The 144,179-nt window shown below is 44.7% G+C and overlaps 1 long non-coding RNA gene across 1 annotated transcript; it reads left to right on the plus strand.

Annotated features, from left to right (window-relative positions):
- The first annotated feature begins 31,336 nt into the window (after positions 1 to 31,336).
- Positions 31,337 to 106,872, plus strand: LOC127689103 (uncharacterized). The gene is made up of 2 exons (XR_007978834.1): positions 31,337 to 31,523; positions 106,310 to 106,872. It is a non-coding gene; the product is annotated as an uncharacterized LOC127689103 (long non-coding RNA).
- The last annotated feature ends 37,307 nt before the right edge of the window (positions 106,873 to 144,179 follow it).

The following is a 144,179-nucleotide window of genomic DNA, read 5'->3' on the forward strand; positions in this document are numbered from 1 at the left end:
TTATCCTCCTTGTCTTCACGTCTCTAGTTTTCTAAATAATGGATGCCACACCTGCTCTTCCATCTGGCTGGGCTGACAACTGCGGCTACATCTGCATCTCTTCAGTCTTCTGGTGCTCTTCAGCCCCAAGACCCCTCCACCCCATCCTCCACCCTGTCCTCCACCCTGTCCTCCACTCTGTCCTCCACCCCATCTTCCATTGCTATTTAAATTAGTTGTTTTGATTTTATTTTGTTTATTTTTACTTTTTTGCCTTAAAAAATTTATTTATTATATGTGAGTACACTGTAGCCATCTTCAGACACTCCAGAAGAGGACATCCAGTTTTATCACAGATGGTTGTGAGCCACCATGTGGTTGCTGGGATTTGAACTAAAGACCTCTGGAAGAGCAGTCAGTGCTCTTAACCACTGAGCTACCTCTCCAGCCCTACTTTTTTTTTTTTGTCTTAGTGTTCTATTGCTGTGAAGAGATACCATGACAATTGCAGCTCTTATAAAAGAAAACCTTTAACTGGGGCTGGCTTACAGTTTCAGAGGTTCAGTCCATCATCCTCACGGCAGGGAACATGGTGGCTGAGAGTTCTACATTGGATCCAAAGGTAGCAGAGAGAGAGAGAGAGAGAGAGAGAGAGAGAGAGAGAGAGAGAGAGAGAGAGAGAGAGACATCCGGCCTTGCTTTAGCTTTTAAACCCCCAAAGCCCAGCCCCTTGACACACTTCCTCCAACAAGGCCACACCTACTCCAAAGACCACGCCTCCTAATCCCTTTCAAGTAGTGCCTCGCCCTGGTGACCATGGGTTCACTTCTATGAGCCCGTGGAGCTCTTCTTATCAGAACCATCACACTTTGAACGCAAAGTGGTTTAGGTCAAGCAAGCATGCTGACGATTATTTACTCTTTGAACATCTCATGCCTGCACACAGTATCTTTTGATCATTTCTTCTCTCACTGTCAGCTCTTGATTCTCCTGAACCCGTTCTCCCACATCTCCCTTCCAACTTTATCCACTTTCTTTTCCTTAACTAGTGGAGTCCAGTTAATACAGTGCACATGAGCTTGGCGCAGGACCTGGGGTGCATGGGCAACCTTCCAGGAGCCACTCCCCTGGCGAAGACTGACTTTCCCACCTCCAGCAGCCAACAGTGCCTCAGCCCAGGGTGGGATCTCATGAGCGAGTGCCCTCCCCTGTCCATGCTGGGATGTTGGCTGACTTGACCTTGTGTAGGTGACCCGGGCTGTTGTGAGTTCAAGGATGCAATGGCCCTATTGTGTCTGGAGGACACTGTGTCTCAGGAGTCCTTTCCTACCGCCTTTGGGCTCTTACATTTTAAAACCAAAGTTTCTTTTCAGACTTTAAAAAATTATGACTAAAAACCACTGCCCCTCCCCACACCTTACCATTGACTCACAGAGGAGAGCATTTTCTTTGGATTATATTAAATAAATCAAATGTTAATTAATATAGTATTTTTCAGAGGTCAGCTGGTACTTGCCTGGTTAATAAAAGTAATTATGGATGTATATTTGAAAGTGAAGTCATTTATCTTAGATTCTATTTGAATTTGTTACTTTCTTACCCTTTAATAAATTTTTTAAAAAACTGTAACTCCTTTATATATACTTTTATATAATATACACATATACACACACACATATATATATACATGAATATAGCTTTAATACAAACCTCATAAATCTAAAGGCAAAAGTGAAACTAAAGCCCGGTAAGCCTCAGGCAGATGATACTCACTTTATGGGATTGATACCTCTTTATGGTTTGCCGTGCTGGCGCCTAGACAGGCATGCTGGGCTGACTTGGGGACCTCAGTCTACCTGAACCATCGCTCTCAAGGCTCAGGAGGGGACATTTCTCACCAGGGTGCACAGCAGTATTATGCCTCAGATTCAGGTACTAGATTTAGTTTTAAGGTAGATATCTGCTTGATCCTGAATATTAAATAAAATCATTTAGATTGTCACTGAAATGAAAACACAGAATAAAAAGATTCTTGATGGTGCCTGGAGGTGGCTGGGTGGGCCTGGAGGTGGCTCGGTGGGTCAGGGAGTGGCTCGGTGGGCCTGGAGGTGGCTGGGTGGGCCTGGAGGTGGCTCGGTGGGCCTGGAGGTGGCTCGGTGGGCCTGGAGGTGGCTCGGTGGGTCAGGGAGTGGCTCGGTGGGCCTGGAGGTGGCTCGGTGGGCCTGGAGGTGGTTCGGTGGGTCTGGAGGTGGCTCGGTGGGTAAAAGTGCTGGCCTAAAAGCCTGACAACCTGAGTCTGACCCTAGGAATCTGCGTGAGAAGCCAGGTGTGGTGGTGTGGAGCTATAATTCTGGCACGCACTCATTTGAGACGGAGGTGGCAACTAGAGAACCAGCCAGAAGCCAGTGGTCTGTACAGCAGCAGAAATGAAAGAGACCCTGCTGCCACAGGGTGAAAAGCAGCGACTCCCCAAGGTTGTCTTCTCATCTCTACTTCCCTGTTATGGCATGTGCATACCTGTAGCCACAGCCAGAACCCCCCTCCCGCAGAGATTCAGAGACAGACGGACAGACAGACATGTAGACAGACAGACACACAGACAAACAGACTGACACACAGAGAAACACACCTACAGAAACACAAACACAGAGAAATGCACACACAGAGAAACGCACACACAGAGAAACGCACACACAGAGAAACACACACAGAGAAACAGGCACAGAGAAACACAAACACACTCAGAAAGGTAGGAGTAACAAAGTTTCATAGTGAAGCTTTAACACTTTTTGACATTAAGTCTCAGTGTCCTAATATAGGCAGAATTTGCTCTTGTGTTCCTTTACTTTGAGCTACATTTCATCATTGCCCCTGGCCTCTGAAGTCTTTATCTGATGCCTGAGATTAGGATGGCAGTAAAACTGGTTCTAAGATCCCAGCTCGGTGAGGCATCACATTAGCATTACAGAAGTACAAGATAAGGAGAAAATGTTATAGGTAAATATGCAGTGGAATCCATCCACGCCCAAGAAAGCATATTTTGCATGTGTGGAATGTGGTTTTCTTACCCTTGTACGCCCTTGAGCTGGTGAAATGTTTCACGAGGAAGCATCGCCCTCTGGTGGCTGCCTGAGTGTATAACAAGACGCTTTCTTCCTGTCTCCTAACCCTTGACTCCACAAGGCCTTCCTTTTTCTCTTTTTTGACGGTTTCATATAAATATACAATGCATTGTGAGTATATTCACCCTCATTATGTCCTGGAAACCCCTTCCTTTCCCTCTGAACTCCTTCCCACCGAGTCATCCCTCAGTGGCTATTAGAGAAGCTGATATACTTTTACCCCAGCAACTGTTGACAGTCATTGGCTTAGCGGAAGTGATGATCCTCCTGGGTACACCCTCATGGGTATGTCCTCATGGGTACGGCCTCCATCCACGGTCCACTGTAAGCTTTCTGCATAGCTCAAGCGCATGTGCTGAGCTGTGGTCTGGAGGACTACAAATGCAGAGCCCACCATCCAACTTTTTGACTATCACCTTTTGACGAGTGATTCTGCGTGGTGGCTGGTGAGCCCCGCCTCTCCCCAGTTCTCCTAAGCCAGAATTGAACATTGTTACATATGTATCAATTAGCACACTTCCCCGAAACTCCAGCAAGGTTTCCCTTTCCAGAGGCTTCCATTTCTAGTGCCTTCTGATTGTCTCTGCCCATCGCGATTTGTTCCCATTGTTTCAGTAGTCTCTGGCTTCTCTTTAAACCTTTTATTTCCCAGAGCACTGGGCTTAACTCCATTGCATTTCCTGGTGCCCACCCTTCTCCTCAAATTGCACATTGTGTATTTCTCTTTGTCCAGCGTACTCCCTTTCATCATAGAGCTATATGAGTGACTACTAATAACCACTTGACCTTATCAATACTAGACTGTCTTGAAATTTCCATCAACGTTATTAATCCAAAAGTCTTCAATATAGCTTCAGGTAGATTTTTTTTTTTTTTTTTAGAACAAGGGCAAATCCTTTGCCACAGTTCCCTTCACAGCTGCTTGTGAAGTCAGGGAGGGACTGGAAAGGATGAAGGAACAGGGGTGCTCGTGGAGCCTGTACCCCAGACCTGAGATCCGGAAGCAGGAGTCCCAGGTCTCTGCACGGATCCGGACCCAGGCGAGTGATCCAGCTTCTCTCTGCAGGTCCCTTTGAGTTTCTTCTTGCCATGTTTCCTGCCCTTGCTGGCAGCTTCTGCCTCTCCTGGATGTCCCCAGCTCACTGTGGTCTCTCCACCTTTCCCACTCTTTACACTTCAGGACGTTTCAGCATCAGATCTTGTCACCAATTGACTTGTTACCCACGGAGCTGTCTTCCCACCCCCTTCCCCTCTTCTTCTGGCTGAAGGCATACAGAGCAGCCCCTGCATATGAAGCAAGTATGTCTTGACCAGATGACTCACTTGCTCTAAGTTCAGTCCCCAGAAGCAACAATGTTTTGGGGAGTCATGGGAGGTGGGTTAGGCAGGCTTTAAAAGTAGGGTGAGTCTAGAGTTGGGGGAGAAGGGCCAGCTTGTGCACGGGTGGGCTATGGAAAGATCTGACTGTGGCAAAGTAGTTGCAGGTGAGCTGAGGGGTGGAGTCAAATCACGAAGTGTGGATGAAGAGGCTGAGGGTTGGTGGTTTTGTGGAAAGATCTCACTGGTGTCTACATGAGAAGAGGGACCACAGAGGGTTTGGGCCTTCACTTTAACTTTTATTTAGATAAGACTACAAAAACTCAGACTGCTGACAACTGAGTGGTTGGCGGCTGCGGATTTCAGTCTCAGGTGACCAAAGTTTGGGGGCCGAAAGCAAAGGGCCTGGAGTTTGCATTCTTTGGTGACGAAGTCTAGAATATTCTAGTCACCTTTCATAATCCCCTTTCTCTCGTGGGCCTCACACGTCCTGGCAACTGTAATTGATGATAAAAACCTATCTATTCCCTCCCCCCAAATCCATTAAGTCTTTAACTTCTGCCCCTCTCTCTTCTATCTCTTTCAAGATAAAGTGCTTGGCGTTATTTTCCTCAGAGATTCTCTCTCTTTTCTTTGCATGTTCTCTGTGTATGCAGACATTTGGTCTCCTGGAGTTCCTGAAACATTTGCGACCAGCTCTAACTCCTCTGAGCTCACCTGCAGGGAAGCAGCCGGTCCTCCACAGGCCATGATGGAGTCGGTCTGCCAATCCCCTGAGCCGCAGCCTTTCTCTCTCATGCCTGGCTCAGGGAGCCTCCTCTGGCCCTACCCCGACATGTTTCCTGCTTCTGAAGAAACAAGGCACCATGGCGGAGGATGGCGGCTAAGGCCTGTTACCAAGGCGTCCTAGTGCCGGGTCTCTGCAGCAGGCTAAACAAGGGCCTTCTCCTCTGTTCCGAGTGCCTTTCTGTTGATTCTCAGCCCCGTGCTAAGAGCTCTCTGACAAGCTGTTTGTGCCATACAGAAGGCTGGGTTTGTGGCAGTGTGTGGAAGAGGTGGTCACCGTGACCGGATGCGGAGCTGAGGTGAGGCTCGACCTCCGGCCTGGGGTAAAGGATGCCGAAGCCCAGTTATAACCGGTTTGTTCCAACGGTTGGTGATACAGGCCAAGAGCCACAGAGTGATGGAGGCCTGCTGGGAGGGGGCTAGCCTTCCTAGGTGTTTGTTGCTTTGTTGGCCTCAGCATTATACCACAGCTAGACAAGTCCCAGGGTCCAGTTATATGAAGGATATTTGAAATATTCCTTCCCTCCTGCCCTTCCTCTCTCCCTTTCTTCCTTATGTCTTTCAAATGTACTCATGTAACCAGGGTGGCTTTGAATTCACTAAGTAGCCTAGGCTGGCCTTGAATCTGATCCTCTATCTCCTAAGTGCTGATTACAGGTGTGCACTACTACACCTGGTTCATTGGGCTGGAGAGATGGCTCAGTGGTTAAGAGCACTGACTGCTCTTCAGGAGGTCCTGAGTTCAATTCTCAGCAACCACATGGTGGCTCCCATCTGTAATGGATTCCAACGCCCCTCTAACGCCCTCTTCTGGTGTGTCTGAAGACAGCAACAGAGTGTACATATATTAAACAAATGTTAAAAAAGAATCAAACCCAGCACCTAGTGCATGCTAGACAAGCTGGGCTTTGCTACCAATGAGTCCCCAGTCTCCCCATTTTGAACCTCTGTTTTGTGTGAGTGTCCCAACCTTTATTCACCTATTGGTCTGTGTATCTCCTTTGCAGCTCCTCCCAGAGGGCCAAGGCAACCCTAATCCCCTGGGGCCTGTGGATGAGGTCCCTGATAATCCCTGTCCTACTGAGGGACTGTCTAGACACGTGACTTCTTAGCATCCAGTGCAGCAGAGGGCACATGGTTGGTGCCTGCCAAGTCCCTGCCTGCAGCTGTGTCTGCCAGCCTCCTGCCTGTCCATCAACAGAAACACAGCAGTTAGAGCAGCCAATGCCAGTCACACTCGTTATTAAGTATAGAGGGAAACATGGTCCAGGCCAGAAGATGTGGCCGCCAGAGGCCTCCATGGTACCAGCTACTTTCAGGGGAACCAGCAGGGCTAGGCCTTCCCGGGGCACCTCCATGCTGCTCTCCAGTGGGAGGGGGCTGGGTGTTAGAAGACAAATGCCAACCTAAGGATGCTGGCTAGCAGCCCATTTCCCAATTTTACCACTGATCTGTCACAGACAGTACTTGGGAAGCATTGCACATGATTTAAAGTATTGTCCTTTCGTGTCTGCATGTTGTGTGTGTGTGTGTGTGTACATGAGCAGGCCAAAGGACAAGCTCAGGTGCCATTCCTCATGGATTATCAGGGTCTCACTGGCCTGGGACTCTGAGAGCAGGTGAGGCTGCTTAGCTAGTGAGCCTCAGGGATCCACCTGTCTCTACTTAGTTCCCAGCACTGGGATTCCAAGCACGCACCACCATGTCTGGCTGTTTAATGTGAATTTTGGGGATTGAACTCAGGTCCTTGGGCTGGCAAGGGAAGCACTTTCAGACAGTTATCTCCCTACTTCCAATCCAAAATATTTTCAAAAAAAATATTCTGCGTATGTAAAGCACTGTTCTTGGCTCCCTGCACTTTAGCTGCACAGCCTTGGAAGCCTAGCGTGTCTGCATGTCTGGCTCCTTGTCTATTAAGCGAAGTTGATATTTCCTTTTAAAAGGCCGTTGCAAAGACTGCAGAGGATGAGACATGTGATGGACAGTCTTCATATCGCTTATCTGTCCGAGCCGGGCGGGGTGACTGAGTTCACTCACAGAACAATCACTTTCTCGTGGAGGAGTGCCAGACTGCATTCTGTAGACTAGTCTTGGCTTTCATAAAGCCCACATTCTCTCAGAGAGACAGAAAACAAGAAAGCTGAAAAAGAAGCAGGCTCACTGCAGACAGTGAGGAGAGCTACAAGGGCAGGCTGATCTGAGGTGAGTGTTTGGGTATTGGGCTTTGGTGGGCTTCAGGGTGGGTGGGGTGGTTGTACTTGAATCGAGGCCCCTTTAGCAGGCTAAGTGTGTAAGCCTGCTAAAACCTGGAGAAGTGCCACGAGGGCAAAGAAACCAACAGGACAGAGCATATTGTGGTGGGAGGAGGCCTGGCCAGTTCAGAGGAAGAGAGAAGGTCTTTGCAGCAAACTGGGGAGCGTGGGAAGAGGTGAGACCACATGTAAGGGCAGCGACAAGCTGTTCTTAAACCTGGAGCTGAGGGCTGGGGTCCTACAGTGAACCCACAGGCCCACAGAAACTCATAGGCCTAAGGTGACTCTGTGCAAACGACTTAGGATGCTGTGCGGTCTCGGTCTCAGAGTCTATGCACCTTTTGATGACGTCTTCATGATGCTGGGTTTTCAGGAGTTGCTGGAAGCCAGTGTACTGGTCACTTTTCTCACACAACACCAGGCCAGAGCAATGTAAGAAAGAAGGAATTCGTGGATAAAACGTGGCAGCGAGGGCATGAAGCTCATGGCCTCGTTGCATCCACAGATCTAGAAGCTTGGAAAGTCAGTATAGGGACAGAGCAGGCAGCCAGCGTCTCCCTTCCTTCCAGGGTCTGAGAAGCTCTGAGGGACTCACTAGCCGCACACATCCCATTTCAAAGTAGTGGTGACTATTTAAGAATGACATGAAGCCATCCTTTCCAGTTTACACGGTTTCTTTCTTTCTAGTGGCTACTCAGTCTTTAGGACACAGATGTCTTAGAGTTGGCTTAACTAGGTAGCAGACCCCAGGAGACTGCTGGGCAAGTTGGTGAAACTCTTTCTTACTCCAAGGGCAGAGCCTGTTGCCTGTTCTTCTTCCATAGACTCGTGTGTGTGTGTGTGTGTGTGTGTGTGTGTGTGTGTGTGTATTTAAATCAAAAAGGTCATTTGGATCTACTGTTCTCATGGGTCTCTAAGCTGCCTTACTGCTGGGGATACCTGGGGGACTTGTGACAGTATTAATTAGTTTATTAATTAATAGCTTCTTGGTTTCTACTCTGGAGAATTCTGACATTTGCATCTGGGTTTAAAAGATCTTTGCCTGTATTTCTTCTTGCCCCCAGGATGTCTCAGCTAAGGGCCAGCTTGTCCAGATTTGTGGGTCCTGGTGGTTATGGGGTACCTGGGAGCCAGGTGTGTGGTCTTCAGTGGTCAATCTGGGCTAGAAAGGGCGAGAGGATACGCCTCTGGAATGGCAGCACGAATGACCTGGATATGACAGGAAGAAGTCTCCTGCAGAAGCTTCCTCCAGGAAAGCCCCCTCCTTGCAGGGCCAAGGGCTCCTTGAGAGCGCTGCTCTAGACAGGCAGCCGACAGGTGGCAGCAGCGACCCGTAAACAGCCAGGGTGCAGTCCCAGCAGCGAGGACCACAACACCAGGGCTGAGGTGGGCGCGGCTCCTCTCTAGAGCATTTGGGCTAGGCTGACCCTGGAGAAGGGGTCCTAGGGACGAACCAGTCTCAGGCGCAAGGCGTTGCAGCCCGATGCACCTGGGAGGCCTGGCTTGGGAGCAGAGGGCATCAGGGCACGACACACCCTGGTTTAGTCCTTATGATTTGTAGGGAGCAAGTCATAGGGCTAGGTGCCCCCCCTGCGCCCCCTCCCCCAGGTTAGCCAGAGCCCTCGGAACACTGCTGCTTTGGTACGAAGTGGTGTGAAGGCTTGTTTGGTGTGCATGGGAGGAAGATTAAAAAGACAAGAAACCCCTGGAGATTAAAAAAAGAAAAGAAAAAGAAAAAAAAGAAAAAGAAAAAGAAATACTATCCTTTCTTTAAGACTCCTTAGAGCTTAGATTTCCCAAGGTGTGTCAGTGGTTTAGTCAAACAATTCTAGGCAAGAGAAAGGTTAATTTAGATACTGAAGATGCTGATAGGACAACCGGTCCTTTAATTGGTCCCTGCCAGGGAAACCAAGATTAGCACATTGCCTGGGAGGGTCAGAATCCTTTTTATTCAAAAGCTGATTGTCCTGGAGGAGCCTCTAAGCCCATGAAGGTTTGGGGTGGGCGGAGCTCTGAGAACAGGATGGTTAGTTTGGTGCCTTTGCTTTATTCTCATTAGTTTGTGAAGAAGGCAGTCTCTGTTCTCATACTTCAGTAAATTACGGAATTATTCTCTGCTCTCCCTTTTTTAGGATTAGGTAAATGGTGTGGTAGGCTCCAGTGAGCTTTAAGCCAGAAATTGATTCTTCTCTGCTATTCATCATGGTAATTGCAAAAAATAATTTTCCTCAGGCTCATTTGTAAAACTGGAAACAAATGTTACCTACTAGGATGGTTCTTGTACTGTCTGCTGCCGGTTCCGCTGTCAGGCCTGAGTGCTCTCTGGTGTGTGAGCATAGTTACTGTAGAGAGCCATCCCCACAGTCTGAGTGAGATATGCTAGGGATGACACTGGACACAATGAATATGGGTCACCATGAATCTGGTATCAGGTGGGTCTGCTCACAGGTGTGGAAGGGGCCACTCTGACCAGGAATTCTGCTGTCCCTTGATATCAAGCTTCAGGAATCTTTACAAAGAAGGAATGGAAAGAGTTGATAGGCAGTGTCTTAGTTAGGGTTTCCATTGCTGTGAAACCCTATCACGACCAAGGCAACTCTTATAAAGGACAGCATTTAATTGGAGCTGGCTTATAGGTTCAGAGGGTCAGTCCATTATCGCCAAGGCAGGAAGTATGGCAGTGTCCAGGCGGGCATGGCGCTGGAGAAGGAGCTGAGAGTGTTACATCTTGAGCCAAAGGCAGCCAGGAGAAGACTTTGTCTTCCAGGCAGTGAGGAGCAGGGTCTGAAAAGCCACCTCCACAGTGACACACTTCCTCCAACAAGACCACACCTCTTCATTGTGCCACTCTCTGGGTCAAGCACATTCAAACCACCACAGACACCATTTGCAGATGGGTTCTTTGCAGATTTCTTCAAGGAACTTAATGTTCATTTCTTGTCTGTTGGGTGGGAATACCTGGATGTGGAGGCCAAGTGATACTTTTTTTTTCCCTGGACTAGGTTTTATATTTCATGAATAATAAACATGTATGCTATATCTCCCCACAGTGTTTAATTATTGTGTCCTTTTGCATGATAATATCTTTTTTTAAAAAAATTTTATTCAATATATTTTTTATTTACATTTCAAATGATTTCCCATTTTCTGGTTCCCCACTCCCTGAAAGTCACATAAGCCTCCTTTCCTCCCTCTGTTCTCCCACCCATCCCTTCCCACTTCCCTGTTCTGGTTTTGTCTTATACTGCTACACTGGATCTTTCCAGAACTAGGGGCCACTCCTCCATTCTTGTACCTCATTTGAAGTATGGCCAGCCCTGTTCTCCTGTGTAATGTATGCAAGGGGTGTGGCCATGGTACGTTGCCTAGGCTCCAGCGATGGCTTCCTACACCATGCTCATACAGGCAGCACAGACTGGACTCAGTGGACCATTAAAAATAAAAGAGGAAGAGGGTGTGAACATGGTATGTGTGTGTGTGTGTGTGTGTGTATTGGTGTGTGTGTGTCTGGGAGGAATGGGGTGGATATAATCTAAACATATTGTATTCATGTCCAAAATTACTAAAGAATGAATAGAAAATTAAATGTATGCAGTTCCCAATCAATGTTTCTTTTGTTAAAGCATAAAGAGGTTTGACAGTCTTTACCTTTCAGCCCTGTGTATAGAATGAAGAGACTATGTGATTACCTCTGTCTCGTGCCTACATGAAGGTTATTGCATTTGGGGTCTGAGTTACTGTCTAATCACTTTTTGGGTGTTATTTGGGTTTCCATTCTAGCATGTTTTTGAAATTACTCTGTTTTGTAACCATACTTTAACAGTCATGTGACTTATCTCTATGTTCAATCAGATCCGGTGCCCACTGCTTGTCCTTCTACCATCTGTTCACTCGTTCTCTCTTCCTTCCCTCCCTCCTTCCCTTCCTTCCTTCCTTCCTTCCTTCCTTCCTTCCTTCCTTCCTTCCTTCCTTCCTTCCTTCCTCCCTTCCCTCCCTCCTTCCTTCCTTTCTTTTAAATTTCCTAATGTAAACTTGGAAAGTTGAAGTGTAAATTAGCAAAGTGATTTAAAGAAAACATGAGTGGCCGGTGTTCTTAATGTGGTTCCTTTGAAACACTAGAGCCTGTGGAGAATACATTCTTGAGTCTGTATCTTTTCCATGTCAGAGCTCAGTAGCTTTATTGTTGCAGAAATGAACCAGGGCCTGTATGATTTTATTCCTTTATGTCTTTTCATTGCATTGTTCCTCCTCCTCCTCTTCTTCTTCTTCCTCCTCCTCCTCCCTCTTTTCTCTCCTCTATCACTGTCAGGTCAGGATGCACATGGAATTGTTTATTACTGCTGCTGTTTAGGATGAAGAAAACTTGCTGGAACATTTCTGGACATGACTCTTTCTTGACTCCCCTTTAATCTTCTCTTCCTCTTCCTTCACCCCTGCCCCCTGAAGTAGATGGCCTATCTGTGTTGCCCAGGCTAGCCCCAAATGCCTGGACTCAACCAATCCACTTTCCTTAGCCTCCTAAGTAGCTAGGACTAACAGTGACACCTACCTCTTGTTTTGTTATTGGTACTTTTCTTCACCGCTTCCCTTGCTGTTGATTCTGGAGTGTTCTTGTTTATTATACCTTCACTGTTGCTCCTCCTTCCCATTCGGAATTCTTTTTCAGAGGCATACTTCTTTGGCTGAGTTTGTTTTTTTTTTTTTTCTGTTGCCTTTGTCTTCTGACAGTTACTGTTTCTAATAGTTTCTAATGTAATTAATGCCTCTAGTATTGATTATATTTCTGAAACTACTGTCTTGTAATTTTATTTGAAATATTTTAGGGTGATCTCCATTTTGGATTGGTTTTAGTCCAGTTCTTAAACTCCTAGGATCACATGGTTCTCTTGTTCTCTGACTCCTGAGTAGCTGGGACTGCAGGCGTGAGCCCCATACCTGCCTTGCATATATGTCAACAGCATGTTCCTTCATTGCTTGCACACAAAATCGTAGTGCAATCTATGACATAATGCTGTAATTATAGCCCTGTGAAATTGCTAAATTGATCCCAGCAGCCTCTCACTTTGATCCATGTTGTCTGTTCTTGAGGACTTGGCAGTGTCTTTTGCCTTTATTTGCTTTGTTTGACATGTAATGAATATATATGCATGTGTGATATATATGCATATATATCAGTTATAAAACATAATAGCTTCCTTTCTTAGGTCTTAAAAAGCATGACTTCTTTTTCCTAAAAAAAGAAAAGAAATGAAAAGAAAAAAACATGAAACCCCAAAGGGTAGATTCCAACCATGACTCCACTAACGGGCTTTTGCTCCAGAAATACCAAATTACACCCTGCTGGTCTAATTCTACACCTTTCTATGTGTTCAGTAACTTCTTGTTTCAATGCCAAACCATAGTGGAATCTTCTAAAAGACATTTTAAGTGGCAATTCGCAGGTAATCACAACAATGTACATAACTCAATTAAAGAGCTCACACCAGGTACAACCAAGCCCAAGCCCACCAAGCCTGGGTCGTGACAACCTTACCATGACAGTTCCCTGGCACACTGTGGTTGTCAGATGCCATTGACTGCATGCTCCCACCCACTTTCACAATCATTAACTTATAAAAAACAGACTCTGTGGAGTCCATGAAATAAGACCCCCTGACAATGTTTGTCATCCACAGCACATCTTGGATTGTATATCATATCCAGTCTACTGGTGTATTGCTTCTCACATACAGTTTTTGATTGTTTAATAAATGACATTTTTGCTTTCAGACACCCAATAGGCACACAAAAAAGCTAACCATCAGAAATGCAAATTAAGTATTCTGGTTTGTTTTTCTGCTGCTTTAATAAACATCATGATTAAAAGCCTCCCCGGGAGGAAAGGGTGTACTTCTGTCTTGCAGTCTACAGCCCATCATCAAGGTCAGGAGGGATTCAGCAGGGACCTGCAGCAGAGATCATGGAGGACCTCGGTTTGCCCCCAGGCTCACATCAGCCACTCCTTTTTAATACAGCCCAGGCCCACCCACCTGCCTAAGGATGGCAGTGGGCGGGGCTCTTCTACATTTACATTCAGTTCACAGTCCAGGTCCTCAGACCAATCAGATGGAGGCAGTTTTTCAACTGAGCTTCCTCCCAAACCTGTTAAGCTGAATATTAATCATCACAAAAGACATCACCCACACCGTTAGAATAACTATTATCAAAAAGATGAAAGAAAAGTATTGACAAAGATGTGAATAAATTAGAATTCATGTATAGTGCTGGTGGGAATGTAAATTAATATAGCCATTCTAGAAAACCATGTGGATGGTCTTCAAAAACTAAACACAGAACTAGCATATTATTTATCAATTTCAGTCATATCCAAAAGATGTAAGTTGGTATGCTCAAGAGATGCCTATATTCCCCTGTTCATTGTGCAGCTTTTTATAGTGGTCAGAATATAGAATAATATAAATTTTGTCAGTTGTAGAGGCTTAGGAAGATGTGGCGTGAAACACTGACTCCCTCATAAGAGAAGGAGAACTCTGTTTCTTGCAGCAATGTGGATGAAATAGAAGATGCTACCTTAGGTAGCTTAATCAGGCACCGAACAATGCTTTAGATCTCGCATTTATGTGGGATCCAAGATGACTGAATTCATAAAGAGATCATAGGATGGCGTTAAAAAGGTCTTTGGGAAGGGGCAGATTCTTGTCAGAGGATGCAGTTGTCAGGGGGAGTAAGTTCAATGGATCTGAACCATGTGAGGCAATTCATATGCTAATTATGTTGATTTAGCAATTCCTAAACTCATGCATATTGCTAATAATCATGTTTAGTAAATATATTTAAGTTTTATTCTATTATAATATTATATAACTTAATATAATACTTTTTAAATTTTTGTCTTGGATTTTATTCTTGACACTGCCTTTGAGGTAAAAGGCTTTTGGTAGTCTTTAAGATTGAAAAAAAATTATGTTATGTTTTGCTTATACCTTCTGCATTCAGTGTCTGTGGAGTCTAGAAAGGGGGATTAGATCCTTTGGAAGTGAAATTCAGACCCTTGTTAGTCAATGTGTAGGCGCTGGAAACTGAACCGGGGTCCTCTGGAAGAGCGTCCAGTGCTCTTAGTGGTCGAGCCGCATCTCCAGCCGTCATGGGTCATTTTCAAAATGGACACAAATCTCAGTTTTGAACTTATAGATGGGTATCAATGACTTTTTTGTTCACCTTTTATCATGTGATTTCATGATAAATAAAACAGGTAAACAAAGGCAGAGCTGCAGCTGAGAGTCTCGTGCAGATTGTCTCCACGTCTCCTCCTGGCATAAGCTCGGCCTCAGCTCCATCCGGTTTGGACCAAAGGGAGAAACTCTTGAAACCGAACAAGAGCTCTTGGCCCCGGTCCACACGCGGAGTATGCTGGTGGGGATTCTGGCCATGACTTTGTAGTTGAAATCTACTGGCCCATCAGACAGCAAAGCCTGTGAGGTCTGTCCTCTCTCCTTCACGGTATCACACGCTATGGCTATGGGGAGTTAGGAGGGCTGGAGATGAACCTCCGCAGGCAGGAGACTCCCAGAGCACCGAGACACATCCAGGAGGTGACTCTTTTCCTCTGAGCCTTCAGGCGACACTGTGAGTTCAAATAGGGTGAAGTTTCTTCCTTTGGTTTTGCAGGAAACATGACACAGAAGGCCAGAAGAGTAGGGACCACCATTACAGCACTTCACAGTTTGTGAGGGTGCTTATAGTTTATATGGTTAATGCTACTTTTATTTGCACGAAGACCCCGGAGCCCTGAGACATGAGGTGACCTGCCCTTGGTGAAATGGTCAGTAAACAGGCTCAGAATTTGAACCTGAGTCCCCCGTCACCAGATTTCTTTCTCTTAGCAGTCACACAGCAGCGTCTGTTGCACTGACGTTTGAAATCCGGACCTCACGTGGCTTTCCCACCAAGGCTGACTTCAGGACACTGGGTTGCCGCTTGGCCGCTGGGGTTTTCAAAGCTTCCCAGGTGATTCCAACCAAGCTGCCTGCTCTTTCCAAAGCAGTGGCTAGTGGTCAGCTCTGCCATTGCTTCTCTAGAGTGACAAGAACCCCATGGAAGATGCTGGGCATCAGGCTCTTCTCCCAGGTCTGAGGTTCTGCGTTCGGAATCAGCTCCTCGGTGATGCTGTGGCTCTGGGGACTTCCGGTACAAGGGGGATAATCTGACTGCCATACCTCCCTGACACTGACCACTATGGGACTCTTAGTGTCACCTGACTTAGCTTCCAAAATGGGAAGCATTTTACTAGGTGTACTGGCTGGTTTAGTATGTCAACTTGACACAGGCTAGAATTGTCATAGAGAAAGGAGCTTCAGTTGAGGAAATGCCCCCGTGAGATCCAGCTGTAAGGCATTTTCTCAATTAGTGATCAAGGGTGGGAGAGCCTCTTGTAGGTGGTACTATCTCTGGGCTGGTGCTCTTGGGTTCTATAAGAGAGCAAACTGAGCAAACCAGGGGAAGCAAGCCAGTACGAAACATCCCTCCATGGCCTCTGCATCAGCTCCTGCTTCCTGACCTGCTTGAGTTCCAGTCTTGACTTCCTTTGGTGATGAACTGCAACATGAAAGTGTAAGCTGAATAAACCATTTCCTCCCCAACTTGCTTCTTGGTTGTGATGTTTGTGCAGGAGTAGAAACCCTGGCTAACACACTAGGTGTCTTAGACAAACTGAACCACTCCTTACAACTTGCATGAGGCTCTGTCCCCCACAGGATGGGCAGCTCCTTTCTGCTGCCACAGAGTTTGCCACCGTGGATCTCAGACCTGGCTGCTTCTGCTTCCAGGATCTAGTGTGTCCACATGCCTCACTGGTCAGTGTCAGTCCCACTGGGGTTCTACCAGGCTAGAGGGAGAGGAAGCAGTGAAGATTGGAAAGCGGGTTGCTTGCAATCAGCATATTTGACTCTGACCTTGACCTTCTGGAACGTTTGCCCTTGAGCAAGTTCTCTGAGCACTGTCCTTACACATAAGGGCGTGAGGATGGCTACCTGACAGGCCAATGGTATGAAGCGAGATGATACGGCCAGAGTACCCGCATCAGAGACTGCTCTGTACAACATCAACAATTATGTTACCAAAGAGATTAGAAATAAATTCTCTCCCCACTCCCTTATTTGTTTATTTATTTATTTATTTATTATTTATTTATTTATTTTTGAGACAGGGCCTCATCATGTAACCCCAGCTAGCTTGGAACTCACTATGCACATGAAGCCCGCCTGGTGTACACAGACATCTTCCAGCCTCAGTGCTGAGATAAATCACACCAGGTGGAAATAAGCTCTCACTGAAAACCCAGCATGTCATCTATATGAGATGATTTCACACTGAGCCTCAGTCCCGTCCCGGGGTGCTATAAGGCACGAGGGAGGCAAGGCTGAGATATCATTCTCTCTATCATACAAACTGGAATTAGGGAGGACAAGACCCATCTACGGATGCACGTCTAACAAGCTTTAGGGCCAGAGCTTGCTTCTGACTTGTCTGACACTGCAGCCTCCTGGAGATCTCTTGGACAGTCCACAGAGCACAGGAAGCAGCGATGAACTTGGCTCTGCATGGGGAGAGAGGGCAGCACCCGGAGGGCTGGGCAGCAGCCTTCTGTTCCTCTTCACCCTCAGAGGACAAGCTTATGGGTAGGAGCAGCAGCAACAACTTAGGAGGTGAACGGCCTGAGCTGGGCATGGTGGTGCACACCCTTAATCCCAGCACTTGGGAGACAGAGGCAGGCAGATCTCTGAGTTCCAGGCCGGCCTGGTTTACAGAGTGAGTTACAGGGTAGCCAGGGCTACACAGAGAAAGCTTGTCTCAAACAAACAACAAGCAACAACAACAAAAAAGAGGTTGGAGGATTATTTCAGTGGCCACACAGTAACACGCTGCCTATGAGCCAAGGAGCATGGGTCCACAGGATCTCTGGTCTTCTGACCCTGATTAGGACAGAGAGTAATTTTTGTGTGTGTGAGGTGAGCTGATGGTGGCAGCGGGTGTGACTGCAGTGGGTGGGGGCTGGGAGTGACAGCTCCCTCTGGTGGGGGCCTGGATGGGAAGAGCACCTGAAAGGCTCCCAGGCAGTCTCCATGTTAGCCTCGGAGGAGGAGGAGGAGGAGGAGGAGGAGGAGGAGGAGGAGGAGGAGGAGGAGGTGGGTGGTCCACTTCCCAGCTGCCTCTTCTGTCACAGGCGTGCGTCTCAAGCCTTTGCATTTGAGGAGGAACCAGGCTGCTGCTGGGAAATGGAAATCATGCTCCTGCTGCAGCCTGACAGCAGAGCATGCTGATGAGTGGATCCGGAGGCTCAGGGGGCCAGCACCTCACACTGTGGGTGTTAGGACGCCGCTGATAGCTGTGGGGATTGTTTGGTCTTTTCTAGAGGATGCTCACCTATCCCAGGCTCACCCAGGGGGCTGAAGAAATCCTACAGGGAGACAGAGTCTCAGAAGAAACTTCAAATGCACTGTTTGGGAGTGGGGCTGGTTTGCTTAGTGTGATGTCCAGGTGGGTGCACTGGATGGCCATGGTGACCCTCCAGCACACCACAGCCTTGCCCTGTGGTGTACCATGACAGTAAATGATACTTACTGCACACTTCCCCTTCTTACCTCTTGGCACAGGCACAAGGCATATGCACTTCATAGATGATGGGAGGAGCTTCATCGTGCAGGTGTTGGCTTGATTTTGCTGGTGGGAAAACACTTGGTCTCATCTTCCACCAGCTCTGGAAGCTCCAAAGCTGTGCTGTATATCTGGGAAAATCTGCATATTTTACACAAATAGGCGGGATACAAACCCTGTGGTTTATGCTTTCTTGTATAGCTGAATCCACCTTTGTTTCTTCGGTTCATTCCTTCTCTCCCTCTCCCTCCCCCCCTTTCTCTCTTTCAGTCAGGGTCTTAATATGGTTCTGGCTGGCTTTAAATATTTGATCCTCCTGACCCTTACCTCCAGAGTGCCGAGGTACCAGGTATATGACGTCACACCCTGTGTATGCAACAATGGGAACTGAACCCAGGGTGTTGTGTGTGACCCATAATTGCTCTGCCAGATGATCTACATTTTGATCATTCTAATATTTCTCCCCAGTAACCAAAATTCTTCCTGAGACAAGGGTTCCCCTCCCATGTAATTGCTAAACAGAGGTCCTTCTAGCTAGGTAAAATTTTAATTCAATCTTTCTTGTGCATTTCATGAATGAATAAGACGCAAACATCCCTTTTCTCCTCATTTTGCATGATGAGTTTAGGATTCATTAATGATTCTGCTTGGGTCGATTATTACCATGCAGTTGGATTCACTTATAAAGACAACACAATTATCAACAAAAACAAACGAACTTTCTAGGGCTCACTGGCCGTGGTATAGCATCGTGCGCATCCCAAACACTGTTTGCTTGATTCTTTTCATAGCTTTGGTTCTGTTTGGTACAGCTTAGTCAGCTGTTAAGTACACAGTGTTGACTGTCACAGACACACGGCTGTGTTTACAGTTTGGGTGACAGTATCTCAACTGATGGTGGATCGTTCTATCCGATTCATTCTCATCTTTCAGAGCGGAACAGTCCCCTGGTGGCTCAACACCACTTCCTAAATTTGATCCAAACTTCAGTTCTGTCTCCTTCTCTTTAGATTGAGGATGTGTGGTGTCCCGCCTCACCCCCCCCCCCCACTCCCCAGTGGTTCTCATCTCTACTCAGGGACCCACTTTTCTCGGTGAGTGACTCAACATTTTATCACCTGACATTTCAAGAGAACCACTTTGCTATTCAACTGAATCCATATATTAAAGCTAAACCCCGAAGTGAGCATGGGCCCAGCAAAGGTTAGACAAAGATAAGTCAATTTGTCACGCCTCCTGGCCTGTGGTACAGGGCAGAAATGAAGTGAGGCTTTGGAGCTAGAATGTACTGGGGCCTCTGACTTCCAAAACTTTGTCCTGTTTGTTTTGAGACAATGGCTGTCTGTGTAGACCAGGCTGTCCTATGCAGCCCAGGCTAGCCTTACACACAAAGCATTTCTCTTGTCTTCTCCTTTTCCTGACTTAGTATTCTACCCTGGAGAAGCATCCAGATTCACCCAGACCCTCTCTGTTGGTTGCATTTACCGACTAGAACATTCTGTGCTTAGACTTAGGGCCCTGGGCAGAATATTTAAGGTAGGCTTAAAACTTGAACTTCCAAATTGGGAACATTGTAAATCTGAAGTGAGTTGTTATTGATTTTTGTCTCGGACTGAGGAAGAATGGACGGGCTCAGGAAGAAAGGCTTCCTGCCCGAGCATCTCGCAGCAGCCTGTCAATCGAGCCGCAGTCCTCAGTCCTTCCTCCATCATTTATTTCTGGCTCACAGAAGCACAGAGGCTTTCTCCACCCCAGAAGGCCGGCCAGGAAAGCAGCAGCGGCTATTTCAGCCCAGGCTTCTTCTGTCTGTGTCTACCTACACAAAAAGATTGACCCGGGCATGCTCTTTCTCTAGCCTTGCTGTGTCTTGTTCTTTCTGAGAGTGGGAGGGAGGCAGAGGGGCCCAGGGATGAAAGAGCTGCAGCTGCAGACGCAGACTGGGAGAGCAGGGTAGGCTGGTGCAGCCGCTTCCTTCTCCGTCCCTTCCCAGGGCCACTGCAGTCCTATTATTTTGGGAACTCCAATGACGCTAAGGAAGCCCCAGCTCCCCTGCAGGTTCTGCTCACCTCTCCCACGCTACCATAAACTTGTTTGTTCTTTACCAAGCAGTCTTGGTAATTAAACTTGACATTACCCACAGCCCTTGGACCATCTCTTCCACAGGCTTGTATAAAATTGCATACAGAGATAAAGTTAACACCATCTATCCCTCCATTTATCCACCAATCCATCCATCCATCCCTCCATCTATCCCTTCATCTATTCATCTCTCCCTACCTCCATCTCTCCATCCACCCATCCATCCATTCCTCCCTCCCTCCCTTCATCCAGCAGTCAGTTACTGATGCCTCTTCTAAGCCAGGTTAGGTATTATGCTCAGCACCTATCACTGTGGCACCTCCACAGCTCCCTGCCTAGGCTAGTCTGATGTCTCAGATGGTGGACAGCTTTTGGGGAGGGCTCCGGTCCCAGTATGTTACTCTGGAGGATAGGGATTTTATGCCTACATCTATCTCTCCAAGCACCATGGGGTCATCCACCTACACAAATCAGTACTCACCAGGAGCCGGTTAGACTGCATAACTCGGCTATCTATCCAGCGTAAGAGATGCTGTTGACTGACCCCTGGTGGCAAGACAGTTCTACCCACAGGAGACAAATCCCTATTTGCCACTCTGAAGAAGTGTCAAGTGCAGTCATTTCCACCAGAGGGAGGGAGAGTGCGGTGGCCCTGGGAGGGGACAGAGAAGAGCATCCCAGGGGGGAACAGACTGAAAAAGCCAAACACAGTGGTGTCTACTGAGAGTCAGTGAGGTGGGTGAGGTGTGGCGTAGATTGCGATTGCGGTGAAAGGAAGAGAGTGTGGGAGAGGGAGAGACTGGGAAGGTTCCAGAAGTGGGGAACTGTTACTGAAGGAGAGTAGTGATGTCACCAGATTTAAAATTTAGGATTTCTGCTCTCTCTCTCTCTCTCTCTCTCTCTCTCTCTCTCTCTCTCTCTCTCTCTCTCCCCCTTCTCCTGTTTCCCCTCCCCATTCTCTCCTGGCAAGAACAATTTTTATTGTGTAATATTTTTCAAGTTGGGGCTGGGATTGCTGCTGCTTAGATGCCTCACAGGATGGTGTGCCACATGGGACAATATAGCTCATAGGCACACACAACATGTTTCCTCTTCGAACTTGATTCCAGCCAAGGGGTGACCAGAGTAGGAGAGACCATACTGGTGGATGCGTGAATCAGAAAGCTCCGATCGGAAGGGTAAAGGATTAATTTAGTATCCTTGGGTTTGGAAAACCCCAAAAGATGACCCTTAGCAGACATCTGCCCAGAGGAGAGAGTAGACCTCAGGCTTTCTGTTGTGCCATAGTCAAGATAGAGACTCCCCCACGTCTCAAGTGACTCCGAAGGCAGATAGACTGTAAGTCTCTCTGGCCTCAGAAAGCCAGAGCTGTATAAGGAGAGGAGAGGAGAGGAAAATGTACCCGGCCGTGACATTAAATGGGGTTTATTTTCATCATCTCATATTTCCTACTGTGGGGCACCCTCCTTCCCCACCTGTGCATTCAGCCGTACTTTAGGATACAACTCTGAGGGATTCAGGCTCTCAGAAATAATGGCATGATGCTGTTACCGCATGGATGTGCCCTTTCCAAAGGCACAAAACAGGAAGGTGACCTGCGGATTCAGAGGAAGGCAATAAACCACACATTCAATTAGGATGACGTGCATTTAATCACAATTGTTTAATGGTATTTGAGATTTCTTATTTAATCAGTAATGAGACTACCTAGCAATTAATGTTCACGGAATTGTGCGCTGCCCTTACCAGCACAGTGTTGATTTTAAACTAATCTATTTTATATCCTCTTTCTATTTCTGCGGTTAATAAAGGTGCCACAATGAGTTGTATTAAAACATCAATTTCTTCTTTTGTTGAACCCACAAGTTTATCATGGGTTTGAATCAAAATACTGAGGTGATTATAAAAATACTGAGGTGATTCTTAGCAATGTGGCTTTGGTGTGTTAGGTGTTGCTTGGATAGAGGAGTCACGTGGGAGATGTTTTGGCTCATGGCCCATTAGTTTTTCCAGTGTTTTTTGGCTCCTATTGGAGGGGTCTGAAGACAGGGACCATTTCATGGGCAAGTGCTGAGGCCGTATAGATCCTCAGAAGGACCGAAGCTTGGTTTAGGGCTCCCTGTTTTGAAAGTCTGAGCATGAACCTCTTTGTTTGGTACTATTTCCTGCAAATTTTAGCCTTTCCTGGGGATGAGTCGGGATGGGCCTCAGCTGAGGGAGAAGGTGGTCTGTGAGTGGCTTCCTCATGTCATTTTTGGAACTGTGGGCAAGAAGGCTGTGTGTGGAGCTAGAACCTGACCCTGGGTTTTCCTCATGGCCTTTGTCCCTGAAAATCTGTTTCTTGTGTGCTGACATGGTGGGTACTGTGTGTGCCGGTATAGGAGTCCACGTGTGACGGCTCAGGGGAGGTGCTCTAGAGAGGGGCGGATCTGTGCTTGCTGTTATGCCTGGTCTCAGACAAATCACTTAAACACTCTCTGTTCCAGTTTGCTCATTTGCAAAGCAAGGACAATAGAAGCCGGGAGGCTGGCTGGATAGTTAAAAAATGAGCGCATGGGATCTGGCCTGGAGCCGGACACCGGAAGCATCGAGGTCAGCCCTCTGTTCTCTTAAGAACGTCTGTTCAAACACAAGCGCTGTCTTATTCTTGCTCTGTCTTCTGCAGGGCCTCTTTGTGTAGCCCAGGCTGACCTTGAACTCAGTTCTCTCTCAGGTGCTGGAATTAGAGGCATGAGCCACCATGTCCAGTCAAAGACATCTTCTTTGACTATCTCACACATATCCATCAAGGGGAGAGTGTGGGCCAGTGACTCTCTTGCAGTACAGCACAATAGCCTAAGACTGGCAACTTTAAGTAACATGTACTACCATGCCACCATTTTGAAGTCAGGAATCTGGATGTGGTTTAGCTGGAGTTTTGACTCTGGCTCTTTAATAAGACCACAGTCAAAGTATCTCCTGGGGACATGGTCACCTCAAGGTCCAGCTGGGCCCAGGATCCACTTCCAAGTTCACACATGTGGTCATTGACAGGATTCACTGCATCGGAGGCTGGAGGGCAACTGTAGTTTCTTGCTAGGTGATCTTTATTAGGATAAGTGTGCATGAGGGGGAAGAGGAGAGGGAGGAGGGGAGGGAGGAAGAGTGAACATTGCTTTTGCTATGGTCTGTTTGTTATACACTAGCTGCTAGGTGCCACCTACTTTCAAGGAGAGGAGGTCACACAAGTGGGCAGATGCCAAGATGGTGGGCAGATGTCAAGAGGTGGTCACACAAGTGGACGGATGTCAAGGACACATCCTATTAGATGTCTATTGCATGCTCTGGATGCTCCTACCACTGCCTGCCCATGCCCAGTAGGGGGCGTGATACTGTTAGCCCTGGAGAAAGAGAGAAATACAACCTTGCCCCACGGCTGAAAGGTGAACTGGGCTATTTGTGAACAGCCCTGATGATACACGTGCTCCCACAGCGTAGAGACTTGCTTAACTCATGAGAGGGTCGATGGAGGGTTTTACTCAACAGAGGTTAATAAATCAAGTTGGGGTTGAAGAGCATAACCGACTTGAGGGAAACGTTGGATGTTTGAGCAGGGGAGTGATTTAACTAGTGAATCTTAAAATGATTATTATTAGCTGGCTTTTAAATTGAAGAGGAGAAATTCATATGCAAGGTTAAAATTAGGGGTCCAGAGGGTTATGTAAATAAAAAACAGACTTCTTTACCTTTCCTAGGACCCTACTCTGAATTATTTTTTCACTCTCTTAGATATTTTGGAAATATTGAGGAATACACACACATACACACACACACATACACACACACACCAGAGGGAGAGGGTGGCACCTGAATGACTTCCTTGTGTGCACCTTAGAAAGCTCAGGGATATTGAATGTGCATGTGTGTGTGTGTGTGCATGTGTGTGTGTGTGCATGTGTGTGCATGTGTGTGTGTGTGTGCTATATCTCTCCCTTCATTCTAACTCAATTATCTATGTCTTTAGTACACATTATTCTGTATCTCTCTCTTTTTTTTAACTTTTCCATATATTTTAGTAATAATTTCATAGTGCAGACAGATTTGTCTTATTGAAGGTTTTGAAGAGATTTACGCTGGTGGCCCAGTGGAACGGAGTGACTACGGCAGAGGGAGCCAGACGAACCAAGAGACTCTGAATAATTCTGATTATTTTTATTCATTTATTCACCAAACATTGATTTAGGTCTTTGCTAGGCCCTGGCTTATCAAGTCACATAAGAGATGATCTCTGCTTTCAAGGGGCTCCAGGGAGTGGAAACACGCAAACACATACATTGTGGTACAATGGGCTTGGGTGATGTCGCTGGGGTAGGGTGACAAGTGTCTAGACTGGGATGTCTCCGGGAGATAAAAAGCACAAAGTAGTGGAGACCCTTTAGTGGAAGGAGCATTAACCGGTGCTGTGTGATGGAGGGCTGCTTTGGGCCCTCTAGAAACGTGTCATTTTCTTCACGTGCTTGTGACCTCCCGCACGCACCATCGGGGGCTCTGATGGAGACTAGTGTCATCCCACAGACTGAGTGTCTTGTGATGTGAGTGCTTTCCTTGTCATCTCTCAACCTTTGTGGATAGCGTCTCCAATAGCGTCCCTACCTCCTGCCCTGCTGTTGCACAAACACAGAGTGCGGTCTTGATTATGCAGGAAGGAAGACGAGCTTCTGATTCATTTTTGATGCTCCGTGTTATGAGGCAAAGCTCCCCGGCCATCTGTTCTGAGGAGGAACGTGGTACATATTTTGATTATTTTATTTTTATCTTAATCAAGTGGCAAGTTTCCATCTTGATGCTTCTTAACCTGAGCAGTTGCGGCTGGGAGGCGACGGGCTGGAACAAACTGGCAAGGGAGGAAGGGAAGGAGGGAGGGAGGGAGGTGCCACCTGATGCCAGGCTGGAGTCTGATGTGGGAAAACACTGCTCTGTGAAGCCCTTTTACCTCCTGCACCAGTGAAAGAGTTTCCAGCCCTCTGATGGTCACCGCAAGGCTTAGAGTGCCAGCCTCCTGGGGTTTGTTACACAAAACAGGACAGATGAAGAGGGGTGGTCAGGACTGCTAGTTACAGCCGAGGGCCCTGGGCAGGCCAAGCTGGAGGACTGTGCATGTGTAAAATGGAAAGCTACAGCTTCCTGAAGTGGCCAAGAGAAGTAGCTGTTGCCTTCTAATTAGAAACAGCCAAAGTCTCTTAGCCTAGTTACTGACATTAAGAGGTTTCACTTTTTTCCAGTCAGTGGCATTTGATGGAAATGCCTAATTATGTTCCAAGGTGGTTCTTAGGATGCAAGGGGTTAGAGTAGTCTGGCTATGTGTCTTAGTTGATGTTTATTGGAGACTGAGCCTATAGTAAGGTCTTGGGAGCAGTGGGTTTATGTGTGAAAAGGAGCTAGGGGACATCAGGCCATATGTGACTGGCAGTTCAAAAGTGGGACCTGGCCTTAGGCCTGCTGAGGACCTGGTGGGAGTGCTATCACCCCGCTGGGGAGCTGGTGTGTTTGCTCCTCTCTTTCCCTTCATATTTATTTTTATTTCTATTTTATGTCTGTGGGTATCTCACCTGTTTGCGTCTCCCAGGTGCCTACAGTACTCATGGTGGCCAGAAGAGGGCACCAGATCCCCTGGAACTGGTGTTAGCCACTGGGTGCTGGGAATTGAACCCTGGAAAGCAGCTGATGCTCTTAACTGGTGAGATCTTTCCAGATAGTCCCATGCCCATCTATTTTTTGATTTTGATGGTTGAGGGGTAGTCTCTACTTTTAGAGTACTTGAGTTCTTAGCTCCTGGAACCAAGAGGAAAAGGTCTGGAGGTAGGTAAGCAAGACAAGGAGGGGGCTTCAAGTGGCTCGCTGCACTTTTCTTGAGAACTCTCTCTCAGAGCTGTGGCTGAGGTCCTGGGTGGGCTGATAAGTGGTCTAAATTATAAACTACACCACTTATGGAGCACAGGTGTAGGAAGAGGAATCTATAGAATCAAGAGTGTTATGGGGTGAGCTTTGAGACACTGGGCACCAATCTCAATCCTCAAACATAAATGAGTGAGAAAACCCTAATTTTCGGCTTTCTCATCAATCCTCAACTTTGACTCTTCTGTGCTGCTGAAGGATTTAATCCCATATGTGCCTCTTCTTGTGTCCTAGCTTCTTTTCTAACTCCTTGCTTGCTCCTAGGTTTCTGGAAGTCACTGGAAACCTTTGGGCAGATATATACAGAAAACAGACCATAATGCTTCCATTATACTTTTATTTGGGAGTGATAGAAAGAGTGAGGAAAGCTATATTGGGAGGAGTGATGGGAGGAGTGGTGGGAGGAGTGATGAAGGGAGGAGTGATGTGAGTGATGGGAGGAATGATAGAAGAGCAATGAGAGGAGGAATGGGAGTGATGGGAGGAGTGACTGGAAGAGTGATGATGGGAGGAGTGATGGGAGGAATGATGGGAGGAGTGATGGGAAGAGTGATGATATGAGGAGTGATGATGGGAGAAGTGATGGGAGTGATGGGAGTAGTTATGGGAGGAGTGATGATGGGAGGAGTGATGGGAGGAGTGATGATATGAGGAGTGATGATGGGAGAAGTGATGGGAGTATTATGGGAGGAGTGATGATGGGAGGAGTGATGGGAGGAATGATAGGAGGAGTGAGTGATGGGAGGAGTGATGGAAGGAGTGAGTGATGTGAGGAGTGATGGGAGTGATAGGAGGATTCTTATGATCTACTTCTTAGAGTGAACGAACATCATGTTTTCCTTTTCTCTTTTGTTGGTTAATTTTGTGTACTTTGAAGCTCTCCCATGGTTCACCATGCACAGAAAATGCCCTGGACAGGACCTAACAACTCTTGGGAATTGCTTTTGTCCGGCTGCTAGCAGTAGCTTGGACTCCATGACCTGAGAGGTCATTCCCATTGCTGTCTCTTAACAACACAGTGGCCTCTGTGGGTATAGGTATCATCATTCCAGATTCTTAGAACCTGAAAGGAGTGGCTACACATCCCTTGTTAGTTTTGCAATGAACTACCCCATGGGCCTGTTTCTTTTAGACACCTTAGAAATTATCTTAGAGACAGAGACCTTTTGAAATTGATTTCAAGCTACCATTTTGTGAACTTCAACTTTCAATATATGAGCTTTTTTTTCACACATGTATGGAGTCACACCAACAAAAAGAGGTTACAGAATTATTTCTTTAGCCCTACAAACTCTCTCACGTTGTCCCTTTATAGTTATACCCTGCTTCACCCGAACTCCTAGCAACTGGTAGTGTGTTTTCCAAAACTATAGTTTTGTCTTTTCAACAATGAGCTTTTACGTTTAAAAGATGGGAATGAAAGTCAACCTCATCCGCCTTTTGAGACGGGGTTTCTCTGTGTAGCCCTGGCTGTCCTGAAGCTCACTTTGTAGACCAGGGTGGCCCCTAACGCATAACTCCATCTGCCTCTGATTCCCAAGTGCTGGTGTTGAGACTCTTAAAATAGCTGTGCATTTGTGCTCACACATGCAGCTCATCTGATCAGTTAAAGCAGGGATTCAGCAGCACTGCCCCAGTGAAATGTGATCCCAAGGCCTCCAGCCATTGCTTCCATCCCATAAGACTGAACTCAGGAAGAAGCCTGTGAGTGCCTTTACCTGTGGCCCTCCCTTCTCCTTGGGGGCTGTTTGCCATCAGCCCTGAGGATTGACTTATTGACTTCAGATCAGCTTCAGCAAGAAGTTCAACTTTATTGGGGATGACCATGGGCTGTGTAGATCTTGGAGAGTAGGTAGGGACTTCCAGGGTGGATATACATTATCGCCTACAGGGAAGCCTGGCAATGCTTCATTTACATGATGAGGAGGAGCAAGAACCTGCTGGGGAGGCTCTTATCAGGAGAGGGAACGTCGAACCTGTAATCTGGCCATAGACTACGTGACTGTCCTCACAGGTTCTTTGGGGGTTACAGGTGGGAAGGACTGACCGATCCTAGCACAGTACCTAATTATCATGTGTCAGGGAGTGCTGAGTGGGACTTCAGTGCTGAGTCATGCAGCACCTGCAGGAAGTTCTGTGCAGGGCCATCCTCCAGATAAGGTCCGCAGCCATGCTTAGAGAAGCTCTCAGATAAGATCAGGCAGAGTCCTCCATTTTGCTCCAAGCTCAGGGACCTTCTCAGGACTCGGTGGACTGCAGCCTTAATAGCAGGGTCTTCCAACATTTACCCACTGGGCTTTCTCACCAGCCCTTTCTTTTCTTTCGACTTGGCCTGTTTTCCATACCTATTAGCAGGCATATCAGGAAATACAGTCTTTATTCCACACACCCATTTGCCTGGCCAAAGATTAGAGAATATACACAGTCCAGTCCAAAGTGAGCATCTGCCGGTCTATGTCCTTTGCTGCTGAGGTGGCCGTGGAATTTCTAGCCCAGAAAAGTTGCAAGAAGAATATTTGGATTCAAGTGAAAGGGAAAGCTTTGGCACTTGAAGTACTCCATCTGCTCTGGGTCTCACTCCTCGAATCTCCCCTGAGGGTGCACCACTTCCATTTGAAATTTAGACCCAGGTAACACAGCAGCTCTCTGTGTCTGTCCTTTCTAGGGATAGGATCTCCTAAATTCTTCTTCTTCTTCTTCTTCTTCTTCTTCTTCTTCTTCTTCTTCTTCTTCTTCTTCTTCTTCTTCTTCTTCTTCTATTCCTCCTCCTCCTCTTCCTCCTCCTCCTTCTCTTCCTCCTTCTCCCTCTCCTCCTCCTTTTCCTCCTCCTCCTCCCCCCTCCTCCTTCTTCCCCTCCTCCTCCTCCTCCCCCTCCTCCTTCTTTCCCTCCTCCTCCTCTTCCCCCCTCCTCCTTCTTCCCCTCCTCCTCCCCTCCTCCCCCCTCTCCTCCTCCTCCTCCTCCTCCTCATTCTTTATGACTGGAGCCTGGAAAGATACCTCAGATAGCCAAGTGATGCCTCTTCTGGTTGGTGAGGTTATCTATGTACATAGGGCACACACACACACACACACACACACACAGATCTACACAAGTAAGTAAATGAACAAATAATTACATTAATATTAAAAACAAATCCTATAAAACCATGGCACTCAAGGGAAAGATCCTTGATGTAGATCTTTGCCTTTACACACATGCACGTCCGTGAACATGTATAGTCCCCACCTCCACATGCTTAGAAAGGTCTAGCTTTAATCTCAAGCCAACTGCTTTCTACCTCAGGAAGCACAAACACACACACACAAAATTGTGCCTGCCTTTATTCTTTTTGACTGTGGTCAGGTTTCTGTTCAGAAGGAAACGGCTTTGATTTTTCCTGGAACAAAACTATCCCCAAAGCCTGTCTCACTGTGCTTAACCATTTGGCTCTGGCTGTCAGCCGAGAGGCACGCTTTGCCAGCATTAGTTCTGGTGATTAATGGGCAGCCCTTCCTTGCTAGGCAGGGGATGACCTTGTCTTAGCTCTACCAAGCTAAGTCATCTTTTTGATGCACATATTCTATTATGCGTATTATGCCAATTCTTTTAAGTGGACTTTGATTCCTCAACTTTTTGGAATTGATACACCTATGGTACAGTCACATTTTTTTTTTTACTGGTTTTTGGGATATAAAAACAGCTTTATTGCAATGAATTCACCAATAGCAGCGTTACACAGCTAGATTAGCGTAGCCACTCACACACACACTTGCTCTGTCCCCAGGTCTACAGGTTTCAGTGAACTCCAATACAGTTAGATTGGCCTTGGTGTTTCACGTGGTGGTGTGCACTTATTTTTTTCTTTTAGATTTGTAAAATGCTTTTTCTTTCTTTCTTTCTTTCTTTCTTTCTTTCTTTCTTTCTTTCTTTCTTTCTTTCTTTCTTTCTTTCTTTCTTTCTTTCTATATTTTTTGTTCACATTCTAAAAGCTTTCCCTTTTCCCAGTCCGCCCCCCCCCCCCATATGTCCCATAAGTCCTCTTCTCTCCATCCATTCTCCTATCTTTCCCCCTCCCTTTTCTCTGTGCTGGTACTCCCCTACAATGCTGGATCAAGCCTTTCCAGGATTAGGGTCCTCTTCTTCCTTCTTCATGGGAATCATTTGATATGCTAATTGTATCTTCAGTATTCAGAGCTTCAGGGCTAATTAATATCCACTTATCAATGGTTGCATTCCATGTGTGTTCTTTTGTGATTGTGTTACCTTGCTTAGGATGATATTTTCCAGTTCTATCCATTTGCCTAAAAAATTGATGAATTCATTGTTTTTAATTGCTGAATAGTACTCCATTGTGTATATATACCACATTTTCTGTATCCATTCCTCCATTGAAGGATATCTGGGTTCTTTCCAGCTTCTGGCTATTATAAATAAGGCTGCTACGAACATAGTGGAGCATGTGTCCTTATTGCATGCTGGGGAATCCTCTAGGTATATGCCCAGGAGAGGTATAGCAGGGTCCTCCGGAAGTGTCATGTCCAGTTTTCTTAGGAACTGCCAGACTGATTTCCAGAGTGGTTGTACCATCTAACAATCCCACTAGCGGTGGTGTGCACTTATCTACCCTGAGAAAATGACAGAGTTGAAACTAGAAACACGAGGATGCAAAGGTCACGAAAAGGGATATATAGATCATTGTTTTTAGTGAATCTTTTTTGAAATGATTCAAGGTGAACAGGGGAGAGGAGATATTGGGTCCCTGAGCTGGGGCATGGACATTTTATCTCACACCATGGTCTTCTGGATTTACTTGAGGGGCTTGCTGGAAAACAGTCCCACACATAGTGAGTGAGAAAGGGATTCTTTTAAGTCTTCTTTTAAGTTTTTTGAAGCTGGGACCAGGTCCCAGGTGTCCTGTGATCAGAGAAAGGGTGACTAACTCTGAAGAAGCAGGGTCCATAGAAACAGCAGGTGGGCGGGTGCACAAGCTTTTACACTCCTGCCTCAGATCAGCTCCGTGGTGGCTTCTGCATTGCTTGATGAAAATGGTAGAATCTGGTGAATGGCAAAACAACCATCACCACCAACAAACAAAACAAAACAAAGCAAAACCAAACAAACCCCACTGATGCTTCAGAGACCTGCTCTGCTGAGAGCCAACGTTCATTCAGTTTCTCTTCCACACTTCGAGGTAATTGCTTCCTCTTTCTGTTAAATCCCTTCCCCACTTTCGACAAAGTATGGCTGCTTAGCCTGGGGTTGACCTCAAACTCACACCACTATGCCTGGCTATGATTTTTTTTCTTAAGTAGAATCAACTTCAGCACGTTCATTGTAAAGGCGTCTGCTTCCCGAGTGGTCCGACTGCAGGCCTGTGTTTGTGTGATGCTGTGACAGAACCCAAGGCGCTATGCGAGCTAGGTAAGCACGCTATTAACTGTGCCACGCCTCTCTTTCAGGCTTGTTTTAAAGGATTTCTCACATGCAGGAATTATCGAAACTAAACCTCACCAGAAGTACAGGGAAGGGAAGGGAAGGGAAGGGGAGGGGAAGAGAGGAGGGGAAGGGGGGGAGAGAGGAGGGGGAGGGGAGTTACAGGACCAAACAGCTGCTTTGGGGAGAAGGGCAGTGGTACCTGTTTTGTGTCTTCAGGTAGAGCAGTTACACTCTTGCCCGGAGGACGGAGGACGGGATGTTTTGGAAGGAAGAAGGGCTTACGCTCCATTACCCTTTACCCTCTCATTACACATTATTCTTTCTACTTTGTATCTTTTTACTTTGTATCACCTTCCCAGCTCCTTGGCCTGGCACTTGTGTCAGCAGAACATGCCTGCCTGCCTGTGAGTCTGTAGAAGGGAACAAAGGCCAGCAAGGCTCCAGGTGACAGCCTGAAGGCCACTGTAGGTGACGAGGGAACAGCAGAATTTGCCATTTGGAGGGACGGTGGGCTCCCGGCCTCCTGCTGGAGGGTCTGCAGCTGTTAGTGTTCTTTGAGCTGTACTCTCTGCTTCCAATGAAGATGTCACTCAGACAGAAAGGAACACCAGACATGTCCTTTGATTTGCTGGATTTGTGCTCCAAACTCTTTTCTGTCAAACCGTTTGTAGCCCAAGGACAACTTGAAAAACAAAACCAAAACCAAAATCCAGAGCTTGAAGCTATGAGGAAGTTCTCTGTGTTAGGAGGGTGTGGGTAGGTGGGGGCACAGGTCAAAGTTGGGCTGATATTGGGAGCCTCTTCTAAAGCCATCCCTGAGTGGCAGGTTCATGTTTCAGATGTCTCTGTAGAGTTAGTTGGGTATTTAAGGAGCAGGGGTTCTTGGATTCCCCAGCATAGGTCAGATAGAAGCATGGGATGAATCTGATGCAAAGTCACAGGTGCTCAGGCTGCATAGGTAAGTTTCTTGCATCTTGGGCTCTGGAAGATTCTGCCATCTAGGGACTGTTAAGGCATTTGGCAGAGACTTGGCTGTTCACAGCTGTGTCCATAATGGGTTGCTTGGTCCTTGCTCATATCTGGAGTGGAGGGTTGTGGGCCTGCATGGGTAGGTGCTGGGCCATAGGGAAGTGCCTAGAAGCTCCAGGGTGGAAAAGCACAGTCTGAGACTGGGAAGGCTGGAGCTGGGTCAGGGGTTTCCGGGCCTTTGGGGTTCTCAGGCTCTTGGATATCCAGGTGCCACTGGGAGTTGCAGAAGAGTAGAGAATGGATTCAGGGACCTAGGGCTTCATCTAGCCTGGGAGGGGTGGGGTGGGAAGGGGAAACTCTGGCTAGTCCCACAGTCATTGTCCTTGGCTTGATGGTGGCAGGTTTGGTGGCAGTTGTGGCTGGGAGCACAGAGAGGCTTTCTAGAGATTAGACTGTGACTCTTTAGGGGAAGGTCTCCATAGCTCCCCATAGCAGATAAGACACAGTTTGTGATTCCAAACTGTTTATTGTCATGGGGGAATATGGATGCATAGAACCATACCCACTTCTTAGGGTGGGCCTGAGATTGAATACCTTTTGCAGGGAGGAATGTCTGGGAAGGGTATCTAATTGGCAACACCCTCCGTGCTTCTAGGTACCTCATTAGCATGGAGATTTCTGTCTTGAGTCTATGAGACTGCAGGTCTCTTTTCCTATTGTGTTGGTCTGAGATGTTAGGAATGCCTCATCTAGGGCTTGGGGCGTTGCCCTTACGTGACACAGGGGCGTGGTGTCCTAGTGTCCCTTCAGGCTCTCCTGGGCTTCAAGCCTTTGGTTCAACCTTATCTAATTTGTATCCCTTTGACCTCCTTATGTTGTCGAATTACCCGAGCTAGTACCTCAAGTACAATATTGAAAAGATAAGGAGAAAGGGGGCAGCCTTGTCTGGTCCCTGATTTCAGTGGGATTGCTTCAAGTTTCTCTCCATTTAGTTTGATGCTGGCTACCGGTTTGCTGTATATTGCTTTTACTATGTTTAGGTATGGGCCTTGAATTCCTGTTCTCTCCAAGACTTTGTAAGCATGAAAGAATGCTGAATTTTGTCAAATGCTTTTTCAGCATCCAATGAAATGACCATGTGGTTTTGTTCTTTGAGTTTGTTTATGTAGTGGATTGTATTGATGGATTTCCATATATTGAACCAACCCTGCATTCCCGGGATAAAGCCTACTTGATCATGGTGGATGATCATTTTGATGTGTTCTTGGATTCGGTTATCAGGCTTCCTCTCACAGTCCATGCCCCACCCTGGAGAACTGTATTTTTAGCTAAGGAACTAGTGAAGACTCCTAATTGTGGCTTGAGCAAACTGAATCCACAGTGTATATTCTTGGGCCTTTTCTAACATTCAGTGGACTTAGGGGTGGGACACGGGCAATGTCTTAGAGGGGCTGTGGGTGAGAGTGGGAAAAGTGAGTGGGGGTGTCTGTGGGTCGAAGAAGTCAGTTTGCCAAAGGACTTCTCTGGGTCTTTGTTGCATTCACATGCACTGTGTCTTGAAAGGACTGTCCTAGGGGCTGGAGAGATGGCTCAGCAGTTAAGAGCACTGACTTCCAGAGGTCCTGAGTTCAATTCCCAGCAACAGCATGGTAGCTCATGACCATCTGTAATGGGATCCAGTGCCCTCTTCTGGTGTGTCTGAAGACAGCAGCAGTGTACTCATGTACATGAAGTAAATAAATCTTAGAGAGAGAGAGAGAGAGAGAGAGAGAGAGAGAGAGAGAGAGAGAGAGAGAAAGGACTGTCCTACTGTGTGCCTACTATGTGTTCAGCGATGATAAGACGTGAGCAAGTGCAGAGTCCTGCCCCCATGGCTGCCGCTATGGAGTGGGCTACCACCTTGTTTTCCCTTCATAAGCTGAATGTATCCCTTAAGACTGTAAACCTTCTTTTTGTGAGTTGCTTCTTGTTGGGTGTTTGGTCATAGCAATAGGACAAGTGACATAAGAGGCTGAGCTCATGTGCAGCCAGAGTGGCCAGCCCTCACTGGGAAGCCAGATGCCCGAGAGTCCTGCCCAGTTCTGGGAAGAATTGTGATTTTCTCAAATGCTGGGGAGATGGACCCTCGAAGTCTCCAGAGAGCCTCCCTTTACAGAGGCCTCTCTAGCAGCTCCCTTACCTGCTCCAGGTCTTGAGATGCTAATTTGGGGATGGGATTTATTTGGAAAAATGACCCTGTCCTCACTGTGGCCCTGGAGGGATGATGCTATTTGCTGTCAGTATTGACTTAATTCACCGTGACTTCTTTGGGCTTTCTTTTTATTGTTCTTAGTATTTGTATGAATGTATTTCCTTGTGTTGCGTGCTTGTGTGTGTGTGTGTGTGTGTGTGTGTTTGTATCTCTGTGTGTGTATCTGTGTGTGAGTGTCTGATATGTATATGTGATTGTGAATGCAGAGGTGAGCCTTAGATATGGTGACTCAGGCATTGCCTGCCTTGTTTTAAAAACCATGGCTGTGTGTGCATGCATGATGTGTATGTGTGGGTGTGCCTGCCTCAGCACACACATGTCAGAGGACACCTCTGTGGGGTCGGGTCTCTTTTCATGTTTACAAGAGTCTCTGGGATCAAACTCCAAGTTGTCAGGCTTGCGCATTAAGTACCTTTACCTGAGGCATCCTTCCTGGTCCTTCTGTTTGTTTATTGGATAGGGGTCTTTCCCTGGGTCTTGAGGTTTGGTGGCTAGGTGAGGCCGGCTGGCTAGGGGGCCTTGGGGATCACTTGTCTCCACAGAGTACACTACAGGACAGGCTTTCTTATGTGGGTACTGGGGGTTGGACCAAGAGTCTCATGCTTGTGTGGCCAGTGCTTCATTCACTGAGCTACCCCCTCAGCTCTTTCATGTCTTAAAGCAGTAGGTAGATTTCTATACTTCTTATAGAAATATAACAAAGATTCTATGAGCAGAGGCAAATCCGTACATTTCCTGTTTTATTGTCCTCCCTGGAAAGCAGCTTCTAAGCCTCAGAGGACACTGGGTAAAGAGGTAGTGCAAGCAGTGGGGAGTCCTGTCACACTTTTGTGTGTCCCCGTGAGGCAGTAAATATTGAGCAGCTGCCACCACAGTGTACACGTGGCCCTGGGGTTCTGCCCCATTGTCTTTGTTCTGGGAGTTGTCCAGCAGTATAATGTAGAGGTGGATCTGTTTAAAAGAACACCCTGAGTCCATTTCACTGTCCCCTAGATTCTTTACCCCAGCAGAAGCCAGAGTTATGATAACTTTGTATTGTAATAACAAGATATATGTTTACCAAGGAATTTTAAACACACTAAGAAACAATGGCTGAGGAGTAGAAAAAGAATCTGCTAGAGAGAATACTTGGTTATTTTATGTTGTATATCCATCTAGGTGCTTTGTCTATTAACTGAGGTGATACTTACCTTAGATTATGAGGTTCCTGTTATTATCCCCATTCCTACAGAGAAGGAAACAGAGACCCCAAGAAACATAGACATGCTAAGACCGGTGCCTTGACAGTCAGCTTCCCATTACTATAAGCAAATACCTGAGAGATGAACTTTTCATGATAAAAGCTTTATTTTTGGCTCACAGTCTTGGAGGTACTCATCCAAGATGGTTTCACCTCGGGGACTGAGCCTGTGGGGAGGCACAGCATCATGGCTGGAGCACCAGAAGAACAAACCGCCCACTCTATAGCCAGGAAGCAGAGTGGACATACAGGAAGAAGCTGGAGTCCCAGGATTCCTTTCAAGGGTATCTTTTCAACAACCCAAGAACTTGCTACATGGTTTTCCTTCAAGATACCCACAGCACCCCATTCACAGCATTTCTCTGGGAATAAAACCTTTAACCACAGACATTGGGGTCCACTCAACATCTAGACTATAGTTCGTGTCCCAGGTCACGTAGTTGGCAGGGACATAGAAGAGAGGGGAAGGCGGTGCGTCTGACTCTCAAGTTCACTTAATGCTCAAGGCATATGGCTTCTCAGAGCGGATGCATTCGATTCAACCTGCACTAAAGGGAGCCTCAGGGTGAACTGCAGACAGGCCTGACGCCATGCCATGCAAGAGGCATCCCTGGACAGGTTTCTAGAAGCATGCACTCACCCGCCAGGGGTCAGGCTGGCACAGTTTGTCTGCTGCTAGGCTTCAGCAGGACATAGAGCCTGAGCCTTCGAGGTCAACCCTAACTACCCAGCTCTGCAAATCTATGGCTTAAAAACTGGAAGGAGCAAGCAAATGAGGAAACCAGGTATTTACTCTTCCCTGTTAAGCCTTGGCCTGGAGTCTCTCTTCTGTACGCCTCACAAGAGGAGAGACGTTTGCAAAAGCAGATTAACATTTCAAACTGCTTCATGCAATTAGACCTGAACACCTGGATTTGCAATAACTCTCATTTTGGTGTGTGCTGAGGGGGTCCTTGAAATTCCCATGCTTGGTGGCTTCCTCTCACGCATTGTCACCAGCTGCTATGTTGGCATGTTGTACGACAATTTATTGCCCATCCCCACCGGCCTTTGGCAGAAGTCCCGGCGGTAGCAGGTAGCCAGTTAATGCTGACATCTTCTCTTTCTCCCATCTCGTGGGGCTCGAATCTTCTGTGTCAAGTGGCTCCGGCTTGTGGGAAGAGTGTCAGAAGCTGAAGACCTCGTTGGTTCAGAAAAGAATCCTTTGTGACTCTGCACCTGGGCGGATTCATCAAAGGGCAAAGTGTGGGCAAGGGGAAGAAGGAGGTGGGGCAGAGAAGACTCATCCATGAATGCGTATATTGCTTTGAAGCCCTTAGAAGCTCCTCATCACTTAGGAATTTTCTATAAATATCATGGCCTAGGAGAAAATCATTTAACAACAATACTGAAAAACAAGCAAAAATCTAGGATCTAGACAGGAAATTATGGCAGACATCTCTCTCTCTTCAGTGATATAAGCCCTCTTCAACCTGTGAGTGAGATCAGTGGGATGTGGACCACTGCTTCACCCCTGGGATGCCAACATAGGGATATCTTCCTGTTCTGGATCCAACACCATGAGCTGGTCTGAGTCAATCAGTCGCTCAGGGATGTGAATCCACAGACATGCTCTGAAAACAAAAGCACAGGGAAAGGAGGGCTTGGTTAGCCTTTGTTCCTGGGGCCGCAGAAGTGACCTGCAGGGTTTGGTCCCGGAGCTTCAGCAAGGTGAGTTAGTCACTGTTTTAGTTAAGGGTCCATTGCTGTGAAGAGACACCAGGACCAAGGTAACAGTTATAAAGAAAAACATTTAATTGGGGCTGGCTTGCAGTTTCAGAGGCTTGTTCATTATTGTCATGGAGGGAAGCCTGGCAGCATCCAGACAGTCATGGTCCAGGAGAAGGAGCTGAGAGTTCTGCATCTTGGTCTGAAGGCAGCCACGAGGAGACAGTCATCTGCAGGCAGTCAGGAGGAGGCTCTTTCCACACTGGGCGGAGCTTGAGCATCAGGAGACCTTAAAGCCAACCTACACAGTGACACACTTCCTTCAACAAGGCCACACCTATTCCAAGAAGGCCACACCTCCTAATAGTGCCACTTCCCACTGGCCAAGCATATTCACTGGTACCTGCGGTTGTTAAATAAAATGCAATGTTGGCTTCATTTGAAGAATCATTGATAAGATTTGGGGTGGGGATGGAGATGGCCTTCTGTTACTAGAAGGACGCTCTGACCACAATACACAAATGTCTCAAAAGTTAGGCTAAATGTCATTTCTTTTACAGAGGAGGGAACAGGGCTGGAGGGAGCTGGCTGTGTGCAGTCAGGATCAGGACAATGGCTTAGACATGGTCTGCCTGGAGGACATACTGTCTTTGAAGGACTGTCTGCTGGCTCAGGTTTAGAACTGCCAAAGTTCAAGGACCTGGGAAAAGGGAAAAAACAAATAAATAAGCAAGCAAACTTCTTAATTTAAGTTTTCTTATTCCTAGATGTTCTTGGGTAGCCCAGGCTGGCTCTGAGCTCATCATGTAGCCAGGAGTGACCTTGCATTTCCCATCCTTTTGCCTTTATCTCCTGAGAGATCACAGGATCTCTCATACCACCACGTCGAGTTTATGAGGTGCTGGGAATTTGAGCCCAGGGCTATGTGATTGCTAGACCAGCATGCTACCGACTGCACCACACCCCCAGATAGAACTCAAGAGTTTCTCTCACAAGCATTTTGTTCCTGCTGTTGTAGCCGAACAGTAGGGGAAGAAGCAGTTCGGTGGCTCATATATGAAGCAAAGAAGGGGAGCTTGGTGGTCTTTATCTGGCGTTGCCATAGACAAAAGGGAAGCTTTGTAGCTTCTATGTGTGCCAAATGGGACAGGGTAGTTTCTTGTACTATGCCATTGACCACAGCACAAACTGTGGTATCAGCTTTCCCTGATTAACAGCAGTCTTAAATATTAAAAGGGAAATTATGTGATATTTTGAGTGGTCTGATGAAATCTCATATTTTCTCACTCCGTCTTAGCTGGTATGTCACTTATCCTTTGTCCAGTGTATCCATGGTGATCTATGTGCTCCCTACTAGTCACGGCATTGCAGGGCTGTGTTCAAGTTATTTTGCCTAACAATGGATATTTCAATATTGTATTAATTAATGCTTCAGTTTATCATTAGTTGTTGTTTGTTTAATTATAAGTGGGTAATACTTACGCATGTATACAAGCATAACACACAGGGTTTGGCACTACTTGCTATTTCAGACATCCCCTGGGGGAGTCTTGGAATATGTCCCCTGTGGACAGCAGGGGATTATTGAACCCAAAAACCTGGCATATTTTTTAAGATACTAGCACAATAATTTGATGTTGCAAATGCTTCATATGTATTTGTGGAATTTTTCATGATAATTATATTACAGCAATCTCCCAACGAATATGAAAATGGAGATCAATTACAACTTCAATCTTCCAGGCTGAAATTTCACTATAATTTCTATGCAGTCATCAGCACTTACCCTGGCTAACAGGCCTGTGTCCTAATGCAAACAGACCGTTCGTGCAGCTATCAAGCCTAGGGTGCTCCCAGCATTACAATCAGCTCTTACACCTCTCCTACTGAAATGACAGTCCTTTCTAAGGCGTGGAGAGGGGTGTAAATTCAAGACCTTTCTCTTGGTAGGTTTTCAGACACTTTGCCAAATAACCCCCTCAGACAAAAACATAAAGAATTTCTTCTAGCATGAAGAAGGAATCCAAAATTGAGGTATCTGTGTGTGTGTGAGTGTGTGTGTGTGTGTGTGTGTGTGTATGTGCATGTATGCATGTATGTGTGTGCACATGCACACATATGGAAGCCAACGCTGACCTTAGGATCATTTCTCAGGAGTCATCTACCTTGTTTTTAGACAAATTCTCTTCCCTAGGATCTGGGGCTTGCTAATTAGCCTCTGCTGGCTGGACAGGAAGCTTCAGAGATCTTACTGTCCCACCCTAACCAGTGCTGAAACTATTACTGCTGTAACCTCCCCCATCGCTGGCCATTGCTTCTTCACGAGTGTTGGGGGTCCTGTCAGGTTTCCATGGTTGTGTTGGCTGCTCTTTGCTGCTCAAGCCCCTTGCTAGACCCCAGGGCTAGTTTTGATCTTGAGAACTCACAGCTCTGAGAGAGTTCTGCTCACACAGGTCAGTGACTATTTGAGGGGAACTTTGGATGAAACCAGGATGTGGCAAATATGACACAAAAGGACTCAGCCCCCAGATGCTGCTGGCCCTTCAGAGGCCTCTGGGTTACAGGCAGATGCCACAGTGCTTTCTTCCGCCTGCTTTGCTCTCTCTGGACTGTCATGGCTGATACTTGACCACCCCTCTTCACCCAGGTCTCTTCTGTTCTCTGTGGGAGGTGTTCTTCCGTGCTCATCCACACTCCAATGTCCTGAGTCTGTGTTGGGAGCTCCGAACCACGCGGGGTGCTGACTAATGAAATGCTCTTTGGGATTGTGTAGACCCACGTTCAAAAGATAGTAAATGGGGGTTTTGCCTCTGTCTGCTTGCTGTGGAGTCTGCAGAAAGTTGTTGCAGCCTTCTGTGTCTTGGTCTCCTGTTGAAGGTGGGTTGGTAATACCCCTTCTTGGGCTGTTGTGAGTATTTAATTAGATAAACCAGGGCTAGAGAGATTGCTATGCAAATCTCTAGCATCTATGTAAAAGCCAGGCCTGGCCGTGTGTGCCTGGAACACATGCTGTGGCGGGGAGACAGGTAAACCATGTCCGTGAATAACCATGGCTGTGTAGCCTAGACACTAGTGGCAAGGTTCAGGTTCTGTAAGAGATTCCACCTCAAAAGAATGAGGCAGTGCGTGATAAGAGGCACATAAAACCCTCCTCTGGGGTGCAGCTGCACTCACCACTGACCCACAGTGCACCAGTCAATTCATCAAGCAATGTCCTGCTTTGGCTTCTGCATGTTTGCACCGTGTGCAAATGCAGACATATACTCCCCTCCACCCCCAGAAACTTGATAATTCATATCACATACACGACATCCAGCAGCAGGCACAGAGTAAATGTTATTAACCAATGATGATGATGGCGGAGGAAAAGTTGATCTGCTGGGTCCTTTTCTCCATTCTCGCAGCACCACAGGGTTGCTTTTGAAGCTAATCTCGGCAGCTTCATCATTTAAGCCACCAATCTCCACCAGCACATGGTTCTATCTTATCCAGGGGATGTAGCACTTGGGAAAGGGCCAGAGTCTGGTAAACGTTACTAATGTCTTTTAAAAGTATTTATTTTGTTATTTTAATAATTATGTGTACTTGTGCATGTACGGGTGTGCATCTGTGAACCAGCGTGCAGATGCTCCAGGAAGCCAAAGTCCTAGAGCTGGAGTTGCAGGGGATGGAGGTCATCTGGTGTGGGTGCTGGGAACCGAATTCAGATCCTCTGCAGAGCGGTACTTGGGTACTTGTCCTTACCTGCTGAGACATCTCTCCAGCTCTGGTCATTAGGAATCATAAACTCCCTTGGTGTTCAGTTTCTTTTCAATGTGCCTCCCTCCCCTCCGGGGATCTCCTTGACTTGCCTGTCTACTCTTTGGAAAAGCACTGCTATCATCTCAAGAGGCAGCAAGGGGTATGAGAAAGATGTGTCTTTAGTAGGAACACTATGCAGATCCCAGTCCTAACTACATTCCTGTTTATATAGCTTTAGGAAGACTAACAGACTTGAGATACTTAATCTCTCTAGCCTCAGTTTCTCCTTCTTTAAAACAGGAGTAGCTGTGGTAATTTACCTAAGGGAATTGTTATATATGCTCAATGAGGTAAGAGTTACATAGTTCTGGGTATAAATTATGAGCCTTAAGTGAATGTTAGTGTTTATTTTTGGTTAAAAAGAAAGCACTTTTTGAGATCTCTCTCTCTCTCTTTCATCTCTCATCTCTCATCTATTTCATCTCATCTCATCTCTCTCTCTCTCTCTATTTATCTATCATGTATGTATGTATGTATGTATGTATGTATGTATCTACCTATCTATCTATCAGTTACTTGGATTTTTTTCTATTTCCATGTTTGTGAAAAGTAGTTGTACAGTCAGCTTTGCACTGCTGAGAAGAAACAACTGTATTAAGGAAGACAGGAAGGGTTGACCTCAGCTCACCGCTCCCTGGGTTTCAGCTGCTCGGCACTGTCAGCTCTTGGTTCCTGGCAGGTCAGTACACAACAGAGCAGAGGCCGGCTCACTTCATGGGGCCAGAAGTGAAAGAGGCAGGCAGGGCAGGAGTTCCAGGGTCCCTCTGAAGAGCACACACACCTCCAGCAATCTGACTTTCTCTTAGAGGTCCGAGCACCTCCTGGTAGCACCACTTGGACTTCGGAACACGCTTAAGAGCCACATGATAGCAATGGTTAAAAGCAATGGGCAGAGAGATCAAGGTGTCATGCAGGAAACGTCTCTGAAGCTGCCAGGGAAGGGTTTGTAGGAGGAAGCACAGGGCCCCGTGGCATGCTGCTGCCTGGGCTGATCTGAGGCTATTCCCCTCCTGCTTTGGGGATTGAGTTGAGAGCCTTCACATGACATATTCTGTGACAGGCCTGACCTTTTGAGATCTCACCCTACAGCCCTTAGCTCTGCCTTTCACCTGATCCCCACTCAGATCAGGCCAGAGGGTTGAGTCAGTCACGCAACAGTGCGCTGTAATTTGCGGCTGGGAGCAGGTGGAGGGCCTGGAGCTCACGATGCCTGTAGTTTTCAGGGGGCAGTTAGAGGCCTGTGTGGAGGGGGTTTGGGTGCTGTCTAAAGGCCTTTTCTGTATTAGTCAGTTAAATTTATTGAGTGTGTACTGTGTACAAAGTTCCTCCCATGGATGCTGTAGACTATGAGTTACCGCATCTCTGTTGCTGAAGACCACTAGAAAGTCAGGACACACATCTGAAAGCTGTACCAGGACTGGTATTCCTGAGTGTGTCCTCATGAAGTAATTTGCTATAGGAATGGGGGCACTGAGCTTGGGCTGGAAAACTTGGACGAGGCTCATTGGGAAAGCTTTCCAGGGAAAATGGATTTGGGCAGTACTTAGCTGGAAGCAGCCTCATAGAATACTGGAGTGTTGTAGATGGGTGTTGTAGATAAAGCATTTGAAGAGACAGATAAGTGGGGCATGCATGGCAGATGCTTATAGCACTGCAGCGGCCTGAGCAGGCTTACCGTGGCGATACCAATGGTGACATCTGTGGGCATGGTTTCGGGAAGAGTGTCAGGCAGGCACAGGGAGTGACGAGGCTCTTTAAAGGCCACCGGCAAAGCACTCCTGTATGATTGCTGGAAAAAAGAGACCAGTTAAGCTAGGCAGGGTTCCAGGGGTGTCAGTGTCGGGGTGTCAGTGTCATTCAGATGCCAAAATGAGCGAGCAGAAGAATAAGTGGAGGAGGCGTGTGCCTTCCCAGAGCAGGAGGCAGGGAGGCAAGTGGTGTAGGGAGAGGGCAGCAGGCGGGGTCCACAGCTGCAGGCTGGGGCTCAGTGGTAGCAGCACTTAACCTAGCCTGCTTGAGCTCCTGGGTTTTGAACTCCAGCGCTACAAAACAACAAGAGAAAGAAGCTCCAGCTCCTAACTGGGTTCAGTGGTACACACCTGCAATTCCAGCTCTTGGGAGGTAGAGATAGAAGGATCAGGAGTTCAAGGTCATCTGCTACCCTGGGGACACTAGAGGTTAGTCGGCCTTACTGGAGATCAAGTTTCAAAGAGACAGAAAGCAAAGTGAAAGATAAAACAAACCATCACACACACACACACACACACACACACACACACACACACACACACACACAAGAGGCAAACAAAACCAAGAGGAATTGCCCCAAACTAAAACCAACACACACACACACACACACACACACACACATACACGCACACACATGGCAAACAAAACCAAGAGGAATTGCCCCAAACTAAAACCAACATACACACACACACACACACACACACACATACACGCACACACACACACACACACACACACACACACTCCAAACCAAATCAGACCAAAAATAACAACAATCAAATAGAATAGTTGTGCCTGTTAGTAAGGCAAGAAAAAGCCAAGAAAGTAGGTTCAGCATTGTGCTGGCTGGTTTTATGTCAGCTTGACAGAAGCTAGACCCATCTGAGAAGAGGGACCTCAGTCAAGAAAATGTCTCTGTAAGCTCAGCTGTAGTTGAGCCTGTAGCACATTTTCTTAATTAGTGATTGGCAGGGGAGGGTCCATTGTGGACAGTGCCACCCCTGGGCTGGTGGTCCTGGGTTCTAGAAGAAAGCAGGCTGAGCAAACCAGGAGAGCAAGCCAGTAAGCAGCACCCCTCCATGGCCTCTGCGTCTGTTCCTGTCTCCAGGTTCCTGCCCTGTTTGACTTTCTGTCCTGACTTCCTTTGGTGACAGTGATGTGGAAGTGTAAGCCCAAGAAACTCTTTCCTCACAACTTACTGTTTCAGACATGGTGTTTCACTGCAGCAATAGAAACCCTAACTAAAGCAAGGACTAATGGGATTGGTGGAGTCACAAGATTCTCTCTCTCTCTCTCTCTCTCTCTCTCTCTCTCTCTCTCTCTCTCTCTCTCTCTGTCTCTGTCTCTCTCTCTCTCCCCCTCCCTGAGGACTTTGTTGGACTATTGTGCTCATCTTTTATGCTGTTTAGGTTCATCTTATCAGTCTTTCTGAAATAACAATGAAAAGAATGGAGGACTACATGGGTCTGCGGGTGCATGATGCAATCTCAGCACACAGAAGGCAGCGTCTGGAGGGTCTCTGTGAGTCTGAAACCAGCCTGGCTAGAAAGTGAGTTCTAGACCAACCAGGACTACATAGTGAGACTGTCTCAGAAAACAAAGGTTCCTTAAAAAGGAGGAAGAGGAGGAGGAGGAGGAAAAGAAGAAGAAGAAGAAGAAGAAGAAGAAGAAGAAGAAGAAGAAGTAGTAGTAGTAGTAGTAGTAGTAGTAGTAGTAGTAGTAGTATAGGATCCTCTCCTCTCCTTTGAAATTCTTGTTCCTATGATATCTAGGCTAGGGGTCAGCCTTCAGGATCCAAGTCCTGGTTGATAAAGGCTTAGGTTAACAATGTCCTTTTCTCTATGGGCCGATAATACTGGGGGTGTGGGGTTGTTCTTGTCATTAGGTGAGGCTACAGGGGACCTTGAGGAACATAATCTGCCTTAATTAGATTTGCCTATTGGATCAGTTCATTTATCCTTTTGAAGAGGAGGAAGAACAGGAAGAGGAGGAGGGGAGGAGGAGGGGGAGGGGAAGGAGGAGGAAGAGCAAGAAGAAGAGGAACAGAAGAAGGAGTAGTAAAAGGAGGAGGAGGAGGAAGAGGAAGAGGAGGAAAAGGAAGAGGAGGAAGAGGAGGAGGAGAAAGAGGAGGAAGAAGAGGAAGAGGAGGAAAAGGAAGAGGAGGAATAGGAGGAGGAGGCTAGAACGCGCTCCGCATGGGAGATCTGGGGCCGCATTAGCTTGTAGTCAGCAGCATCGGGCAGACTTCTACTCATGGCAAGGGGAATACACATGGCAGTCAAAGATTCATGGGTTTGTGCTCTGGCTTGTGTTCGAGCAGGAGATGCAGTCAGCAGAAGCACCACAGGGGCTCTCTCATTCAGAATGCACAAGGCATCCCCTCGGATCCAGGGATCTGCCATGGTTATGGTAAGGAGCTGGCTTGGCTTGGAGCTGATTTAGTCTCTGTGGTTGTGTTGTCTTGTGCTATAAGATCAGGAGCTCAGAGGTGGAGGCCGATCTTCCTGAAGGCTGCAGTGTTAGCTGAACTAGGGACAGAACTCAATGGCCCTGTGGCACGGAGTGCTTAGACTTTGATCTCGGGTGCTGGGTCTTTTTGAGAACAGCCGTGTTCCCACCTGTCCTCTAGTTTAGCTACCCACAGGATAGATTTACTAATGAAATCCTTCTACTACACTATCTAGGTTCATTTATATAAATTATACACTGATTTATTTAATGACCTCCTTGGAGCAACATCCATGCGATTTATTATTTAAACCCATATAAATCATGTAAGACAAGAATCATGGCCTTGGTTCAAGTTGTCAGTGGAAGCCTGAGGGGCATTTGCTGTAAGTCTGTAGAAGAGACGCATAGGTGACTGCATCAGCCATTTGAGGGGGTGGTGTGTCATGAATATTAGAACCCTTTGTTTCTTCGCTGAAAGGGGAGGGCTCCCAGATGGGATCCCTGCCTTCTAACTCTGGCTGTAGGACAGCCTTGCCTAGGCACTGCTTTTGGAGGCAACCTGTGGGTTCTGTATGGCAGGGACCGGGTATTTGGTTCTTTGACATTTCTAAGCCCTAAAATGTAAGGTGTTTCATGTGGACGTGACAGATTAGGCTCTTGGGATCTTGTCTAAACTACAGCACCTTTGCTTAAAAATACCCTTTCTTGTGTAAAACTGCCAGCCCCTTCATCTTTGTTAGGCTGGTAAATTCCTTCTTCATATTTTTCTCCAGGCAGTAATTGAAGCCTCTGGCTATCAGCATGCTCAGGGCCTAGAAATATAGTGTTTAGGTTGTTGTGGCAGGAGTGTTGGTCACTCGCTTATCCTCCTATTCAGAAAGCACCATTGAGGTCCCCTTAAATTTGCAGGTGCTGTGTGTGGGGTGTGTGGGGTGCTGAGGGGTTGGGAGAGTGAGCAATGTACAAGGCAGTTAAGGTCAACTTGAAGGCAGTTGGAACTGGAGTCAAATAGTCTTAGAGTCAAACAACGTCTCCAGCCTGCAGCTAGTGGCCTTAGGCCTAGAGCTCTTACTGTTCCCTCCCCGCCACCATCTGTGGAATTGAGCTATAACTGCCTCTATCACCAGAGGCCATAGAGAAATCAGTGTAATAATGCATGGAAAGTATTAGGGAGAGGGGTTGGGGTTGGCACGAGATATGTATTCAAGCATGTTATATTTTGTATGAATTCTGTACACAGAGTGAAAAGTAGAAAATGCTATATATTGGTCATAAATTATGATGACATTAGTAGAAAGGATATATACCATCATACCATCAAGAAAGGCCGAGATCCAGGGCTGGGCTTTTTCTTTATTTATTACTTAGGTGTTTTCTAGTAAGTAAAATATATACTTAGCGTGAGGCACAAAGAGAGAGAGAGAGTAAAGGTTAAGTCTTGGCCCACGGCTGTGTCAGATGGGCAGGCCACCTGCATGCAACCTCACAGTGGTTTCTTGTGTGTTCTTCCAGATTCTTTGTACACTGAATGCAGGTGCATGCATGTTTTCTTTCCACATAAGTCACAGCATGCTACCACTGTCTTGTGCATTTTCTGAGAGCATCACTTAGAAATGCATACTGACAATTGTGCTATGTGTGAGCTAACATATGGTATGCTCTGCTCTTCTGTTTCCTTGTGAGGGGTGGGTGGGAGCTGTTGAGTGAAATAGTTCTACATTGTGGACTTTGGGCTTCTCTCTAGGATTGTGCTGTTACAAACCAACCAACCAACCAACCAACCAACCAACCAACTAACCAACCAACCCCCATGTCCTAGTCAGGGTTTCTATTGCTGTGATGAAACACTATGAGCAAAAGCAAGTTGGGGAGGAGAATGTTTATTTGGCTTTCACATCTTGTACCATCACTGAAGGAAGCCAGGACAGGAACTCAAGCACGGCAGGAACCTGGAGGCAGGCACTGATGCAGAGGCCATGGAGGGTGCTTCCTACTGGCATGCTCCCCATGTTTTGATCAGTTTCCTTTCTTATAGAACCCATTACAACCACCTCAGGGGTGGCCCCACCCATAATAGGCTGGGTCCTCCTATATCATTATGAAACTAATTAACTAACTAATTAAGAAGATGCTCTATAGCCTTGCCTGCAGCCTGTTCTTATGAAGGCATTTTATTGAAATTGTGTTTCCTCCTTTCTGATGACTCTAACCTGTTTCAAGCTGACTTAAATCTAACCAGTACACTGCCACCCCCCAAAACAGAGTAAAACCAAAATGAAAACCCCAAAACTGCCATAATATTATTCTTTCTTGATGATGCTTTATATATTATATGTGGAGTTGCTAAGTTCAAGACTATTTTAACTTGCTTTTCCATTGCTATAATAAAACACTGAACAAAAGCAATCTGGGAGGAAGAAAGGGATTTGTGGTTGACAGGTTACAATCCATTACTGAGGAAAGCCAAGGTAGGAACTGAAGGCAGGAACCTGGAGGCAGGAACTGAAGCAGAGACCATGGGAGAGCACTGCTTACTGGCTTGCCTGCCTACTTAGCAACCTTTGTTACATAGCCCAGGCCTACGTGGTGGCCTGGGCTCAGTCCTGCATTTGAAAGCTTTCTGGAAGTTTTCAAGCTGCTTCTAGGAGTTCGTACTGCCTGCCGTCTCACCAGAATGGGGATGATGAGAATTTTGGTTTTGTTTTTGTTTTTTGTCTTTGTTGGCTTATTTTGTTTATTTGTTTGCTTGCTCTCCCACTCCCTTACTCAGTCCCTCCTTCCTGTTTCCCACAGTTCCCTTTTCTCCTCACCATAGCTCCCTTTCTACCTCCATATGATATATGACATGATACATTACTTACAATATGATAGATATGGTGTATAATATATCCATTTCACATATCAAGTATGTATACATATATGCTCAGATCTAGGTTCCACTGTGAGAGGAAACATGTCACACTTGTCCTTTTGATTTCGACTTGCTTTGTTTCACACAATAACATCCAGTTCCTTCAGATGACAACATTTGGATTCCCCCCCACCCCACACACCCATGGCTGTATGAAATTCCATCAGATACCTGCAACACACTTTTTAAAATCCATTCATCTGTTGGAGGGCAGTGTAAACTGTCAATCAGCCCAGCCAGGATGATCTTTTCAAGGGGGGCACAGATGAACTCCTAAGACGGCAGTTGCTTGGCTCAGAGGACAGTAACTCATGACAGTAACTTCATTTTGATCAGGAGATGAGATCAATATTCTTGTTTTACAGATTAGGTAACAAAGGCTAGTGCAGTCCCTTTGCCTGGAGGCAACCTGCTCCTCTGCTGTTTCTGTCTTTGTGATGCTTGCACTGAGAGGGCTGCTGTGGAAACCGCTCAAACACCAGTTTGTTATTTCCCGATCCACACAGATAGTGAGCAGTGTCTAGTCAGAGAGCACAGACATGGGTTCTAATGCAGGATCCAGTCTGGATTTCCCAGCAGGGTGGCACTGGATTCTGGGCAGACTCCTGTGAGTGCATCTCCTAACAGATGATGCTGTGTGGCCGTCTCCTGTGTGAGCATCTGGAGGCACATGCGTCAGAGAGTTGGAATGGCGCCATGAAAAATATTTACATTGGTGTGGAGTTGTTTGCTCTACTAACAGCACAGTGGCAAACATGACATTTCCTGAGTAATTACAGAATCCAGGAGTCATTTACAGGGAGGGGGATGTTCATTGACATGGGAAGCACAGCCTCCGGAAGAGGGGTTTTAGAATCCTGGGAGCACAGCTTCCTAACCCACCTAGTGCTCCTTACTGGCAGCAAACAGAGGCTTAACAGAGAGCCGGTCATCAACCTCAAGCCTGGGAAGTATCCCCAGGTCAGAGTGCCTGCTGTTTGTATAGTTGATGTGATAAAATACTCTGACCCCAAACAACTCGAGGAAGAAAGGGTTTGCTTTACTTTATGGTTCCTAAGGGAGAGTGCTTACAGCCTGAAAGACAAGGCGTGGTAGCAGGAACAGGAAACTGGCCAATCACATGATGATCACATTTCATCCGCACACGGGAATGGAGGAAGGAAGGGTGGGAGGGAGGGAGAGTCAGTGTTGGTCCATCATCAAGGGTGGTCAGCCTGCACCTGGTTGCTGGCTACTGGTGGACAGGCTTGCACTCCTTAGAGCTTCCTCTCAGCGTTGAGTGGTGGAGCCGTCTCCACTGGAGTGCTGCCCTTTCCCTAGGTTGTCTGAGTCCTTTGGGCCATGCTGATGTCTTGACTCCTCCCTCTGCCAGGATTTGCTGCGTTTGGCAGGATGCAGTCAGGAATATAGTCTGGGTACATCAAGCAGAGGGAATCTAACCCTAGTGATGGTATGAGTAGGTATAGGAGCCTGGATGGCAAAGTAAGGCTTTAAAGTGACCCAGAACTTTTTTCCCATAGGAAGTGGCTACAGTAGCTGGGGCTGGGAAGCAAAAGGAGGAAGAGGCATTATAAGAACGTGGGGACACAGAGTAGGGGTCACAAGGAACGCTGGCTGTGCAGGGGTTCTGTTTTTGTTAGACTCGGGAAGATGCGATCAAGACAGCCCTAATTTAGAGATCTCAAGAGGGGAGTGAATGGACACAGCGGGAGAACACCAGCTTCCTGCTTTCTCTGGTCTCCCACCTTCTCCCAGAATTATTATCGAGAGACCATCTGAGGGAGTTATCTGCCAGATGGACCTGGGATTACAGTATCCAGAGGGTCCACTTGGGGCTGGGAGTCAGCGACTAATAACATCAGCAGGCCAGAAGATACTTATTACCATTTAAATGGCAGGAAGTACATGGTGCTGAGGATGGAGCAGAGCAGAAATGCCTGCCACCTGGGAGCCAGCATCTCAGCTGAGGAGACTGTCAGCAGAAACACCATCCTAAACCACATACCATACTCAATGAGTGAATAGGCCATTCAGTAGATTCCTACATCTCAGATTCATCACTAACTCAATGGTAGATTTTCTCAGCTGGCTCTACCAAAGTCAGTGCCAACTGAATGTGCAAAATCAGCCCAACAGATTAGTCCGAGTCAGTCTAAAAAAACAAAGAAGTTGCTTGGTTCACTTTTGGACTGTTTGCAGAGTCTTAGTTTCTTAGTTTAGGGCCAAGGTATTACTATACCAATGTGTCCACCCCATTGCTTTCTGGTAATGATGGAGTTTACCCCCCCTCCTTTTATTAGTGATGAAAGGTTTGTTGGAGATAATTGTATTTTTAGCAGCACAGTTAATGAACTAGCTAAGCATCGATAGATGGAATCATAAAACCATTAAACACCAAGAGCAATAATGGGAAACGGTGTCTGGTGGTAATGAAATTAAGTGTCTTTATGAGGTCACTTTATCCCGTTTCTCCTCGTCTCTCTTGCCCTCCTGAGTACATGGTGGCTGCTGCTCCTAATTGCCGTTTCACTGAAATGCACAATGCGATCTGTTTTGTCTTTTAATTCAGTGTATTTCCCAGTCCTTCAGGATCATTAAATCCTCCACCGAGACAGTGTACTGGAAGGGGCCTCGATGAGGACTTCTGGAAGTGGCCCCCGCCCTGTGGTATGAGCCAGCAGAAAAGGTAGAGATGGAATATACGTGCTGAACTTGGCGCCGAGCCCCACCTGTGAGAGTTCTGCTGCTCCAGGCTGAGTCTCCATGGCCTTTGTTGCAGCTGCAACAGCCAGGGGCGTGGTCACGCAGAGACTAGGAGACCATGGATACATTTAGACAGAAGTCACAGCCATTGGGAAATGTGTTACTATGCGCGCTCTCCTTTGAGCTCGTTATAGCCCGGCAGGATGCATTTTATCTTAGTTTCTCAGTTGAAGAACCTGAACCTCAGGAGATGCCGATCCTAATGAGATGACCTAAGTTTTCTTGCTGCGTCGTCAGAGCTCGTCTCTTCCCTGCGCTTCACGTCTCATGGCGCTGAGCCAGATGATTTGCCAGTGGATTAAACCTTGCCCAATCAAGTTCACAGTTCCTTTATTGAACTCAATAATTCGAAAAATACATGTTGAGTATCTCTTATATGTTGGAGCTAACTGAGTGAAGCGGATTCTTTTCCTGTCCCCATATCATTTAGGTGTAGCCAAGCAAACAACGCGTATCATTTCGGGACATGACAGAGACAACATCGTGTTGGGGAAGCTGGTGCCAGGAGGCCCTGAACTGAAAGGACAGAGCAGCAAAGCTCTGAAGGAAATACAGTTTAAGTAGAGGTCTGAAGTATGAAAGGGCATTAGATGAAGGAGGGAAGAATACAGAGGCCAGGGGAATTATGTGTGAAGGCGAGGTTGTTAGGAAAGGAGCAGTGGCCGAAGGGCTGCAGTGACTCAGGATGCAGCATCAATGGCCCTCACGTGGAACTGAAGCCCAGTTGTGGGGTTCCGAGGGAAAAAGGATCAGGAATGTTTCTCTGGCTTGGTCAGGTTAGGGATGATGGCACTGTTTTCTGAAATGGAGAGGACTGTGTAAGGAGTTGGGATGAAACTAGATGATAAATGATTACCAGGCATGACTGCTGATTTTAAAAATGAGCCTCCAAGCCAGTCAGGTGCCAGGCCTCAAAGATCTTGGAGAAAAGAAGTGAATTAAAGCCACTGGAGGATATACCTCAGAGGCTGAGGGCGTGAGAAGCATGCTCGGATCCTAGGTTCAGTCTCTGGTAGCAGAGAGAAAGAAAAAAAGAAGAAAGAAAGGAAGCCCAAATTCTTTACTTGAAGCCACCAAGAAATGGTAGAGGCTGGAGGCGGCTAGGATTGTACTTGCCTGTGGGAGTCTCCTGAGGGTGACAGGAGTAAGAACCTAGTGTGTCCACGTGGTCTCAACCTGCACCCTAAGATCATGCACTGGAAACCTCCTTCTGGGCCTACGACCTAATTGGAGATGTCTAGGCCATAAAGAATGGATTCATGCCTGTAACAAGGGGCCTTGGAGAGTGTGCTCTCTCTCACTCTGCTACCTTCTGCCGTGGACACAACCTACGCTAGGACACCATCTCAGAAAAGGACAATGGCTTGATCAGGCACTGCATCTGGCCGCTCCTTGACCTTAGCTTTCCTAGCTTCAGAGCTCGGGTAATGCAGATCTCTGTGTAATTACCTGTTACAGCAGCAGAGCGAGGACTAAGCCATTCTCAATCCTCATCCCCTCCGCTCAGTGACTAGACACCAGCTGCATGGCGGGTGCTCGCTTCTGAGGGCTGGAGATGCTCAGGTGACTAAAATACAGTTCCTGCTCCCCGGGAGCTTGTAGGCAAGACACATGAAACATAGTTATTTGATTTTTAAGGTATGCTCTCAACATAATAACACCTCTTTTTTTTAGAAGAAAAAAATCATATACACACTCAATATACACATTATTTTCAAAACATTCTGATTTTAGAAATGTTCAAATATAAAAAATGTTTTAAAATGGAGCGATAGGGACAGGGTGATCATTATCACAACAGGGTGGTGACTTAGCCTTATAAGAACACACACAAAAAAATGCATGAAATGTGTTTGGAAGGGGTAGTAGAACTGTATGATCATTGTCACCACAGGGGTCGGAACAAGGCACTGTTGGAACCCACTAGGAAAGCTCTTACTACTGCCGGGAGTACAGTTAGACTTCCTGTGGGAGATGGTATTGGAGACTGCCTCTGAGGCTGATGATGGTGGATAGGTGGGTAAGAAGGCCAGGGAAGGGGTCTCCAGGCAGGTGGAGGGGTGGCTTCTGCAGAGAAAGGAGACAAAGGAGAGTGATGCATTGTGGGAGCAGCTGCTTGTTGTCACCATGATTACTGTTATCGGCAGTTGGGGCTTTCTTCTGAAAGAATTTGGAGGAAACTCATCAGAATGACCACAGGGGGAGAGATATGAGCACCACAGAGTGATGGATTGAGGCATCTTTGCTAAACTCTTCCATCTCCAAAAAGTTTTTTTGTGTTTTCTATTTACCTAAGTCATAAACCAATTGCCTAATGCAAAAATGATGTATTCTCAAATAGGAAGAAAATGCAACAGATTTCAATCAATAGACTCTGAAAAATTTCCATTAAGTCTGTGTGCTTATTTCCTTAAACCTGTTCTCTGGGGGAAGCATGCCCTTTAGAAGTGATTGATTGAGTTGCCCCATTGCTGTGCACATACCTTACATTTCTCTCTCTCTTCCTCTTGGTTGTGGTTAAGTAGCAGTTCTCAGCTAAATATCAGGCAGACATCACTGGTCATGTTTTTCAAATACATACACATTGTAAAACTATTTCTGAATTGTATTCTTTCGAGACAGTCTTAGATTATCAACCTCATGAGGATGCCATGAAATTCACCAGTCTGGAGTTCCAGAACAGGGAGAAAGTCACCACAGTGTTAAAGAAATCACACTGAGGCTAGGGGTGTGGCTCAGTGGCAGAGGGTTTTCTTAGTATGTGAAAATCCATTGGTCTGTAGCAGTGCATACACACACACACACACACACACACACACACACACACACACCACAACCCAACGCACATTTGGAGATATCCTTCATAGGAGCTACTGTCAAAAGTTCCTGGATGCTACAACATTAGCTGGGATTTCCTTCTGGGCTACACCCCAGTTCCTGGGGCGATGGATGTTCTTGTAGAAATTAGAAGCCAGTTTTTTTTCTGCATTTACAAGTAGCTTAGCTCATTATTATCCCAGAGGGGGAAAATGCCTGGTGTTATATGTTTTCTGAGGCTCAGAGCTGCTGGGCTCCAGAGAACCAGAGTGGGTGTAGGATGTGATGGAAAACAGCATCATCTGTGTGGTGCCTCGCCTCTTTGCTCATTCTGCAGGATGGATTAATGACATAGTCAGGAGGGTATAAGCAAGGCATGGTGGGGTGTGTGGGTTGAGTTGGGGTTACAGGAGAGGTGATCTGTATATACTGAGATGGCCTAACACATTGAGGACATGATGCAGGAATGCATTTGCAAAGCCAACGCCCCTTTTTAATGTTTCCCAAGGTAGCCAGCTGTGTCATGTAGGATGACACCACCTGTATGTTAAAGGACTCCCTAAAAACTACAGAGGTTTACCAAACAATTGAAACCAAAATTACCATCTATCTTAGTCACTTTCCTATTGCTTTGACAAACACCATGACCCAGCCACCTTATAAAAGAAGATATCTACTTGGGCTTATGGTTTCAGAGGATTAGAATCCATGATGGCAGAGAAAATGCATGGTGGAAGGAACAGCTAGAGCTCACATCTTGATTCACAAGTAGTAGGCATTGAGTAGATACTGGGGATGGGGTGAGTCTTTTGAAACCTTAAAGCTCACACCCAGTGACACACCTCCTCCAACAAGCTCACACCTTCTAATCTTTCCCAAACAGTCCCACCAATCAAGGCCATATGATATTACAGGGGTCATTCTTTTCATACCAAATGATTCAAGAATCCTGCTATTGGGTATATACCAAAGGGAATAAAATCAACACAGTGTAGAAACCTTTACTCTTCTGTTCACTGCAGCAGTATCCACAGTAGCCAAGATATGGAATTAACTTAAGTGTCCATTATCTGATGAGTGGTTGGAGAAGATATGATATACCCATGCAGTAGAATATGATTTATCCATTAAGAAGCTTGAAATCCTGTCATCTGTGGCATGGATAGACCTCAACAGCATCAAAGTAAATATAGATAATGCAGGTACACAAAAATCATACTCTCCCATAGCATATGTGAAACACATAGAGATTCATCTCATACAAGTTGAGAGTAAAATGGTAATTGTCACAGACTATTGAGGGTAGAGGAATTGGTTCTAACTATAATTAGATAGGAGGAAGAGTAAGTTTTTCCTTTCTATGGCACAGTATGGCAAATGCAGTTAATAACACACTGAATACTTCAAATTAGCTAGAAGATTCTAATATTTCATCAGCAAGAAATAAATGTTTGAAGTAATGGACATGCTAATTAACTTAATTTGGTAATTTCACAGAGTACACATGAATTGACACATGACATTGTACATCTTAAATAATCTAGTTATTAAGCATCAATCAAAAAAGATAATGGACATAAACAATTGACTCTAATCTCATATGGCAAGAAGTCTGGTGTTGGCATGGCTCTGTGCTGTCCCATGGGTCCAGGGTCCTTCAGTCTTTACTCTGTTACCCTTATCTGGGAGTCAGCTTCCCCTGTGGGAGCAGGTGAGCTCAGCATTTACACAACCCCAATCTTTGCAGGTTCAAGTGGGTAGATTGAATCCTCACCTTACACAACAATCTCTGACGAGAGATTGGTTGCCCCCAAATGGCTTAGATCTTCCAGGACTTCACTCTGCTCTAGGGAGGGGCCACTTTCCCAGAAGAGTGGGGACAAACACTCATTATGTCTTGTTCTAGAGAGTAGACAGTGTGGCTTGGTGTGTTTGTCATGGTGTCCAGGGACAATGAAGATCAATTAAGTACTGAGGTTTTAGACCCAGGCTATACATAGCTCCAAAGTAGACTGTTTTCTTAACATGTGTGAAGCCTGAGTCTAACCACAGTGCCAAAAAGGGGAAAGTGTGTGTGTGTGTGTGTGTATGTGTAACTGACAGGGTTGTTGATTTCTCTCCTTTTTTTTCTAGCAAAGTCATTTAAAAAACTATCTACTTCTATCTACCATTTCTCCAAAATACCATTTTTAAAGCCAAAAAGAAAAAAATCTAAGTTAAATTCAGCATTATAAAATCTTGTCTATTCCCCTCTTTCTCCTATGTTTAATTTGGGGCTTTCAGTTTCAGAGGGTGATCCATGTGGTGGCTTGAATAAGAATGTGCCCTATAAACTCATATTTGGGTGCTTAGTCACCAGGGAGTGGAGTTCTTTGAAAGGATTAGAAGGATTAGGGGACATGGCTTTGTTGGAAGAACTGTGTCTGTGCAGGTTGGCTTTAAGGTTTCAAAAGTCCATGCCAGGTCTCCTGCTCCCCGTTCCCTCCCCTTCAGATCAGGATGTAGAGCTCTCAGCAACTTCTCCAGCTCCATCTGTGTTGCCGTGCCATCATGCTGCCTATCATGGTGATAATGGACTAACCTTCCGAAACTGTAAGGAGGTCCACACTTAAATGCTTTCTTGTATATGAATTGCCTTGGTCATGGTGTCTCTTCTCAGCAATAGAACAGTGACTATGGCAGTCAATGACCATCATGGCTGGGAGCATGTTAGCATGCAGACAGGAAGAGCAGTAACTAACTAATAGCTTACATCTTGACCCACAAGAAGTAGGAGGTAGATAGTTTTTTGTTTTGTTTTGTTTTGTTTTGTTTTTGTTTTTTGTTTTTTTAGAAAAAGAATTACCTTTCTTACATGCCTTTGGAATCTGCGTGTAGGTATTGTGCATATGAATGCATGTGCTCCTGAGGTCAGGACATCTGATTCCCTGGAACTGGAGTTATAGGTGCTTATGAGCTTCTTGTTGTAGGTGCTGGGAACTAAATCCAGGTTCTTTATAGGGATACTTGTGTTCCTAACCACTGGGCAATCTTCCAAGTCCTTCCAGCTTTGTGGGTTTTTTCCCAGTCTCTCTGTGAAAGGTGGTGTTTCCTTCAATTTCCAAGTCTAGAAGCTACCAGTAGGATCATTGTGGCCTGTGATCTTGGCATCAGTTAACAGCACAGATATTTTCATATCACATTACAGTCACTGTAGATATCTTGAATGTTATTTACACCTACCGGTAGTCTGACATTGCAGCAGCAGCTAAGAGACTGTCTGGGACACAGATGGAGATCATTCCAGCTCAGACTCCTTACCTGGCAGCCATGTGCACTGGTGAGGAGGACAGAGAGCAGGGAACCCAGATCTTCCAACATTCCTTCTCTGAAGTTGTTTGTAGTTCAACATGTGAGATGCGTGGAAGAATCTTCAAAGCTCCCTAAAGTTTTATAATTCAGATTTATTCTCACATGAATTTTTAACTGTCAGTAGCCAGTGTGGCCCTGAGGGGATTGGATCAGCTGTGATATTTCTGACTGCTGGGCTGTTAGAGTGACAGGTAAAGGACCATTGTTGACAGGTGGCACAGTGATCTGGGAATCCTGAAGTGTGATCAGCCCTGATGGAAGTAGAGTCAGTCCTCTCTCTGCTTCATTTCTCCCTTTTGCTCTTTATCTGTAGAGCATATGTGTTAAGTAGTATAGTCTTACAGACACAATATGCTATTGATATTTGTGTGCTATTATTTGGTGAAAATACTACAGGTTTACAAAACACCTCTGTGAGAAACACTGACAATATCAGAAATGGCAGTCATGATTTCTAGAAAGTCAGACACTTGCCTCAGGAGCTGAATTCCTGTCAGGGAAAATAGGACCTTTTATAATGGCAAGAATCTTCCATCCACACCAAGGCTAAACGCTACTAATAGTGCTGAACTCCTGACTTGTAAAATCTGTCTTATTTCACTTACTTGTTACAGAATTTAATGAATATTTTACACTTTACTGAACATATAAATTATTCCCTCCTATGTAAATTTATCAAACAAATTACCTTATGAACCACAAACAAAGTATTAGACTCCAAAGAATGTCAGTGGAATAAAATATTTTGTCTTAGCTTTATTATTTATTTTTTACAGACCCAATTTATCTTGCATGGGCAAAGAAAAGGAAGGTCTAGTGGAAAATGTGTCTAGTTTTATTTACATTAATGAAATTATTGGGCCAAAAAAAGTCATTTTTGACACTTTTTTTTTCTTTCATGGAAAAATCTTGAGAATGCAGTTTTGAAGGCAAGAAGACACAAAGACTGTGTGTCTTCGGCCTGTTTGGAAAAATGCATCCAAATAAAAAGAGAGGTTATATATGTGTGTATGTACCATGCATGTATAAAGAAAAAGCCATGTGATTCCAACATGTAGTTACAACTTCATGAAAACCTTTTGGGAAGACTCTTGAATCTTGTTACCAAATGCTAAACAAAAAGGGGCCTATACCACTAAGGAAATTGGACCACAAGCAACATATACCAGAATTCGTGAGTGGCTTTGTCAGCTGGAATAAGAGGAAAAACTGGAAGTGATTTTCCAGTCAAAGGAGGTACTTTACAAATAATGGCTGCCGTGTATGAAGCATGTCATGGTTTGGTTAAGTGTCCAAAAAAGGCTCAGGTGCTTGCCAAGTTGGTTCCCAGCCTGTAGGGGCATAGTGGGACCTTTAGGAGATGTGGCCAAGTTGGAGTCTTTTGGGGGATGCCCTAGAATGGATTATTGGGGACTGTTTTGAACGAACAGTTGAGTCTTATTGCTTCATCCCAAAATCCCCAAAGAAAGCTTTGTTCAAAATGTCACTAATTTTATCAAAAAGGTGAACAATAGTACTTAAGGGTTTTATCATCCAGCAATAGCAGAAAGTGAGATGCTTCGCATAGCAACAGCTAAGTCGCAGGGAGCGTGCTTGACTCCTTCCCTCCTATTATGTGTATGTTTGTTACCACGTGTGTCCCTTGCTCAGAGTCAGAAGAAGACACTAGATCCTCTATAACTAGACTTCCAGAAGGTTGTGCGAACTGGGACCAGAACCTGGAGGTAAGATCCCTTTACAATTGCTAAGAATTCCTATAGAGAACAGCTTGTCGTCTTTAAAAGGGAAGTTCAACTTTTAGTTATTTTTTTTTTTTATTAAAGAAGAAGAAAACCTGGTGCTAGGACACTTTGAATGGCAAAAGTGTGTCTAATGGTTGGGTGACCACCAGATATTTTTAATTATTTATGTGAAATGAATCTTGATTCCAGGCTCTGAGGCAGCCATCAGGGACTCCCCTGAAAACTGTCTAGATTCCTTGGCTAAGCTGCTGGCATGCAGAGAAGGTTGAGACTTATATCTTTGAAAACTTGCAAATGCTAGGAGGGGAGCTCCCTTATCAGAGCTGCCATACAAGATTCTGTCAAATTGTATAAAAGTCAAGACCCAAAAATACCCTAAAAACTAACACTCTTTCAAAAAGTGTTTGTCTCCTGATAACACTGAACCTGAACCATGGACTCATATTTTCGTATTGATACAAACTCTTAGAGGTAGTGACCTCGCCAAACACAAGCTCATTGGTTGGCAGACGAAATGCAAGTGGGTGGCAGGTGGGATGGCTCAGCAGGTGCTTGCCTCACAAACCTGAGGTTGAGAGTTCAACCCTGGAATCAACAACGTAAAGATGGATGGGGAGCACCAACTCTGCCAGGCTGTCCTCTGACCCTTACGTCAACTTGTCCCCCCCTGCCCCCCCCAATCATGCATGCATACATATAGCAATCATACATACATACATACATACATACATACATACATTTGACTAGAGTTTAACTGAAAAGTCTTAGGGGGGATTTTGGTGTTCTATGAGTGAAATCTCTCTTTAATTTGTAAATATCATGAAAGCTTTAATTCTGTTTTCAGTAATGTATCTTTAAAGACTGAATTGCTTGGACACACACAAAGTCAAAATCAATTGGATTGCACAAAATGGCAAAATGCATTACCTCCCACCGTTTCTCGTTCATATTCAAGCTGGGCAAAACAGCCCTTATGTCTTTTAAAAATACAACTTAATTGCTCAGTTCTTCAAGGATAGTGTTATATCATTTTTTTAAAAAAATGTGGTTCAAAGGAGCAGATCTATTCCTGTATAATGCATATGTTTGAGACAATATTTCAAGAGTTGTACTTCAGTGTAAGTACTTTTCCTTGTAATCCTATGTATTTGTTTATATATTAAAATATTATAAGAAAGGACCATAGGCTTTGCCTTTTGCCTGAGGAGCATAGGGAACAGAAACCTTGGGGAACATCTGTCATATCCACAAGATACCTAATGTGGGAAAATCCAGATTAGTTGTAGATTTTGTAGAGTCTGGGCAAAGAAAATCTCGTCTTAGAGCCTTAGATCCCAGCTGTTCTAGCCATCTGCTTGTGACAGATAGCCAAGACATGCCATTTAGTAGAGTGTTTATTTTGGTTCACTGTTTCATGCTGTGGTGGTCTGGTTCCATTGCTTTCAGGCTTGTGACTGGGGAAAAGATCATGGTGGAAGGAAAGAGCTGATTACCACTAAAGCAGTCAGGGAAGCAGAGAGAGGGAGAGGGAGTGGTGAAGAGGGGGAGGAGGATCTGCAGAGAGAGGTAGGGACCTCTCAGCCATGTTTGCAGCCTCCAACAGACTAATTTTCCAGGTCTCCAGTACCTCCCAGTAGGTCCTTCATATTATGACTCCAGTAATGGATTAATCCATTGACTAAGGCAAGGGTCCTTGTGGTCCAGTCACTTCTCAAAAATGCCATCAGCTGGAGACTAAACCTTCAACACCTGTGTTTTGGAGTTGGGTATATGAGTGAAAAGGTTTGGTGTCCAAAGCATAATGCCACCACAGGCTGTGGCCTTGAATGAATAGTTAAACCCATCACTTCCACATCAGTGGAGGAAGGAGACAACACAGGAAGAAGCAAATGTCTCTCATCTGCTCTGCCTATACTAAACAGTTTTAGGAAACTGGACACTGTTGACTGATATCAAGTTGTTGAGATGAAGTCCATTATTGAATTTCTTTTAAATGTAAGTGGTATAATGTGATAGGGCCTCAGAAAAATGAACTATATGGTTCCTCCCCATGCGGAGTGAATGAATTAAAGGTACAGCACAGGAAACCTGTGCAAATATGACTGGAGGAGTTGAATGCCAGGCTGGAGGGCACTGTGAGAAAATTGTGCCTGTTACCTTGATCAACCCAGTATATACAGAGTTGGAAATAGTGTTCAGCTCACACTGTGCACTAAAACAAAACAAAACAAAACAAAACCCAACCAACCTGACCAAAAAACTTTGTCGAACAAGCAAGTTGGTGTCAGAATTTGTAAATACACATGTATTGTCATGAGAACAATGCAGACATATTAGAGAAAACTTGTAAATGCCCAAGAATGAAAGAGATGTACAAAAGGAAGGGTTGTCAATCAACATTTCACCGTGTTTTCCCATGGTTCCTTTTCTAGATGCACACACAATACACACACACACACACACACACACACACTCACTCCACTCTTTTCTTTTAAGAACAGAATTAAGACCTGAGTTTTATGGCTCCATTTTTTCTCTTAAAATTATATTGTGATCATTTTTCTGTGCCATTAAATATTCTTCAGAGCATTATTTTAATGGTTGTATTATACAGCATTCTATAAATAAATCATGGCATATATAGCTTAACTTATTAGCCACGTCCTTATTGTTGAGAATTACTACTGGAAACATTTTATACTGCCAGGAGCTACATTTGCTGCTCTGATCTATTTCAAGTATTATGCAGAATTTTCCCTCTGTGTGCATAGTCTCTTTCAATTTCATTTTTGTGACAATCCAATGAGGTAGAAATCATTGTATAGATTTAGTTTTCCCTTTCTCTCTTTTCTCTCTCTGTGTGCCCGCACATGTGTAATTGTATGAGTGTATACAAGGTACATACACATATGTGTGCACTCATGCACATGGAGACCAGTCTTGACTGTTGTTCTTCAAGTGCTATCTATATTGTTTTATTGTGAAACAATCTCTCTACTTGTCTTGGAGCCTGATGAGAACACTAGGCTAGCTAGTCAGTGAGCACCAGGGATATAGCTGTCTCTGCCTCCCCAGCACGGGGCTACAAGTATACTCCTTCATATCTAGCTTTCCTTTCCTGTCCTGTCCTGTCCTGTCCTGTCCTGCCTTCTCTCCGCTCCCCTTATCCCCTCCCTCCTCTCTCCTTTCCTCCCTACCCCCCCCCCCTCTCTCTGTCCCAGGACCTTGCAAATACTAGATACCACAGAGATGTATCCCTAATCTCAATTCATAGATTTTAGAAGAGACACCTGAAGGCCAGAGGACAACAGTGTCCAATATTGCTATCGGAAAGTGACAAAGCTACCATTCAGTCCTGGTTCTGTTCTGATGCTAAAGTGCAAGCAGATACATGTTCATCAGGGCACAAAAGAGATTGTGAAACACTAGAAAGGCAGGAATATGGTGGAAGCTAACTGAGAAATTTCAAGGAGGAAGAACTGGGTGTGTTGTTGTAGATCTGTAATTTTAGCACTTGAGAGATTGATGCAGAAAATTGGGAGTTCCAGGCCAGCTTGGACTACATAGCAAGACCCTGTTTCAAAAGTAGTAGAAAAAGAAAGAGTGAAAGGAAGGAAGGAAGGTTATAAAAAGAAAGAGAAAAAACCCTTCCAAATGAATCAAAGAGAAGGAGGAAATACCAATACTGTTTGCATGGAAAGCTGTAACATCACATGGTGGGATTGGCATGTATGCTCAACTGGTGATAATACTGAGTTCTGGTGTCTGTAGAGGGGGACATCAAAGGCAGGGAGTCATCTGTTAATGATTGCCATACCTTACCTTACCTGTGAATACTTTCAGAAAAGAGCTCTGAGGCCGGCAGGTAATGGGCACCTGGTCAAAGTCCATGAGTCAGAGGCACCAGGGTGAGCCTAACGCTTCTGCTAGCTAAGTGATATGTTGTCAAACCTCCCCTTAACTGTTTACGTTCATCCCTGCAGAGTAGTGCTGCCCTAAGCCTCCATCAATGAGGCATCTATTTGCAGAGATTTGTGGTGACTGCAGAGATTTCCAAGGTGCTGAGAACAAGTGACCTCTCACCATAAGTCCCCTTCTGAGACACAGGGAGCACTGTGGAACAAGGGAATGAGGACCATGGAAGAAATGTCAGAATTGAATTCTGGGGAGCAGAGCTGTGGTGCTATCTTGTAGGAATAAGATGGTGTGAACACTCACAACTAAGGTGTCTCACCTAGTGCCTACACAGAACAGTCACACATCCACACGCATCCAACAACTTTAAGTGTAAGTTCCATTTCATTTGGATAGATTCCCTAGAGTACAAAAGCTGAGGATTTTTTGTTTGTTTGTTTTGATAAGAGCATGTTTCTCCTTAGGAGAAACTATCAAACTATTTTCCTAGGCGATCATGCATTTTGAATTGGACACGTGCATATCAGTCAGTTGCTCTGCAGTCTTGTTAGCACTTGTGAGAATCAACCCGAAATCATTTTAGCCTCTGTGCTAGCTGTGAAGTGGTAACTCATTGTGGTTTGAATTTGTATCCCCCGGTGCCCAGTAGTGTTGGCTACCTTCTTTTTCCATTTGTTTCCTGCTCTTTGCCACATACATTGTCAATTCCACTCTGTTGTTTATTTCAAAAGTGGGATACAGAAATCAATCTTCATCTGACCAGGAAACTCTCCCTGGTAGTTAGTGTCATAGAGAGGTACCATGCAGGCTGCTCGGGAAGAAGAGACATTAGTGGTCTCACCCAGCACAGACCTGCCAAGCAAGATGTGCTGACTGGTACAAAACCAGAGAATTTTCAGGAATGATTTACAGAGGGGAGGACACCCTACCACTGGCAGCCAAGATGTAAAAAGGTCCAGAGAAACAACGCTGCTGTTTGCCTGTTTTTGCTTCCTGCTTGTGAGTGACCTGCATCTGTCTCCTTACTGCCGCCGCCGCCGCCGCCACTGCTGCCGCCGCCGCCACTAGTTTTCACTGACATCAGAACCCAGCTTCTTCAGCCTTTTAGCATGGAGTGAAGACCAGCAGCTCCCTAGCAATCCTGCAGGCTTTCAGCACCAGATTGGCACTGCTGAGGGATGCAGCTTTATGGACAGAGAAGCTGCTGGGACTCTGTTCCCAGTGTGCAGATGGCTACTTTTACACTACTTAGTACTTACTGTGTAAGCCAATCAGTGAGTCCTATCTATTACCTATTCACTCTAGAAGAATAGACAGAACTCTAATTTATATGGTATTGTGTTCATGGATTTTTGATGGTAAGACAGTCTCAGTGGTCTATCCTTTCCTCAGGGGCAGAGGCTCTCTAATGGCCAAGGCTGAGGACATTTACCTGGTCATCCTTTGAGGCTAACCGAGTGTTTCTGTTCCATTACTGGCTGAATCATGTCACCTCTATCCCAGGTTCCTAACTCTCAGTACATCAGAATGTGACTGTATTTGGAGAATGGTCTTTTAAAGTGATAATTAAGATGAGGAACTTGAGGTGTCCTAATGCAAACTGGATGATGTCTGTATAAAAAGAGATTTGGATGCAAAGAGGCAACAAGGATGCATGTGGGCGCAGACACACACACACACACACACACACACACACACACACACACACACAGAAACAGAGCCATACAAACACACAGACATAGACACACATAAACAGAGAAACAGAGACACACATACACACACAGAGAAACAGACACAGAGACACACACAGACATAGACACACATGCACAAAGAAGCAGAGGCACACACACACACACACATGCACACCATGTACACATGCACACACATGCGTGCACCTGCATGCAATATAATGTCACAGTCAGAAGGTCATGACTTGCTGGCTAAAGGGAGACCTGAAACCAAGTTTGCAACAACTTTGATCATTTTTGGCTTCTAGACTCTACAACTGTGGGAAAGTAAATTTTGTTTAAATCATCTAGTCTGTGGAGTGTTGCTATAGCAACCCTAGTGGGCTAGTATATGTTTCCTAGATGAACAGGAGCTCTGTCTGGGGCCCCAGAGTGTCAGGATGTGCCTTCTCATCCTCCTTCAGCCATTGCATTCTCTCCCTGGTCCCAATTCTATCCAAAGTAGAAATGGCCATGCTCTCTGTTGCCGCACCTTTTTCTGATGACTGCAGTGCCTGCAGTAGAAGCATGGTCCCAACCCTCCCAGCCTTACCCTCTCCATCGTATCTCTTGTAATCCAGCATCATTAACCTTGCCATAGCCTACATTTTCCTACCTCCTGGGCTAGAACTTGGGGAATAGACAACCCATCAGGGAATTTCCCACATTTTCTCTCTCCACTTGTGGCTCTGCTTCTAGGCCCTTTGTACCCCTGGGGGATTCTAGTAAAAACTTTGAGGGCAGTAATAGGGAAAAACTCAACATTTGGAGGATGGAAAGTTGTCTCCAAGAGAGTTTTTAGGCTCCATTTTACTCTGAGTTCGTGGCATTTTCTTGGAGACCTTCCATTCTATCTCCACTTCCCCGTGTTAATTGTTGGGATCGATGCTGCAGCAATTATATGATGCTGACTGTAGCCACCACACATCCAGGCTTAAGTGTTGCTAAATGTCACTTTCACGCTCCCCAGTGTATGGGGTGTAATTATAACTGGTTCACTAGCTTCCCTGGGAAGGAGGAGGATGCTTTGTAGCTAGAAAAGGAGAATGGAAATTCATTTTTCTCTAAACTTTCAAGAACACTCATTTCTTGAGAGACCCTGGCCTGGAGAGAGAGGACATGACATGGGCTCTCCACCATGCCCTGCACTCCTGATGGGAATGCAGCCGGGACTCTCTCCTAAGTAGGATCACTGACTTCTATTTTCATCCATGCTGCCGCGGAGCCTGAGATGAAACCCAGAGGCACAGACAAAGACGGGGTGGGGTGGGGGTGGGGTGGGGGGCTGGGGGTGGGGTCGTTGTGATGGCCAAAGCCACTGTGAAGCAGGGTGTTGGCAGGTCTTAAAAGCAGCAGGTGATGTGGGCAGAGCAGCAGGAGGCAGTAACTTAGCTTGGGGTTTGTATTTAGCTGGACGCTTTGTACGAATCACTTCACGATTTCATTTCTGCCACTTCTCAAGTGGAAATAATAAATTCTGTTTGACCTCCTTCAGTTAAACTAAATCCCACAAATATTTAGTCAGTGCCTGCTATGATTTAGTTGCTGGGGGATGTCACAGTGGTGTATAAATTAGATCTGTCACCTGCCCTCTGTGAGTTTAGACTCTAAGCAGGAGTTAGCAGAGGGACAAAGCCAGCATCTGGCCCATTTCTGCACAACTTTCAAGCTAAGGAAAGATTTTACATTTACAATGGGGTTGAAAAAAGAAGGGAAAAGAAATATGCAAAATGTACGGTGTAGGGTGTCTTAGTCAGGGTTTCTATTCCTGCACAAACATCACGACCAAGAAGCAAGTTGGGGAGAAAAGGGTTTACACAGCTGTTGATCACCAAAGGAAGTCAGGGTTGGAACTCAAGGTCAGGAATCAGGAGCTGAGGCAGAGGCCATGGAGGGATGTTCCTTACTGGCTTGCTTCTCCTGGTTTGCTCAGCCTGCTCTCTTATAGAACCCAAGACTACCAGCCCAGGGATGGCACCACCCACCAGGAGCCCTCCCTGCTTGATCACTAATTGAAAAAATGCCTTACAGCTGGATCTCATGGAGGCATTTCCTCACCTGAAGCTCCTTTCTCTGTGATAACTCCAGCTTGTGTTATATATTAGGGTTAGATGAACAGGAGCCCCTCACCCTTAAGTCTCTTTAGACAGGTATTCTTGTCACAGCAATGAAGGGCATAGCTAATTCAAGAAGCCAAAGTTTCTATTTTCCCAACAGGACAAACAGACGCTTGAGGCAGTGCCTCCCCCAGTGTCACTGAGCTGGTGGATGGCAGATGCCAGGCTTCAGGTTGTCTTCCAGCACCAAGTACGGTGGTTTGCCCACAGCCTCAGGGGTCATTTGGGTCTTTTGTCCATCCTTAGTGAGGAGATAAACATGGTTTGTCAGTGTGGGAGGTAGAACTGGATCCTCCGTAGTATCTGGGATAGAGCCTTGCAGGCAGACATGACTATAAACGTTTGGCTGAGTGTATGGGAGACGCCCTACCAGTCAAAACAACTCACCTCCTGCCTCTTGAGGTCTAACCTGTTCCCTTTTCTGTCTGAATGTCTCCTCGTTCAGCCTGCTCTGTGGTGGGTCGTCTGCTTTCTCTCAACACCTAGCAGACTGCTGCTTTGGAAACAACATAGAGGGCATATTCTCCTCACACCATATTTGTGTGCGTTAATGAACTACGCAGTGGAGTAAATATTTCTAGAGACACACCTTGCTCAGCCAGATCCTTAATCTTCCTTGTTGGAGGGAGGGCATCATTACCCCCTCATTCGCTTATAACCCTGCAGGCAGGGGACTGCTGTGTACCCCCCGAAGCCTCCCTACAACACTGAGTTTTCATCTGATCAATAAATCCATCTTTGGAATCTGCCCATCTGTAGTGAATGTATCCAGGGAGTGGACTAATTAAACCTTGAGTTAGATGGCCCCTTCCTTGGCAGCTTATGGTCTGGCATTTCCCCCTGTGACCCACTGAAACTCTACGCGTAGGAAATAAATCCAGGCCCAGCTCCTTGAGCACCGAGAGAGCAGATGCCACCATTCATTTTCTTGGCCGCTCCTGTGTCCTCGCCAAGTTCCTAATCCCATTTCCCTGTGATTCCTTCCTCCAGGCTGTTGTGTAAGTCCCTAGAAACGGCTGCTGTTAAGATCAGGATCATCTCCAAGGTCTCCTAGGTCCGCCTCATGGTTCCGGTCAAGATTCAAGGTGTGTTAATGATAGTTCTAAGACCTAATTGCATTCATTTCACAAGGTGAGGGGCACAGATAACATTGCAGCTTATGTGTCCAAGCTGGTAATGATGCTGGGGTGGGGTGCTGATGAAGTTCCTGGAATGCGCCTCTCCCTGGATAGACTAGAAGACACCAAGTAATTAGGGCTCCAGTGCAGGTGCTCCCACTTCCACTTTGGCTCCTGTGTTCTATCAGGCACCTGACAAACCTGAGGTGGACCTTCTGAATTTACTCTGTCCACAGAGTCCTTCCCCTGACTTTGGTTATGACCATCAACACCACCTTGCTTGAATAAGTACATTTGTTACTCTATCCAGACGTTAGGTTCCCCATGTTGAAAGGCCTTGCGTTTGTCTCAGTGCTGAGAGCTGTGAACCTGGGCTGTGAATGTCTGCATTCTTGGGGGCTCATGAAGAAGAATGGCTCTCCCTCTTCAAGTCCCCTTTGCAAAGCTTTATCCTCACTTTTCTTAATGAAATAAATATCCGGCCTCCATTCACCTTTTCTTCCTTGCCAAAATGTTACTCAGTCTGAGGCAGGCTGTAGATAGACCTCCGTGGTCAGGGAGCTCAGGCGAAGGCAACCCGTGTAGGCTCATGTGATAGAGTTAGATGGGACCGGATGACGGCTCAGCCAGTCAAGTGCTTGTTATACAGACGTGAAAAACTGAGTTTGATTCTCTTCGAACCCATATATATGTATATATAAGCTGAATATACTTCCTGAAACTCAGCACTTAGAAAATGGTGGCTGGAGTAGGCCTGGGGCTCATCTAGCCAACTCTACAAGCTGCAGCTTCAGCAAAGGATGCTGTGTCCAAAACATATGGAAGACTGGGGAGATGGTTTAAGGCATGAAGTACTTGGTACATAAAGGTGAGAATCTGATTTTTGATCCCCAGGGCTTATGTAAGGCCACAGTGCACATGTATAATTCCAGTGTTCCTACAGTGAGATGGAAAACGGAGACCCGGGAGCGCTCAGTCTGAAGGCCAACTAGCCTGGCATTTGCAGTGCTAAGTAATAAGAGACCTTATATCAAACAGGGTAGAAGGTGACCTACATCTAAGGTTGCCCTCTGATGTCATTTGTGTGTGTCCCTGCTCATATATATGTGCACACCCCTCACCCCTCAACACACATGAGGAAGAACAATTAAAGGCACCTGATATTAACTTGTGTTTTCCACATTTATATGTGTGTGCATGTACACCCACAAATTCATATGCACACACACACACATGCACACACACACACACACACACACACACACACACACAAATGGATTATGTAGATCTATGCCATTCAGCAAGCTATACCCTGTAAGAATTTATGTTTCCTTCTGTATGAAATGGATGTTAGTAGTGAGGATAAATTCAAATGCCAAGCCCACGGTGTGTAGTCAAGGGCCTGTTGCATTGTGAGTAATCAAACATTTATTTGGTTGCACTGTTTTGGTCTCTTCCATGAGCATTAGGGTAGTATGGAGGTAAGGGCATGGACTTGGAACCAACTCAGGACCAGGTCTGAGTTAGTGTGCTTTGTCTGCTACCAAATAGCTGTGGGCTTTTTCGTGAGTTACAAATGTTTCTGAGCTCAGTCACAGAGGTTCCCCCTCCCAATGCTTCTCTTATGGAGTTTGTGGATAGTGTTACATGGCATGAAGGGTCTCACTTAGGACTTAGGACTGTGGATGTCCACGGTGTGCAGCCCCTGACACTTATCCCTCCCCTTTGTCTTCATCTTTGTGGGTGAGTAATTTGTGACCACAGTGACGGACAAGAGACCCCAGATGAACTTGCCTGGTAAGGGCGTGCTCCCAAGCCTGGCATAAAGCACTAGAGGAAAGAGAATTGCTGGGGACCTGCCTTGTTTGGGGGAACATTAGATAAATTAGGTTACATATTTTACTGTGTCTAAATAATGTGCAATCATTCATCTTTCTTCTTTGAAGACAGCCAGGGTGGCTGTTCCAACCCCCCAAAGCAACGCTTTTATTTTGTTCATGTTTTATGCGATCCGCTCCCCCAATTTAGACCTTATTCAAATGAACTTTCTTTAATACGATTTTAATTGTTTTTAATATTTAAATTAATTATAGCCATTTCAGTGGCTCTATCCTTGCTGTTTCTGTTTCATCTCCATGGCAACCTTCTTTACAAAGAGGAGTGTGTGTGTGTGTGTGTGTGTGTGTGTGTTCGCATGCCTTTTCTGATCTGGATGTTGACTTCAGTTTTCCTCTCAATTCCATATCATCAACCCCAGGGAGAAGGATGTAGAACACAGAAATAGGAAGTCTATCGCTGTTTGGCTCTGAGACAAAGTCTGCTTTTCACTGTCCCGGCAGCACACCAGAAGGGAAATGTGGAGTTAATGCCAAGACAACTTAGTGAAATATCTGGAATTAATGAATTAATATTCACTGCTGCCGTTGTGTGCTGGACATGGCTCTTCACCAGTGTAAGCTGATTTGGTCCTTGCTGCCACCTGGTGACCCTGGGGCCGCGATGATTAGCTTAGAGCTGAATTAAAGGCTCACAGGTTAAAGGACTTGGTTAAGATACTCTGCTGGGGAGTGACGAGGCCACACGTTGGCTTCAGGGGTTTCTGATGAGAAAGAGCAGGTTCTGGGAGAAAAAAAGCATGAGGACCCATACGTGTGAAAGTGTCATAGAGATGTCATCAGAGATGAAGTCTATAATTCTATACACTAACCTAAACTATTGTCTTAGTTAGGGTTTCTATTCCTGCACAAACATCATGACCAAGAAGCAAGTTGGGGAGGAAAGGGTTTATTGAGCTTACACTTCCACATTGCAGTTCATCATTAAAGGAAGTCAGGACTGGAACTCAAGCAGGTTAGGAAGCAGGAGCTGATGCAGAGGCCATGGAGAGATGTTCCTTACTGGCTTGCTTCCCCTGGCTTGCTCAGCTTGCTCTCTTATAGAACCCAAGAGCACCAGCCCAAAGGTGGAACCACCCACAAGGGGCCCTCCCCACTTGATCACTAATTGAAAAAATGTCCCACAGCTGGATCTCACGGAGGCACTTCCCCGACTGAAGCTCCTTTCTCTGTGATAACTCCAGCCTGTGTCAAGTTGACACACAAAACCAGCCAGTACAACTATATAAAAGAAACAGAAGGACGCCAGATCTTTCTATTTCAAGTAAGTCTTTCTCCTTCCACTCGTAGGAGCGTTGTCTCTATCCTGTTCATTGGGTTAACCCCACATGTCCTCATCCTCCTGAGGAAGTCCAGATAAGCCAGTGTTCCCTTAAAACTTTTTGTTTTTAAATTTGTCTGTATAGCTTCCTTGTCTCCTACATTCACCCAATTCTTTCCCTAGAAGCCCCTCATGGGCAGGTTGGTGCATCCCCATCTTTGCCTGCTCTTTGGACTCATCACAGAGCTACCCACACTGATAGTAAATATTGAGTCAAGTTGGAGAAAACAGAATAAGAAAAAGCAAGGACCTAGTGATTGCGTTACAGTGTGTGGATGGTTGTGGGATTGCTGTGTTAGTGTGTGAATGGTACTGAAGGTCACTGTGTTTTACTATGCTGTGTAGGTGCTACATTTTGTGTTTGGGGAGGGTGCACCTAGAAGTAAAATTCAACTAGTCCAGTTATAGAATTAATTAATTTCTCGCATGTGGGGACTTTGAGGCTCCTGCATTTGAAACATCCAAGACTGTCACATGCCATCTCACTAGGGATGGCAAACTTGGTAGCCATACTAGCTGCTTCTGTGTCAAACTGACACAAGCTAGGTTCATCAGAGATGAAGGAGCCTCAGTTGAGGACATACTTCCATGAGATCCAGCTCTAAGGCATTCTCTCAATTAGTCATCAGCAGGAGAGGTCACAGCCTATTATGGGTGGTGCCATGCTTGGGTGGGTAGTCCTGGGTTCTATAGAAAAACAGGGTGAGCAAGCCAGGGGAAGCAAGCCAGCTAGCAGCTTGGCACACATACCCTTCATGGCCTCTGCATCAGCTCCTGCCTCCACGGCCCTGTCCTGCTTCAGTTCTTGTCCTGACTTCCTTTGATAATGAACAATGGTATGGAAATGGAAGCCAAAGAAACCCCTTCCTTCTTCACTTTCTTTTTGGTCTTGGAGGTTTCATCTCAGCAGAACAGGAGCCAACCGTGTGCTCATTCAGGCCCAAGGTTTTCAGGTTGGGCTGAGGTGGGAGAAGGCAGGCTGTGTGAAAACACACTACCATTTCTGAAGAAGGATGAGTATGCGTGCACATGTGTGTGCATACGCATACACACACACAGGACACATACAAGTACACACTAGCATATAAACATCAGCTACATGTGAGTACACAGAAGCAAACACTGAAACAGACTCTTGTACTTTGGTTCTGTAGTGTTCCTATGTTGATAGCTTAGTTCCCAAGGGGTGGCACTACTTCAAAAATGGTGGAAAGACCAGAGGTGGGACAAGTTGGACCAAGCTGTCCTGGGGTAAGCCTGGGAATATTATTTTGCCTCCTGCCACTTCCTGTCCTTGCCTTTCCACTTGTTGTCTAGTTATATCCATCCAGACTTGATGCTCGGACTCACCTCAGGCCCACAGCAATGGGACCAGATACCTTGGACCCGAACCTCTGAGATAATGAGCTAAAGCCATCCCTTTACCCTTTAAAGCTGTTCCTCTCTGGCGTTTGTAGTAAGGATAAAGTTTAACCTCACACTGATGTCCAGTCACAAGCATAACACAGCACTGATGTGTATAGATACTCAGAAGCCCATACACAATCACATAAACACAGGCACACTCACAACAGCAAATATATGCACAATTTAGTAATATGTAAACACACTAGCATGCTGTTATACACACAAGCAAGCACACACACACACACACACACACACACACAATTATACCTATAACTGAACAAAGCTAGCCATGGCTACATAGTGAATTGGAGGCTAGCCTGGGCTCTCTGAAACCCCAAAATGGCCAATCACAAAAATCCAAAAGGCACAGTTCCTTTGCCCAACTTTTTCCCATTCTTTCTCAAGAGAATCTGACTAAAAGGCTGCTTCAAAAGCCTCCTGTCCAGGGCTGGGGTGTAGCTGAGGCAGGCAAGGTAGAGAGTAGCTACTACTGAACCTGGGACCTCCTGATAGACCTTCCTGGAATTCTTTGTTGTTGTTGTTGTTGTTGTTGTTAGTGGTGGTGTTTTGTGTGTGTGGTGGTTGCACAGGTGTACATGTACATATGAGTGTGTGCACCCATGCACATACATATGGAGCCAATGTTGGACATCTATAATTCTCCACCTTAGATTTGAGGATAAGTCTTTCACTGAACCTGTAACTCACTGTTTTAGCTAGACTGGCTGGCTAGAGAGCCTCAGGAATCTATCCTGTGCCCACCCACTGCTGTGGTTACAGGCAGGAGTATGGTGCCACACCCAGGTGGGGATCTGAACTCAGATCCTCTTGTTGTATGGCAAGGACTTTACTTACTGAGTCATCTTTCTTAGGCCCTCATAGGAAAATCTTAAAGAACTCTCTCTGGCTCTCAAGTAAGTCTCCAGGGCATGGGAAACTTCTACTGGCAATCAGCTATTCTGAGCACAGTCTCTTGACCCAGTTGGCTTCCCTGGGCAGCCAGCATCTATCCGGGGGCCTCCTGTACGGGAGTACATTTGCAGGCGACTCAGGCTCCCAGGGTTTGAATTCTCAACCTTTGTGAGGAGGAGTGCCCAGCCCAGCTGAGGCCACCACAGGTGGAGCTCAGGATCTACGCAGAGCAGCCAGACAGTTAATTTCCGCCATAATTCACAGCTCTGCACCAGCAGGGCCGTCTGCTCTACTATATTAATAGAAAACAAGCCCTTTGTTTTGTTGTCTTTGATTTTCGTGTTAGGCTGGAATCTTTGAGGCCTGTTTAAAATTTAATAAGTGTGAATAAAATGAGGAAGAAAAAAATAGCCCTTTGGGGCATCTGGTTGTTCTAGACCAGTAATTCTAGCTTTGTATTTCCTGCTGCAGCAGAGAGCTTACACAGTGGGCGTGGCCTGCGCCCGACCTTGTTTCTTCACTCTTCCAACACCCCCTACTTTGGAGGGCCGCAGGTCAGGGTTCATGTGAGAGCTAATGAGGGTCTAGACTCATGTGGCACACTTATTGAGCACTTACTGTATGCCAGGCAGTGTTAAGTGCTAAGTCTAGAGAGAGAGAAAAAGAAAACCCACAAACTGAACCCCACAAACTGGAAGACTAGATTTCTGCCATTGCAGTTAGGTGCTGGTACCAGGTGCTCTGGACCAATAACACAAGGTCCTCTCAAGGAGCACCGATACCCAGAGTCCTCTTCAGAAGGAAGAACTTAGTGCAGAGTGGCTGGGAATGCTGTTGCAGAGGCAAATGGAGGGTCTTCAGCTCCCCAGCACCCCATGAAGACTTCCTCTATAAACGATCACACCTTGTTTCTGTGCTGTTTGCATCTAGTGACTGGGGGATGAGTGTAGAAAGATCACCCTTTTTGTTCCAGCTTGGGGTCTGAGGGTTAACAGAAGGCTCACAATCTTCACGAGGCAGCAGGCTACAGCACAGCTCACCTCCTTCTGGTGTAGAGCCTGCTTCCTTGCTCCTGTTGCTGATGGTTGCAAAGGCACTCCCCACTGATTCCTGTATGCCTTGGTTTCAGGCTCTACATCCTGAAGCAGGTCTTCAGAGGTTGATATTGTTCAGGGGTATCTTGCTGGAGGAAGTGGCCTTTAGGCTGAAATCCAAAGGGCCAAAGGAATAATGGAGACTGCCATGTGTCTCAGGGAAAGGGTGTTTCCTCCAAAGGAGAACCCATATAAGTTCAACAGGTAAAGACATGAGCAAGTATGTCCAGGTAGGACATGATAAAACAAAGCATGAGGCTGGGGGGTCTTATCAACTACTGAGTGCTTGATCTTTAAAGATATTGTGATACTATTGAAGGGTGTCACGCAGAGAAGGAGGTGACATGTTTGATTGATTTTTTTATTATTATTCATATAATCCTGATAAGAGGAGGTAAAAGGGGAGCCTTTGGTAAGCTAAGAGGGAGATGACAATGGCCTGACTCAAGGCATGAGGGCAAAGGTGGGTGGATTTGAACATTTACTTAAGTGGCTAGAGTCAGTGGGTAGATAAGCTTTGGAAGGAAGGGAAGGAGGCAATGTGGTGTTTGAGTTTCTGGTTTCTGTGAATAGGAAGCTGCTGCTACCATTCAGTGAGATGGGGGCAAGTGGAAGAGCCTGCTATGGGAAGAGGGCCACAGAGGGAAATGCACAGCTATTTCAGAAGTGCTGGGTTTGATCAACCTTTGAGATATTCACAGGCAGAAATGAGGCCTTCAGCCAGATAGCTGGATATGAAGCCTAGGAAAGCTGGGTGTTGATTTTGTTATGTACTGGTTATAGCATACTGCTCTGAAAATTTGGTGACTTGAAACAATAGAGACTTGTCTTTCCCAGTGCCTAGGAATAAGGAACCGGCTCAGCACTCACAGGGTTGCAATCAAAATGGGGGTCAGTCTATGTGCACTTCAGTGAGGTGACCATTGCGGCCTCCAGGTGATGGAGTTATGCCTGTATCTTCCATCTGACAAAACAATGCCCTTGAAGCATGAGGGAGAAAGGCAGATGAGGAGGTAGAATTTCAATGAGACAACTGCTCCTAACCTGACAGAATGGGAGGCCAGCTTCCTGCATCACCTCTCCTCAGACAGCTCTTCACTGTGTGGTGGTTTGAATGAATGATGTCCTCTATAGGCTAAGGAATTTGCCACTTGGTTCTCAGTTGGTAGCACTGTTGCAGAGGTATGGAACTTTTAGGAGGTAGAGCCTTGGTGGAGGAAGTATAGGAAGTATGATACTAGGGTGAGCTTTGAGGTTTTATATCTTAGCATTATTTTCTGAGTTCTCTTTCTGCTTCCTGTGTGTGAATGAAATGTGATTCCTCTGCTTTCTGACTGCCTGGCTGGCCTGACACCCTCTTGCCATGTTTCCTACCACGGGAGACTCCATCCCTTTATAGCTGTAGCTAAAATAAACACTTTTGTTTTCAGAGTTGCTTTAGTTGTGCTATTTTATCACAGTAACAGAGAAGTAATTAATACAATGTATCCAAATCCAAATGCAAATTTGGCCCTATGGCTGTAGCAAACACTTAGCTAAGTGTCGGCATCCTTTGATAAAAACACTAGCAACTTGTACACATGCCCAAGGCTGTGCAAGGCCCTGGGAAACTTAGTGTCTTTTGGGGCTGTGGGAGGGTCAGTTTTCCTGCTCTATTTAGCTTTGGCTGTGCCCCAGGCATGTCCCTGCTTAGACTGGACCTGGGGAGGATAAGGAGCTTACCATATTTCCCAGTGACTGTCACAGAGCACCTACCATGCATCATGGTTCCAGCAAGAAGACAATGCTTCCTGAATGCCTTATAATGTAAAAACAAACCAGTTTTGCTGTAATTGCAAAAGTCTGGATTGTTTGACCTGGGCAGGAACTGTCTGAAGGCAACCAGCTTGGTCTAGCTGAGGGGAGGTTTGTTCCCTGCTAATACAAGATGCCTTTGAATCCTAAGTCCTTGCCGTTTTTTTATGGCAGGATATAAATTCCACATGGGGGTGGGTTGTTATTATTATTATTTTTATGATTTCCTTTCTTGATGCTTGAATTCTAAATTTCATTCCTCCCTAAAGAGGAGCTGGAATCATCCAGCCATCCTCCTTGTCAAAGTTATGGGTAATTTGACCTGCCATTTAGCTATTTCCTGGGGCCGGTTGACTGGTTCTTTGGGCTGTTCCTGCCTGGAAGACAACAAGAGGTGTGTTATCGCCCATGCAGATGAGGAGAGCATCAGGACCATTGGCTTGAGAGTCGTTATCCTTGTGAATGTTAATTTCTCATTCCCTGGACTGCTGAAGCTTTTGCCTAGTCTACAAGTCCTAAGCGGGGTATGGGCTCCTCCCCCCTACGTGATGGATTTGATTTTTAAAGAGCCAGGGGGCTAACAGACAAGTCAAGGAGAGAACAGAGCACAGGAACATTACATACAGAGAAATCTCCTGATGTTTGGGGCAGGTTCCATGAATCTCTTATGAGTATACACTGGTAGCATGAACTGGCCCCTAAGCATGCTCTCCACAGTGACTATTTGACAAACATTGAACACCTAGTGTGTGATGGGTGCAGGGCTAGAGACCAGACTTTTCTGTGCAGAGCCAAAATGGACATTTGTCAGATTATTAAGAGTGTGGTAACTGCCGGGACCACGTGCATAGCTCAGGGTTTTGTGGGAGTTGGGGTGGGGGTGGGGGCAGATTAAAGGTAGTTGTTGATGTTTATTGAATTTCTACCTGTCACATTGTACACTCCTATTTAAGATGGCAGAGCTGGGGTTTAGAAAGCTTGTTTAATGGGTGACAGGGCATAGGCAGTGTGATGGTTAATACTGGTTGTCAATTTGATGTGATCTAGCATCACCTAGGACATAAGACCTGCATTATGTCTGTGGCAACCTGCTTGACTTTGGGACTGAACTGACTGGGGTGACCAGGAATGAAGAAAGGAAGGACAGACACAACACTACAGACAAGTTGTGTTGGGTCAGCCATGGGCTGATGTAAGCAGGACTGCAGCAGTTGTGAATGAATGAAGAGGCAGGTTAGCTAATCTCAGTAGGGGTCTCTGTGGAGGAATGATCTCAAACTGCAGTCCTCTAGGCAGAGGAAGCTGTGGTAGGTATTTTCTGCACACACTATCAACACATACACTGAACTAGGACCAGGGGAAAGTTTTGCCATTCTCATGAGTCTGAGGCATTGATGTCCTTGACATGGCTGTGTTTATGACTTGCATGCTTGTTTACACACAAACACTCCTGTGAGGGGTGGGCTAGGTAGGTTCATTGAGGTGAGAAGATTAACTATTAACTATTAGCTATGGATGGAGGTGGCCTGTTATGTGTAGATCTATGCTCCCAGCGCCCTCTCAGCTTCCCTTGAATCCAAGGATAAAAGACATATGCACAGGTATGCCTTTTCAACTTGCCTTAGGACACAATTGCTGGGCATTACTAACTGCCACCTGGGAAAGCATGCCCTTAACAATATTTTTATCTCTACTCCTCCCGCCTGCCTAAATTTCAGTGGCTGGTCCCACCTAGCCCCTGCCAAACATCCTTGGCCACCCACTTGTAGCAGTGGTCATAGGCCCTAGCTCCTCACATGGCTGCTGTTTTTTTCTCCCTCCAAAGCACTGCAGAAAAGCCTTCTCCTTCCTTGATGTCTGCCTTTTCCTCCTGGGACCTGGAAGTCCAGCCTGGACCTTCTGCCCAGCAATCGCTGTCCTCCCCCTACTCCCAACCCCTCACTTTCTTTCTTACTGATCAAGAACCAACTGGGGAACAGGACCTTAGCATCAGAATAGCTCCCTTCAGTGGTCTGAGGACTAACATCCACTCACCTCTGATTCCTGGCTATGGATGCAATGTCCAGCCTCCTCAAGGGCCTGCTGCCTTGACTTTCCAATATGGAGTATATCACCTTAGATTATGAGCAAAGATAAATGTCTCCCCTCACTGATAAGTTGCTTCTTGTCAGTGTAGGTATCACAGTCATGAGGAAAGCAACTAACACAGGATGTAAGAAGTGGGGGAAGGGGATTCCAAGCCATGTCTTTTACCTAGCCAGCTAGACTCTAGAAGAGGCTCTGGAGCCCTGAAGAATAGTGTCAGCAGGTGGTATTACCCGAGGGGGAGGGGTCCACCTAGGCTGTGTGGAATTGGACTTGACCTTGATTCTCATAGCTACTGACTACCCTTCCTCACAACCAGACAGATGCCCCAGCAGGAGACTGCAAATTGGTGGAAATTTAATTGAGGAGTGTGCTGAGGTTGGAATCAGCTGGAAAAAAGCAATCTAAGAGACCATATTTGGGCTGGAGCTAAGTACAAGCCTTGCTCCAGTGCTTAATTCCCACCCCCCGACCAGTTTGTTGTTGACTCTGAAGAAACCAGACTCCCAGGAGGTTGTGTCATTGGCTGGAGAAATAGAGTTTCTCTTCAGTTTGTCTTCTGTGTAAATAAGAGGAACATGAAGCACAAATGTTACTCTGGTTCTTATTGATTAAAGTCCTAACAAGTTAAACAGCTTTACAGTGAGGCAGCTTAGTCTCTCATGGCTGCCATGCAGCTAATCACAGGGAGGCCTTGCCTGTAGTGAGCTAAGCTTGCTTTCGTCCTAGCTCCCCATGGATAGTCCCCGCCCTCACTCTCTGGCTATTTTTTTTTTTTTTTTGTAAGTCTACATCTTTCTTCTTCATTTATCCTCCCTCCTTTAAAATTAAAAATTTCTCAAGTATTGGTCTCTCATTCTGATTTTTATTTGGGTTCTTACAGCAAATAGAGACAACCCCCCCACTCCACAAGCTCCATGAATTTACAACTGGGTGGCCACACTGGGGTCTTTGATAATATTGTTCAGTTTATGCTATTGGTTGTGACGTTTGCCCTTTTGTGTCTCTGTCCTATGGGCTACCTAAAGACAAGCAGGTCTGTTTTTGTCACATCCCAAAATGTCTGAGAAAAGGAGACAATGCCTTTTATGGCCCATGCTCTCAGGAATATCTGGTGGTACTCAGGGGTCCATTTGCACAGGATGTATTAAATTGTCAGACCTTGTCATACACCTGACATTGCAGGATGTTTGGCTTCTACCGAATGGATGTTGCTGTCTTTGAATTACTCCTTGCTATGTCCTTACTTTGTCAAGTTGAAACACAGTTACTAATCCTTGGATTCCATTTGTAGCTGTCACCTTTGTTGTCTTATCCAGAATCTCCTGTATAACACTATTATCTCGGGAGTGTGTAACCTACTCCTTCGGTGTAGAGAGTTTTATTTAATCATGTAGCAGTTCACCTACCACACCTACATTAGAAACTCAATTCTAGAGCCTTGGTAGTGCACAGATAAACACTGTGCTTGTCTTTAGGTGGCCCATAGGCCAGGAACTCAGAAGGGCAAGGAACATTCAGTGTTAGGAAAAAACTCTGGGGTTAGTGGGGTACTCTGGTTTATGGGTGTCATTCTTCATGGAAAGAGTCCCAGAAGCAGGGAGGGACATCTAAGCAGAACTGGAGGAGGTATGGGAACAGGCAAAATGAAGGGATATTGGGTGGAGAGAGTGGGGCAGGTAGAAGACAGAGTGTTTTCAAGGCTCTAAGCACAGATGAAAAGTACCAGGGCATATATATATATATATATATATATATATATATATATATATATATCACTATCCTATATTTAGGTACTTAAGACACCAAAAAAAAAAATCTCTTACTGTGAATCCATGCCTTTGGGTCTAGATTTGGATTTTCTGGATGTCTCTGCCTTGGGCCTGAAATCAGTGGATGTTATGGTCTCATTGTAAAGCTAGTCTGGGGGAGATTCTAGTCAAGCTTCCTCACACGGTTGTTGGTGGAACATTTCAAAAGCTACTGAAACATGTGGTCCTCCAATATTTGCCTGCTGCTGGTTAGGTGGGGCCTTCAGTTCCCTGCAAATTGAGTTTCTCCACTGGGAAGCTCAAAGCATAGCAGTGACTTAGAGAATAAAGTAAGGAGGCTTCAGACAGAGCCACCACCTTGCTTCTACGACCTAAGGTACTGCTAACACTTTTGCCATATTCTATTACAGTTAGACACTGAGACAAAAAATCCAGTCCTTTCTCAAGATAGATAATTATCAGAAAATAGCAAGATACCAAGAGGCAGTGACCACTGGAGACTCTCCAGGAGGCTATTTATCAATGTATAATGTAATTACTACAGTAGAAATGAGACAACATGGCCAGTCAAAATAGCAGAAACACAAAACACAGGACAGAAGCCTTCCTTTAGGATGATATTTCCAGTCTCTCATTACTCTGTTGAAGGATATATCACACTGAACGGCTTTGATGGCTGCTGATGCAAACTTTCCTAGAACTTTAAAGATCTAATTATAATACTTATGCAACCATTTTCTTCTGATATTAAATTTGTGTAAGTCAAGTATTATGAAACCAAGAGAATTACTATAATTTGGAGGAGAGAAATACATATTGGGAAACATAACCACAGCATCCATGAAATAAGCAGCACTGGAAGACCCTCAATTTCCTACAACAAGCATGACAGGTCCTGCTGTGTCTCCTCTGGCTTCCTGCTTGTCTCTCTGCTTCATGGTGATGTTGGATTCATCGCTGATTAGCATATAAGTCATTTATCCATTTGCTCCTCAAAGGCAAAGTACCAAGTAAGTAGCTGCTGTGCTCTAGGCTCCAGAGTCCTCAAGGGAATCAGACATGGTCCCTTTCCCTTCTGGAGCACATAGTTTGTCAGAGGGATACAGTAATCAAGGAAAATCCTACTTACAAAGAAAAAAAAAACCTGAGCTGGGACAACAGAGCTAGGAACAAGTACTCTGTGTGTGTGTGTGTGTGTGTGTGTGTGCAAGAGACAGAGAGAGACATAGCAGACAACAAACAAGATGTCATTCTAATCTATTTTGTTTCTTTCTTTAAAGTCTTTTTCAGATATGGAAATGAGGAGAACACTCTTATGGTGTGTGTGTGTGTGTCTACATGTGTGTATGTATATATATGTGTGTGTGTGTAGGTGTGTGTATGTACTTATATGTGTGTATTATGTGGTTGTATATGGATGCATGTGTATGTGTATGTATATGTTTGTGCATGTGTGCATATGTGAGTATATTTGTATATACATGTAGGTGTGTGTATGTGCTTTTATGTGTGTATGTTTATATGTGGGTGTTTATGTATGTGTGTGTGTGTGAGTGTGTGTGTTTGTATGTTTGTGTGTGAATCTTACAGATTTTTGATAATATGAAAATGGAAGCCACAATTGGTTAGGTTAAAACCATATATATATATATATATATATTAAAAGAAGAGTTGTCAGGAACAAATTTCTGATGCAAAGTGGGTAGCAATAGAAACCACCATTCCTTTCACTCTGTTTGTTTGTTTGAAACACATTGGTCTGCTCTCCTTCCCATATTTTATATATATATATATATATAAAATCAGTGGATGATAACTGTAAAAATATCTAAGTCAGAAGATGAAGGCAGAAGACAGAGAAATCAAGTTGATATAAATGGCTAGTAGAAATATGAGCCTCTGGTACTCAGGGCCTCAAAGAGAGTTAGATATACATCACGGAACCTGGAGAAAGGGTAATCTTTGTTAGATCATGGCAGAAGCTTAACCTTTTGCCTAACATCACATAAAAAGTAGGAGATTGCCTAACGAGCTGGGTAATCTGACTGAGGAGATTCCCAGGCAGCTGAAGGCCCTGCCCAGATCATCTTGCTTCTAGTAAAATTAAAAAGAGAAGAGAGATAAATAGAAGTACCGATGGACAGACTGAGGGACAGAGAGAAGCCAAGACTTAGTGAACCTGAAAACTGGCCCTGTCTCCAAATGGCAAACCATGATATGATTTCAGAAATAGCTTCTGAACAAGACCAAACCCAGGACATTGCTAGTGTCTTCTCCCAGTTGAGCCTTCAGATAAGGCTACAACGACAGGGACAACCTGCTGGATCCTTGTGAGAAACTTGAGGCTGGCAACTAAGCTGTGTCCTCCTAAGAGATAGTATCTGTTGTTTTAAGCTGTGAAATTTTGGGGTAATTTATTGTTCAGCAGTAGATAAATGCAATTGTTTAATGCAATTGTTAAAAAGGTTAAGCATTATTATTACAGTTGTTATTATTACACTGTCTGTACAGACAGAAAATTACCAATAAACTACAATAGTAAGATGACACAATCAGTGATCCAAGGGGTTGATGGTGGCACCGTGGAACTGAAATCAAGGGTCAAGTAAAAGTTAGTAGACTGAATGCTGTAGCCAGCCCCAAAAAACCCAACCAGTCCAAAGGAAAAGACCTAACAAGACCAGTATCAGCAGCTCTGCAAAGATAATGCCAACAGTATTGATTGCATACTTACTGCACAAATCAAGGTCCTGGAATAGAGCAAGAAGACAGAGAGGAAAAATAGAAAAGGAGGGAAAATGCTGAGCTAAGCAAAAGGCCTTTAGGAACCCCAACGTTCAAAATGTGGGAAGAGAGTGCTAGAGAAGTCAGGTGGGGAAAATAAGAGGAAGAGGATGTTGTAAAGTCTCCCCAGGATGAATGCCTTGAGTGTCTATGATCATCGTACTTGGGTAAAGATGTAGCTATCCCAAGATACATCATGATAAGATTGTAGAATGTTAAAGGCAGATGTGCTAGAAGCTAAACAGGGATGGAGGGAGCAATGCTTACAAAATCCAAGGAGAGAGTAACTCCCAGCCCAAACTCTCCAAACAGCCAATCATGAGGCTGAAGGGAGGCGTTTTAAGACTTTGATATTTCAAGAAGTTTGTTTGCTATGTCTTTGTTGATGCGTTATACTAAGAAGAGAGGACAAGATTTACGGTGCCTTTCACCACTCAGAAGCCACCTCAGAACTCTGCCTCCCGCCAGTCAGTTACAAGAGACTGGCCTCCATTTTGGTTCTCAGATGCCAGAGAGATCAGACAGACTCAGGTACGCAAATACAACCCGAGACCAACATCAAGGGGGTCTAAGCCCGACGGGCGTTGGCCTGCACCCAGGTCCTGGGCTGGTTGGGGGGCCACCGGTGTGCAAACCCGGCCAGGAGGTTGTTTGCCCCGGCCGGCGTGCGCCCGTGTGTGGGCGCCACCACTATTTTGCCTACACGAAGCCAGAGAGACCTAGCAGGCAAAACTGGCTAACAGGCTAGCCTGAGGCTGACATAGCAGGGGTCTAAGACGGTCAGGCCCTGGACTGCCCCCAGGCCCTGGGCTGCTCGGTGGGCCATCTGTGTGCCAACCTGGCCAGGAGGTTGTTAGCCCAGCAGACTCTCCCAGCACTCTCAGGGAGCGCGCACATGCCGCCCTCCTGACAGACCCAATTAACACTCACAGGTGAGGGGAACTTTGCTCGGACATTGGCCTGCCAGGATTTGCCTAGACTCAGGGCCTGAGCAGCGAGGCTAGCTAGCCTTGTGTGCACCAACCCGGTTGGGAGTTCCACTGGCCAGCAGAGTGATCAGCACTCAGAAAAGGTCCCTGCAGCATACACCCTCAGTATTCCCTGAAGGAGCAAACGGGCACCATCTGGTTCACAGACACAATCTGGGGCAAAGCACACTAGGGCTGCAAGGGCACCCAAGAGAGGACAGCACATCAGCAACAGGGGAAACCCTGCCATCCAGTGTTGCAGAAATAGCCCTAGAGCCTCTCAGGAGGCTGAAACACCAGCCAGAGACAAGACCAACTAGCTCCAGAGAACAAGATGGCAAAGGGCAAACGCAGGAATGCTACTAGCAGAAATCTAGGCAATATGGCAGCATCTGAACCAAACTCTCCAACATCAGCAAGTCCTGGTTATGCCAACACACCAGAGAAACAAGATATGGATTTAAAATCACTGTTCATGATGCTGCTAGAAGAACACAAAAAGGACATAAATGAATCTCTTAAAAGAAATACAGGGGAACATGAATAAGCTAGAAACCCATATAATGGAAACACAAAAATCAATTAAAGAAATGCAGGAGAATAAGGCCCAAGAGATAGAAGCCAATAAAGAAGAAAGGCAAAACAAAACAAAACAAAACAAAACAAAAAAAACTTAAAGAAATGCAGGAGAACTTGCGTCAACAGGCAGAAGTCATGAAAGAGGAAATGCAAAAATCTCTTAAAGAATTACAGGAAAACACAAACAAACAAATGATGGAACTGAGCAAAACCATCCAGGACCAAAAATCAGAAGTAGAAACAACTAAGAAATCACAAAGGGAGACAATTTTGGAGATAGAAAACCTTGAGAAGAAATCAGGGGCCATAGATGCAAATATAAACAACAGAATACAAGAGATGGAAGAAAGAATCTCAGATGCTGAAGATACCATAGAAACCATTGACTCAACTGTCAAAGAAAATGCAAAATGCAAAAAGCTTGTATCCCAGAACATCCAGGAAATCCAGGATACAATGAGAAGACCAAACCTAAGGATTATAGGTATAGATGAGAGTGAAGATTTACAACAGAAAGGACCAGCAAATATCTTCAACAAAATTATGGAAGAAAACATTCCCAACTTAAAGAGAGAGATGCCTATGAATATACAAGAACTCCAAACAGACTGGACCTGAGCAGAAATACCTCCCGTCACATAATAATCAAAACCCCAAATGCACTAAACAAAGAAAGAATATTAAAGGCAGTAAGAGAAAAAGGCCACATAACATATAAAGGAAGACCTATCAGAATCACACCAGACTTCTCACCAGAGACCATGAAAGCTAGAAGATCCTGGGCAAATCTCATGCAGACTCTAAGAGAACACAAATGTCAGCCAAGAGTACTATACCCAGCAAAACTCTCATTCACCATAGATGGAGAAAACAAGATATTCCATGACAAAACCAAATTTACACACTATATTTCCACAAAGCCAGCTCTGCAAAGAATAATAGGAGGAAAACTCCAATACAAGGAGGGAAACTACACCCTGGAAAAAGCAAGATAGTTACCTTCCTTCATCAAACCCAAAAGAAGATAACCACTCAAATATAAAAAGAGCATCAAAAATGACAGGAAGTAATAATCACTATTCCTTAATATCTCTTAACATCAATGGTCTCAATTCCCCAATAAAAAGACATAGACTAACAGACTGGATAAGGAAACAGGACCCTACAATTTGCTGCATACAGGAAACACACCTCAGTGTCAAAGATAAAAACTACCTTAGAGTAAAAGGCTGGAAGACAATCTTCAAGCCAATGGTCACAGGAAACGAGCAGGAGTAGCCATTCTAATATCAGATAAAATTGACTTTCAACCTAAAGTCATCAAAAGAGACACAGAAAGACACTTCTTGCTGGTCAAAGGAAAAATCCACCAAGAAGAACTTTCAATTCTGAACATCTATGCACCAAATGCAAGGGCACCCTCATTCGTAAAAGAAACTTTACTAAAGCTCAAAGCACACATTGCACCTAACACAATAATTGTGGGGGACTTCAACACTCCACTCTCCTCAATGGATCGATCAGGAAAACAGAAACTAAACAGGGACACAGTAAAACTAATTGAAGCTTTGGACCAATTGGATTTGACTGATATTTATAGAACATTTCACCCTAAAGCAAAAGAATATACCTTTTTCTCAGCACCTCATGGTACCTTCTCCAAAGTCGACCATATAATTGGACACAAGGCAGACCTCAACAAATATAAAACGATCAAACTAATCCCATGCTTCCTATCAGATCACTATGGTGTAAGAGTGGTTTTCAATAGCAACAAAAACAACAGAAAGCCCACATACACATGGAGGCTGAATAATACTCTACTCAACGACACCTTGGCCAAAGAAGAAATAAAGAAAGAAATCAGAGACTTTTTAGAATTTAATGAAAATGAAGGCACAACATACCCAAATCTTTGGGACACAATGAAAGCAGTGCTAAGAGGAAAACTCATAGCCCTGAGTGCCTCCAAGAAAATTGAGAGAGCATACACTAGCAGCTTAACAACATACCTGAAAGTCCTGGAACAAAAAGAAGCCAATTCACCCAGGAGGAGTAGACGACAGGAAATCATCAAACTCAGGGCTGAAATCAATCAATTGGAAACAAAGAGAACCATACAAAGAATCAAGGAATCCAGGAGCTGGTTCTTTGAGAAAATCAACAAGATAGATAAACCCTTAGCCAGACTGACCAAAGGGCACAGAGAAAGTATCCAAATTAACAAACTTAGAAATGAAAAGGGGGATATAACAACAGAAACTGAGGAAATCCAAAAAATCATCAGATCCTACTACAAGAGCCTATACTCAACACAACTGGAGAATCTGGAGGAAATGGACAATTTCCTTGACAGATACCAAATACCAAAATTAAATCAGGACCAAATAGATCATCTAAACAGTCCCATAACCCCTAAAGAAATAGAAGGAGTCATAGAAAGTCTTCCAACCAAAAAAAGCACAGGACCAGATGGTTTCAGTGCAGAATTCTATCAGACCTTCAAAGAAGATCTAACACCAATACTCTTCAAACTATTTCACAAAATAGAAACAGAAGGAACACTACCCAATTCCTTCTATGAAGCCACAATTACGCTGACACCAAAACCACACAAAGATCCAACAAAGAAAGAGAATTTCAGACCAATTTCTCTTATGAACAACGATGCAAAAATACTCAATAAAATTCTTGCCAACCGAATCCAAGAACACATCAAAACATTCACCATGATCAAGTAGGCTTTATCCCAGGGATGCAGGGTTGGTTCAATATACAGAAATCCATCAATGCAATCCACTACATAAACAAACTCAAAGAACAAAACCACATGGTCATTTCATTGGATGCTGGAAAAGCATTTGACAAAATTCAGCATCCTTTTATGCTTAAAGTCTTGGAAAGAACAGGAATTCAAGGCCCATACCTAAACATAGTAAAAGCAATATACAGCAAACTGGTAGCCAGCATCAAACTAAATGGAGAGAAACTTGAAGCAATCCCACTAAAATCAGGGACTAGACAGGGCTACCCCCTTTCTCCTTATCTTTTCAATATTGTACTTCAGGTTCTAGCTCCGGCAATTCGACAACATAAGGAGGTCAAAGGGATACAACTTGGAAGGGAAGAAGTCAAACTATCATTATTTGCAGATGACCTGATAGTCTACCTAAGTGACTCAAAAAACTCCACTAGAGAGCTCCTACAGCTGATAAACAACTTCAGCAAAGTGGCAGGTTATAAAATCAACTCAAGCAAATCAGTGGCCTTCCTATACTCAAAGGATAAGCAGGCTGAGAAAGAAAATAGGGAAATGACCCCCTTCACAATAGCCACAAACAGTATAAAGTACCTTGGGGTGACTCTTACCAAACATGTGAAAGATCTGTATGACAAGAACTTCAAGACTCTGAAGAAGGAAATGGAAGAAGACCTCAAAAAATGGGAAAACCTCCCATGCTCATGGATTGGCAGGATCAATATAGTTAAAATGGCCATTTTGCCAAAAGCAATATACAGATTCAATGCAATACCCATCAAAATCCCAACTCAATTCTTCACAGAGTTAGAAAGAGCAATTATCAAATTCATCTGGAACAACAAAAAACCCAGGATAGCTAAAACTATTCTCAGCAACAAAAGAAATTCTGGGGGAATCAGTATCCCTGGCCTCAAGCAATACTACAGAGCAATAATGTTAAAAACTGCATGGTATTGGTACAGTGACAGGCAGGCAGATCAATGGAACAGGATTGAAGATCCAGAAATGAACCCACACACAACTATGGCTACTTGATCCTCGACAAAGGGGCTGAAAACTTCCAATGGAAAAAAGATAGCCTTTTCAATAAATGGTGCTGGTTCAACTGGGGGTCAACATGCAGAAGAATGCGAATTGATCCATCCTTGTCTCCTTGTACTAAGCTCAAATCCAAATGGATGAAGGACCTCCACATAAAGCCAGACACTCTGAAGCTAATAGAAAAGAAACTGGGGAAGACCCTTGAGGACATCGGTACAGGGAGAAAGTTTCTGAACAGAACACCAATAGCGTATGCTCTAAGAGCAAGAATTGACAAATGGGACCTCATAAAATTACAAAGTTTCTGTATGGCAAAGGACTCCATCAAGAAGACAAATCGGCAACCAACAAATTGGGAAAAGATCTTCACCAATCCTACATCAGATAGAGGGCTAATATCCAATATATATAAAGAACTCAAGAAGTTAGACTCCAGAAAACCAAACAACCCTATTAAAAAATGGGGTACAGAGTTAAACAAAGAATTCTCACCTGAAGAACTTCGGATGGCGGAGAAACATCTTAAAAAATGCTCAACTTCATTAGTCATTAGGGAAATGCAAATCAAAACAACCCTGAGATTTCACCTTACACCAGTCAGAATGGCTAAGATTAAAAATTCAGGAGACAGCAGGTGTTGGCGAGGATGTGGAGAAAGAGGAACACTCCTCCACTGCTGGTGGGGTTGCAAGTTGGTACAACCACTCTGGAAATCAGTCTGGCGGTTCCTCAGAAAACTGGGCACCTCACTTCCAGAAGATCCTGCTATATCACTCCTGGGCATATACCCAAAAGATTCCCCAGCATGTAATAAGGATACATGTTCCACTATGTTCATAGCAGCCCTATTTATAATTGCCAGAAGCTGGAAAGAACCCAGGTATCCCTCAACAGAAGAGTGGATGCAAAAAATGTGGTATATATACACAATGGAGTACTATTCAGCCATTAGAAACAATGAATTCATGAAATTCTTAGGCAAATGGATGGAGCTGGAGAACATCCTACTAAGTGAGATAATCCAGACTCAAAAGATGAATCATGGTATGCACTCACTGATAAGTGGATATTAACCTAGAAAACTGGAATACCTAAAACATAATCCACACATCAAATGAGGTACTAGAAGAACGGAGGAATGGCCCCTTGTTCTGGAAAGACTCAGTGAAGCAGTATAGGGCAAAACCAGAACGGGGAAGTGGGAAGGGGTGGGTGGGAGGACAGGGGAGAGAAGGGGGCTTATGGGACTTTCGGGGAGTGGGGAGCTAGAAAAGGGGAAACCATTGGAAATGTAAATAAAAAATATATCGAATAAAAAAAAAAAGAGAGGACAAGCTCAAGACAAAGAATGTATCTGAGGAATCAGCTTGAACAGAAGCCTGAGGTGCAGGAAATATTCAATATTTCCAGGAAAAGAAGTTCCCCAAGTGCAAATTGTGTAGCTGGTTTTGAGCTTACCTATTCTAGGACAGAGCAGGCCAGGAGACTCCAGAGAGCTTTTCTCAAATCAGAGTTGATGGAATCCCTAGGGGGTTTGGCTGTTCCCGGAAGAGATTTACATAAAGAGTGTATGTTTTGGAGCTGAATTGGTGATAAGCACATAGGAGCCAAGAAGACCGTTATCAAACACAGGGGACAAAACATGTGAGGATAGAAGAGCAATAAAAATTCAGAAGTGATTTGCTGTGAAGAGAAACTGTAAGTTGACCTGACCAACTTTGCTTTGTGGCATTATGGGGACAGAGAGATGTAAGGTAGTGTTCATGTAGTAGGGGAGGAAGGGTCAGGCTTCCATTGCCACCTTCCAGGTATGCCAATAAAATAAAACTTTTTTTTAAAAAGTAGAGACACAAGCATGTTATTTTCTGACATAGAAAGAGAAAGCCAGGATCAAGAATGGAAAGTGCTTACCTCCAGGGAGTGAGGGAGGGAATGGAGATTATGGTGGTAGCAGGGGCCATGCTGATTTTAATATTCAGCTTTGTAGAATGATTTCCTCCTTAAACTGTGTACATATATATCTTTGATAAAAAAAATGACTAAATTGCAAAAAGGAAAATAAATCAGGTGGAAGCAAAAAAAAACCTAGTCTATAAATAGTGGGGCATTGATTTAACATGAAAATGTATTTTAAAACTATGAAACCACTTTTTCATTCTGCGATAAATAGATTTTTTTCCTGCTTGGATTGAGAAAGTGATTTTGGATAACCAAGAGTTTATGAAGGACCTTAGTAAAGGTTAGTATTGTTTTGTTGTTTTTCTGAGACAGGGTTTCTTTGTGTAGCCCTGGCTGTCCTGGAACTCTCTCTGTAGACCAGGCTGGACTTGAACTCAGAGATCCACCTGCCTCTGATTCCTGAGTGCTGAGATTAAAGACATGTGGCACTATTGCCTGGCTAGAAGAAACTTTTTGACCTGGAGAAAAATATGGGAGAACTTTCTAGTCTAAAACAAAAGGCAGGCTGTTCTGGAATATCTTACTTTTGGCGGAATGTTGTCAAGGGAGACTTTAATCTTGCTTTTGAGAGAATGCTTCAAAGTGATTGCCCTCATATCTCAAGACCAATTTAAGATGCTTATTTATTCAGCATCTAATGCATGCCAAGTATTACCAAAAACTTTGGCATTAACTATTGATGGTTAATATTGATTACTAACTTGACAGAGTCTAGAATTGCTGAAGAGACAAGATTCTAGGCATACCTGTGAGGGTTTTATCATGATGGTGTTAATTTGGGGGGAAGATGAGCCCTTAGAGTAGGCTCTAGAGTTGACCCTGAAGTGTGTCAAAAGGAGAAAGTTAGCTAATCCTGAGCATCTATTGCTTTCTGCTTTCCAGCTGTGGACATATTATGACCCACCCCTTCAAATTCCTGCTGCTATGTCTTTGTGGCCACTGTATCTTCTTGTACTATGAGCCAAGAACAAACCCTTCCTACCTGAAGTTTCATTTGTCAGGGTATTTAATCACAGCAAGAGGAATTAACTAGAAAGCCAACTAAGATCAAAGCCCTGATATATGTAGGTAAGGAGTTTGAAGCTCAGAAAGCTTGACTTGCCAGTACCATATCACTAGACAAGTAGATGTTACTGCATGATTATGACTAAGGCTGTCTGATTCCAAAACAATTCCATTATGTGACAACTGTGTATGGTACAAGTCTATGGACTTAATAAAGTCTAGGATAATGGCTTCCCCTACCTCTAACATCATGAAAGACCATTCATACAGAAGTTGGAGCAATGGCCCAGGTGATTGAGTTTTAGCATCTCCTAAGATGCTTGTTGCTCTGGTACAAGTTCATTTCTCTGAGTCACCTTCAAAACAAGGAGGTAGTACCAAATGTCTCACCCTTTCTTCTCCTTTTCAACATCTGGTGACACTATAATAAATTCCCAATGCACAGGAAATGCGGCAGGGACATAAGTCAGGGATAGTGTGGCACTAGAGTCAGCACCTTCGGCTCTGCTTGTGTTTTTAGGCCATTGACACAGCTCAGCAGAGGCTGATAAACATTTGAGGAAGAACAGCAGTAGTGTCTGCTCGTTTGGCTGTTCTCCCCAAAGTCTCTGGCATCTCAGTGATGGAGAGACCATTGAGTCTTCATGAGAAGGTTTTCACAAGACTCCTGCTTTATTATGTCCACCCATTCACCTCTTCTCATATTTATTCAGTGAGTATTGATCATAAATGTATTATGTCTTGGGCACTGCTAGGAGGCACAGTGATGGATAGGATACTGTCTTTGCATTCTAAAGAAGAGGTTCATTAGCAAATGACTGTGATGGAATGTTGAGTTTGTCTATCAAATAAATCTACTTAGGTCATGACATTTGCAGGAAAATGGATGAACCAGAAACCATCATGTTAAACAAAACAAACCAGACTCAGAAAGACAGATATTTCATTTTCTCATATCTGTAGAATTTAGAAAAATCAAAGGACATGAAAGCAGAAGAGAGATTGTTAGGGAAAAGAAAAGAGACCATGTGAGTGGGTCTTGTCTAAGAGGGAAACGAAAGGTGAATATGATCCAAATATGTTATTTACATGTATTAAAGAGTCACAATGAAACCATTTATTACTCATAATTAACATGTAAGGTGCAACTGTTTACAAAGATTACAGAAGAGAAATCTGTGTAGGGCACATCAATGACAGAAGGGGGTACTCGGATAATGTACCCATCTTGACAAAAGAATTGGTGCTTACAGGTAGAATTAGAGCCAGGATGAGCACTGTAGTCAGAGGTAGGTGGCCTGGAACAGTAGACCATGTTTAGAAAGCAAGAGAGTGGGGCTGTGCCTCTGCATGGTGGAGAGTCATCTTCTGAGGAGGAACACATTTAGATTCTGTGGACACAAGAAGACATCAAAGGGTTTGGATTCTCACCATGGAACAAAAGCTCAGAGGCCCAGACTTGCTGGAAGCCATCTGTAGAAGGGAAAGGGTTCAGGGAGTGAGCATGGAGACTGAGTCACATTTTTGTAAGAGCTGAACATGGAGAGGTAGAACTGGGCAAATGGATTCAGTGGTGTCAACTATCCAGACTGACTAAGGGCATCACCCACAGTGGATGCTGGAGCTGCCAGTCTATGGTCTTGCTGCTGCTGTTACTGCTGCTGCTGCTGGCTTTTGCTTAGGGTCCCTGGTGGCATGAGACTGGCTTCATTACCGGAGGTATGAGACTTGAGTGCTCTGCCCAGGTGGCTTGGGGAAGCTCTAGATGCCACAAAAGATGCCTTTCTCTGATGCAGAGTTGTTGGTCACTAAGGACATGTTTCTTGACCATAAAGTAGAGATGACAACAACCTACCATGTCTGGTTCTTGGGGTTCTACTGAGGAGGAGCAAAAATGAAGAGATACGGCAGAGATGGTAAACTGAGATGTATAGACCAGAGTTATTTTCAATTTCCTTATAAGTTGGTCCTTCCTGATCCATGCCCCTGACTCCTCTCTGAAGGAAGCAGTGAGCTTGATTTAATGCTGATATTAGGTTTGGGTTAACCTTGCACCTCCCAGTTTCTACACATTCTTTCAGGGCTCTGCGGGCTCCGAATTACATTGCACTCCAGTGTAGAGGCAGATGAAGCATTCATTTTTCCTGGGGATGTAAAACCTCATGCCTTTGCTTTTTTTTTCTTTCTGTCCTGAACAGGACATTGCCTGGAATGACCGGCACATTTGAGATTTGGTAATCGTCCTTTTTGAACTCACCTTTCACCTGTTGAGTTTCTTCACTGCACATCTGTATGGCTCCCAGCTGTTTGTTCTTTAGAAACCTGAAAGAGCAAAGGAGGACCCTACGGTTTTATTTGGGGATATATTTAATCATAATGGCATTATCACACCCACTCTGTATTACTCCTTTTCCCCAATATTTAGATTTCTGCCCTCAACACCACTGTGGCCGTAGTCCAGGTCCCAAAAGCAGTGCCTGAGGAGGAGCTGAGTGTGTGTACTCAGTACTTTTAAAACCTGAACCCCACCATTGGACTCTGTTTTCTCTGCTTGTGCCAGGAAGCATTCGTGAACCCCAAAAGACCACGAAGGAGCTGATTCCAATGCAATCGCACTAGGCTCTCCTTATTCAAGCTCAAGCTTAGATCACAGCATCTTCTCTCTAAGTCAGGAGAACGGGAGGGGGCCTCGAGCCCAGTTTCAGGCATGCATTAGAGGCAAGAAGGGGCTCTTTAGCCTGGCACACATCTGATTGGGGGCCCATTATGCCCCTTAACATAATTGGCTGGTGCTGAGCCAAACTGTAAACTTAACTTTTGTTTTTTCTCTTGATTGGTGGTTGTTAGGAAGTGAAGTGCTAGAGGCAGGCTTGTAACCTTGTTTGTTGATTGGTTAACTGGTGCTAGATGCAGGGCTTGTTGGGGGCTGGAGGGTGGGAATAATCTGGAAACTGGTGCTAGGTACTGGCCTGTTAGTTAACTGGAGTTTAACCTTAGGTTAAGTTTCCTAAGATGGAATCTGAACCCAAAAGATTTGGTCTCTTGAACCAAATATCTTTCCACTCCATTGTGATGGTAGTTCCTAGGTTTTCTCCTTTAGCCCTTTTCCTTCTAAAGTGGTGGTAATTTGAGAAAGCTGATGTTACTGTGGGGCTCCCCTAGACTGGCGATAGGAGCTGGGGATATAGTTTAGTCAGAAGGTTAGCATTCCTGAAACCATGGGCTCGATCCCCAGCACCACGTAAACCCCATGTGCTAGTACACAGCTGTAATCATAGCATTCAGGAAGTAGAGTCAGGCAGATATCCAGGGTCATCACTGGCTACAATGTAAGTTTAAGCTAGCCTGAGCTACAAAACATGGTGTTTCAGTGGGGGAAAAAAAAGCACTCGGGTGTGGGTTTCTTGAGAAAGTCATGCTGCTGCCAGTTGACACAGTGGGGTAGAATTCTGCATAGTCAGATGTCATCGTCTATATTATGATAAACTGTAGTAGCAGACAGGACTATTAGTGTCATCTCCACCATACGTAAAAATCTCTCCTTGAGACAGAAAGATATATAAGAACTGTGGCGTGTCCTTCCGACTGGAACATTAGGATTAAACATCTTAATCAGTTGACAATGAAATCCAGGCTTTTTGGTGGGAATACAGGTAGATGGCTTTTGTATTTATTTCGCACTAAAATTTTAATGGCCATTGAATTATGTTGCAGGTACTAACAGTCTCCAAATCAGTTAGGCAGAAACAGCTAGCGCATCTTTAGACATCAAGTCCGTAGCTGCTCTGTAACTAGGTCTCTGGGGTCTCTGTTGCTCCCTTGCTGCAGGGCATCTGGACCACCTCAAATCCCAAGCACAGATTTGCAAGGGTAGCTCATGAGATGAAAGTCTCTGCCAATGGAAGGAATCCATCCGTCAAAGACTCCCAGAGACGAGGTAATTTCTAGCAAAGGTTTTTGTGGCATTAATTTGTTTTACTCTGACAACTTGATTAATCAGTTTTATTGTGACAACTTGTTTTGCTGCTATGCTGCCTAATCAGGGAGCTGTCACCAAAATACTTTATGGCTTCCCTACTTTCCATCACAAATCAAAAACTCCAGCAACAGCTCACCAACATAAGAAGCGGCGATAATTAAAATGCATTCCGACAGAATTAGGAGGCATTCAGTTGGGTGATGCTATTAGGAGAGATTGCACTTGCAGAGAAAGGGACAATCAGACGGGGCTCTTTCTGACTAATTAGGCAGCTCTCCTGGCGAATCCCAAAGTGCCACACCTGTGTGAAGGTGCAGGGTGGGAGAGGAGCATAGTCGAGCACAGGCCTTTGCCTAGGCACTCATTAGGAGCAGGTCAGTTAGGAATCAGTCAGCCAGCAATGGGAAGTAGAAGAAGCTGGGCAGGAACAGGTACTGTGCCAGCAGAGTTCAGGATGCTTCATCCTTAAGTCAGCATGCTTTCTGGAGCTGTGCTTGAAGGAAAGAAAGGGGAGGCAGTTGGTGTGGAGTTTGGGTGGGGTCGGGGAGGGGATCAGGATGTGCATCTGTTAGAGGGACCTATAACAAGCTCTCATTTGTAGTATTTATTTATCTGCCCCTTTGCTTATGGTATACTCAGAGCAGAGGTGGTGAGATGACATCAAAAGCCCGGTCCCCCAAAATAGGAAAACTGAAAAGCTGATCATATTTATAAAACAAAAACCATAGTAACATTGGCCATTTCTCAGGTTCTAACAACATACAGGCTACTGCATAAGCAGCTCCACATACCTTTATTTAGGCATTGCAACAAGCCTATGAAGTTGGCGCTTTTTCATTTTATTTTATTTTAGAGAGGGAAAGTGAGGCTCAGGGAAGTTAAAGACTTCACCCAGCACCTTAGCAAGACAGAGAGTGTAGCTTCAAAGGCAGGCTGGTCTGACTTCAATGTTCTAACTAGCCTTTCCACTGCTTCACTGGGATTCCTCTGGCTCTGGCCTGCTTTCCTTCTCACAGAGAATGTCTTGCTGCATGGGACAGTTGCCATCTGTTTAGATGCAGGTGGCGAGAACCCTGACTCCAGGTCTCATGGCTGCGTGCAGCAGGTCTGGCCATGTGTGCAGCCGTGTGAGGGCAGGAGGGATCACTGCCCCTCCTCCACCCCACCCCCCAATTAGGCAGCCTGTCTCCTTCCCATCTTGAGTTATGAACGGGGTTCTGGATGCTCTTCCCAGGGAGGGTCCTGATTTGCAAGAGCTATGGAGATTAGTATTATGATAAGCAGAGCATTTATGGCCCCCAGATGCCACGGGGCACAGAAGTCAATATGTTACATGCTCATTTAGCATGTTTGGCTCTAATGGAACAGGTTGGAAATAATTGGCTTTTCCAGAAATGTTGCATTTCATTTCATTTTAGTCAGAAGGCACGCCTGCTGGGCGGTTATAACTGCAGCCTTCACAAATTTACCTCATTCTGAGGTCAGCAAGTCAGGGCTACTGGGGAAGATAGATGCATATATGTGGGGGCAAAGGTGTCCCAGGAAGGAAGGTGGCAAGTCAGATCTTTCTATGCTTATGAATTATTCCCAGTAATTCAGGAGTTAGCTGAATGTTTCCCACACTCTCTCTCTCTGTGTGTGTGAGTGTGTGTCTGTGCATGCATGCGTGCATGTGTGTATGTCTGTGTGTGACTGTGTGCATGTGTCTGTGTGTGTGCATGTGTGTATATGTGCGTGTATGCAAGTGAGTGTGTGCATGTGTCTGTGTGCATGTTTTTGTGTGTGTATATGTATCTGCATGTGTGGGCATGTGAGCCTGCATGTGTGTGTGTGTGTCTGTGTGTGCATGCATTTGTTCATGTGTCTCTGTGTGTGCGAGAGCATGCATGTCTGTGAGTGTGTGTGTCTGTGTCTCCGTGTGTGAGAGTGCATGTGTCTGTGTATGTGTAAGTGTTCCTGTGTCTCTCTGTGTGGGGGCATGTGAGCCTGCTTGTGTGTGAGTATGTGTATGCTTGTGCATATGCATGTGTTTGTGTGTTGAGTCAGGGTATCTCACTGGCCTGGGACTCACCAAGTCAGCAGGGCTCGTGACCAGCAAGCCCCAGGACCTGCCTTTTTCCACCCCTGAGTGCTCTTTACAAGGTATTCCAGTTAGTTTTCTTGTCAACTTGACACAAGCAAGCATCACCTGGGAAAAGAAACCTTGATTGAGAAATGCCCCCCACCTACCTGGCCCATAGGCAAGTCTGCGGGGACATTTTTTGATTAATGATTGACATGAGAAGGCCCAGTCAGTCCATCATCTGTAGGCAGATGGTCCTGGGTTGTATAAGAAAGCAGATTTTGCTACTGTTACGGATCTTAATATAAATGTCTGATATGCAGGATATCTGATATGCAACCCTGGAGAAAGGGTTGTTTGACAAGCCCCCCACAACGGTGTGGAGACCCATAGGTTAAAACCCACTGCTCTAAGAGATCATAAGAAGAGCCTCTGTCTTGAAAATCTTGAGATCAGACTTCTAGGAAAGCAACTGGTGGAGCAGTGGTGACTGTGGTTCTATTGAGCACTGTGATGAGGCCGATTTGGGGAATGCTGAAAAGTGGAACTGGCTCTTACTATAACTGGCTACTGGTTCCCTGGGGGAGGTTTTCTCCTGGGGTAACCCTGAAGAGAACTGGAAAGGGGCAGGAAGGATCTTGCTTTCTTCCACCTTCCAGAGTCCCTCTAACTCTCCCTGTCGGCAGAACCTAACAGGTGCCAGATGGTGTCATTCAGCTTTCCCTGGGGAGATGAGGGCAAACATCTGTTTCCCCTGCACAAGGCACCAATGACAGGTCAAAGAGACCATCCTGCTCATCAGGCTGTTTGGCTTGTTTACTGATCCGTGGGTGAACCCAAACAACTGCTTCACCAAAAGCCCATCTCAGTATTGATGATGACCTATTGACAACTTCATACTGGAGCCCCTTCGTTCGTTTAAACCCCTCACACCTATGAAGTCTGTCACCTCCGGATATCACGTCTCTGGGCAGGAGTGTGTGCTGCCGCGGCATGCAGAAGAGTCAGAAAGGTTGGGATCTCACGTGAAGGTCTAACACCCTTCCACACACCCCCTTCCATGAGGGAATGCTAATAGGTTTGGTTGTGCGAGAATCTGATGATTCTGATTTACAGCTGTTCTGATTTCAAGATGGCAACAGCCATGTGGACTGGCTGGTTTTGTGTGTCAACTTGACACAGGCTGGAGTTATCACAGAGAAAGGAGCTTCAGTCGGGGAAGTGCCTCCATGAGATCCACCTGTGGGCATTTTCTCAATTAGTGGTCAAGGGGGGAGGGGCCCCTTGTGGGTAGTACCACCTTTGGGCTGGTGCTCTTGGGTTCTATAAGAGAGCAGGCTGAGCAAGTCAGGGGAAGCAAGCCAGTAAGGAACATCCCTCCATGGTCTCTGCATCAGTTCCTGCTTCCTGATCTGCTTGAGTTCCAGTCCTGACTTCCTTTGGTGATGAACATCTGTGTAGAAATGTAAGCTCAATAAACCCTTTCCTCCCCAACTTGTTTCTTGGCCATGATGTTTGTGCAGGAATAGAAACCCCGACTAAGATATCATGTCACTACTCGAGGACAGTGTTCCACATCTGGCAGAGCAGAGGTGTGCTTTGCAGGGCCTCCGTGACATGGCGAAGTAGAATTTAGAAGGGCGGATGTGCAACGGAGAGACAACAACTTACTAACAGGCACAGACTGTCAGAAAAACACATCATAGGAGCTGAAAGGAAGTGAGAGTTAAGCCAGTCATTTCTAACAACTGCTCATGCTATTAAAGAAATAGGAGGGCAAAGGAAACCAGGCTGGCTTTTGCTGTACTTGTTTTAGCTCTGTGTGGCCGCTTCTGATGTGATTCTGTAGTCTTGGATAGATAGATAGGTTGAGATACTTTAATTTAACCTTCCAGTGGATGTGATCCTAGTTTTGAGCCATCCCTACCTCTTAACACAAACCCAGTATAGGACTGAGGAGATGGCTCAGTGAGGGCTGGATCTGGGATGCCCAGAAGCCAGGTAAATTCTGGGTGGGAGTCTTAGTTACTTTTCTATTGCTGTGAAGAGACACTGCAACTAAGGCAGCTTCTGAAAGAAAGCATTCAGTTGGGGGCTGGTTTATTGTGTCAGAGGCTCAGACCATGATGGTTATGGTTGGAAGCGTGGCAGCAGGCAGACAGGCATGTCACTGGAACAGTAGCTAAGAACTTCTACCCTCATCTACAGGTTATATTTTGAAACCTCAAAGCCCACTTCCAGTAACACACATCTCTGTAAATAGAGCCAAACCTTTTCTAGCAAGGCCACACCCCTTAATCCTGACCAAACAGTTCTACCAGGTGGAGACAGAGTGTTCAAATATACGAGTCTGGGGGTGTGGCATTCTCACTTAAACTACCCTGCTGTGCATAGCAGCTTGTCTATGATTATGGTGTATGAGATGAGACAGGGAATCCCCTGGGCAAGGTGGCTAGCCAGGCCAGCCTAACCATTGAGCTCCAGGTTCAGTGGGAAACTCTGTCTCAATATATAAGGTGCAGAGAGATCACGAAAGAAGTTAAAGCCTTCACATGATACATATATACACACACATGCACTTACTGAAAGGACTTTCAGCAGCAAGATGAAGGGGCTTAAAAGGGGGAGTATAGAGGGTTAGGTGAGTGTGGCTAGGCGGCGTGGGGGAAGGTGTCCAGGCAGGCCCTCGCCTGGGCACCTCTGCCCCTGAGGTACCACACACACACACACACACAGACATGGTATAGAATAGAGTTTATTCAGAGTAGAGGATGGGAGTTAGTGGTAGAGAGAGGGAGAGAGAGAGAGAGAGAGAGAGAGAGAGAAGGCCGGCCATGACCATGTGGAGGGGGGAAGAGCCCCAGGGGCAGAGAGGTGAAAGAGTGTGGGAGAGCAGAGAGCAAAGAGGGAGAGGAGGAGCAAGTAGCCCCTCTTATAGTGGGCCAGATCTTTGGGGCGGGGCATACCTGGCTATTGCCAGGTAGGTGTGGGGTGGAGCTTAGACAAAACCCCAACACTTACACATACATGTATATCTGTATACACATGTCAACATATATACATACACCCACTGCGTACATACATATATACCTATATAAAAGGTACAGACAGTGCCAGAGATCTAACCAACTAACCACCACAAGGCTTAGGTTTTGGAAGCAGGAAGCTCAGCCTTGAAGCTATTTAATCAAAGGCATTGATTGCACTGAGCTGTAGGAGTATCTTAGGGTAGGGAGGTTGGCTTCAAAGAGAAACATGGCTGTGCAGTGTTGTATTGTAATTGCTTTAACACGGGTGAGTCAATCTTTGTTTTTGTAGAAAACCCTTTGAGAGCTGTGACCTTGGCTTTTACTGTTAGCATAAGCCAAATGAGTTTTTTTGTTTTTTAAATTGCTTTCAGAGGAAAAAAAAAACAACACAAGGATAATTTTATATTCCAGAAGGTGACTTTTAAGTCAAATATTAAAAAATTTCAAATCAAAACATTCTTGTGATGGTTCGAGTAAAGTCTTAAGAAATTTCCTCTGGCTCTTACTTGGCTAGGAAAAGACGGACATCCTGCAAAAGAAGAACCGTAGGGGATGGGCAAGGCCTGGACAGGCTCTGCTGAGTGCTCTGGGGAGGGTTATGCGCCCCCCTTTTAACGTAGTCCACTTTACAGTGCCATGCTGCCTGTGACTTCTGTTCTCACAGGATTGCAGCGCTCCTGTGCAGCTTCGGCTGCTCTGGCCTCTGCCTCTCCACAGCCGAGCCTCACTGAGCTGAAAGGGGCAAAGTGCCCAATACAGTGATGGGAAAGTTGCAGCCGGAAAAGGGGAGGCTGGGTGTACCCCAAAGGTGGCCAGAAGCCAGTTCAAGTCAGGGGTTCCCTTCTCTGAGACATAGTGGCTGCTTGTGGAAGCGGACACACAATAAGCAGAAAGACTGGATGTTCTCACTGTTATCCTCCTAGAAAAGATGGCTTATCTGAAAGAATAAAGTATTCAGGCATTGCACGGATGGCTATTCTCTTAAAACCAATGCAGAGTGGATTGACGCACTCACCAGGTCCAAGCAGGCAGTGGGATACCCGATGGACTTGTTTGCATCAGCCGAACAATACCTCCCACTTTGTGTATCTATTCAATCCTAGTCATGGTTGAAATTGCTGTGCTCAAATTCCTTCTCTTTGATGGATCTGTGGCTCTGACAAACTGCGATCTTGCTGATAAGAAATTGGCTCGCTGGCTGTAAATACAAAATGGACCAAACGTATTTGGCTTTTTACTGGAGCTGACAGTAGGTGTTATGAGACTGTCATGTGACTACCACACAGGAACGGAGATGAGTTCCATCTCAGAATCCTCGTTGAGCCTGCCCTTGAGGAGTCCACTGAAGGCTACACGCCTGGGAATCCTGAGTGCATCGCTCCGCTCAAACTAAAAAGTCAAAAAGCTGGTTGTAATTCTTGACTGTTTTGTAGTTTCATTTTATGATATGTTTTTGAAGTTTTTTTGTTTGCTTCCTGTTATTCTTAAATGGTTGGACTGGTGCAGAGCAACCAGAACAGCCACAACAACAAAAGCAAACAGAAATCCGCCTATTTATCCAAAGGAAATGATAATTCAAAGCTTGAATTATCTGTGATAAAAACACAAAACTGACTGGATATGATGAAAATGAAGCGTTAGGGCTGCGGATGCAGCTCGTGTGTAGAGTATTTGCTAGCATGCATGAAAACCTTTTATTCTATTTGTATTACACATATTTTAATTATATATTTTACTCTTTTTTTTCTTTTTTTAACTTTTTTTATTCGATATATTTTTTATTTACATTTCAAATGATTTCCCCTTTTCTAGCCCCCCACTCCCCGAAAGTCCCATAAGCCCCCTTCTCTCTCCCTGTCCTCCCACCCACCCCTTCCCACTTCCCCGTTCTGGTTTTTCTGAATACTGCTTCACTGAGTCTTTCCAGAACAAGGGGCCACTCCTCCTTTCTTCTTGTACCTCATCTGATGTGTGGATTATGTTTTGGTACTCTTGACAGTCTCATATACATTTATAATTAATTTTAGTCATTTTCCCCGCCATGACTTTCTCTTAGCCTTATCTTCTTCCCACCTGTTTCCTCTTCTATTTCTGTGTCTTTTTTGTTGGTGTGACCCAGAGTTTAACCAGAATTGCTTCCATGGGCGTGAGTGGGGTATTAGTCACTGGAGCATCAGTAACATATCAGTGGCTACCTCACTGAAGGAAGTGACACTCCTTCCTGATGTCATAAACTGTCAGCCTCAGGGAGGGACGGGGCCTCTTGAGCCCTTCCATTTTCTAAGAGGAAATGCAGATCTTATCAGGTGCCACATCTGAAGTGAGTTCTTCAGTGCAATGGCCACCTTGTGTTCAGCAGGTGTCCCTTTGTAACGTGGCTCCTCCTCCTCTGGGTCTTCCATTCTTTATCCCTTCTCCCATGACGATTCCTGAGCCTTGGAGGGGAAACCCTGGACTCTGTCCTCAATACCGAATTTGGTATAGTACTTGTGAAAGGAAGCTGGTGTTTACCTGTACCACACATTTAGTAGTCATGTTATTTTTTTTTTTTTGCTTGAAATTATTTACTTATTTATTTGTAAGAATCATGGTATGTAAAGCCTATGTGATATTTCTGGAGTTCTACAGGGAGATTGGGAATATCTTTTCCTTTTAGACAGTGCTCAAGTAGCATTGACGCAAGGTAGTGAATAAGTGTGCCCAACTTGAAGTCAATTACAAAATTGGGGTCAGAGATAGAAAAGAGTAAGAATAGGGTCAGGGAGATGGCTCAGCAATTAAGCTGAGTTGTCCTTGCAGAGGACCTAGGTTCAGTTTCCAGCACCCATACGGTGGTTCACAACCACCTTAAACTCCACTTCCAGGGGATGTGGTATCCAGCTCTGACTTCTGTGAGCACCAGGCACATGTGTGGTCCACATACACTGATGTAGGCAAGACAGTCATACATATCTAAGAAAAAGAGTAAGAAAGTGGGATATTTAAACTTGAGGGAAAGTGTATAATTTGCATCAGTGATTTGGCACGAGAAGATGCAAATTGGTAGCTCAAATAGAAAGAGGAAAGTCAGTAAAGAGAGAGGGAAGCTGAACATACTCACTTTCACTTATAAAAAGATTTTTATTTAGAGATATGTGTGTTTCTGAGTGTGCATATGCGCATGTGTGTGGACAACCGTGGAGGTCAGAAGAGGGTGTCAGATCCCCTGGATCTGGAGTTAGGGGTGATTGTAAGAGGCTAGATATAGGTGCTGAAACTTAACTCTGATGTTCTGCAAGTGTTCTTAACTGCTGAGTCATCTCTACAACCTTTTCTCTCTCTCTCTCTCTCTCTCTCTCTCTCTCTCTCTCTCTCTCTCTCTCTTAAAATTACATTTAATTACATGTTTAATTATTTTGTCTCATTCCCTCTTTTTTAAAAAAATTACGCTTAGTTACATATTTACTTATTTTAGCCTCATATTTACTTATTTTGTGTATATATGTGCGAGCATACACGCTACAATTCCCAGGTGAGAGGACAAGGTTCTGGAGTCAGCTCTTTCCTTCACCATGCAGGTCGCACTTGCCAGACGAGCTTTAGGTGACCCTGCCTCCTCCCCGGCTCTCACTTTTGTCTTCTTCTTTTTTAAAAAGGTAATTTATACTTTCACCAAGGTACCTCAGGTAATTATGTGAAACAAAATATACTTATCTAGTTAGCGTATTCAGGTTTCTGCAACTATTTTCCACAAAATACTCCTTGAGGCATAGCCAATTTTCTATTTGGGTAATGAAAACTTGAGACAAGCTAAACTAAACTAGTGTAAGTTTTTTCTTTTACTTCTTTTTTTCTTTTCCTTTCTTTCTCTCTCTCTTTCTTTCTTTCTTTCTTTCTTTCTTTCTTTCTTTCTTTCTTTCTTTCTTTCTTTCTTTCTTTCTTTCTTTCTTTCTTTCTTTCTTTCTTTCTTTCTTTCTTTCTTTCTTTCTTTTTCTTTTTCTTTTTTCCTTTGGAAAGACCAAAACTCCTTTATGGTGTCCAAATGAGACAGATGATATGAACTGTGTTTCTGTCTACCACTGGACTGGCGTCACATTACAGAAATCATAAGTGTCCAGCCCATAGTGGTCTGAGGGTGAAGGGTGGTCACGGGGATTGGTCATGATGGCGCTCAACTCATACCACAGGAATTGCATTGTTAAAGGGGTATAGACTCAGAGCTGGGAGTTCTCTGTGAGAAATGGCCTTTAGGATGCTGAGCAGCTGCATAGAGAGGTATTTGTCTTAGTTAGGGTTTTATGCTATGAACAGACACCATGACCAAGACAACTCTTACAAGCATGACATTTAATTGGGGATGGCTTGCAGGTTCAGAGGTTCTATTATCATCAAGGCAGGAGCATGGCAGCATCCAGGCAGATGTGGGGCTGGAGGAGCTAAGAGTTCCACCTCTTGTTCAGAAGGCAGCTTGCAGATGACTGTCTTCCTGGCAGCTAGGACTAGGATATCAAAGCCCAAGCCCACAGTGACACACCTACTTCAAGGCTACACCTACTAATAGTGCCACTCCATGAGCCAAGCACATACAAACCATCACAGTATTGTTCAGAGGTATCTGTGCACAGGCTCAGCTCACTCCCCACACCACAGAACTGTGTACCCTCACTGACAATGAGCTTAGTTGAGAGACAAGCACACCCTGTGCGTCTTAAACATTTCTCATCTTGTGTATGCTCTTTTCCAGTGAAATACTCAGAATCTTAGTCTGTGTTCTTTCTCCTGTCTTTTTAATCTCTCCGTTTTCAAGTATTATTCCTGATAAGCCTATAAACATATTTCTGATGAAATTTCTGATAAGCATCTATTCTTTTATAAACAAAAAGCGAGCAAGCAATGGGAACCTAGATGGACAGGCAAACAAAGACTGCAATTGCTTGTAAGTAATAGCTTATTCAGTCTGTAAGGAGATGCCAGTCTGTCTTCCGCTCCTGTAATCTAAGGGCTTGGGAAAGCTGAGGTGGGAGCACCAAAGGGTCAAGGCCAGCCTGCCCACACAGCACACTGACACTATCTAAAAAGAAAACCTCAGTTCATTATTCCTGTTTCCTATTTACAGGCAAATAAAATGCTGGCTGGGAGTTTATACAATTTGATCTGTTGTTAACCCCTGTATTCACTTATACATATTGTTAAACAACATGTAAGTTTGTGTTTAAAATGGCAGAAGGGTTGCTATATCTGCCTACAAGTCATCAGAGCTGTATTTTGTTTTTAAGTACAACTCAGGTCAAGAAAGGATGATTACATATTTCCATTCATTCTCATGGCCATCTGGCCATCTCTCCTGTCCCTCCCCAGACCTGATTCTGAGCCCCCCTCCCCATGGGTATCTTCAGGATGTGTCAGAGACCTGGGATAAGGGAGGCACCCAAGAATCAATGGGGTGACCTTAGTTGTGACTCACAGCACTAGAGATATGGAACCTGAAAAGGCCACCTCCTGTAGCCAGGCAAGAACCACAGTGGGGCAATGGGAACACCACCCTACCCACAAAACCTTCCACCCAAAATTTATTCTGTCTACAAGAAATGCAGGCACTGGAGATGGAGCGAAGACTGAGGGAATGGCCAACCAATAACCGGCCCAGCTTAAGACCTCCACCCATGTGTAAGCACCAATCCCTGACACTGTTAATGATACTCTGTTATGTTTGCAGACAGGAGTCTAGCATGGCTGTTCTCTGAGAAGCTCCACCCAGCAGCTGACTCAAGTGGATGCAGAGACCCACAGCCAAACAGTGGATGCAACTTGGGAACTCTTATGGAAGAATAGAAGGAAGGATTGTTTATGGCCCTGAAGGGGATAGGAACTCCATAGGAAGACCAACAGAGTCAACTAACCTGGGGCTCTCAGAGACTGAACCACCAACCAAAGAGCAAACACAGGTTGGACCTATCCCACCTCTACATGTGTAGCAGATGTGCAGCTTGGTCTTCATGTGGGTCCCAAACAACTGCAGCAGGGGCTGTCCCAAAAGCTGTTGCCTGTCCATGGGATATGTTCTTCTAACTGGGCTACCTTGTCTGGCCTCCATGGGAGAGGATGCACCTAGCCCAGAAGAGACTTGATTGTCAGAGTGCAGGGTGCTACCCAGGAGGGTCCCTACCTGGTCAGAGGAGAAGAAGAGGGGATGGGGGAAAGATGGCAGGTGACTGGGTGGGGACAGTGAGTGGGATGCAAAGTGAATAAAGAAATAACGATAAATAAATTTTAAAAAGAGATGATGATTGTGTTTTTATATTTTATTTTTTGTTATTACCACCTTTTTGTGTATGTGTGTGTGTGTGTATGTGTGTATGCGTGTGTGCCCTCTCTTTCTCTCTCTCTCCCTCCCCCCCTCTCTCTCTCACGTGTATGTGCACAGGTACCTTTGTGCCCTTGTGCAGGTCAGAGGACAGCTTTCAGGAGCAAGCTCTCTTTTTCCATGTTTTCAGACTTGTAAGCATGAGTTTATATTAGCTGAGCCATCTTGCAGGCCCCTGATTGTAATTTCATGTTTTTAGTTGTCTGTCACATATCACCAGTCAGACACTCCATATCTGCAGATCACACAGGTGGCAGACTCTTCCCAAGTCCAGTCCCCTTTAATTCACTCTTTAGCATTCTCCACAGCGAATCCTTCCCTTGGCCTCCTCCCTCCTGTACAAACTCTGTTTTCTGGATTTTATAGATCCTCTTTGGGCTTGTTCCAAGTTCCCTCTTAGAAAGTGTTTTGTGGCAAGTGAACCATTTATATGTGCTCTCTAGAATTTTCTTGATGGTCTTACTTTTTTATTTCAAGTCTGATGATTTGCCTAAATTCTTGGCTGAAATAATTTCCCCTCCCATGTGTGGAGACATCTTTCTGTTGTATTCTAGTGGCTGCCAGTAAGGGGACCTATTCCCTACATGGGTGTTCAGTTGGTACAGTAGTAAAAAAGCCTGCACACAGGTGTCTTATCCTGGAAGCCCCAATTCTCCATTTTAGAGAATTTAAATAATATCTAAACAATTATTTTCCCTTGACTTTTCTCCCCTTGGATATTTCATTACTGAACCTTCCAATCCCATCTCTCCTGCTATGCTCTCTTTGCCTTGGTCTCTGCTTCTGCTTTCTGTGACATTTCTTCAACTTTCTCAAGTAGTCTATTGATTTTCTTTTATCTCAGTTATTCTGTATGTATATTTTTAAATTTTATGACCTTTTTATTATTCCCCGAGTGTTCCTTTTTATAGCAACCTATTTTTGTCTGCACTTGTGTCATGCATATAATCTACTTTTATTCCTGTAAAAATGTTAGAGTTAGTTTTCACTCTTTGCTATCCCCACCCCACCTCCTATCCTGATTCACCAGGTCTCCTTCTTCATTCTGGAAGACTTCTTCCAAGGCCTTGGCATCCTTGGTTGACCCTTCCTATGAGCTGTGCTTACTCACTGTTCTTTAGTGGGTGATTAGGTTGCCCCTGTGCACTTGCGTGTGCTTGTGCTTATGTGTATATGTGTGTGTGTGTGCATCTGTGTGTGCACTTCTGTGTCTATGTGTCTGTGTGACCATGAGCATCTCTGTGTATGTGTCTATGTGCCTTTGTGCATGCGCATATCAGCCCTCTGTGTGTGTGAATGTGTGTGTATGTACCTCTGTGTGTATGTGTGTGCCTCTGTGTGTGTGTGTGTGTGCTTCTGTGTGTATGCATCTCTGTATGCATGTATGTCTCTGTGTGTATGTGTGTATGCCTCTGTGTGTATGTGTGTGCCTGTGTGTATGTGTGTGTGCCTCTGTGTGTATGTGTGTGCCTCTGTGTATATGTGTGTGACTCTGTGTGTGTGCATCTTTATTTTGTACTTTACAAATATAAGCACCTGTGACTTTTACAGGTCCCTTTATTTGTTTCCCACCTGAGATCTGCCCACCTAGCACTGTACCTCAGAGTGAACAGTAAGAGGAGGCCAGGACCCTGCTCTTCACAAGGCCCTGATTTTCTTGGGCCTCTGCTCTTCACTCTGCCGCTGGCCTGGTCTCCCTGAAGGAGGAGATGACCCGGCAGCTCATTGCCTAAATTCTTGGCTGAAATAATTTCCCCTCCCATGTGTGGAGACATCTTTCTGTTGTATTCTAGTGGCTGCCAGTAAGGGGACCTATTCCCTACATGGGTGTTCAGTTGGTACAGTAGTAAAAAAGCCTGCACACAGGTGTCTTATCCTGGAAGCCCCAATTCTCCATTTTGGAGAATTTAAATACTATCTAAACAATTATTGTTGATGGTGGTGACAGTGGCTGTATAAGAGGTAGGAGAGTCCTACGATCGATGCCCGACTTCCTCCTCTGGTTGGTGACGCTTCATCCTGGAGCCATGTCCTGCCTTCCTGCTCTGAATCCTGTGCTGACCCTGGCATCCTCCGTGTGTATGTGGGATGCAGCTCTCTTTAGTCTGCGAATGCCTTCCCTTCCCTTCATTCATCATCTGGTGCCATTTCTTATCGACTACCTTCTTTGTCTCTGTAGGCTTGGAATATCTTAATCCCTTATTCTCATGTTAGTAAGGGGTCTTGGGAGTGCAAAGAGATAAATTTACAGATTAAATAGCCACGTTTAACTGATTATTGGCATATCTATTTCTCAATTTTAGTTTCTAAACGTTTCTCTCTTTTTCTATATGAAAAAGCAAATCTGTATAAGCTTCTAGTTTTTGGTGGGGACTCAGCCCCTGCCTTTCCATCTTGGTTTTAAGTAAAAGAGAAACTCCTGCCATTTCAAAATCTTAGCATCCACTTTCCATGTCTGGTCCTGCTGAACCACTGACCTCCTGGCTAGAGTCAGCTCTAGTCTTTAGTCCATTTTCACAGATCATTTTAATTTTGAAAACACACACACACGCACACACACACACACACACACACACACACACACACACACACACATACACACACACACACTCCAAAGATTAGAGTTTGCAGGGTCCCTTTAATCCTTTCCTTTCTTGTACTTTCTTAAAAATAATTACTAGTTTTCCTGATTTTTCATTTTGTGATCTCATGGCACTTCCTAGTCTTCCTCCTTATTCTTTAGCTGATGGTGATGGTGGTGATAGTGGTGGTGGTGATGATGGTGGTGAGGGTGATGATGGAGATGGTAATTGTGATGACAATGATGATGATAGTGGTGGTGATGGTGATGATGGTGGTGACAGTGGTGGACAGTGGCGCAGGGGCACAGACTTTCAGATTCTTGAATTACAAACTGGTGCTCCAATGCCAAACCTTAATTGATGATATTTCAAGTTTATACAAATTCTCTGCTTATTGGATAAAATTTGTCACTTAATCTTAACGAAAGTGCCAGAAATATCTGATGAATGCCGCTTTATTTTGTCCCTGAGAGGAACCTAGAAGGACTAGCTACACTTTGCTGCTTGCTGTTTCCACATGGCTAATTTTTCCTATTCAAGGTCAGCACTCCACCAGCCCTGTCCCAGATGACTGTGAACCCGCCCAGTCCTCGGCTTGGGCTCAGCCTCATGCAGACTCAGCCTTTCCCCTATGTTCATCTTCTGTATTGTATCCCATCATGCCTTTCTCCTGTTCAAACTTCAAGTTCCTCTTGAAGACCTGTTCCTGTTTTCTCTCTAGCCATCAGACATCTCCCAAGAGCATCCCTTTGTGGTCTTGTGTGATCCCCCCATACACACCCGCTCTGCAGCAATGGCCTCCCACACCCACAGCCACTCTCTAGTAATAGCCCCCCTCACCCACACCCGGTCTGCAGCAATGACCCCCACTCACCCACACCCACTCTCCAACAATGACCTCCACTCTACAGGCTCTTCTTTCTGCCCTGCTATTCTCCCTGAGAACACCACACTAATTTCATTTCTGTGCCAAACTCTGCTTGTCCATTGGATGCCATCTAATTACTTGAAAGGTGAAAAATTCAGCTAGCACACCGCCATTCTTACCTCCACCACGTGATTGATTTAGCTGTTAGAATGCTGGCCCGAGACTGCCAGCCACGAATGAGGGCACATGGGCACCGTGTATTCATTTTCTTTCTCTTGGGCCCCTCTACTCCAGAGAATCACCCCACACTTTTCTGTAGGTGCTTAATACCCGTGGGCAGAAAAGCAATAGACTATTTTCTCCAAGGGTTTTTCTTACTCGTATCTGTTGAGAAGTGAGCAAGGAAGCCAAAGCCAAAATAATTAGTGTAAATTTATTTTTAAGAGTCTGTGTTTGTTTTGCATATTTTAAACCTTTGCAATTTATTGTTTAAGCATTTCGTACGTGTATGAAATGTGTTTTGATCAAATCTACCTCCCATTCCCTCCCCTGAAATTCCATCCACATCCCCTTCTTACTGAAATTCCCTCCCAGCTTCATTAAGCTCCTTCTTGTTTCAAATACCCACAGTGCCTATTTAATATTGCTTCTGTGTGCATGGGTGTAGGGACCCTAGTGGAGGAGCATGGGGAGCCCCTCAGGCTCTGGATTCCTGAAGAAAACTGATCACCCCTCCCCCAGAAGCCATCAGTAGCCAAACAGCCCCTCAGATGGGATGGGATTCCAGGAGGTGGCCCCCTGCCGTCACATGTGGTGGGATTTTGGCTAGCTTGGTTGTATGCAGTCCTTAGCATGCAGTCATGTGCATGCAGTTCCAGCGGCTGTGTGTGTGAGCTCACACTTGCAACAGCACTATCATGCCTGGCAAAAATTGTTTTTCTATTAGACATCAAGTTTCCCGGGCTTTTTAGAGTCTCTTCACCAGCTTTTCTATAAAGATTCTGAGTCCTAAGGGGAGGGGCATGGTGCAGATGTCCCATTTAGAGCTGAGGACAGTCAAGGTGGAGTTTAAAGTACACAGTTGGAATTGTGCCACCTGGTGGCTGGTGTGGAGGTACAATGTAAATGTATGCTAGGAGACTTTGCTTTCTCCTTAGATAGGACCAAGCTCTCTCTGCCTTCACATTTACATTTAAAAAAAAAAAGTAAAGAACCACACATATTTATAAATAGAATTTGCTAAGTTTTGATACAATTATGTACCTACAAAACCATCATCACATTTAAGACAATAAGCATATTCATGCCCGTTCCCCTGTTTCCTTGTGTTTTCTTTGTAATCCCTTCCTGTCCCTTAATAGTCTATTTTACTTGCAGGCAATAAATGCTCTGCCTTTTGTCATTAATAAATAGTTGTGACTCTCTCAGCTTTTATACAAGTGGGATATACTAGCACACCGTCCAGGTTCTTTCGGTGAGCATGGTTATTTTAAGTTTTGCCATGCTGTTCCATGTATTAGCAGTCCTTTCTTTTATCACCGAGCAGTGGTCCATTGTATGCTTGAGACACAATTGGTCTTGCCAATTAGCTGTTGAAAGACATTCAGCTTGTTTGCTGTTTGGACCGTTAGAGTGAAGCTGCTAAGAACATTCACGTAAATCTTTCTTGCTTTTGTTTCCGTGTCCCTTGTTCCGTGTCTAGGGGTGGAGTGGATGGGTCATATTGTTGTTGGGTGTTTAACGTCTTCACTGACAACAGCAATGTGTGCAAGTTGCACTTGTTTCACAACCCCTTGATGTGGCCATCTGGATTTTAGTTGTTCTGCTAGGTGACGAGGGCCACTTAGATTTGGAGCATAAGGAAAAAAAAAAAAACACTGGATTCCATTGAGTCCTACTTTTGAGAGGGCTTGGGTGTTGCGTTTCTGTTAAAAGAGTCAGCCATATTTGAAGGAGGCATATTGAGGATGGTTTCCTTGAAGGTCTGGGATGGGACCCTCACAAGTGGTAGAGGAAGGCAGAGGAGGCCGGGATGCAGCCTTAAACAACCTTTTCTTCAGGGTGAAATCTAATTAGCTGGCCTTGTGTTAGATCAGTACCATTTAGCATGGCTAAATCTGCCAGCTTAAAAAGCCCCTGAATTAAAGAGAAGACCTTGATTTATGTCTTGTGGTGATTCACATTGTTGTTGTTGGAAAGAATAAACTGACATGGTGTTGGGAGTGTTGTAACTTTAAATTTTTTCAAATCCTATTTTTAGTGATGGTTCTTAAATGCTTTAACCTCCCTTGTAGCCCACCACCCACCAGAAGTAGTGGGAAAGGAAGGATATGGGGTTGGGGGGGAGTGGACCTGTTTAGAGCGGTTCTTTAAAGCAATTCCCATCTATGTTGTCTGGAAACCGGCAGTTCAGCTCACAGGTCAGCAGAAGCAGTTTGATCCACTCGCCAACATTTCATGGACCCAACCGTAGTCTAGATCAGTAGAGTCAGGATAGCAAACACGAATCAGCAGCAGTGGCACTACCTAGCGGAGGCAGCTAGGCCTCAGGCCAACAAGCATTGTACTATCCAAGCTCAGCCTGACACTATCTGTAAAGTCCTATCCATGTCTTTCCAAACATCATGTGTCCTCCACGGGTCTTGCCTCAGCACAGTGAGTCTGTCTCAGCTGACATCACTGTGCCAATAATCCTGAGTCCATGGAAGTAGAAGAAACTTCAGCACACCACCAGAAGCTTTTTGGTGTGTTTCTCTCTATGCAGTACCAACAAACATAGCTCAACTATGAAATATAAGGTAGATCAATACATGTGTGCTGTTAGTGAAGAATCCTTCATCACATGCCCTTTCTCCTGTTTGCTTTAGCAGAACATCCTCTCTTCTGTGTTTGATTCATAAGTCTGCCTTAGTTTTCCCCTTGTGTCCACTTCAGGAAAACACTCCTTCAGGTGTTTGTCCCAGCAAAACACCACCATCCAACACAACTGACTTTCCAAAGAATTCTTAAGTTTCCACTTGAGGGTGGGGTGCAGCTTGGCTCAGAGAAGTGACGTGTGTGTGTGTGTGTGTGTGTGTGTGTGTGTGTGCGCATATGTGCAACACATTACCAATCCATGACTCAAGAGGAACTACAACTATGTGGTTAACTACCTTCCCGAGTGATAGATATAGTAGGAAAGAGAAGGCAGGAAAGACTAGCCAAGATCAAATGTAAGATGCCACCTTTGTGGCTAGAAATCATGCCTGAACAGACATGAAATATCTGATGTGGGATCACTGGGAGCAGGACTAGGGCAGGTCCAGGGAGCCTGGAGTTTATATTTTGTGGGGTTAAAGGAAGATAAGATGTTTCCACTTAAGAAGTGGACTAGTGTTTGGTCTGCTGTTTGAAATGAGGGCTGGGGTAGGGCTTTCCTGTCTGGGAAAGGCACTGGCTCCCTGGAATTAAAACAAGCACAAACTGGACACCTGCCATTGGTTAGACACTATTTTAAATTTCTTGCTTGTATTTAATCAACGTAATTATTATAGCCCTATGTGGTAAACTCAGTTTTTTATACACCCTCCCCCTTTCTTTCTTGGAAGTAAGGTAAAGAAAGCCTGTTGTATTTCTTCATGTCAGCAATCACTGCTGGATGATAGGCTCTGTTTTGGGAACCTTAGATACTGGCTGGTGAACAATCAAACCATTTTGAGTGGAAGAGAGAGATTGGGAGGGCAAGAATGAGGGTGAGTGATAAAGTGAGTAGGAGAGAGAGGAAGAGAAGCTTCTGGAAAGGAGCCTGTAAGCAAGAACCTGAAACACAGTAAGACCAAGATAGCAGACAGACAGACAGCATCAGTAACCTGTGCTTCATGAGTTCATTTCCAATTAAAGGAGGGAGGGTGGTGAAGCAACGTGAAACTCTTTTGTCGTTGTTCCTTGGCTTATTTGGTTTTTTGAGACACAGTCTCACTGTGTTTCTCAGGCTGGAAATCAGGGCCCTCTTGCTCCCTTTACCTACATTCGGGGATTGCAGGCTACATTGTAGCACCATATCTGCCTTTGAAGATGGTTTTAGAATAAGTGCACTTAAAGCGATAAAGATATACATTAAGTATTAAAAAGCACAAACATTCTCTAAACAAAAAGAGGGATAAAATAAAATGAGATAAAAGCAGCTATAAAAATATGAACACACAAGACACATATGAACTTACGCACAAGCTCCAACCCAACTAAATGTATACGTGTTTTTGTTTAGATTCTGATTTGTGGCACTCAGTGTGATATTATCTATAATAATTATTATGCTTCATAGTACAGTATAGTTTCACTCTTTAATCATTCAGTATTATAGCATGACAGGCATAGTAGCATATGTCTATAGTCATAGCACTAGGGAAACAGAGAAAGGATTGTGGGTTCAAGACCAACCTGGGCTGGCTAATGAGATCATATATCAGCTTTATATAAGGAGCTGAAGAAATGGCTTAGCTGAGAGTTTGCTGTTCTCACAGGAGCCCTGAACTAGTTTCCTAGCACTTACAATGGGCTGCCTACACTCATCTGTAACTAACTCCAGCTGAGGGGGATCTGATGCCTTCTTCCAGCCTCTGAAGGCCACTGCACATGGGGCACACAGAGAACGAGACAAAAATAAGAATCAAATAAATCTCAAATAACTCTCCTTCCTATTAACTGTGTGGTGTGGTGAAAGTACTATATTTTCATTGTGCTTCTGCTGTTGAGTTTCAAGTCAGTTCAGATTTTCCAATGATATAAATGTTTAATGCCTGCATCCATGTGCCTTTGTATGATAACTTTTTTTCTGGCTTTGAGCTACTTATTTATGAAAGTGTTTTCAATTTTTTGAACATAAATGTATTTTTTTGTGAATTGCTAGTCTTATGGTCAGAAAATGTTGCTTGCACATGGAATGAATTTAAGACCTTACTGAAGTCCCCTTTGTACCCTAGACTCAGCCCCTGTGACCATTTCATGGATGCATAGAGAGGTACATTTGGAGACCATAAGACACGTCATCTGATGTATTCATATTAATTTAGTCCAGGTCACTTTATCATTAACATCATCAGTGTCTGTGTTCGTTTCTCTTTTCCTGATGTAGAAAGAATGGGCATTTTAGTATTCTGCAATCATTGTATCTACCAATCTTTCTGTATGGTTGCAACCAATTTTTTCCCTTCATTTGTTGAATTATTTGAGACATAAAAATTTATGAGTATTATATTTTCATTGTGAATTGTAACTTTTATAAATAGAAAGTGACATTTTGTATTTTATTGAGTGTTACATGCTTGGAATAAATACTTTGCAGAACGCAATGCAGACGCTTCTGTGGGGTTGTTTGATACTTGGCTGAAAAAAAAAGTCTGTCCTTCATGTATTCACTGCCACTCTCCCTACTATTTTGTTTTATGTCTATTTATTGTCGTCAATATATCAGGGAATTTGTAGCAGAATTGGAGGATATTTTTATTTTAATGGGGCAGTTAAATCCTTATATTTACTTCGTGATTGATTTATGAATTCTTTGGGTTGCCTCTCACTGTTTTCCACTTTCCATTTCCTCTTTCTCCACATTTTTGTTTGCCATCTTAAGCTGTGCAAAGTGTCCCTATCCATTTATATTCTCCAGTGACTTAGCAGACATATCTACTTTAAATGATGTTACTGGATACCTTTGAATATTAGGAATATTTAAATAATGTACTTATAGAATGTTTTTGTTGTGATGGAGAACGTGATAAAAAGATATTTTATCTGAAAATTCTGAGAGATCATAAGTGGATCTTACCCTGGAAGATAAGTATATGAGGTCACAATCCATTAATTAGTGTATTAACAATCTCAAAACGTAAATACATATCAACAAACCATTTATATACCTTCAGTACACAAAATGTAAACTTTATTCTATTTAAAAAGGAGACTAAGAGAGGGCAGTTTTGGGTGATAAGAAAGAGGGAATTTACCTAGGCAAAGAAACACATAACTCATGAGAAGATAGAAGGGTAATTTTGTTTTCTACTTTCAACAACATCATGGCTGGTTTTTTGTTTTTTGTTTTTGTTTCTGTTTTTGTTTATGTAACCTCCTTATCTCCTGCTTCTACTTTTTGAGTTCTGGGATTACAGGCACCTGCCAGTCACTGTGCCTAGGTTATGTAGTGCTGGGACCAAGCCCAAGGCTTTGTACACAAGCTGGGCAAGCACTCTGTCAGCTGAGCACCACCAGCCTCTTGTTGTTGTATGCTTTGATTCCTTGTTTGTCTTCCCTCCCCCAGGCATTTGCATACTGCTGTTTTACATAAGCAGCATTTAGATCTACTCCAACCCTTACTGTGTTCTTAGTCTCCTTTTGTGAAGGACATCCTCTGGGGTTGCTGTTGGTTGGGTGTGCGCAGAGTGGTTTCTCAGACACCCGCAGAGTGGTTTCTCAGACATCCTTGAAAGTCTCATTCAGCCTCATTTCTCCATTAATTTGCTTATTCACTTTACATCTCGAATGTAGCCTCCCGGACTCCCAGTCCCCTCCACTGCCCCTCCCCTCCCTCCTATCCATCTCTGACAAGGGTTAGGTCCCCTTGGGTACCAACCCACCCTGACATTTCAAGTCACCACAGGACTAAGCACATCCTCTCCCATTGAGGCCAGACAAGACAGCCCAGTTAAGGGACAGGATCCACAGGCAGGCAACAGAGCCAGGGTAAGCTGCCATTTTTTTTTTTTTTAAGAATTTGTATTTTTTTTTTCCTTTTTCTCTTTTCTTTTTGCCAGAAGTCGAATTCTTAACTGGCATAGCTGGAAGTTGTTTGCTTTCAGTACAATGACAACACCCTTTTGGCCTGGGTACCATTGTTGTAGCTAACAATTTGATGGTCTGTGTAGCATCCTCCCCTGCTCTTCAGTTTATGTATCGCAGGGATGGATACACATGCACGCTTTTCATTATTATCAGCAAAGTTTGGACTTTCAAATGTGTCTGTTGGTGACTTTTACCAGTATTTCACCACTATCCTTTCAAATATTGTTAATTCCTAATTTTCTCCCTCTTCTCTATGTGAAACACTGCACTACATTTGAAATGCTGTACTACTGTCTAGTTAGGGTTTTATGCTGTGAACAGATACCATGACCAAAGCAACTCTTATAAGGACAACATTTAATTGGGGCTGGCTTTCAGGTTCAGAGATTCAGTTCATAATCATTAAGGGAGGACGATGGCGGCATCCAGGCAGGCATGGTGCAGGAGGAGCTCAGAGTTCTACATCTTCACCTGAAGCCTGCTAGCAGAACACTTGCTTCCAGGCAGCTAGGATGAGGGTCTTCAAGTCCACACCCACAGTAACACACCTACTCCAACAAGGCCACACATACTCCAACAGGACCACACCTTCTAATAGTGCTACTCCCTGGGCTGAGCATATACTAACCATAACAACTACATTCTAATCCATATCTTCTCTCATTTGTCTCTTTAGCTAAGCTTATCAGTGGTTATAACCATCCACTGTTGTTTATTTCAAGATGTTTCCAGACATTCTGTTACCAAAAAAGGGTGCTGCCATATTTTATAATTGAAATAGTTTCTAACTTTGTTGTAGAGATTTACTGCACATATATTTTAAAAGGTCATTTTTTTATACAATACAATAAGGGCATCTGAACTTTTTATGTTTGGTGATGAAAACCAGCGCTTTGGACCAGAGCTAGGCAGGTGTTCTCCACTGAGCCTCATCATTTTTTTTAAGAAAATATTTATTTTATGTGTATGAGTATTTGTCTGTCTGTATACATGTGTGACTGGTGCCCATGGATAACAGAAGAGGGCACTGCATCTCCTGGAACTAGAGTTACAGGTGGTGGTAAATCACCATATGGATGCTGTATATTGGATCTGGGATTCTCCAGAAAATCTCTTAACCACAGAGCCATCTCTCCAGCCCTACATCACTGATTTTTTTTTTTTAAATGAAGTCTAACAACTGAGTGCATGTGAAGTCTGTGAACCAGTTTCTGCCTGTTCTCACTCTTTCTGATTTCCTGTTGTTGACTACCTGGATGGTATTACTCTAATAAATTATGTTTAGAGATTCTTTGCGGCATTGTGCAGGTGTGTTGTTCACAGAAGGCTCATGTTTAGTTTGATTGCATGCCTTGGGGAACTCCTGGTCTAGAAACAGTAAGTTAAATCCATGTCCTGAGGGCTTTTTTTCTTTCCTTTTTTGTCCCTCACAAAGTCACAAATCTATTTGATGGCTGTTTGTGTACTTACAGTTTTTCAGACATGTTTTTAGTTTTATCTTCTCCTCATGGTTCTGATTAATAGCTCTCCTATTGGTGTCTCAGGGTGCTTGTGGTAAGAATGAGGTGGGGAGGAAGGTTTTTTCCTGAGCTTGCTCTTATCTGGAAGAGACTATTTTATACAAGAAGCGTCTATGGGTGAATTGAAATACTTCCCGCCCCTTCCACCCAGTTTGGTCACTGAACTGGATCTAAACTGGAGCACTGGTTAGTAGAGACATGCCCTCAGGACAAACACTGCTTTTTGCTCAATTTCCCTGGCCAGGTTTTCATTCTCAATTTCGCTTTAGTGTGGTAATTCCTCAGTATATTGTCTGACCTTCTTGGATTTAAAGAAAGATTTAACAGCCATCTTTCTGGCATTTTTGGTGTTTTTTAGCAGGCATATTGAATTAAAATCCTAGATATCATTATCCCACAAATGGAAATGTCCATCTCTATTTTGATGATAAAATAACAAATAAACCCATACTTTTGACTATGATGTCCTAGTTTCAAACTTTTGCTGTTATAAAACACCCTGACCAAAAGCAATTCAGGGAAAAAAGTTGTGACCTACACTCTCAGGTCACAATTCATCACTGAAGGAAGTCAGGGCAGGAAGCTGGAGTAGGAATCTGAAGCAGGAACTATGGGGGAACACTGCTTGCTCAATGGATCATACTTAGCTATATATCTATATCTGTATCTGCATCTATATCTATATTCTCTCTCTCTCTCTCTCTCTCTCTCTCTCTCTCTCTCTCTCTCTCTCTCTCCCATATATATATACCAGGACCTCCTCCCTGAGGAATGGTATTTCCCACAGTGGGCTGGTCCCTTCTACATCAATTAATAATTGAGATAATCCTCCTTAGACATTGCTACATACTAACTTGATCTAGGCAGTTGTTCAGTTGAGGCTTCTCTCTTCCACAGACATTTTTTTCTTCTTACTGCCCCAAATTCTCACTTTATTTAAAATAAACATGCTTATGTTATATAGATTCTCTTTCAAGACTTTGCTCTGACATTTGAATTTGTTTGCAATGACATTTATAGCAGTTATTTAGATATATATAGAGGAATTTTAATCCAACAACACAGATACTCTGGCAAGGGATCACATTCAAAGATCTTCTAGGTGTGTGTGATCTCCCTGGAATGATGCATCTTTAATCACTCTGACTAGAGTAGATACAAACCTTTAATCCCAAAACTTTAATCCCAAACAAGGTAGGTAAATTAGTTTGTAGAAGAAAGCAGCCACATTTGAAAGTGACATTTCATTGAAAGTAAGACAAATAGGATATGCCTAACTTTCATGAGAAGAGCACAGGAAAGAAAGGACTTGGGAGAGGAGAGGGGGGGGGGGGAGAGAGAGAGAGAGAGAGAGAGAGAGAGAGAGAGAGAGAGAGAGAGAGAGAGAGAGAGAGAGAGAGAGAACAGTTTTACTAGGATATTTTTACAAAGGCAGGTTGCAGGTGAATACAGAATAAGCCAAAGAATATGAAGGAGACAGAAGACAGATTGCCAGAGTTAGTTTAAGGCCAAGCAGGGCAATTCAGTCAGAAGTTGAGAGAAACCAGTTTGAATCAGTCAGCTTGCACAGGAGTTTGTGTATGAACACCTGAGTTTAAGCAGCCAGCCAGGGTTCAAAAAGAACTAGAAAAGGTGAGCTTATTCAGCAGTAAGCCTCCAGGATAATAATTACATCTGGCAAATAAAAGACACTTTAACAGATATATATTTAACAGAACTCAGTAGTCAATATGTAACATTGCAATAAATCCTTACTTCCTTTATATATATCTTTATATAATTGAAGTTTTTAAGGACTGGGACATGAGGAAGTATATTTTCCTAATTCCTAAATGTCCATATCATGGTTTTTTTAAAATATATCTTTTACATATTAAAGAGAATTTGACTGAGGATAGAATTATGTAGAATTTTTAAAGATTTTCTTCTTATGTAAGTAACAAATGGAATGAAATGTGATACTAGATTATGTCTACAGCTTTATTGGTAGCTTACATATTGATTAGAAAATCACTGTAGTTAAATAATCCATGCTCGGTAATCAATGTGCTTCACTTGGTGGTGAGTTTAGGCATTCCCTCTTCACACATGCCATATCCCAACACACTTCCTGGTAGGAGTCTCGGACTGTCACTATAGCCCTCTTATTACAACATTCAGACTCCATACACTTCAGGCCCCACAAGTTTTGGGGTCTGAAGTCAGAAGCTCATGATTTCACATTTGATCTGAGCCAATCACTGTGTTTCTGGACATTGCCTAGATCCATGGACTGTAACTGACTGTAGCTGTGCCTTCTCACGCTGCAGACAGCCTCCAACAGCCTACAGTTGGGCTGCCCATGGGCTCTGTCTGGATATCACCACAACTTTATCTGGATCATCAGCCTCTATGTCTCCTTGCACCTCTGGCCAGTGTGACATTATTTTCTTCTGCTCTAGTCCCTAGACTAGAGTTTGTAAAGCGAATTTTTTGGCTCTTAATACTTTTTAGCTCCCTTGTGAGTGACTTGAAGAAAATCAAGAGATGTTCCTTGGTACCAATTTGAGGTGTCCTTGAACATTCAGCTGCAGTTTAGATGCTCTTAGAACATTCTGTTGTCCACAGCTAGGAGACTGACCTGCTTAAAAACAAATGTTCATGCTTTAATTTCTATTTCCAGGAAAAGGAGGGATTGCAAGATGTATGTGACCTCCTCCCCAGTTGAACTTGTGGCCTCACCTGTCACCCTAGGAATCCAGACAGAGAGAGTTTGGATTTTGTACAAGGTCCCCACTCCAGGAATCAGTGTGCTGCATTGCATCTTGGGGAGTTTCTGAGAGCAGGAAGGGAGTCCAATAAAGGGTCAGTGTCTGAGCACTGCAAAGTGAGACCCAGAAATCAGAAAATTCCCAAGGAGTGTTCATTGGAGGCAGCCTTCATAGCACCAAAGCACTGGAGGGAATCTATTGGGTATTGAACTAATTTGGGATAGAAAGAAGACAAGGCATGATGAGAGGGTCTCTAGACTAATGCAAAGGCAGAAAGATACTAGAATAGTATGAGTGGGTGATGTGTGTGTGTGTGTGTGTGTGTGTGTGTGTGTGTGATTTAAACTGCATTTACACAGAGTGGCATCTGCTAGAAGGTTGAGATGGCTATAATGAAGCTTCAGAAGCATGAAGACATTCAGTGGAAGATTAACTCTGGGAAACTCTGTGTTTGTGGAAGGAACAGATGACTGGCTCTGGATGGGAAATGGGCAATAGACACTGAGAGGAGAGCCAGAGGCAGCTCTCCCTTGCTCTCCCAGGGAAAGACTAGGTTCTAGGACAATCCCGAAAGACAGACACGTTCTAATGATTGTTGGTTTTGTGTTTGGCCAGACGGTATGTCCTGGCTTCCATGAGTAAGGGATGAAGCTGCCTGCAGGATGGATGGTCTCATCAACTTTGGAAGTCATTGGTTGTATCCTGGAATAGTAGGTACTTCTTCTGGTTCCTTTCCTTAAGGAACTCATGGAGTCAGTTTTTCTCCACTCTGGAAGAGATGGGCATCAGAAGGCAGTATGGAGTACCTGAGAAAAGAGAAGGGTGGATTTTGTTTTATCCACAGACTGAGGAAAGCTTACAGAAGTTAGGGAAGTAAGTGTGTGTGGAAAGTGAGTGAGTGGGGCTTGGGGTGGAGGCAGGGTTGGGGTGGGAGGAGCAACTACTAGTTTTGTATTCAAGCTCCTGTCAGCAGGATTGGTTCTTGAATGCACAGACTCAAGTATTATCTGAACCCAGAGCCTCTGGTGAAATGGGTGAATTGCTTTCTGTAGCTGAGTCTTCTATTTTTCATTCATTCATTCATTCATTCATTCATTCATTCATTCATGTGTCTGTGGGCACCCATATACCATAGTACACCTGGGGAGATCAGAGAACAGTTTACAGGGGTTAGTTCTCTCCTTCTTTCATGGGGTGCCCGGAGATTTAACTCAACTATTAGGCTTGGTGGCAAGCACTCTTACCCACTACTGAGCCATCTTGTGGTCTCTGGAGCTGGGATCTCTACAATTGTGGTTTCTCTTTTCACTTATATAGGAGCAAAGGGGTGGCTGAAACCCATTTTGTCTGATACCTTCTTGTCTGGTGGTCATATCTTCACAAGAAGACCTTCAGCAAACTGGGCAGGCCTACCAGTCCCCATACCTCTCCTGGGCTGATGACGGGCAGGTGTTTCCTCTTCTCTCTTCTGCCATCCTCAGGGAACTCAATTCTCTAGCACAGGAGAGAAAATTAAGCAAAGCAACATCATAGATTTATTTTGATTGCACAGAAGAATTTCATCTGCATATATTAGAGTAGAGGCAATAGTCAAATGTATTAAAGTGTGTTTGTTTCAATATAGAAATTTCTTGGTATTAGCCAAAGCTTTGACATTGGTACCTCTGAGCTCTAGAGACATCTGAAGATCAGGAGGAGCAGATGGGACCTTCCATGACTGACCTCCCAGGGCCCCAGCCAGGTGCTGCTATAGCTTGCTGTCTTTCCTAGCTGTCTGCCAGGAGGCTTGTTGTTCCCATAGCACTCAGTCATTTAGATTTAAGGAACTGAAGCTACTTTAAAAATGTAAATGTTGCCTGTAAGGGTAACATATTAAGATATAATTTGCATTAGCTTGAATTAATTTTTTCAGGTTAGCACTACTCCCTTATGAGTGCTCAGAAGTGGGGGGGGATTGGTTTTGATTGGGGATGGGGCAAGGAGCCAAGGGGTGCCAGCTGGGCAGGCAGGGCAGGGAGGACCTTCACTGTGGAGGGCAGCCACGGGCACTCTCTGTCTGGGGATGAGTTGGATGCAGCACTAAGAGCCAGGGCACCAGAGCCAAGCTTGTGAGCGTGGGCTGCATTAGCAGGCAGCCTATCAATCATCTACCCTCTGCTGATGGCTTACTCAATTGCTGACTCCTGATCACCACACTCATTTCATTTCCTCTGCCAAAGATGAGTGTATTAGTTACTGTTCTCAATGCTGCTGCAGAGTACCTGACAAAAGCAACTTAAGAGTCTTGGGAGATAGCCCAGCCAGTTGATGCCCGCTGTGTGATAATGGGGACCCCAGTTCAATCCAGAGTCCAGTATGGCACTTTCTAAGATACTTGGATGTCCACACGCATGCCCACATCTATCTGCCCTAGTTTCCTCACCAGAAGTAGGATAATACAAGGATGCTGTGAAGGTGAGCAGAGGGCAGGCACTTAACAGTGTTATACATACATCTGGCTTTTCAAGGAAGTAGCAATATCGTGCACAGGTCCTCATCTATGATCTCCAAGTCATCATGAAGGATAACTGACCTCCCTAAAACTCAAGAAAGCAAGACACGGCTGGAATCTTAAGCCACCGAGGTTCCCAGGTGGCCACTCCGTTATCTCCACAGATTGATGAGACCTTTAGGACTAATGGATCCTTCCATAGCTTGTGAGATATTAGGTCCATAAGCAAAACCATTCAGGAAACTATTCTGTTTTATTACTCACACTATGTAATGGATGTCTGAACACGGTTTCAAAAATAACCCACCACAACTCTATATGAACATGAATTCAGCCTGGTGGCACTGTGTTTCGTGCATGGTGACTGCTCACTATGGGGTGGGTCCTCGAGGCCTTCTTAGTCTCTGCCCTGTCCTTTTAGTCACTGGTGCTGCCCATTGTGGTGTGAGGCTTTGTAACTAAGCTTTCTGTCTATTTTGTAGGGATATTCTGGAAGACAATTTTGAAGATAGAACCTTGAAGAAGATCAAGTGAAGTTCATCACAACTCAACCAAAAGGGCAAGAGGAAGGTGGGAAAGAACGTAACACACTGTTTTGAAATATGATTTCTGGTGAAGGTGGTTGCTTCATTTCATTCTACTGTGAATTAAAATTATTCAACAGGTGGAGATGAGGTTTTGGGCTTTCAGAAGGCCATCACATATTGAGTTTCTACCTATGAGAACCTCTGTGCTTTAGGTGAAATAAAAGAAAACTAGAGTGTCTGTTTCCCAAAGAGCAGGATTCAAATCCCAGCCTTAATATTTAGTGCATACACTTGACTCAGAAGCTGTCTATCTTCAGATGAAATAATAAGTGATCAGAAGTCCACAACCCCCAAAAAACTCCGACTACAAAGTTTAAAGGATAAGGGAACATCAACAGAGGCATTTTATTCAATGTACATTGGTTGGGTCTCTTTTATAATTTTAGCTTTGGGCTAGACATTGCTGGGGGCTTTTGAAGTGTATGTCTCTCTGTGTGTGTCTCTCTGTGTGTGTGTCTTCTGTCTGTCTGTCTTGTCTGTCTGTCTGTCAGGTTTGGGCAGGATCTCCCTCTGTAGACCAAGCTGGCATGCAACTCATATATAAACCAGGCTTGGTTCAAACTTGAAACAGTCCTCCATCTTCAGCCTCCGGAGTCTTCAGATTACAGGTGTGAGCCACCATGGCCAGCTTTGTCTGAGTATTTTCATTTGCTTTTAAAAAATGAACTTGATTAAAAAAAAAAAAACAAACAAAAAACAAAGAAAGAGCCTGTGCTTCAGCTAAACAAGTCTGTGGGAAGCTAACCCCCTGGGGTTATAAAACAGTAAACACAGAGTCTAATTGAAGCTAAAATACCTCAGAGAATAAGATGGTTCTTGAGCCCCGAGTGACAAGCCTAGTTCCAGGAAGCCCAGCAAAGGGACTTGCAGGCAAGTGAAATTCCCTGACAACAGGGTGTGTTCTTTCTCTGCGGAATGGGTTTCCTGAGCTTCCTCTGGATGTAAAGGGGACATTGGGAAGTTGTAAAAGAGCATTGCAGGTCCTAGGAACGTTGCCAGCAGAATCCTTACCTCCTTTTGGTTACTCTCAATACTAGGAGAGACACAGCAGTGAGAAGCCAAGAAATGCAGCCCATCTGTCTATTTTCTTATAAATTGGGTGACGGGACAGCTCAGACAGGCACAGTATCTGTGTTTAATTAACAAGCTGGGGCAAGCAAGTGCTCGTAATTGATTGATGCCAAAGAAGGAGACATTGGCAAAAACACTCAGTGCCTGCTAGTTTTCCCTTTCAGGCAGCTGTTTGCTACAGCTCCCAAAAACCTCTGCAGAGAGAGTCTCAACTCCAAGAGGGCACATACCCTTGGCCCACCAGGAGGAAAGCAGCTGTAGATATATGCCATGATTACTCTCATGATCCATACTACCAGCACTGAACTCCTTGGCAGTTTGAAGGTAGCATGTGTAGCAACAAGACCTAAGAGTCGAAGGGCTCCTGGGTCAGAGTCAGTATTAGGATCATGGACCATGCTAACCTGCCCTTGTTCAGCAGGTTTTCTGGAGCCACTGTAAGCTGCAGAGGAGCCATAGCACGAGCATTGAAGCCGTCTTTCTCACCAAATTCAATCTCTTTCTTAGACGTTATTCTTGGAGTAATACTTGACCTTGGTAGAGGTTTAAACACAAGATATCAAGTAGCCATGGGAGCTGAGGTGCTTATCATATACTGGTAGTATCCAATCTTCTGAATCAGTGGACTTGAACCCAAAGAATGGCAATTGGCCACCACAAGGAAGAAATATATGTAAAAGGCTGAGCTAGCCATTGTCCTGCAAACTGAAGCTAGAGATGGGTAGAGGTCACTGTTGAAGATCCCCACGCCAAGTCGCCCTTCAGATCTATGGATAAGTTCTACGAGGACCATAAATCCTGTGTAGAATGGTGGTTCTCACTGGGTTAGTTTGCCCCCTAGTGTCTGAAACCATTTAGAGGGTGGCTAGTGATTAACATGTTAGCTATAACAGTCTTCATTTTTATCGTTTGCAACAGGGTCAGGGGGGACATTCCTTTATTCCAAATCCTACATTACTTTGTGTGAATCTTAATATTCTAGGGCACAGGGATCATATAGCCCCCAGATCCTCAAAGGAGTTCTGTTGTGAGAGTTTAAGAATCCTTGCTGTAAGTATCTATGTGACCACCCAGCTTCTGCATCGGACCCTGCTCCCAGGAGACAACAGGCACCTGCTTCTCCTGAACCCACCCATCAACCTGTTCTCCTGACTCCAGAGCCAGGCAGACTTTTGACTCTGGTCCTCGTTTGTCTTCAAAGAAATTAAGAATCGCTTGCATTCTCTGGGCATCTCTTTGACACATAAATACCATCATAATAACAGTTCTTCACTCCCTGCTTTTATTGAGGCGAGTATCAGGACTTAAATCTTTAAGTCCTGATACCCACTATGGTGGTAAAACACCAGTATTCTGCCTGTTCTCACAGACTTACAGCCTATGGTGCTACGATCCTCACCGTCATTTTCCTCATAACCTTGCTGATACAGGAAAACAAAGAACTTCTTTTTAATAAGTTCTTCCCCCAAGTTCTGTAGTTCTCTTGAGGAGCTTTGAGTTCCCTGTTCTAGAAGTCTCCTCTTTCATCTCTTTCATCATTAATGGTTGCACTTCCTTTGAGGTCCTCTGGGGGAGGTAGCTACATGGTACTATTTCTCTTGTTTATGTAGTCTGCATGGTGCGTGGAAAACACGGGGTGGGCCAGGAGATGTCTAGTGCTTTGCTATCTCGAACAGACAATCTCCACCACAGCTGAAATTAGAACCCACTTACTCCTGACTATAGTGTTCTGTGGCGTGTCTATAGCCATGTCCAAAGCCAGTGACCTCAGCTAAGTGCCTAGTCTCTGCCTCTTCCCCTAAGGTCAGGATTGAAGGTAAATAGTGCGGGTGTGGATTACGCTGTCCCCCACAGGACTGCCCCCTCTTGCTTCCTAGCATCTCAGCTGAGTGACATTTGGGCCAGCTGCTCCCAAGGGAGTCACTCTGGTGAAATGTCACAGGCTTCAGCATGAATGGTCCTTTTCCAGCCTTCATTTCTTTTCTAGCTGTCTCCCTCCCACATCTTGAGTGCCTTCTTTGTTTTGAAAGGACACTGCCTTGATATTCAAGTGCAGGAAAAAGTAATTACATTTTCTTTTCAGGTCTGCCTCTCAAAAAAAAAAAAAAAAAAGAAAGAAAAAAAAGCCTTCAAATCATCCCTGACTGAAACGCTGGGATTATTCCCCGGGGAAAATGATATTAATGGCGGCTTCAGTGGCTTCCCTTTCCTGGGTCTCACCTGCTACTTCTTCCCACGTGAAGGCAATGGTGCTGGCATTGTCACGTGCTGCTGCCTCCTGCCCTCCTATGTCATCTCCTGAGGGTCAGGGCCCCTCACCCAGCAGAGAGATCAAGCACCTCATTCAGTGTCACACAGGTAGTAAGTGATGGGTCTCCTTTGTATGTGTAGCTGGGCCACATGCTTAGTAACTACCTTGTAACTGCTGTGACCATTGACAAGGATCAAAACCAAGGGGGCATGTTTTGATAAATTACTTTCTTTTCCTCTTACTTGTTGTTTTTCAATTTTTAAAATGTGGAAATCTATACAAAGATACCAACATGAAATTGTGTTTTTGTTATGCATCTGAATATAATCATTGTTACTGGGAAGAAGAAATTATTGATGTTTAGAATTGCCCTAGACAATCCAGCACACAGAGCTGCTATTTGGTGGGAAATGGCCAGGTTCTAAAGGGCCTGGGCTTAGTCCTTACCTAGCACTGTGATTTTGGGTAATTTATTTTTACCTCTCTGAGCCCCATTTTCCTGATGAACTGTATTGTTGAATTGGATAGTTCAGGGTTGAAACTTAACAGTGGTCCTTTGCCACCTGGAGCCCTCTCCTGTCCCTTGGGAGACTCATGTAGATCCTTGAGTTTTGACTCCCAAGAGCTGGCTTTTTTGGTAAAATGGTCCCTACTTAAGTTTGTCTTTCCTTTAAGCTAGATGTCCATCATCTGAGCCTCTCTCTGAACTTTCTAGCCCCTGGCTTGCTTCCTGTTGCTTCTGAGGGGCCATCCCCTCTGTCTTTGTGTTTCAGTCTATAGTTTGCTAGTCAATTGCTGTGAAGAGACATCATGACCAAGGCAACTCTTAAAAAAAGGAAGCATTTAACTGGAAGATTGCTCACAGTTTCAGAGGGTTAGATTACTATCATTGTGGTGGGGGATAAGGCAGCAGGCAGGCAGGCAAGTGATGGGGAAGAAGCAGAGAGATTTATCCTAATCCAGGGAAGGAGGGAGACACAAGGAGGGAGCGAGGGAGAGGGAGGGGGAGAAAGGGAGAGGAAGGGAGAGAGGAAGAGGGGAAAGGGGGAGAGGGGGAGGGGGAGAGGGAAAGGGAGAGGGAGAGAGGGAGAGGAGAAAAGAGAGACTGGGTGTAACATGGACTTTTGAAATTTTGAAACCCACCCACAGTGACACACCTCCTCTAACAAGGCCACATCTAATCCTTTCCAAACAGTTCACCAACTGGGGGCCAAACATTCAAACATTTGAGCCTATAGGGCCAATCTTATTCTGTCTCTCTGAATATAAAATATAGACTCAGCCTTCCCAGTACTGGAAAGGACAAATGAAAAAGCTCAGCTATGACTTGGCTTCATTGTCCTTGGCTGTCACCTGTCTTCTCTATTCCTTCCTTTGCTCACTGTCCCCTACCCCACTTAAGTTTTCCTGTCCTTGACCCTTTTGTGAAACTGTGTTCTAGAGAGTTAGAGATGTCCTACTCTTGAAATTTAATCTCCCTTTCTCCTTGACAGTTCTGAAGGACCCAGTCATATCTTCACCATTCTGGACTCATGCTTTGGGTATATTCAGGCTTGATGATTCTGATTTGGAGTCATGGGTACATTTTCTCAGAAAGCTCACCTCTTCTCATGGTTTTATTCAATCTCTTCTAGGTTTGATGCCACATTTCTCGCTGTCCTACATCTTAGATGTCCTCCCCTGATAATACCATTGTCAACGTGTTTAGGTTGGCCCTTACAATCCTTAGTCAAAGTCTATGTTGTAGAGCCATTTCCTCCAAGCTTGAGCATTCCTTCCTGGGAAGAGAGAAACTCATTCCCTCTCAGGAAGAGAGAAGACATGAAGGGGTTCATAAGGCTCAGAAAGTCACAGGGCTCCTCGCCAAGGTTAAGCAGCAACCAATGTTCCCTAGAGGAGGCTTTACCACCAGCTGAGCTGGCTGCGAATTGCACTTGGAGTCAGCACTGGTGTCGGGATGGGGGTTTTTGTGACACAGCTGTCTTTGAGTCACTCACATACCTGAAAGCAATACTAAACACATTCGCCTTTCGATGGCTGCAATAAACTCATTGATTCATCAAACTGGACTCAGGTGGAATCCGTGTTTTTGGTACAAGGTTGCTGCCCTACCTGGAGTGAATTGACATTTGTTTATTTCTCCCTAGGAAAAGTCACATAACAGACTACCTTCCATTCATCTGTCCCACTGCAGCCAATTTCCTGTTCTTCAGTTAAGTGGGTTTGAAGCATAATCAATGTTGCCCACTCCTTCTTCTTCCTCAGCTTCTCTTTATTCAATCAGCTACTAAAACAGATTTATTGGTTGTCCATTAAGTAATTCCTTACATGCATATCCTCACCTCTGTTTTCACCGCTAATGCTCTGGCTCTGTCTTACACAAGGAAACTCTTATTTCTTCTAATGTCCTGATTCTCTGGCCTGTCTTCCCTGATGCTAATCATCTTTCTAAACCTATATTTATGTTGCTATGCTGCACATTAGTTCTGTGTTCTTCTGCTTCTTGCCCTCTTAGTCACTATTTAGAAGATCCAGAATAACACCCAACCCACAGCTTGTAGCTTCCAGTCCCATGTGCTTAGCAACTGAAATGCTCTCTTGGAATCTGTCTCTGAATCTGAAAAGTGGATGTAGATTCTTTAGGAGGGAGGCTAAAACTCACTTGTTCAACATTTACCAGGAGGGTACTAGGGCTTTCTCAGAATTGTGTGGTAGGTTCTAGGAACTTGCAAAGATAAATAATGTGTTGTTTCTCCCTGGGGTTGCTCAGGTAGTTGGGGAATGTGCACATAGAAACCTCAGGATCTAGGTCTATGGAGATGGCTCAGTCAAAAGAGTGTTTGCTACACATGCATAGAGCTGGGTTTGGGTTCCCAGTACTCAGGTTAAAGGCTGGACATGGCAACACACTTTAACCCCAGCCCTAGGGTGGGAGGATGGAGACAAGCAGCTATCTGGAGATTTTTGGTTTTTCAGCCTGGCCAAATGGATGAGCTATATGTTCAGGGAGAGATCCTGTCTCAAAAGTGAGGTGGAGATGACCAAGGAAGATGCCAAGCAGTAACCTATGTACTCCACATGCATCCACACATGTGCACATATACATATGCACATGGTATTACACATGCATATATGCACACACACACACCACCACCACCACCACCATCACCACCACCACCACCACCACCATCACCATCACCACCACCTCCACCACCACCATCACCACCATCACCACCACCTCCACCACCACCATCACCTTAGGATATTATTAGAAGGCTAGGTGAGCATTGGCTTATGTGCAGGCATACTATGTGCCCTGCCTTGGCCTACCCCATCAAACTTTGGCTTGCTAGCCCCTTCTGAAAACCTCCCTTGAGTCATGACTACCTGTTCTTTCTCCATCCTCTCAGGGCCAAGCTTCTCATAGTGTGAAACTGGATGATGCTAATGTGTTATGACTTTCTACAGGTGACATATTTACATTTTAATAGGAGACAATTCAAAGGAAGGCATTTTAACTGCTGTAGCAGATGAGTGGGGACGTATTTTGAGTTATGGTGGATCTGGGAGCCTCAAATCACACCCACTCATACTATTTCATGAGGAGGTTGCATCCTCTCCTCTCAGGAGCCCAGAGCGCATGGTGCCTCTTTGGGGCTGTGTGGCTTCCCTGGGCTGTGGGAGCACTCTGGAGTGTTGGGCTCCCGGTGCAATGATGGATGAGACATCTGTTCCATGATGGGCCATTACAAACAATTCATTACTGCAAAATGGACTTACCCTCATTAGCCCAGGAGCTCTGAGCTTAATGTGGCATTCTGCAATCTCCCAGACTCTGCAACACACATTGAGTGCGTGCATCACATTTTTTAGAGCCAGGAAACCTGAACTCCAGGAAACAATGGAGATTTAGCATGCCTCTTGAGTTAGTTGACACATTTAGTCTTCATGAACATGCCTGTTTTGTAGACAAACCCTGTAGCTCACAGCCTCATTATTAGAAATTAGTTCGCTCCATTGCTTGTGCCCAAGGGCACAGCTTTCCTTGGGGGACAGTTATGCCTTTATCATCCTGATGCCTGCTGTAGGTGAATGGCTTTCTGAAGTTCAGACCTAGGAATGTTTCTCCTGGGGTGGTCCTAGCCCTTCATCATGGGTCACCAGTGTAATTTTCACATTCTTGCTCAGTGCATTTGGGGAAGATTCCCATTCTTCTTTATATTGGAGTAAAATCGTGGCCATACATCCATATTTCCACCCCCACCCACCCAGAGTGCATTATCCAGAACTAGCAATCAGTTCAAATAATGTGTGACAGACATGGTGTCAATTTGCTAAACTTTTGATATTAGAGGTGCAGCTACTGATGTGTGAATTCCCTGCCTGGCTCAGCTCATCTTTGGGAAATTACCAGGCCACTTGTCACACTCCCACAAAATGACAGCTCTCCTTCAGGGTTTCTTCTTCTTCAATAGTTCATGCATCTCTGAGGATTCCTTTAGCTAGAAAATTCTACGTTGCCTTTTACCAAGCTACCAATCAACAATTGGGGGGACGCTTTTTAAAAGCTTAGGGTCACATTCTGGATATTCAGCTTCGTTGGTGGCCGTGACAGTGACTGAGGTAGACAATGCTTTGGGAACTAAAGCATGGTTGGTACCTTTATTTCCTCTCTTCAGGAACTGTGCTCTATAATTCATTTTCTGCTCTCTGATATGTCTCACCCATATGCAGTGCTGTGTCTCCAGCCTAAAAAATGCCTATTCATTTGATCATCTATCTGTTGCCAAACACTGAGCATTCGTTATGTGAAAAAGTCTGTGTTGGATGTGGGCTAGGCTGAGCTCAGGTTTTCTTAGATTATGTAGCTCCATCATTCACTGCAATGAGATTCAGCAAATAGTTGTTGAGTGTCTGTAGTGGGCCAGGCCCTCAGCTACAGAACTATCAGACATTCCTGGTGAAGAACACATGCTTGGCTGTTTGCATCATCCCTGGGGTCAGTAATGATTCATCCATTTGGAACTAATGTCTCTTCTTTTCTCACACAGCCCATTCTTTTCTTGCTCAGTGAAGGAATCTTCCAGTCTATGTTTCCATTAGGATGGCCATCTTAGATCTTTGGTGACTTCCCACCTGAAATGTGTAGAAATAGAAGGAGAAAGTTCTGATCTCCCAGCAAAGACTTCTTACCCATGCCCAGTATTTACAGTTTCTTTTCTCACCTCTGGTTTCTGCCCATTTCTCTATTGCCATCTTTCCCTTGAAAGAAAAATCTAGGATCCTGCGTAATTTCCCTTTACTCTGAAGGAAACACTGTGTGACAGGGGTGTTTTTTTATCCAAAACTTGATGGGTAATTTTTTCTCTATCTTTAAGTTGTTGTGGGAAAAGCTGCTATGAGCAGTCCTAGAGAAGTTTGTTTTCATTTCTCCGGCCTAGGTATCTAGAAGTGGCAATTCCATGTTTGCCATTTGGTGAAACCGTTAGTCTGCTTTACAGAGCATCTGTACCATTTCTAATTTCCACCAGTCGTCAATCAACCATTCTCTGCCAAGACAATAAGCAGCTGTGCTCTCTGGGGGCAGAGTGAGTGAAGGAAGCTATATTTCCCACCTTGTACTGGACTGTGGCCATAACTAATACTCACCTCCTTCCCCCACCCCATCACTCATTGTGGACTTCTCTCATTTCCAGCAAAACTGGGTGGCTGACTTAGTGGGTCTGCCACCTAATGTCAGCACACATCTTAATCACTCAGATCCGTGAAGATGCCTCGTATAATTCAGTGATCTGTAGAAAAGACCAAGATACCACATTTCTAACAAGCTTTCCAGATCCCAGGAGCTATGATAAAATACATTGACAACAGCACTTCAAGGGAAGAAGGGCTTATTGCAGTTCACAGTTCAAGGCTGCAGTCTGTTAGAGTAGAGAAGTCAAGGCTGGAATCACTTCATCACACTGAATCCATAATCTGGAAACTGCTGGTTCTCCACCCTCTCTCCATTTTAATATAGCTCAGTGGCTCAGCCCAGGGAATGCTGCCGCCCACTTTTAGGATGAGTCTTCCCACCTCAATTAATCCCTTCAACATAGTCCTTCGTAAACATGCCCAGGGGCTAAGTCATCCCTCACAGGCGTGCCTGCAGGCTTGTTTCTAGGTGATTTCAGACTGCAATTTTGACGATTGGCACCAACCATCACACATGGCCAAGAAATGTATTCATCCTCAATTGCTCCATCCTGTGGCTTTGGCAATTGTCCTTTATAATTTTTTTCCTGGGCTTCAAGCACTCAGATTCTACTGAGTTCTAGAAGTAATCCTTCCTTCTCACTATCTACCAACATGGTGACTGCTCTACTATCTACCATCACCATACACAATGCTGGCTCAGGAGACAGCCCTTCTGGATACTTGCTAAACTGCTGTGTTTGTCTTGACATCCTTTCAGATTCGAGACCACAGGGATCATGACAAGACCAGTTGATCCTATGGAACCAGCATTGTGAATGGGATGGGTAGCAGGTGGGTAGAGTTCATGAGAACTGGTTTTAAAGATCATGCAGACATAAGACTGGTGGGAAGGTAGAGGAAGTAAGTATTACAGGTGGCCAAGGCAGAGTGAAGAAGATGCAGATGTGTGTGAGTTGGGTAGGGTGCATGCATGGGTTCAGGGCTGGAATTCAGACCCAAAGAGTTCTGATTTCTGGAAGGAGCGATATTAGCATTCTTTGTCTTTTTTGTAGTGAGGGGGAACCTTTACTGAATATTTAATGTAGGACAGACATCAGGCTGTATTTCTATATGAAGCGTTATTTAATCCTCAAAACTATCTCTAAGTAGGAGACTCAGTCTGAAGCCAGATTTGGGGTACCCTGACTGACCAACCAAGGATTTAAGTCCTTTCTTTTTATACTCTGGCAATGAAATAGACATGCTCTAGCTTTTGATAACTTCTATGTTCTTTGTTACTTCTATAGGGCCAGGCACATGGGAAAATACTCATAATTTTATTGGCTACTAGGAACATTTTCTTGAATAGATCATTCATTATATGTGATGTAGCTATGTCTTGCTGCCCTGGAATAACTCAATTCTCACAAAAACTGTGAAAGTTGTGGTAACTGTGAAAGTTGTGGTAAGACTTTGAGGCACAGAGAAGTGACGTGATGTGTACAAAGTGATGGAGAAAGAGAGGGACCAAGCTGTGTTGGGTCCCAGCAGCACTAGCTTTAAGGTACATGCATTTGATTACCATGTCATTGAGCCGCTCAAAATCCATTTAGGAGAGCACATTGATAATTAAGTGATGGTGATGCTTTTATGACAGGGTCAATTGGAAGTCAACTGTTTTAGGGAGGATGATAGGATGTGCTTCTTCAGGTCTTCCACAGCCTCCTCCAGAGAAAAGGAATCTTTTCTGGGCCTCGAGTATTAGGAGAACGCAGCCCTGCACATCGCTGGGTGGCCTGTGTGTGTATGCTTTCTCGTCTCCCCCCACAGTGTATTTACACTCAAGACTGCGATAAACATCCATTTGCTTTAACACATGTGAAAATACCTTAGCAACTTCCCACAGCTCTGGCCTGTTGCTAAGCAGTGACCCTTCTGCTGCCATGGCAACATCACCAGACTCTGGAGGGCTGCTGGTACCAACCTCCTGACTAGACTTGGGCCTCAGGAGCACATTTGCTCTCAGGGGCAGCCATTCCTTGCTCTATCAGAAAAGCCTATGTTCTCCTGCAGGAAGCTTCCTAGGGAAAACAGCCACTCAGTGCCTGGCAGATGAGGTCTGCAGTGGTTCCACCTCTGCTGCTGTACCCACCTCACTCTGTGGAGTCGGTAGAGTTCAGGGTGGATGCATCAGAAGGTGCAGTTAGTTTTTTCTCTGGATCGATGGAATGAATTAAGGACAGCAATGCCTCTGGAAATCACGGCAGCAGGAAGCTACTACTACCCCGAGGGAGAGTTTTTCGGAAATGATTTTCCAATTATAAACCTGGAATCACAGAGCAGGGGTCACATAGTCAGGGAAGCGCACTGTACAACAGTGGTTTAGTCAACAACCGGCCACGTATATAATGACTCTACCATTTAGCCTAGCTGTGTCCTGAGCTATACTATCCACATTTGCATGAGTATATTCTATGGTGTTTGGTGTTTGGTGACACATAGTTGTATTGTAAGAGATATCACTCTGGGGATCCCTTGCCTCCCCCTTCCTGCTGCTAAGCTTCCCACCATGATGCTCTTATTCTCCCCACCACCAGGAGGCAGAATAAGCCCCCTTTCTCTTGAGTGACTTCTTTCAGGTGTTTAGTCACAAGAAAAGAAACTAACAGAGCATTAAAGAAGCAGCTGGAATACTACTCAGCAATTAGAAACAATGAATTCACAAACTTTTTAGGCAAATGGTTTGATCTGGAAAATATCATCCTAAGCGAGGTAACCCAATCACAAAAGAATACACATGGAATGCAATCTCTGATAAGTGGATATTAATTAGCCCAGAAGCCCTGAATACCCAAGGCACAAACTGCATAACAAATGACTCCCATGAAGAAGTATGGAGAGGGTCCTGATCCTGGAAAGGATTGATCTAACATTGGAAGGGAATATAAGGACAGAGAAAAAGGAGGGAGGTGATTGGGGAAGGGATGGAGAAAAGAAGGTTTATGGGACATATGGGGAGGGGGGATCCGGGAAAGGGGAAATCATTTGGAATGTAAACAAAGAATATAGAAAATAAAAATATTAAAAAAAAAAAGAAGCAGCTGGAACTCATCCCTGTGTTTCCCACTGACCAAATGGAATTTGAGCCATCCATAAGGAAACTCAGACATTGCAGCAGTCAAGGGCATTGGCCTCTTTAGTAAAAGAGGCAAGGAAGGAGAAGAAGTAGCTTAGAAGTTACATATGGCTATGGTGGGTATACTGGCTGGTTTTGTATGTCAACCTGACACAAGCTAGAGCCACCAGAGGGGAAGGAGCCTCAATTGAGGAAATGCCTCCATGAAATCTAGCTGTAAGGCATTTTCTCAATTAGTGATCAATGGAGAAGAAACAGCCCATTGTGGATGGTGCCATCCCTGGGCTGGTGGTCCTTAGTTCTATAAGTAAGTCAGCTGTGTAAGCTAAGGGAAACAAGCAGCAGCCCTCCATGGCCTCTGCATCAGCTCCTGCCTCCAGATTCCTGCCCTGCTTGAATTCCTGTCCTGACTTCCTCCAGTAAACTGAGCTAACCCTTTCCTCCTCAATGTGCTTTTTAGCTATGGTGTTTTCATGGCAGCAATAGACACCCCAACTATGACAGTGGGGTACGCAGAGTGGCATGGCTAACTTGCCTGAACCAGACAGGCTAGGGAGGGCAACATCTTCATCTAGATCTACCTGTGGGACAGAATAAAGGCCATGGAGTAGAGCCAGCTGTAGACATGTTTAACCTGGAGGCATGGCCTCAGGGATAATGGGCAGCCAATGTGGGCAAATTCAGTAGACCCTCGCACATCACCCTCTCTGACCCACAAGCAAGGCTTGAGTAGTTTTGTGAAAAGTTTCAAGTCTACAGATTGAGAGGCCTGAGAATACTTTCACGTTCCAAGCCTTCCTTCTGGAAGCTTCTTCCTTTTGGCGTAGCTCGGCCCTCAACCTGGTTGTCAGTCCCAGCCCAGAAGCCATTGATTGACAATGTTTAGACCACAGCAACATCTAGGAAAAGCATATTTACAGACTGCCCCATCCCCATCCCCATTGTCCTTCCTAAAGGACATTCTAGGCGTGCCCAACAATCTGTTTTAACTAGCCATAGCTGGAAAAGGAGGCTGCAAGTCATCATACAACCCAAAGCAGCAGTCTGTAAATGTTAGCACGCTGTTCTAACATTGCATTGCATTGCATTGTATTGATGTGATAAAACACTCTAGCCAAGAGTAACTTAGGGGCGGAAAGGGTTTACTTTCGCTTACGCTTGCAGGCCAATCTTTCACTGAGGGAAGTCAGGGCAGGACCAGAAGCAGAAACTGTGGAGAATGCCACCTGCTGGCTCACTCTCAGGTTCCTGCTCATCTAGAATTTTTTTATAGCCCAGAACCCAGAGATGGTGCTGCCCCTTTCTCCTGGGTGTTGCTCTTCCTATCTTCTCCAGCTCATAGCTTGTAACTTGAGGTCCCCCCTTTGCCACATTTTCATCTCTCAGACCAGTGAAGCTTGGCCATGGGTCACAATGCTTAGATAATCCAGGCAGCACCAGCAATTGTTGGGGTTCAGGGAGTGTTTATAAGCGGTTGGCCATTAAGGAAGTAGATCCCAGATGCAAAGTTGGGGTTCATGGACAGAATATTAATTCTGAGGGAATTAGGAGGGGTACCTCAAGAGACTCTGAAACTATGAACAGATCGTGGGCTCCAGCCAAGAATGCTAGGGCTGGATGCTTCTCCACAGGTCTCCCATAGTTCTGCACACCTTGTAGCAAAGAGTGACTTCTTATTGTTGACTGCTTTCTCAAGATGTTTGTATGGTGAACATTCTAGAAGATATGGATTGTATCTCTTTGTGCAGCAAATGGCAGTCATACTTGGTAACCCTTACAAAATATTTGGGTTTCCTAAGCTCTGAGCTCCTGTCCTAGAGCATAACCTACCCTGTATTCTTACGACTTATTGCTCACTTCATTGTTCAGTAGATTTGGGGACTTACCAGAATGGTATAAAATAAAGAGACACTGGATACTGTAGTTGCTTGAAATAATTAACCATCTGGTCTCTGATCAGAGGTCATCATCTCTAAAAATGGGTTGTAGGTTGGCATGCTACCTCCACAGTTCTTGACAGCTCCTGGTAGCCTTCAGCCTCAAGAAATATGGGTCTGGACTAATAGAAAAGATAACTGAGCCTGAAGCAATGGGGAGGCTCTGTTGGACTTCTCTAAGGAGTGGGCAGAGCTGACTCTAAAATGTAGTAGGGTCAAGACTGTGTGTAGGACAAGGTGGCAAGAAGAAAGAAAGAGCCAAGCTTCCGTTTTAGAAATCAAACTCAATTAAATGATTAAATCTAAACAGTGGCACATGGGACCCCAGAGGCTTTCAGTTCATTTGCAGTGCCATAACAGAATATCCAAGATTAGATTATTTGTTGGACATGGATTTTTATTTTCTTGTCATTCTAGGTTAGAAAGTCCAAACTCAAGATCAAGGCACTGTAAGGTTCAGCTATGGAGGATCCCAGGCCTAAACATGGTGTATGGTGTTGTGTCTAAACACAGTGGGAGGCAGAGGGACAAAGAGGGAGGAGCCCCCTATGCAGTTTTATTTTTTGTAAGCGTGATGTAATTGGAGTCATTTGGAAAGAGAGACACTAAATTTAGAAAATGCCTCCATCAGATCACTCTGTAGGCAAGTCTGTGAAGTCTGTGGGGACATTTTCCTGATTGATGATTGATGTGGAAGGGCCCTGCCTACTGTGAGTAGTGCCACTTCTAGGCGATGGTCCTGGATTGTATAAAGCAAGCTGAGTAAGCCAGGAGGAGCAAGCAAGTAGGCAGTGTCCCTTCATGGCTTTTGTTTCTGTTCCAACCTCCAGGTTCCTGCCTTGAGTTCCAGCCCTAACTTCCTTAGATGATAAACTGGGATGTGGAAGTGTAAGCCAAGTGTACCCTTTCCTCCTCAAGTTCAACTTGTGGTGTTTTATCACAGTACAAAGCGAACTTGAACACTCCCTAGGTCAAGTTGCTTTTAAGAGCCCACCTAATTCCATTTGTGGGGAAGAAGCCCTCAAGCCAAGTCATGTCTTTCTTAACTTTTCTTTTGGTGTGTTAGTATATGTGTACACACATGCATGTTTTCATGATGCGTGTGTGTACATACATGTGTGTTTTCATGATGTGTGTGCTCAAGCCGGAGGTTGATGTTGGTTGTCTTTCTCAATTGCTCTCTGTCTTATATATCAAGACAGCATCTTACACTTGAGCCCAGAGCTTGCTGAGTCAACTGTTCTAGCAAGCCAGCTTACTTTGGGGCTCCTTTGTCTCCAGTTCCTGTTCAGCAGGCTTACAGGAAGACCTTTATGTGTATGACTGAGGATCTGAATTCCAGGACTCCTGCTTGGGTGACAAGCACTTTACCCACTGAGATGTCTCCCCAGTCCATCCCTTGTCACCTCTTAATAGCCCTACTTCAATATTTTCACATTGGCAGCACCTACATTTTGGATGGGACACATTCACACTGTAGCACAGGTCATTTTACCCTTTGGTTTCCAGATCTGCATAGCTGAATCATCTGAAGAATGTGACAAAAGTGCAGGTGCCAGAGGACTTCCCCCGGGATTCTATCTAGTCTTACTGGCAGTGACATGGGGCTGGTTCCAAGGTTACTTGGTGGTTCTGAAATCTAGATGAATTTGAGAACCACCCATCTATCTCCTGTGAGGAAATAGGCTCACAGCATTTAGAGGGATTTGATGAAGAGTTGAGATTTTACCAGGCTGAATTCCCAATTCCTGGGCTTTGTGCTAAGCTCACGACCCCTGAGCCATGGATAGCTTCTGTTGTTTGGGACCTAACTTAGCTCTGGTTCACAATCCCAGAGCTTCTGTTGCTCAGGACCAAATTCAGCACTGGCCAGGGTTTCACCTGGAACTTGACCAATAGAGACTTTCACTCCAGAGAGGAGGAAGGCAGGGATCCAGAGGAAAGGCTTCTCTTCATGTTGTCAAGTAGGAACCTGGGTTGCTAAGCAACCAGGCAGTCCAAGGCAGCCTTGCTGCTCTGTGGCGGTGCTTTGCATTTTAAGATTTCTTGGGTGGATTCTGGAAAACCTCAAGAGTTCTGAAGGGCAGACATGGAAGTTATCTGTGTCTGGGTATAGGTTCACCCCATTTTGCCATGCCTGTATGGCTATCATAAGTTAGAAGAAGATACTGGTGCCTCACAATGTAACAGGTAAAATGAAGCCATTCTAAAAAGACAGGTATGTCTCCCAGTCCAACTGTCAGACTAGTAAAACAATGGAAACCCTCCCCTGACCCCCAGATGAGAGTTTCCCCAGGAATCTCATGCTGGGAGAAGGAAAGGGTTTTAGACAGAGGGAGGATTTGTCTCCATTAAATAGATTTCACACAGTGCTAATAGCTTGTTACAACAGCTTACTCACGGGATTGAAGAGCATACAGTGAGGTCAGTGCTGAGTAGGACCACACCTTGATTAGTGCTGTTTAGATGTGTATAGCCTCGGTCATTTGTTTAAACATTACTCCCAGTTCGAGGCCCTGAGGAAGACACTTGGGTGGGGGAGGGAGCGGGAGGAGGTTTGCTGAATTTCTTTGTCCCTCTTTCCAGTGTAGAAACATTGAATAAATCTTTTGCTGATTTCCACTATTAATGTGGATCTTTTGATTGGCTTATTGAGAATGGGTGGTCAAACCTGGCTTGGGACATGGGCTGCAACTCTCAGCTTTGATATCAATAAGACTGTACATGAAGAGAGACAGAATGTGGCTTAGCAGGTGATTATCTTGAAGAAGAAGAAGGCTTGTTGAAGCTTGAAGGGCCCTTGAGAGCTTTTGAAATTAGGAAGTAATTTCAAATTTATAGAAAACTTATAACAAGAACCACACAGAATATAGCCACATTTTCTATTTTTAACAATTAATCAATTTGCTTTGTGTCTGGCCTTTCTCTCTCCATAATATTTTTCTTAACCATATGAACTAAGTTAGATAAATGGTGATCCTTATTCTGACAATAGTTCAGTGTCTGTTTTCCCCAAGTAAAGGTGTCCTTTCCATTTTTTCTTATAGACTCACAGGACACTGATCAATTTAAAGTTTAATATTAAACAGAATCATTATTTAGTTCATTTAGTGTTCCCATATTTTGTCAGTTAACAATGTGACTTCTTTTTGTTACAGTTCTCCTCTCCAGTGAAAGATCCTACCAGAATAATATAGCCCAGAATATAGACTATATTTTGTCATGTTGTTTCTTAATCTCCTTTAATCTGGACCACACTCCAGCTTTGCCTGTTGAGTTTCTCTTTAGTTTCTCCATCATGGATTTGATATTTGCTTTCTAGACTAGAATACTACATCAATGACACCATGCTCTTCTTAGGGGATCATTTCTGGAATCAAACAATGTCAATTTGCCACCTGTGGTGATTTGAATACGCTTGGCCCATGGAAAGTGGCACTATTAGGAAATATGGCCTTGTTGGAGTAAGTGTGGCCTTGTTGGAAGAAGTTCAACACTGTAGAGGTGGGCTTTGAGGTCCTATACTCAAGTTCTGCCCAGTACAGAAGAGAGAGCCTCCTCTTGGCTATCAGCAGAAGCCAGCCTTCTCTTGGCTGTCTTTGGATGAAGATGTAGAACTCTTGGCTCCTTCTCCAGCACTGTGTCTTCCTGCATGCTGCCATGCTTCCTGCCATGCTAATAGTGGACTAAACCTCTGAAACTGTAAGCCAGCCTCAATTCAATGTTTTCCTTTATAAGAATTGCCTTGGCTACGGTGTCTCTTCACAGCAATAAAACCCTAAGATACCACCTCTTAATTTTGATTAACAGGGAAGAGTGTTGTTCAGTGTCTCCTCTGTATAGTTGCTACTTTATTTGTGTCTTTCATTAACCATTTAAGTCCATGTAAGCATCAACCCTTCCCCAGTGCTCAACGTCAGTCTTATTAGTGATTGTTGCCTGAAACAATGCTAAGGATTTCACAATGAAGCTTTCCAAAATCTAGCTTCTTGAGGGCTCTAAAACAGATTATAAAATTGACTTCCTGGCAATTGACCTTTGGCCTTGGAAAACATTTTAAGGCTGCTCAATAAAGACCCTGTTTCTCCATGTATACCCAGGAACTTCTGAAGTGTTCTTTGGATACCGTGCCTTTCTGAATTGGGTTTTGCATCATGTGAAACCTGTTTCTGAGTCTCAATTTGATACAGTATAATAAACAGTCATGTAACTTTATAATTAGTGCTTCTGTGTTTCAGGAAGTAGTCCATTACTACTTTTTTTATTTACTTGCTTATTTGTTTAGATAGTTAACAAGAATCTGGGGGGGGGAGTTATAATTTCTACACATTGTCATAAATTCTGGGTCTGTGGTGAAATAGGTGGACATAGTACCTATCATTGAGAAATATAAATTCTAATGGTGCTGGACAGATATTGGACAAATGATAATGGACTAAATTTTGTGAAGGTAACAAGTAGAAATTGTCTTCTGAGGATGCATCAACAGGATCTATTCTAGTCTTGGGGCCTTGGAAACATTTCAGAAAAAAATGAAATTAAGGATGAGTTGGGATGAAGTCAGCCAAGGATGGGATTCTTGGAGCAGCAAGTGCACCATCTCGGGAAATTGGTATATCCATATTGCTGGGTTTCTGGGTGAGGCAGGAGGGGTTCATGAGAAGCAGGGCTGCCCAAGCTCCTGGAGAACCCTTTGAGCCTTTGTAAAAATTATGCCCTTGCCACCCTAGGAGGCCAAGGGAAGCCTCTGAAGGATTTTTAGAAGACAAGAGTGACAGAATTTTATATGTAAATGGAAAAGGTCACTTTGGCTGTTTTGTGGGGAAAGGATCTAGATAGCATGGAATGAAAAGTGGAGTGTTGATTTGATTGACAGAGGCTGTAGGGAAGCCCTGGTGGATGGTGACTGTGGCATGACTAGAGTGACAGTGGAAGGTATGGGAAGTGATCTGATGCTTCCGACTTTACCACCTCTCCCTTGGCATTGCTCTAGTGTAGATGTAAAATACCCTTTATGTGCTCCTGCTTTTGAGCATTTGGCTACCAGCTGATGCCACTGAGATTTGAAAGGATGCAGAATCTTAGAGGGAGAGTCTAGCTGAAGGAAATATATTGTTAGGGGAGGGGGCAATCCCTGAGTTATTTATAGTACTAATCCTCACTTCCTGTTTAGTCTATTTCCAGATTCATGTAGATGTGAGGAGCCTAGACATTCCTAGTGTCTCACCACTGTGAAGACACAGGCCTTTTCCTACACAATGGATAAACTGTAGCTCCTTAAACTGTAACCCATCATAAATCCTTCCTCTCTTAACTTGCTTTTAAGGTGTTTTGTCGCAGCAACAGAGATGACACCTAATACAGGCATCATGGATAGCCCATGAGGCAGGAATTCCTGAGACAGGAAGGAAAACCCTATCTGGACATTTGACAGTGACCCACTGAAGAATGTCAGCTTTCTTTATTTTCCTAGAAATTTATTTATTTATGCATTTATGCATGTATGTATGTATGTATGTATTCATTCATTCATTCATTCA

Source organism: Apodemus sylvaticus, chromosome 7 (genome assembly GCF_947179515.1).
Source record: "Apodemus sylvaticus chromosome 7, mApoSyl1.1, whole genome shotgun sequence".
Taxonomy (NCBI): Eukaryota; Metazoa; Chordata; class Mammalia; order Rodentia; family Muridae; genus Apodemus; species Apodemus sylvaticus.